This window comes from Spermophilus citellus (assembly GCF_964194105.1).
Source record: "Spermophilus citellus genome assembly, chromosome: 3".
Lineage (NCBI taxonomy): Eukaryota > Metazoa > Chordata > Mammalia > Rodentia > Sciuridae > Spermophilus > Spermophilus citellus.
Window position 1 is genome coordinate 104,610,399 of NC_138184.1, and position 103,431 is coordinate 104,713,829.

The following is a 103,431-nucleotide window of genomic DNA, read 5'->3' on the forward strand; positions in this document are numbered from 1 at the left end:
AAGGGATGGCTAACAGCCCAACTATGTGTCAAATTTATGTTAATAAAGCAATCCAGCCACTTAGAAACCAAAATCCTGAACTACAAATATTTCACTATATGGATGATGTGTTACTGGCACATAAAGATAAAAACACATTACTAGAATGTTATGCCACACTTACAAATTTATTGAAAAATTATAATCTAGAGATAGCAATAGATAAAGTACAATTAAATCTTCCAATTAATTATTTAGGAGTTCTATTATCCTCAACCATGGTCCGTCCACCAAAAATTCAAATACGAGTAGATCAACTCAAATCACTTAATGACTTTCAAAAGTTATTGGGAGACATAAATTGGATAAGGCCTTATCTAGGCATACCAACAGGAGAGTTAGGACCTTTATTTGATATTCTAAAAGGTCCATCAGATCCAAATTCACCCCGCATGTTAACGCCTGAAGCAAGAAAAGTATTAAAAATCATTGAAACATATATGGAAAATATGCATTTGGATAGAATTGATATAAGTTTGCCTTTATTATTTATTGTACTACCAACAAAAAATATTCCTACAGGAGTATTTTGGCAAGAAGGTCCATTATTGTGGATACATTTATCTTATTCCCCTAACACTATTCTTACTAGATATCCTGAGGCTGTAGGACAATTAATACTCAAAGGAATAAAAGCAGCTAAGGGAGTGTTTGGGATTTCTCCCAATAAAATTATTACTCCATATACTATGGATCAAATTGATGAGTTAGCTAATGAGTTAAATACTTGGGCAATAATCCTGTGTAAAACTAGTGTTTCATTTGATAATCACTTACCATCTAATCCTTTGTTGTCTTTTTGGTCTAAGCATCCTGTAGTTTTTCCAAAAATGACAAGAAAAACCCCTATCATAAATGCTCCAAATATATTCACTGATGGGTCAAACAATGGTACAGCAGCAGTAGTTACTCCTGATCAAACTTTTACATTTTTAGTACCCAAACAATCAGCTCAAAAGGTAGAGCTTAATGCAGTATTACAAGCTTTTATGATGTTTAAAGATTCTGTATTTAATTTATTTTCTGATAGTCAGTATGTAGTTAATGCTATTAATTCCCTTGAAGATGCTGGTAGGATTTCCCCTTCCTCTACTGTTTTCTCTTTGTTTTCCGATATACAAAGTCTAATCTGGGACCGAAAAGATCCATTCTTCATAGGTCATATCAGGGCACATACAGGATTGCCTGGAGCCCTTAGTATGGGCAATGAACTAGCAGATAAATCTACACATGACATACATATTTTCTCCACAATAGAAGAAGCTATAAATTTTCATAAAAGGTTCCATGTCAATGCTAATACTTTACAAAAGCATTTTAAAATAACTAAAGAACAGGCCAGACATATAATAAAACAATGTCAAAATTGTGTGACATTTTTACCACAAGTTAATCTTGGAGTCAATCCTAGAGGACTAATACCTAACCATATTTGGCAGATGGACGTCACACACTTGCCAGAATTTGGAAAATTAAAATATTTACATGTTACAGTTGATACCTCTTCCGGATTTTTGATGGGCTCCCTTCATGCCGGAGAAAAAACTAAAGATGTTATAGCTCATTGCTTACAAAATTTTGCCACTGTGGGCGTTCCAAAACAGTTAAAAACGGACAACGGTCCTGGTTATACTTCCTCCTCTTTTAAACAATTTTGCTCATCATTTGGTATTACTCACATAACAGGAATTCCATACAATCCACAAGGACAAGGCATAGTTGAAAGAGCTCATCAAACTATTAAAATGTACTTATTAAAACAAAAGGAGGGAATTGGAAAGGGGTATATATCCCCCAAAGATAAACTTAAAATAACCCTTTTTACTCTAAACTTTTTAAATTTAGATTCATCGGGACTTAGTGCTGCGGAAAGACATTTGTACCCCAAAAATGTACATAAGCCTAAGGTACTTTGGAAAGATATTCTAACAGGACAATGGAAAGGCCCGGATCCAGTGATAGTCTGGAATCGGGGCGCTGTCTGTGTTTTCCCACAGGATGAACAGCAACCAATTTGGATTCCAGAGAGATTAACTAAAACAATTTCTACAGAAAAAGAAGATGATTTGACTCAAATCCATAACAGCTGACATCCAGAGCTCCAGCTTGGCTATTCTTACATCGGCGACAGTGATTAACCAAGGTGTTTTTTTTTTTTTTTTTTTTTCAGTATCTATTTTATTATTGCATTTTTCCACATCATAAAGTTCTATTTTATTTTTGAGCTCATACAAACCTAGGTTAATGTTTTTCTGATCAGTTTTATTTTTTGACTGTGTTTTATTTTTTTTATTTATTTATTTATTTATTTATTTATTTTTTGACTGTGGAGTTTTTAAACATTGCAATGGAGATTTCACCTAAGTATAGTTACAAGGCCTTTATTTACTATTGTCTTATGTGTTGTATGTTGTGTGCACACTTCTGTTTTGTGTTGTATGTCTGTATGTGTGTATGTCCATATTTCTTATATGAGGAGCGCTCATGAAAAAATGGATCCGAATTTTTTCTTTATTCACGTGATTTATATGGTTTAATTTAAATTAGGTGAACAGCTGTTTATGATTGTTGTTAAAGATGGTTAACAGATCTGTTTGTTTACTTTCACCATTCCTTTTCATTATATTTAATAATTCTGTTCAGGATAATGTCTCTTTAGCATCATTGCCAGAATTTCCATCTCCATCCCAATTCCGGTGAAGACTGAGATAAAACCAAACTACAGCTTCTATGATAGCTATCACAGTAAACTGTATAAACTGATGCATCAATGAATATAACTCAACAAGTAATGCTCAATCAAGGACTTGATTTACTTTGGGAGGAAATGGACATATTGATAGACTCCTCCAATTTGAACTGCTTGCAGAACTTGCCTGGACTATATATCAGTTGCATACATTGTAAAATATCATCTGGTGCACCGAATTGTGGTACTGCTGGCATATCTTTGCTGATGGTGTCACCAGTGATGCAATTTCCTTGCCAGCTCACCCCATGTTTATTGTGGTAATACTGGCATATCTTTGCTGATGGTGTCACCAGTGACGCAATTTTTCCAAGGAGCCATCAATTGGCTTGGTGTCGTGGCATTTCTGTATCCTCCTCCCTTCTACTAGTGATGGTCTAAAATTTGGGGGCCAACAGAGGTGAGGCAAAGAACCTCACCCCCCCACTGGCACCAAGGCAAAATTTGGGGGCCAACAGAGGTGAGGCAAGAACCTCACCCCCCCACTGGTGCATAGGCCTATCCACAAGCATGGCTGAATGCTGGACCGGTAGTCAGCGACGGGTTGCTCTGATTACAGTGGATTCAACCTAAGACAGGAAGCTGACGCCTAAAGGTCAGTTCTCCCATGACGGGTAAGAACCATATGTTAAATTGGACAACCTACCAGGCACGGTCCCTAGCCACATTGCTTGTTGCTTAATTAAACAGAAGGGGGCAGATGCTAGGAGCCACAAGCATATATACGATGTATGGCACCTTTGGTTGTAAAGTGACGCCAGCTAGCCACTGAGATGATTATGTTAAAATTTACATTCATATGCAAACTGGACTCCCGCTGTTCACCTTGGCCTGCTACCGGACTCAAGTTACGGGACTTTACGGGACTGCTGGAGAGTTCCCATTGGTTGGGGAAGGATAGTAGGAGGGAATTCCGGAGGAGGTCGGAGGAGACGGGGGGTTCCGGGACGCGCGGTTCCGGTCGGACACCCTCGTGGGAGGACTTGCTGGCGCTGAGAGTGTTAGCGGCTTTTTCAAAATAAAGTTTTTGTTCCTGCTTGAGTGGCTCGTGATTTTGTGCCCAGCCAAGACTGCGGCAGCACTGATGTTCAAAAATGCTACATAACTCTGTGACTCTCAACTCATAGTACAAAGCATTATTTTTGTATGCCTGCCATGTACAATTTATGCCATTACCTTAGCCCAAACATGTTTATGTCTTTCCACTATTTCAGAATATATTGAATAACAAATTCACAAGCTACACTGCTTACATTGGTTGCAGTTTTCAGAGTATTGGAGGATCTCTTTATAGTCATGCTCCTGGCAATCAATCACAAGTTCTTTATTCCTTTCCAGCCTTTTTAAAAAAAGTTCTTTTCTTTAATTTTTCCATTCCAGTCTTAATTGCTAATATCTTAAACACTCAAGTCAGACATCATACTGTGTGTGTGTGTGTGTGTGTGTGTGTGTGTATACGTGCATGCCCACACACTACAAGAAGTGTTAAGTATTAAGGCAGCCACAGGGCAAAGGCACAGAGCACATGCAAATTTATTGCTGTATGTAATCAAATTCAGGTTTTTTAACTGTTGTTTTTGTGGTGCGGGGGGCTGAACCCAGGGCCTTGTGCATGCCAGGCAGACACTCTACCATAAAGGCACATCCCCTGGTTTTAAAAGAACCAACTGAGTTGTGAAAAGAAAGGTTCAGGGTGTCAGCTTGAGGTATCAAGTTGGAGTGAGTTCTGTTTTTGTCACTGGAAGAGAAGCTGAACTAGGCTTAAGATTGAGAACAGGGAATTTTTAAATTCATCACTGTGATTTTCCTGGGCAAGGCTGTAACAAATGATCAGGTGATGAGGTCAGGGTGCCCGCATGTCCACGATTGGTAGAGAACTCCTCCTTTTATGGAGCTTGTTGTAGTGTATACTAATAAATACAATCAATAAGAGTGTAAAATATAGATTATAATATTTTGATAAGTGAGATAAGACAATTATAAAGCAAGAACTGCCATAGACAGGCCTCAGACTCCATTTTGCTGCCTTCTTTAAAACACGGTTACAAGAATTGTTTCTGAGAAACTGAAATAAAGCTGTTTTCTTAAAAAAATTGTCTTTCTGTAATTTGTACTCCACGAATTGTACCCTACTCAGGATGCAGCGGTGGTCTTGGTGAGCTACATCCTGGGTTTGAATGCCCTTGTGGGTCTACACAACTTCGAAGTAGATTCTCGCCCCGCCAACCTCTACCCAAGTTCAGGATGCGACTGTCTAGCATCTATCTGCTTGAACCCAGGACGGTGGTCAACTGAACTGCAAAGCTAATGCTATTTTGGCTTCTGTTTATCATTTGCTTGCTGATTGGAAAATTCCAGTCCTGCCTAGAGCCCAAGGTCCCACTTATCAATGTTTTAATTTCTATGACTGGCTAGCTTACATGATGCTAAACAAGTCACTGAGTTGGGGGTCTTTGTGATTATATTTTCTTTGGATGGACCTGGAAGCTGTTTGAGTCTTTACAGTGGGTGACAGTACCTACCCAGGTAAATAAAGCTCTCTTTTGATTTGAAATTCAGACTTACGTGCTTTCTGAGGCGTCTCCCCATAACAGGGTTAGGTAAGGGGGTCACTTCTGGTGAGGTTGATAAGCCCCTTTGTCTGGTGTCTTTGATATGATTTCAGATGTTCACCTGTACAGATGTTTCTGGGCACCAATGAGTTATTGATCAACTTGTACATTATGGTGGTGCTGGGCAGGTGGCAGTTGCTGACTTGCACAAACTAGGTGTAAAGTCACTCTGCCTCCCACTTGGATTCAAAACCGAGGGGAGCGGAGCACAGCCTTCTGTCCCCTTGCCCTTTGCGGTGGTCCTGGGACCGTGGGCGGACTCCCTTCCGCTCCCCGCCCCTACAGGTCGCGCTGTGATGCACTTCCTCCTAGTGTAGAGGAAAGGCAGGCGGTGGGCGGGCCTGGCGGTGGGCAGGGGCTTTCTTTTCAGGCGCCGACCTCCCTTCCGCTCCTCCGCCCTCGGAGGTCGCGCTGTGACGCACTTCCTCCTAGTGTAGAGGGAATTCAGGCGGTGGGCGGGGCTGGCGGCGGACAGGGGCGGGGCACATCAGTCCCGGGCTCAGGCCGGGGGCAGCGCCCGGGTGCTGGCCTGCGGGGCGTGCCGGGACACTGCTAGCAGCGTGCAAGCCTCCAGCCCCATCACCCGCCGAGGCCGCCGCGCGGACGCGGGCAGCAGAGAGGAGACTCCGAGGGGCGCCAGACTCTCCGCGCCCGTGGGGATGGCCGCCAGGGTGCAGAAGGCGCCGTACTGGGTAAGCAGGGCTTTCTCGTGCCTTTGAAAAGCGACCTGGCACGTTCATCCCTGCTGTCGCATACAGGACCTGACAGGACCTGAGCCCGGCGGCCCCTGGGATCTAAAAGCGCTCCTTATGGTATTTTGCGTCTGGCGTCGTCTTTGGCAGTCATCCTTCGTTGCCAGCGGTGGGCCCAGATTTCTGAGATTCCTTGTTTAAGGAAAGATCTTCGTTTGTCTTTTTATGCAGATCCATAAGAGTTCTTTGGGGGGAAATTACTTTCTTCTTTCGTTTGTGCAAGTGCTTATTTATTAAGTGACTTGGTGTTCACTCCCTGAGGTTGGTGCTTCCAGTGCGAAGGTAAATTACGTTTCTTATTTCAGGGAATCTGTGGTCGGATGCGAAGGGAAATCAAGTGAACAGTGAGGAAGGAGGACAAGAGATCAGCTGGAAAGTGCAGAAGAGAAAGACGCAGGGGTTTTTTTTTTTTTACAGAGGAAGGGGATAGTGGATCTTTTGGACTTTGTGATTGTTGGAGTAAAGATGAGTGATTGGATTGCTGGACCTGTTGCACTACTCGGGTGGTTATAGCATTCCCTGAGACAAAGATCACTGTTAGAAGAGATAACCCCAGAAAGACTCTCAGATGTTGAGTATGCAGTGCCTGTGCGTAATCTATAGCTCCTGTGGGCAGACCAAACTGGAAACACACAGACTGGGGACACATTTATTCCAAGAAGCTCAGAGTGTGACCGAGTAGAACCCTGAAGAGCACCAAGTTGAGGATTCAGGATAATGACGAGGAAAGGATGTGAGATGAAGGACCAGAGTGCAAGAGAAGTGAGAGAAAGGAAGAGTGATTTTCCCCTAAGCTTGAGAAAAGAGAACTTCATAAAAGCCACCATATGAAGTGCCACAGAAAATTAATAATTCATGAGAAAAAAGGTTTTTATAGGTTTGATTTGGGAATGTGTAGTCTCAGGAAATTTTCCAGAGTAGAGCATTTTGGGGGTGGTGAGAGTGAAGGAGGGCTTCAGGTGAAGGGCAGCAGGCTGAAGGAACTGATCAGGAGCAGTGGGGCTGTTGGGTCAAGTGGAAAGGGGAATTAGGGTGCCAGGGAGAAGGGCTTTCAATGAGGTAGCACCAGCACTTCAAAGTCGGTGAACTTTTTGTTTTTAAACAACTATATAGAAAATATAGTGAGATAAAATAGCCCTGTTTACCACAGCAATTTAAAAAACAAGTGAATTTAGAATATCTGGTAAAAATAACATTTTAAAACCATTGAATAATGTTAATAGCTATTACTGTTGACTAGCTCTCTTAAGCTCTTTATGTATGAAGTCATTCAAGCCTCATGGCTCTATTTTACAGGTGAGGAAACTGGGAACCTGACATGGTCCCAAACTACTAAGGAATACTAGGAAAGTAGGATGACAAAGCTAAGATTCATACCCAGGCAGTTCCTTTCTAGTATGTGCTCTCATTGCTTCTCAGCACCCCAAAAAACGTTTTAACAAATGTAAACAGAATTTTCTTGTTTTTGAGTGCATGTATTGATTTAACAATCACTTATTGACAACTGTTAAATGTTTCCCAGAGGCCTTTGCATTAAGGGCTGATCCCCAGGGCTATGCTCTTGGGAGGTGGTGGAGACTTAAGCCTAGTAGGAGATTTTAGGTAATTGGGGACATGCCCACAATGGGGACAACGGGACTCCCCCCTTCTTGTAATCATCTCTACTTCCCAGCCCTGAGCTAAGCAGTTTTGTCCCCCCTGAGCTCTTGCCCACATGTGCTGCTACGGCCCACTGCAGTGGGGCTACCCAAATGTAGCCTAAAACTCTGTAACTATGAGCTCAAATACCCTTTTCTCCTAAAACAGTTGATTACCTTAGTTATTTGTCACATTAATGGAAAGTTTACTAATGCAACTATTTGCCAGACACTTTTCAAGAGCATGCAGGTATATTTTCTAATGGACAAAGACCGAGTCCATTACCCCTAGGGGAAAAATCATGAACGCTTAGAGGAACATCACTTTAAAAAGTTGTGAATAGGGCTGGGGATGTGGCTCAAGCAGTAGTGCGCTTGCCTGGCATGCGTGCGGCCCGGGTTCAATCCTCAACACCACATACAAACAAAGATGTTGTGTCCGCCGAAAACTAAAAAATAAATATTAAAAAAAAAGTTGTGAATGTTATATGTACAAATGAGAGAGGCTGGGTGGCTTCTTCAGGTAGCAGAGTCAGGAAGCTGTCTCTTGAGGCAACATTTAAACAGTCTGAAAAACAGTATGGTGATCGTGAAAAGATGGGGTTAGAAGGAAGAAGCATTTCAGGCCTTGGAGAAGAAGCCAAGGTCAAGAAAACCCGCATGGTTCCTTTCTCAGGTGGAAAGCAAGCCTGTGGCCTGAGTGAGTGAGATGTGTGCATGTGAAGTATAGAAAATGAAGACCATATTATTAGACCTTTAAAGTGAAGAATCATGATGAAAAACCTTGGAGTTATTTTGTTTTGAAGTAATTTACAAACTAAGAGAAATTGCTAGAATAGTATTTTTAAATTTCCTGTGTTGTAAAATAAAAACAACTTTCCGAGATGGGAATGGTTGTGCACACCTGTTGTCCCAGTGACTTGGGAGGCTAAGGCAGGAGTATAACATGTTCAAGGCCAGTCTCAGCAACTTAGTGAGACCTTGTCTCAAATTAAGAAATAAAAAGGGCTAGGGGTGTTAACTCAGTGGTGAATTATTGGTTTCCATCTGTGGTACCGCATACATACACAAAAAAACTTTCTGTGCACCTTCATCTAGATTCCTCAGTTGTTACATTTTGTAATCATTCGCTTTATCATTCTCTATGTATCCATGTATGTGTGTGTGTGTGTGTGTGTGTGTGTGTACATATGCACACACATTTTCTTCTCTCTGCCTTTAAAAACCCTCTTGCCTTCCCACCTCATCTTTTTACCCTACAGACTTTTTTTCTTGTTATATGTACATGGACACAATACCTTTATTTTATTTATTTATCTTTACGGGATGCTGAGGATCGAACCCAGTGCCCCCCACATGCTAGGCAAGTGCTCTACCACTGAGCTACAACCTCAGCCCTCCCTACAGACTTCTCTCTCCCCCGTCTCCTCCTCTTCTCCCCTCCCCCACCCTTTCTCTGTCATTTTTATGGACACAAATGCTGTAGGTATTCACAGTATAAAAGATTGCTTCATTCCTGTTGAACCACGATGCAAAGAAAAGACCCCGGACTCCAGTTTTAAACCAAATTAAAGCAAGTTTATATTGTGTACACAAGAGAGCTGATCAGCGACTGCCTCACCTGAAAAAATAGGCCAGAGGACAGTGTCTGATCTAAGGGCAAGGGAGGGGGGTTTATAACAAAAGTTACAAAGGTGATGTCTTGGGAATTTACAGCTGACAGGGTTCAGGCAAGCATAATACAGTAACCTATCTAGCAGGTTTATGATCTGCATAGCTTAACATCTCAAGGTAGGGAGCAGACTCATCAGAGTTGATGAGGAGCAGCTGGGATTTCAGGGAGGGTGGTTAACTGGTCAAGGAGAGCCGGGCACCTGTAAGTTCAAAGCATGGGCAGGAATCTCAAGCAAGTTTTTAAAACATCAAATTATGGTAAGGCCAAATAGAAATATTAGTATTTTACAGTAAAACAGAAATGAACTTTTCATGACTTTGTGATGAGATGGCTCCCAATCTTAAAATGGAATTAGGTTGGGTTCATCAATTCCTTCTATTCTACTTCACAGAAAAATTTGCCATATACGTTTTTGTTTTGTTTTTGTTACCAGGGTTATTGAACTCAGGGGCACTCGACCACTGAGCCAAATCCCCTGCTCTATTTTGTATTTTATTTAGAGATGGGGGTCTCATTGAGTTGCTTAGTGCCTTGCTGTTGCTGAGGCTGGCTTTGAATTTGTGATCATCCTGCCTCAGCCTCCTGAGCTATAGGGATTACAGGCGTGCATGGCTGCAATATACTTTTTGTTGTGCATCCTTCTTTGTACTTTTTATGTCTGTTTTACCTGTAGGATTATGTACACAGATATCTGTTTTGTGTTTTACTGTGAAAATAGCTTTATAGATTTTCCTGTTTAGTGTGATTTCAATTACATTCTCTCTTTAAGAAGTGTTATTTTAAATAGCACCCCGAGCTCTGTTGGCCATTGCTTCTCTCAGGTATTCAGCAGCTTTGAGGGTTTTTGTCCAGATCTTTTCCTCAAGATACATGAGTTATTAATGTTGCTATTTCCCTGTAAATTTATTTGGTGATAAGAAGAGCTCAGGCACATTCTGAGGGCTCTGACCTCATCAGTGCACCAATCCATCAGTGCACTCATAGCTGAAGGGGCTATTGGGAGATGATCACAATTGTCAGAGGTGGGACCTAGTTGGAGGGAGTGGGTCCTTGGGGGCACATTTTCAGGGACTGTATTTTGTCCCTTTTTTTTTTCCTTAGGTATTTTGTCACAACAACAGCAAAAAAGCTAAGGCATTAACTGGCTAAGAATAAAGGATATAGATGCAAAATGAAGGCAGAGATGCCTGTTATATGTACAGGCCCATTTGGAGAGTCTTTGTTTTTAATAAAAATAGTGTCCAAGTCACTGTTACAAACTCACTTCTCTGTGTTCTGGCTGTGAGAAATCCCAGCTTGTAACCACTAGGGAGCTTTACCTTTCTGCTCTTATTCAACTCTTAGCTTTTGATATTCTGAAACTTTTCAATTTTTTTCATATATAAATGTTTAAATTTTAAAAATAATTGATTACAATTGTGAATTTAATAGGTGATGGGGTGGACTTTCAGCTTTGCTTAATTCAACATTGAAAAAAGATTTGGGGTGCTAGATTGTGGCTCAATGGTAGAGTGCTTGCCTAGCATGCATGAGGCTCTGGATTTGATCCTGGCACCACAGTAATAAATTATTTTGGGCCAGGTAGTGGCTCATTGCCTGTGGTCCCAACTACTTGGAGACTGAGGCAGGAGGATTTTGTGAACTCTGCAGTTCTTGGACAGTCTGGTCAACACAGCAAGATCTTACCTCAAAATAACAACTGCAGCAATAAAAACAATAAATAAAACAAATTTAAAAGTTTTGCTTTTAGGTAGGAGGATCACAAGTTCAAGGCCAGCCTCAGCAACGTAATAAGAACCTGTCTCAACATAAAAAATAAAGGGCTGGGATGTAGCTCAGTGGTGGAACGCTGATGGGTCCAATCCCCAGAACCACACACACACACACACACACACACACACACACACACACAGAGGTTGTTGTTTTTTATACAAGTGCCATCATGCTGTATATGGTAGTTCTGCAGTTTGCAATAATATCTTCACAGAATGAATGTGTTTTATTTGGATTTCCTGGTCCCCTATCAGAAATTTATACTGTTCAGTTTATCCAAACTTTGAAATATTGAACAACCATACACATGTATGAATATTTCCCATTTCAGTAATTTTTGAAAGAATTCAGAGATTTTTCAGGTTCACAGGAAAGCTGAGAGAATGGTACAGAGATAGCCCATATACTGCCCCACACATGCATAGCCTTCCCAGTGGTCCATGTCTCCCACCAAGGAGTACACTTCCTGCATGGATGGACCTACGTTGATGCTGGGCTTCACTCACAGGTGAAGTGCTCTGTGCCCTGTGAGTCTCACACAGAATGGTTTCACTGCCCTGGAAATCCTCTGTTCCCTCCTGCTTATGCTTTTCCATCCCCTGGTCACTACAGATCCTTTTACTATCTTCACAGTTTTGCCCTTTCCAGAATGTCACATCGGAGTCATGTTTGTGTGTATTCCTTTTAGAATTGCTTTTTTTACTTAGATGCATGCATTTAAATTTTCTCCATAGAATTTTGTGGCTTGATCACTCATTTCTTTTAGTGTTGAATAATATGCCTTTGTCTAGAAGTACCATAGTTTATTCACCTATTTAAGGACATCTTGGTTGCTTCCGAGTCTGGGCAATTAGAAATAAAGTTACTACAAACATTCATGTGTAGGTTTTTGTATGTACTTAAGTTTTCTTCTCTTTTGGGTAAATTCCAAGGATTTTTTTTTTTTTTTTTGCCTTTGTAGTACTTGGGATTGAATTTGGGGTTGCTCTACCTTTGAGCTAGACCCCCATCCTGTTTTTTTACTTTTTATTTTGAGACAGGGTCTTGCTCAGTTACCCAGACTGGCCTTGAACTTTCAATCCTCCTGCCTCAGCCTTCTGAGTTACTGGGTTTATAGGCGTGGTTTATAAATTGTGTGTTATAATTGTACACACAATTTAGTTGTAGATGGACACTGCCTGGCATTTGCCAGATCTATGGTAAGAGTACATTTAGTTTTTATAAAAAAGGCGTTCCAATGTGGCTTTACCATTTTGTATTCCCCTCAGCAGTGAGTGAAATTTCTGTTGTGCTGTGTACTTGTCAGCTTTTGGTAGTGTCACTGTCCACATTGTGGCTATTTTTCATTTTAATGAAGTCCAGCTTATTAATTCTTTTCTTTCCTCTTTGTGGTTCTGGGGGTTGGACCCAGGGCTTTTATGCATATTAGGCAAGCCTAGTGCCACTGAGCCACATCACTAGCCCCAGCTTATTCATCTTTCATGGATCATACTTAGAGTGTCTTGTCTAAAAAGTCATGCTAAACCCAATGTTATCCAGATTTTCTCCTGTTATCTTTAAGAAGTTTATGGGTTTGCATCTCACATTTATGTCTGTGATTGATTTTGAGTTAACTTACACACACACACACACACACACACACACACACACACACCACAATTTAGTTGTAGATGGACACAGTACCTTTATTTTGTTTATTTTTATGTGGTGCTGAGGATCGAACCCAGTGCCTCCCATGTGCTAGGCAAGTGCTCTACCACTGAGCCACAACCACATCCCCTTGAGTTAATTTTATTGATGTCTGTGTCTAGGTCTTTTGTTTTGTTTTGCAAGTCTTGTTCCAGCACCTTTTGTGGCAGACTGTTTTAGTCAATCTCTTTGCTGTTCTGACTAAAAAACCTGAACAGAACTATTTTAGAGGAGAAAAGGTGTATTTGAGGGCTCTGTAGATAGCCAGCTCCATTCCTTGGGGCACCAGATGAGGCAGGACTTCATGGCAGAAGTATGTGGTGGAAGAAAGCAGCTCACATAATGATCAGAAAGCAGAGAGAGACTCCACTGTCCAGGTACAAAATATATACCCCAAAGGCACTCCCCCATGGCCCACTTTCTCTAGCTACACCCGGCACTGATTAGGTTAATAATCATTTCACCTCTAAGCTTTCTTGCATTGTCTCACAAATGAGCTTTTGGGGGACACCTCACCTCCAAACTGTAACACAGACTCTTTTCTCCAGTGTATTTTTATATTCATAAGACAGTGATTTGTGGCTTCTCTTGTTCTCTTAGCCTGGGTAGAAGCTTTCATTTCATCCATCTTTTCGTAAAACCAGCCTATGGGTAATGATTATTTTCTGGTTTATTATTCCTTTTTTTTTGCTTACTTTGGAGTTATTTTGGCTTTCCTTTCCTTTTTTTTTTTTTCTTATTCTCTTAATTTCTTAAGGTGGTAGTAGGGATGATTCAGTGACAAATTCCTCCCTAAACACTTCTTTCATGGCATTACATATATTTCAATAAGTTGTACTTTCATTTTTGTTTAGTGTGAAATATTTTAAAGTTTCTCTCGAGACTTTTCCTTTGCCCTATTTGTTATGTATAAATGTGTTGTTGAATCTTTATGTGTTTGGAAGATTTTTCAATTAACTCTAGTTATTGATTTCTAGTTCCATTGATTTCTTGTTGTGTTTAATTCTGCTGTGTTCTGAGAGGATACAGTGTATGGGTTCAATCCTATCAAACGTGTTAGATGTGTTTTAAGGCCTAGAATGTGGCCTTCTTGGTGAATAGTCCATGTGAGCTTGAGAAGACAGTGTACTCTGTTCTTGTGTGAAGGTCATAGAGAGCAGTTACATTTAGTGGCTGAAGGTGTCTTTGAGGTCAGCTGTGTCCATACTGATTTTCAGCCTGTTGGATCTGTGTTTCTGATAGTGAGGTATTAAGGTATGTGGCTGTGATAGGGGAATCATCTGTTTCCCCCTGGGGTCCATCAGTTTCACTTCACCTATATTGACACTCTGTCATTGCACACATATAAATTAGGAATTCTTATTTCTTTTCTTTTTTTAACCTTTTATCTTCTTATGTGGTATATTCTGCCACTGAGCCACAACTGCCCTGTTGTTTCTTTTTATCCTTATGCAATGCAATTCTTTGTTCCTAATAACCTTCCTTGCTCTGAAGTGAGCTCTGTTTGAGATTACTGTATCTAGCTTGACATGGAGGCACACACCTATAATCCTAGTGACTCAGGAGGCAGAAGCAGAAGGATCGCAAGTCTTGAGGCCAGCCTGAACAACTTAGCAAGACCCTGTCTCAAAAAAAAAAATTGTTTAATTAACAGAAAGGGTTGGTACGGTGCTCCTGGGTCCATCCCCAGTTCCACAGGAAAAGCAAAAAGGAAAGAAATACCTGTACTATCTACTCCTGCTTTTTTTTTTATTACATATATATTTTTTTTAGTTGTAGATGGACACAATACCTTTATTTTATTTATTTATTTTTATGAAATGGTGCTGGGGATCAAATCCAGTGTTTCACACGTGCAAGGCAAGTGCTCCATCACTGAGCTACAACCCCAGGCCTCCTACTTTCTTTTGAGCTAGCACAAGTTTATGTTTTCTCATTCATTTACTTTTAATTTATGTTACGGGTTTTTTCTTCAGTTTTTGAGGTTTCTATTGATATGTCCTCAGGCTTAGAGATTTTTTCCCTTTGCCTTTTTCAGTTTACTGATAAGTCCATCAAAGGCATTCTTCATTTCTTTTTCAGTGTTTTTGATCTGTAGCCTTTCTTTTTTTTTTTTCCTTGAGATTTTCATCTGTTTGCCTATAGTACCCATGTGTCCTAGCATGTTGTGCACTCTACTCTTTAGAGCCCTTAGCATATTAATCCTGGCTATTTTTTTTTTTTTTTTTGAGAGAGAGAGAGAGAGAGAGAGAGAGAGAATATGAGAGAATGAGAATTTTAATATTTATTTTCCAGCTTTCGGCGGACACAACATCTTTGTTTGTATGTGGTGCTGAGGATCGAACCCGGGCCGCACACATGCCAGGCAAGGACGCTACCGCTTGAGCCACATCACCAGCCCTAACCTGGCTATTTTAAACTCCCTGATAATTCCAGCATTATTGGGATTGCAGCCTGTGACAGGTTTTTCCCATGTGCCGTGCTGTGATCTGTTCTTTTCCCTCAACCCTTATAAGTTTTCCTGGAGTTCCCTCACTGTCTCTCCCTCTGGGGTGTCCCTCCCTCCAAGTGTGTTCTTCAGGGATCCTGTGGGCATTCCATAGAGTCAGGGAAACCGCCTCCTAGAGTCTGCACCTGTCTGTGGCCTTAAGCAGTGTGGAGAGAAAAAGGGATCCAGCTAGGGCTGAAGCAGTTGCTTCCCCTGGCCTCCCTGGTGCTGCTCCTGTACGACCCTCTGACTTCTCCACAGCAGGTAGAACATCCTTCAGAACATAGGGCAGAGTCCATCCTCTTCAAAGCCTCTGGTGGCTTCGCATTGACTTGGGATGCCCTTACCATGCCCTCCGGTCCTGTAGGCCAACTGTGCTTTCACATTCTCAGCAGAGAGCTGCCCATACCCTGTCTCCATTGCAGTGCCTCTGCCCGGCCACCTGGCTCTGCTCCCTGCCTGCATGGTTGGTGACAGCTCCTGTCCCCGCTAGCACATTGTGTAGCTGTACACTGACTGAGTGACAGCGCTGCCAGATCCTGGGTGGGTGGGACGTGGGAGCCTGGTCTGTACACGGCTCCCAGCCTTTCCCTATTCTAGCTCACACTTCTTTCTGGCATTCTGACTTTCCGTCCCAGAGGTTTTGGAGTTTCTGTGGGCTTATGGTTTATTCTTCACTAACAGCCCCTCTGCTTGTCTTTGGACTAGCTTCTCTCCTGGAGTTAGATACCCACTTTTTTTTTTTTTTTTTTGGCTTTCTGTTTTCTAAAAATCTGCTAAAATATCTTAATACCTTCTCTTTATTTTTATTTTCCCTTTCTTGTGAATGTGTATCTGTACGTGATTAAGGTGATTTAAATGATTCTCAATAAGAGAAGTTATTAGTAGTCTATCATGCTGAAATTTCCCTCCCTCTTCTGCCTACTGCAACTTTCAAATCATTTTTATTTCCATATCTTTTTAAAACTTATTTTCATGTTTTCCTTCCTTCCTTTCTTCTTCTTTTTTTTTTTTTATATTTTTTAGTTATTGGTGGACACAACATCTTTGTTGGTATGTGGTGCTGAGGGTCGAACCCGGGCCGCACGCATGTCAGGCGAGCGCGCTACCGCTTGAGCCACATCCCCAGCCCCTCTTCTTCTTCTTCTTCTTCTTCTTCTTCTTCTTCTTCTTCTTCTTCTTCCTTCTTCCTTCTTCCTTCTTCCTTCTTCCTTCTTCCTTCTTCCTTCTTCCTTCTTCTTCTTCTTCTTCCTCCTTCTTCTTTCTTCTTTCTTCTTTCTTCTTTCTTCTTCACCTAGGATTGAGCCCAGGGACACTTAACCACTGAGCCACATCCCCAGCCATTTTTAATTTTTGAGACAGGATCTCACTAAGTTGCTGAGGTTGGCTTTGAACTTACTTTGCACAATACTCCTACCTCAGGCTCTTGAGCTGCTGGGAATACAAGTGTGCTCCTTCGCACCAAGCTGATGATTGAGTTTTAATTCTACTTTTCCAGTTGCTCTGTTTCTTTCCTGTGTCACTTACTGTAATGACATCTGATTGAATGGGGTATATATTATTATAGGGCTTATTGTCATTCAACGATGTGTCCCTGGAATTTTCTTGGGAAGAATGGCAGCTACTGGATTCTGCACAGAGGTACCTGTACAGGGAAGTGATCCTGGAAAACTATAGCAACCTGCTGTCAGTGGGTGAGTACTCAAACCCCAAGTCACACATCACCATCCCTTTTCTTTTATGATCTTCCCCCTGGAGACTCTGATGTACTTAATGACTATGAACTTGAACTTTAGAGGTGAAGTTTTCCTTTTGGGCCCTCACCTCCTGGTTGTGCTGTTTCCCAAGGTACAAATGAGCGGTTGTGTTTTGTAGTTTCTGAGCCCTTAATTTCATCTCCAGCAGTTTGGCCCTCATCGTTTGTGATTTTTCCATTAACAGGATATCATGGTACCAAACCTGATTTAATCTTCAGATTGGAGCAAGGAGAAGAGCCGTGGATACTAAATGCCAAAATGTCCACTCAGAACTGTCCAGGTGGGTGAGAGCTAGGAAGATGGGAGGTGTAGAGGTAAACTGGCTGTTCTTGAGAGCTTGGCACTGCTGGGTGTTGTGCATAGAAATCTTGGGAGTCCTCGAACCCTTTCAGCTGACTTACGATGAGACATGAGCGCCTCGGGTCAGCAGTCAAGGACACACTGGGCCTCCTTCCTCCCTGGCTTTGAGAGGTAGGTGTGCCCTTCTTCTGAGCTCTGCCCTACGGTTTGCCTCCTGGGTCAGTTTTCTTCCTTCCCACAGTAGAGGAGACCTTCAGAGAACTTCTTCTCCTGGCTCTGTGTGATCCATCCTCTTCCCTCACATTCCTTTCTCCTTTCTGGTGGGTGCATTGCTTAGACTCCACCCACAGCCCCACATCTGGTCTCACTGTATCACTGTGTGATTTCACACACCTTCACACACTGGGCTTGCTCCCCAGTTCAGCCTCCTTCCATTCTGAACGTTTAGGTTTTTCTCTCCACTGTGGTATCACCGGCAGTGCCACCTTCCTCCTGTTCTCCTTCTGCACTTGGTACTAGGGCTTATATGCCTGCAGGAGAGTTCCCCCTGTGCTTTCCCAGGCTTCATTCTGGTGCAGAAATGGGAAGAAACTTCCTTCCAACATTGCCATTCCTCCCAGTTTCCCCTTTTTGGGGCTTTCTGTTGTTGTGACAAAATGCCTAATAGAAACCACTGAAAGGAGGCAAGAGTTATTTTGGTTCATGGTTGCAGAGGTTTCGGTCTGTGGCTGCTTGGCCCCCCAGCAACAGTCCTATGCTGAGGCAGAGCATCATGGCAGAGAGGACGGAGGAGAGCAGAGCTCTCCCTTCATGGCAGCCTTGAAGCAGGGAGAGAGAGGGAGGGCAGGAGGGAGGTCTTGAGAGAATGTAAGCCCTTCATAGTGTGCTCTCAGGGCCCACTGGGGCCACCTCTACCAGTGCCCACCACCTCCCAGGAATGCCATCACCTTGGGAATCCCTCAGTGGACTAAGCCACCAATGAGCTCGGAGCCCTGAGGGTCCAGGCACTCCCTAAAGCCCGGCTCTGAACCCTGCTGCCTTGGGGACACCCTGGGCCCCGCCCTGCCCGTCCCAGTGCTGTGGCTGCTGTGCACCCTGGACTGGGGCTCACTGGGAATTCTGTCTGCTTCCTTTCTGCTTTGCTGATCTTTCAACTGCTTCTGCCTCCATTACTGTTTTGTCCTTTGAAAACTACCTTGTTGACACTCGTCTCCTCCGTTGTCACTCAGACTAGATCATTATTGTTGTAACTAGGAAGCTCAGATTCACAGTCATATCTAGGAGCTTTCATCGTCTTAGCTGGTATTGCTGGGTTTGTTTTCATAAGCATCCTGTCATTAGTCTGTGAAAATAAATGTATGTCTTCAATCCCGGATTTAACCAGAATAAAACAGTAGGGAGTCAGTAGCCTCTACTGGCAAGTTGTCTTCTATAGAGCAGCTCCAGACACTCCTCTTCTAGAAGGGCAGATGGCAGTCATTGTTGGCTCACCTTTCCCTGTAGAGAAAGGTCAGAGAGGCCTGTGCCCTGCACTTCCCATGAAGCATCTTTTGTTGTCCTCTATGGTCAGACCTTTTTTTTTTTTTTTTTTTTTTTTTTTAAGTTGTGGATGGACACAATACCTTTATTTTATTTATATGTGGTACTGAAGCTCAAACCCAGTCCCTCACACATGCTAGGCAAGTGCTCCACCACTGAGCCTGGCCCAGCCCAGGCTTTTGAGAGAATGCCCATTCTATGGGCCCTTTGAGTAGTCTGACCAGTGCCCACTTCTGTTGTAGTAAGTCTTGGAGTAAAAAGGCTTGAAGAGTCAGACTGTTATCAGACCAACCTTGGGGCTCCTTTCCAGACCTTGCAGGCTTCCAGTCTGTGATTCTGGGGGGTTCTGTTGTTTTCTGACTAATTCTGTTAAGCAGTAATCCAGCAATGGAGGAGTACTATGCAGCGGTGGTCTGCAAGGCCAGGCCTTCCTTCCAGCCACTTAATGGTTTCCCCTTGTAATCTGTCCACTGCCTCACTTCCCAGTACAAACCCTAACTTGGGCCTTCCACTACCCTTGGAGTGGGGCTGTGTAGGAAGAACTCTGGAGAAGCGGGTGTGCCGAGGTCCACACAGGGCCTTGCCTATTCTGGTCAGCCCTGGACCTGAGCAGTGCCCAGGCCTTCGCTTGCTGCCATCTCTCTTGGCCCCTGGTCTGGTCATTACTATCAGTACCAGACAAGGTTTGGGCTTGGATCTGGGCTGTCACCTGCAGCCCTGGTCCCCTGGTGGTCCCTGCCTTGTGTCACTTTGACATGCTGTGCACTTTTCCTGCATGCAGCACTCAGGCCCGGCTGTTGACTCACATGTGGGTGCATGGGCACTAACCTCAGATGCAGCAGCACCCAGAGCTGCCCTCTGCCTGCACCATGCTCTGCGTTTCTGAGGAGCCCTGCACTTTGTGTGGGAGCTGGCGATCCTCCCCTTTCCTCAGTCCCATGGCAGCCCCTCGGTGCTTCTCTGCCCTTTTCTTTCTCATTGTTTATGTCATAACCAGACACACCTTTCTAAGGAAGAATATTATTAATGAGGGTCTCCACTGAGCACCTCTGGGTGACAGCAGACTTTGCTTCTTGCTCTCTGCTCTGTTTCCCAGTGGGTCCTGGGTGTGCTCATCCTTTCCTGTTTCCTGTTTCTTAAACCCTGCCAAGGGAGTTCTCCTCAGGAAGTTTGTACTTGGCATTTTTTCTCAGTTTGAAGTGTTAGGCTTTGGGATTTATTCATCCTCCTTTTTAAAAATTAATTGTATTTTTTATACCTTTATTTTATTTCTTTTTAAGTGGTGCTGGGGATCAAACCCAGTGCCTCCCACATGCTAGGCAAGTGCTTCAACACTGAGCCACAGCTCCAGCCCTTCATCGTCCTTTTTTGCAGTACTGGGGATGGAACCCATGGCTTCATGTGTGTTGGGCAAGCTCTACCACTAAGTCACAGCCCGACTCTTTTATTTTATTCTGAGACAGGGCCTTGCTGAGTGGCTGGCGCTGGCCCGGAGCTTGCTCCCTCCTGCCTCAGCCTCCCGAGTCCTGAGAGTGCAGGCGTGCCGCTGCTTCTAGCTTTGTTCTCCTTTCTAAAGTCTCGTTGCCATCAGACCTGAACATCTGGCCCCAGGAACCTTGTGTCCTCTGAATTGACTTTTTTTTTTTTTTTTTTTTTACTTGTAGTTTTTTAACCTGTAGTCGGACATAATACCTTTACTTTATTCATCCATTTTTATGTGGTGCTGAGGATTGAACCCAGGGCTTCACACATGCTAGGTGAGCGCTCTGCCACTGAGCCATAGCCTCAGCCCCTGAATTTACTTTTTAATTAGGTAAAATCTAACAGTAATAAAATTCATATATAAAATAATTGGGAATTGGCCCCTAAGTACAGGGTAAGTTTTTTAAGCCCCTTTAGAAACCCCCCTTTTTTTTTAATCACTGCAAATTCACTGCCAATTTCATGAGGAGATTGATTCCAGTCTCCCCGTCACCCCTTGCCCCCTATGCTTGGCCAGTATTTCTTTTGAACAGTGGCATAGGCCTAGTAACACAATTAAAAAACAGACTCTTTTTTTTTTTTTTGGTTGTGCTGGGACTGAGCCCAGGGCTTCATGCATGTGAAGCAAATATTCCACTACTGGGATACACTCCCCAGCTACTACATGCATTTTTAAAGCTTTTTAATTAATTCCATATTAGAATTTAAGAACTGCATGGTGTTTTGTTTTTCCTTAGAAGTCTGGGAAGATTGGTACCAGAAAAATCAAGATGAGTTTGAAAGTATTGAGAGAAGTCATGCTTGTAATATGTTCAGAAAACTTCACATAAGCAAAACCCACGTTTCTTCAGGACAAAGACTCCATAAGTGTAATACACTTGGGAAACGCTGGACACAAAACTCGGGGTCAAGCAGAGGTTATGTAAGAAAGACGCCTGATGGTTTTCATGGGTGTGAGGAATCAAGTTTTCTTAAGCATCAAAGAGCTCATAGCATAGAAAAATCCTGTGTATGTAACGAATGTGGAAAGGCCTTCCGTTGTAGGTCACAGCTCATCGTGCACCTCAGGATCCACACAGGTGAGCGGCCTTACGAGTGCACCAAATGTGAAAGGGCCTTCAGTGCCAAGTCCAACCTGAATGCCCACCAAAGAGTCCACACTGGGGAGAAGCCCTACTCGTGTGCTGAGTGTGGAAAAGTCTTCTCGTTCAGGTCGCAGCTCATCGTCCACCAGGAGGTTCACACAGGAGGGAAGCCTTATGGTTGTGGCGAATGCGGGAAGGCCTACAGTTGGAAGTCTCAGCTCATTTTGCACCAGAGAAGCCACACGGGAGTGAAACCCTATGAATGCAGCGAGTGTGGGAAGGCCTTCAGTTTGAAGTCCCCATTCGTTGTACACCAGAGAACTCACACAGGAGTGAAACCTCACAAGTGCGCTGAGTGTGGGAAGGCCTTTAGGAGTAAGTCCTACCTCCTGGTTCACACCAGAATGCACACGGGAGAGAAGCCCTATCGGTGCAGCGACTGTGGGAAGGCCTTCAACATGAAGACACAGCTGGTGGTGCACCAGGGCACTCACACAGGCAACAACCCTCACCAGTGCAGCCAGTGCGGGAAGGCCTTCGGCAGGAAGGAGCAGCTCACTGCTCACCTGCGTGCCCATGCCGGGGAGAAGCCCTACGGGTGCAGTGAGTGCGGAAAGGCTTTCAGCAGCAAGTCGTACCTTGTCATCCACAGGAGGACACACACAGGAGAGAGGCCCTACGAGTGCAGCTTGTGCGAGAGGGCCTTTTGTGGGAAGTCGCAGCTTATCATACACCAGAGGACTCACTCTACAGAGAAGCCCTATGAGTGCAGCGAGTGCGAGAAGGCCTATCCCAGGAAGGCGTCCCTCCAGATCCACCAGAAAACCCACTCAGGAGAGAGGCCGTTCAAGTGCAGCGAGTGTGGGAAAGCCTTCACTCAGAAGTCCTCCCTCAGTGAACACCAGAGAGTTCACACGGGAGAGAAGCCCTGGAAGTGCTCTGAGTGTGGAAAATCCTTCTGCTGGAATTCAGGGCTCCGTATACACAGGAAGACGCACAGAGGGGACACCCGAGTGATGAAGTGAGCATGAGAAATTGTCCTCAAAGGGCAACAGAGTGATGACCAGAGGTCCTGAAAATGCACTCACATGACGAGTCATGTGGGAGAGACCAGCACAGCTGGGAAGAGCCTGAGAAGCCCCCAGGAGGCAGTCACAGGGGACTGATGGGACAGGAGCAGTGAGCCTACCAGGTGTGATATTGTGAGAAGACGTGGGATGGTCATAACTGAGAACACCTTGCAGTTTACTCTGTCAGGGAAGCATTTTCCATAGGAACTGTGTTGCATGGAAAGCCACATTCCAAATTGAAAGCTATGTTTTTATAAAATAAAAAAAAATTCATTATAAACAATAGACTTTTTCATGGGGGAGTGTAAAAGTTTTTTATTTCTTTTTAATATGTAGATAAAGTAAAATCACAAGGCACTTATTCTGAAAGCTAAGGAATATTTTGTGTGACTTTCCTTAATTAACACTGAATAGCATTTTTCAAGAATTTGGCATTTTATTTTTTAATGTAACTTGTCATATATATTTGATAGTTTGTGACACAACATCCCCCAGTATTCTCTGTATTAAATGCTAAGTATCAGCATTGTCTCCTTTCTTTTTAGTTGTAGATGGACACACTATCTTATTTTATTTATTTATCCCTACTTGATGCTGAGGATCCAACCTAGGGCCTCACATGTGTGAGGCAAGTGCTCTACCACTGAGCCCCAGTCCCAGCCCCAGCGTCTCTTTATTAGCAATGTAACTAAAAGCATGTTGGGCTTATAATTGGAAGGGTAGGTCCCCCCCTGCAAGTGTATTTGCTCTCAGAAGTCACATCCAGGAGCAGGTCAGGATGGGGCTGTAGGGCTGCTTCTCAGGCCTGGTGGCCATGCCTGTGATTCCAGTGACTAAGGAGCTGAGGCAGGAACATGGCAAGTTCAAGGCCAACCTCAGCAACTTAGCAAGACCCTATCACAAAGAATAAAAAGGGCTGGGGAGCCAGGATTGTGGCTCAGTGGTAAGTGCTTACCTGGCACATGTGCAGCACTGAGGTTGATCCTCAGCACCATATAGAAATAAAGGTGTCCATCTACAATTTAAAAGAAAAAAAAATTTAAAGCATTGGTGGGGGGGGGGCTGGGGTTATGGCTCAGCGGTAGAGCACTAGCTTCACATGTGCGAGACCATGGTTTCTATCCTCCGTACCACATAAAAATAAATATGTGAAATGTATTGTGTCCAACTACAACCAAATTTTATATATATATATATATATATATATATTTATATATATATATATATATAAATATATATATATAATATATATGGGCTGGGGATGAAGATGTGGCTCAGTGGTTAAGCATCCCTGGATCCAATCCCCAGTACAAAAAAAAAAAAAAACAATAACAACAAACTTTTTAAATCAAAAGAGGAAGTACAAAACATCACATATACCTGCACATTTCCATAGAAATACTGAATGAATGAATAAACTAGAAACATTGGTTGCCTTGAGGTTGTGAGACTGGAGTAAGGGGTGGGACAATTAACTGAGTGTGTTTTTTTGTATATTTTTTCATTATTAATACATAATGTACAAAATAATGGATTTCTTTGCAACATTTTCATACATGCATATAATACTGTGAGTGTATCCACCCTCCCTATGTATAGTTCCTAAATATAATACTTCAACTAATGTTCTCACACTTAAGAACTTCAGGGAATGAGTGAATTCTAGTGAGGAGTTGGTTTTTCACAGTGATATGGATAGGCAATACTGAAACTAATGTGTATTCCAGACCAAGCAAGTAATTATAGTACGGAAAATGAGAGCCAGGTTTCTCACTGTTGGCAAAGGAAGTTAGGAATTTTGACGAGGAACCCCTGTGGTGTTGGACTGGAATGGGAAGTGTCAGTATGAATTCATGACTGTGTGTAAAGACATAGACACAGATGTGCATACTTCTTGCACTGTATCCTGACAGATCTGAGACACACTTACATCCAATAAAAATAAGCACATTGGCTGTTCCTACTTTGCTGTCTAACTACCATTTCCCACCATAAGGAACTAGAGAGCCTTGAAGAAATGGCTCAGTCTAGGGCTGCAGTTGGGAAAATATGGGATGAAATTTTATTATCTTGCTGTGCTAGAAAGTAAAGAAGTACTCAAAAGAGTATGGGATAAGGAGTTCCCCTTCCAGCACGCAGACTAAGGAGCTCTTTGGACTGAATCCCAGTGAAGCTGCAAAGAATTTAAAATCCCTGAAACAGCAAAAGGACATACATCAAATGGAGAAACATATTCAAGAAAACCTACTAAACTTGGTGTGATGAGTGAGAGTCCATGGCATCTGAGCAATATCTTACTCCCTCCTTTCCTGCTCACCGTGGTGGAAACTCCACTTGGGAAGTATAAAAAGTCCCAGGGTTTCCACTCCTCCAGCTCCCAGCTGAGGCCTACGGTGCCTCTTCAGGCCCTGCCCCCACCCCCAGCTACCTGTGGCAGAGATGAAGTACCACACAAGGGTTCCCAAGATGTGGGTGCTCCTTTTCCATCCAGCCTTCACTCATGGGATGGAGGCTCCACATGAGGTCTAGCATGTTGAGAATACAAGGACCAAGTCATCCTCACCCAGCCCTTCCTTCCTTCCTTCCTTCCTTCCTTCCTTTTAAAAATATAATTATTTATTTTTATTTATTTATTTGTATGTGGTGCTGAGGATCGAACCCAGGGGCTTGCACATGCAAGGCAAGTACTCTACTGCTGAGCCACAACCCTAGCCCACTCTTAAAGTAGAGATTTCACACCAGGAGAGACAAGCTGAGAGCCCCAGAGACCATAGCTCTTTTTCATCCCCCTACTGAGCTTCCAGATCCTAAGGTAGGGGTAAGTCAAAGAAAAATGAGCCATTGTCCCCAGCTCCAGGACTGTGACTCAAAATTATGCTCATGGGGAGAGGCAGAGTTCCAGGTTTCTCCCTAAAGGAACTGGCTTCATGGGCTGGAGTGTAAGTCCAGCCTATAGGATCCTCCAATGAAGTTGTGATGCTATGGAATTAAGAGGAGACTGGTAGACTCATCGGAGACAAAAGCTAAGTTCCTAATTTGCTGGAGTTACCAGGGAGAGAGACAGCTAAAATACACCCTCCTGGGGTCCTAACATAGCCAATGACCTCAAACACTATTCCTGTAAAGCTGTCCAGATTTAATTGAATCAGATGTTAGAATAGATTCGGTTACCTCTAGGTCAAAACAATAGCTAGCAATTAATAGTCAACAGCTGACGAAGAGAGAGAAGACCCTGCCAAAACTGTCATCACAGTGATGGTAGGTGATTGAGTCTGCACTCTCATTGAGTCTTACATCAAAGATGTCACCCCATGGGACAGAAAGACCTAAGTAACCTGCCAGTCACTATGCCAACAGTTGGCTGTAACAATTATGATTGCCTAAGGAGCCCATATACAAAGTTGAGTTTTTACATTATCTAAAACATAAAAAGAAACAGGAAAGTCTGACTGATAATGTGAGAAAAATAGCAGGCAACAAAATTGCCTTAACAGAAACAAAAACTTCCTGTAGGCATGACCAAGTAGCAGATAGCATAGACTTCAAAGCAGCTGTTCTAAGAATGTTCAAAGACATAAAGGAAGGTATGAAGATAATGTTCATCAAATAAGGAATATTAAAATAATAAGTAGAGAAGATCATCAACAGATTTGAATTAGCAGAAAAAAGAATTTAAAAAACTGACAAGTTGGGCTGGGGATGTGGCTCAAGTGGTAGCGCGCTCGCCTGGCATGCGTGCGGCCCTGGTTCGATCCTCAGCACCACATACAAACAAAGATGTTGTGTCCGCTGATAACTAAAAAATAAATATTAAAAAAATTCTCTCTCCCCCTCTCACTCTCTCTTAAAAATAAATAAATAAATAAATAAATAAAAAACTGACAAGCTGATCGTGGTTATGTAATCCAAAGAAGAGAGGGTAAGAATGAAGAAAAATAAATAGCCTCAGATAAGTATGGGACAAAATCAAGCATACCCACAATGGAAGTACCTGAAAGAGAGGAGAGAGAAAAGGGAGCCCAAAAGGCAATGAGAGGCCTAAAAACTTCCCAAATTTGATGAAAAGTTCTCATCTATACATTGAAAAAGCTCAGTAAACTTCAAGTTGAATACATGCAAAGAAAGAACATTATCTAACATATAATATTAAAAATGCTGAAATCTGAAAAGAAGAAAATGTTGAGAGCATCAAAGAGAAATGGAACACAAGGGAAATCCATTAAGATCAACAGCTAACTTGTTTTTAGAAACAGTGGAGGGCAGCAGGAAGTGGGGTGTTCAGGGGGAGCTAGAGTGCCAACCAAGAGTCCTATGTGTATAAAGCGGTGCTGCTCCCCTCCACCTCCCCTGCATGGAGAAGTGGACTCTGTCAATAACACCATGAGGAAGGAAGAAGAAAGGTGGGAGCACAGTTGTGTCAGGCCAGGGAAAGGACTCCAAATAGTAACTTAAGGCCAGTGCAGCAAATGAATAGAATCAGAGAAAACAAATGGCAAGCATAACAAAAGCTGTAAATATACACTTCCTCGGCTTTTTAAAAGATATAAAATTAGTAGGCATAGTGGTACAAGCCTGTAATCCCAGTAACTCGGGAGGCTAAAGCAAGAGGATCACAAGTTCAAGGCCAGTCTGGGCAATTTAGCAAGACCTTGACTCAAAAGAAATTTTAAGGGGCTGGGGCTTTGTTGGGGTTGTAGCTCAGTGGTAGAGCACTTGCCTAGCACGTGTAAGGCACTGGGGTTGATCCTCAGCACCACATATAAAATAGATAAAGTTATTCTGTCCATATACAACTGAAAATAATAATAATTTAAAAAGGGCTAGGTAAATTCAGTGGTAAAGTCTCCCTGGGCTCAATCTCTAATACCCTCCCCAATAATAATAACAAATGAATAATAGGATTGTTTTTTGATACTGGGGATTGAACCCAGGGGTGCTTAACCACTGAGCAATATCCCCAGCCATTTAAAAAAAATATTTAGAGACAGGGTCTTGCTGAGTTGTTTAGTGCCTCACTAAGTTGCTGAGACTGGGTTTGAACTTGCCATCCTCCTGCCTCAGCCTCCTGAGCCGCTGGGATTACAAGTGTGTGCCAGCACACCCAGCTCAAAAATATTTTTAACATCTGATTCAAATTAAAGTAGTATAAATCAGTAGTAGCTATCCCTGGAGGAAGTAACTAAAAAAAATGGTGAAAAAAATCTCTAAGAAAAAGACATTACAAGCTTTAAGCTACCCATAATCCCAGTGACTCAGAAGCCTGAGGTAGGAGGATGGCAAGTTCAAGGCCAGCCTGGGCATCTTAGCTGTTGCAGGATTCTGGCATAGAGAGTCAGGACACCCGGGCCTTCAGCAGGAAGTGTGTTTTTGAGTGCTGGCACGGGCTCAGCAGATTCTTATTCAGAGGTGGAGGGCCCAACCAGGAGTCACATGCTTATCAGCTCTTGTTAGCCTTCTCTTCATGCCAGCTTCCATGCAAGGTAACAAGGTCTGCCTGGGAATTGTATCTGTATACTATAGGGTTGACACAGTGTTACAAAAGACTTATGGAATGTGCACACTGATACTAATGGTACCATATTTCCTTTGTTTTGAGAAAGTCCCTACCACATAGCAAGACCCGGTCGCAAAAGAAAATGATAAAAATGGGCTCTTGAAGTTTAGCTCAGTGGTGCAGCACTTGTCCAGCAAGTGAAAAATCTCTGGAATCAATCCCCAGTACTGCAAAACAATAAAACACAAACATTGCAGCCAGGTGCAATGATGCACCCCTATAATCCCACCTACTTGGGAGGCTGAGACAAAAGGATCACAAATTTGAGGCCAGCCTCAGTAACTTAGCAAAACTCTGTCTCAAAATAATTAAAACATGAAAACAGAGGGTTTGACTCAATGGTTGAGCCTCACTGCTCATTCCCCAGTACTGAAGAAAAAAAGATGCAAATTTATATTAAAAATATTCACTTAGTGCAAAAGAAATTAATGAAGAAATTATGAGAATAATAAACAAAAGGGAAAACAGCAGTTATAAATCCAATTATATAGATAACAAATGAGAATGAGCTAGTTAATCAAAAGGCATGGTGTATGAAATTGGATAATGAAGTAAAATCTATGAGCACTCTACAGGAGACTGTTTCAGATTCAATATATGAAAAGACTAGAAGTAAAAGAATGAAAAAATATATGTCTTGCAAACAGTAGCTGTAATAAAACTTGAGTGATTATCCTAATGTCAGACAAAATAGACTATAACTTTATTACATTACTGTGCTGGGAACTGAACCCAGGGCCCCATGTATGCTTACAAGCTAAGCCACACTCCCATCCCTCAAAATAGTCTTTAAAACAAAATTTTTATTTGATACAGAGCCACATTTTATAAAGATAAAAGAGTGACTACTGCAGGGAGCCATTCTGAATGACCCACACCTTCCATCCTGAAGCGAGAGGAGAGGCTTTGACCAATCACTACATTTTGTCGTCCCGGTTCTGGAAGTTGAGGGTATGTCTTCAGATGTGAGTGTCACCCCTGAGGTTGAATTACACTCACTGGTCCCTTGTGACCCTGCCCCTTCTGGCTTTTTTTTGGATGGAGCTTTCTAAGAATAAAGGTCCCCCCCCCAATAAAAGCCCACCTCCGGACGTGTTCGCTCTCTCTCGCCAGCCTCTGGTGACTTTCTCTTGCTCTCCCATTTGGGGAGCTGCAAGCTGAGAGTGGAGAAACAATCCTGAAGCTTGTTTAAAGGTAAAGTGTGTGTCTATGTTTTATTTAGTGTCCCTGGAAATTCTCACGAATGACCCTAAATTCAGCTGCCCACGTGGGTCAGAGGCAGCAGACTACATCAAGATGATATAGCAATTATAAATTTATATGTACCAAACAACTGAGAATCAAAATATATGAGGCAAAAATCTCACAGAAATAAGGAGAGAAACAACAACAGCTATAGTTGGAGATTCAATATGCCACCTCCAATAATATGTAGAACAATTAAGCAGTAAATCAATGTATTAGTTTTCTAGGGTTTCCATAATAAAGAGCCACAAACTAGGTGGCTTAAGCAACAGAGATGCATTGCCTTACAATTCTGGAGGCTATCTTCAGTTTCGGTCTCCTTCTGAGGGCCATGAGGGGTGGATCTGTTCTAGACCTCTCCCTTGTCTTCTTATGTCTCTTTACCTCATCTTCTAGGTGTCTGTGTCTAAACTTCCCTGTTTATAAGAACACTTGTCATACTGGCTTAGGGTACAACCCTAATGACATCATTTTAGCAAGATTAGGTTTGTAAATATCCTATCCCCAAATAAGATCATACCCTGAGGAATGGGAGTTAAGATTCCAACAATCTCTTTTGGTAAAAGTAGATATCATTTAACCCATAACCATTAACAAGATGATTTGGGGACAGGGGTTGTGGCTCAGTGGTGTAGCACTCACCCAGAATGGATGAGGCACTGGATTCCATCTTCAACACCACATAAAGATAAATAAATAAAGGTATTGTGTCCATCTACAACTAAAAAATATTTTTAAAAAATAAATAGATAGGGGTTGGGATATGGCTCAAGTAGTATCGTGCTCACCTGGCATGTGTGAGGCACTGGGTTTGATCCCCAGCACCACATAAAAATAAAACAAAGATATTGTGTCCACCTAAAGCTAAAAAAGAAATATTAAAAAAGAAATAGATATTGGGCTGGGGATGTGGCTCGAGCGATAGCGCGCTCGTCTGGCATGCGTGCGGCCCGGGTTCGATCCTCAGCACCACATACAAACAACGATGTTGTGTCCGCCGATAACTAAAAAATAAATATTAAAAATTCTCTCTCTCTCTCTCTCTCTCTCTCTCTCTCTCCCACTATCACTCTCTCTTTAAAAAAAAAAGAAATAGATATTTTGAATAACAGTATAAACCTACTAGATCATATAGTCTTATAGAAAGCATACCAGAACATAATTCTCCTCCTGCACCTTATGAATCCATATCTGATAGTATCAAGTATAAAATATATAAAAATAAATTTACTTGTGGTGTTGGAACTCTTAAATATCTTAACTCTGGTTGTGGATACATGAACTTATGCAGGTGATGAAGTTAAACAGAACTTAATACATACCCAAGTATAAGAGAAACCGGGCAATTTTTAAGTATTGTGTATTTTATCAAAGGCTGAGATATTGTAATAATTTTGTTAAAATAATAACAGTGGGAAAAATTTGGAAATGTGTAGAAGGGATTTCTCTATTAATCTTCACACTGCAGGTAAATTTTTTTTAAGATGGGGTCTCTCTGTTTCTCAGGCTGGTCTTGAACTCCTGGGCTCAAGGGATCTCCTGTTTCAGTGCCCATGAATACCTGGGACTACTGGCATGTGCTGCTACACCCAGCAACTGTAGGTAAATTTGTAATTATCTCAAAAAACTTTCAATGAAAATGAAAAATCTAATAAATATGTAAAATGAAAATAAATAAACTATTATATTCAGTCAATGAATATAAATACTGCCAAATAAATTGCAATAGAATAAGCAACATGTTCACATTCCAGACTGATATCACTATATGATAAAGGTAACTGCCAAAAGGCTACAGGTAGCATAATACCAGGGTGAAAACCAAAATAAAATGAAATGGAATTTCATGTTGTTTAGACATATATGTTGATGTGATAAAATAATTAAACAAAAAATCTAGGATCTGGGCATGGTGGCACACACCTGTAATCCCAGCGGTTCAGGAGGCTGAGGTAGGAGGATCATGAGTTTAAAGTCAGCCTTAGCAACTTAGTGAGGCCCGAAGCAACTGAGTGAGACCCTATCTCTAAATAAAATATAAAAAAGGGCTGGAGGACTGGGGATGTGGCTCAAGCGGTAGCGCGCTCGCCTGGCATGCGTGCGGCCCGGGTTTGATCCTCAGCACCACATACCAACGAAGATGTTGTGTCCGCCGAGAACTAAAAAATAAATATTAAAAAAACTCTCTCTCTCTCTCTCTCTCTCTCTCTCTCTCTCTCTCTCTCTCTCTCTCTCCTCTCTCACTCTCTCTTAAAAAAATGCAAGCAAAGACACACTAAAGTAACAACTTTAAGTGGTGAAAGAATCTGCCAACTTAGAACTCTATATCCAAGTAAAATATCTTAAAAAAAATAATAAAAATAAATAAAAAAGGGCTGGAGATTTGGCTAACTGGTTAAGTGTCCCTGGGTTCAATTCCTGGTATGCCCCCCCCCAAAAAAAAGCTAGAAATGATAACCAAAAAAGGTAGCTTCTATCTCTATGGAAGAAGCAGTGAGTGGGGAAGAGGGAACAGTAAACTGAGTTTGCAAATTATTTGTGGCTTCCTATTTCTCAGATTGGAGGATAGATTTGTGGGCATTTATGATAAAGTACCTAAAAATAATATTAGATGAAAAGAGGATATATAGATAGTTTAGATTTTTGAAAATGAAGAGAATGCAAAGAATAATCATAAATCTCTAAATGTGTTATCTTAGATAACCTTTCAATATTATCTTAGATAACATTTTTTAATCTTCTAGGGAATTATACATTGCCAAAGTTGACCAAGCAGAAAAAGCAAAACTTAATAAATCAAATAATGAATTTGAAATAAATGAATAAGAAGCCTAAATGATTCTCTAGGAAAAGTTTACCAAACATTGAGGACTTTATCACTATATGTTAGGAAGTATAAGAAAAAATTTAAAGGATAAATTATCCCTAAATTCACTTTACAATCTTAGTAAAACCTTTACACCAAATTAGTATAGAGACAGCAAAAGAAATTATCATAGGCTAATCTAATAGATGAAATTTTTCAGATAAATGGAATCCAGATCTCTTTTTCACATCTTTGTATATGCCTGTATTAGGGCGACCATAGGAAATCCCAGTGATTGACCCTTGTTGACACAGGTGGAATATTTTCTTTTCCAAAGATGGCTCTAACAGTAGCTCTCATTTCATAAATCATTTATAATGTGCCCTACTGTTCCTCCCTTTGAAATTCTCATCCCACTGCTTTGAGTTTTGTAACTTACTTTAAGCCAAAAGAATGTGGTGGAAATGTGAGAAACACACTCACCTGTCCAACCCAAAGAATGGACTTATAGCACAAGCAGAGGCTTTATTTTAATGATTGTGTTGCAAGATCTGGCATCTGGTATCAGAAATGTACATACTGGGTACGACTAGCATTTTATTCCCTTGTTATGGGCCAGGTTATATGGGCAGTGACCAAGTAGACTGCATTTTAATGGAGACCCCACATTATGTAAGAAATGCTTCTCCCATGGGAACACCCCGCCTCTGTACCCATCAACAATTTCTTAGCACAGCATGTTTGGCAACACAAAATGGAAATTCTTATACAATGTAAAATTATTCTCTTTGGCTCCCATTTTTCTTGGACAATGTACCCTGTTAGAGATTGATCATCTAGATGTTAGTAATCATTCTTTAACTTATACTCAACTAGGGTCGTTTTGACTCACTTCCCTTCTGCTTATGATTTCAGATCTCACGACGTTTGTTTATGGTTTTGAATCATAGCAACAGCCACTTATGATTAATGTGGTTTTGGACTATAAAAGGTATATTCAAACCCCAGGAGGGGGTTGAAGGGTGCAGACTTTCAGCCTGCTCCTTGGCCCATCAGCTGGTGGATCTGGATCACCAGCAGGTGAATAAAGGTTCTGTCTCCTGCTTTAAGATAGACTAGGTGATTTATGGCAATCTTGCCATAACAATCTAGAGTGCAAGGTCCCTTCCTTGGTTCCTTGTTGGCTGAGTACTATGGCATCTGTATAGTCACCTAGGTTTTAATGTCTCCTATTGGGTTATTTGAAGAAATATGCCTTGGGTCATTTAAAGTTATCCCCAAGTCCCTTTGTTATCTTGTGGTGGGAAAGTCTTCTTAGGGTGAATGCATTCTTAAATACATGCAGCTTGCTGTTCTCTTTCTGCTGGCCAGGCCCACCCCTTCCCAGCCCTCCTGTTTGTCAAGGGGCTGTTCAGGTGCAGTGGACTTTGGATTTGCCACACCCACAGGCTGTAGTGCTATTTTGCAACTTTCCCTTCTCTAGATCCCCTCTGGGGGCCTTTCTTTCATTCTAATTTTAGATTTAAGGCTGAGTACTGTATTCTGAAAATGGACCACTGGACTTTCTGGTTCTTTCAGAAGTGATGGTGCAATACTTTTCAGGATATAAAAAGCAATGTGTGTCTTTCTTTTTTCCTGGAATACTTGTTCTTGAAAACCATCTATCATGTAAGCAGTCTTCTCCTAACCCTAACTCCCCATAATTGAATCCAGGGACACTCTACCACTGAGCTACATCCCCAAACTTTTTTTTTTTTTTTTTAGTTTTTGAGAAACAGTTTTGCCATATTGCTCAGGCTGGCCTTGAACTTTCAATCCTCCTGCCTCAGTCTCCCAAGTCATTGGGATCACTGGCTTACGTCAGTAAAGCAGTTTTTGAGAGGCTTCAATGTTAAGAAACTTCAAGTAGTCCAACCGTGAAAAATAATAACATCTTCATAGTCATGTATGTAATAAAGTTTTGGGTGATATTTTGGAAAGCAGTTATGATGGGAATAAAAATTTGGTACTGGGGTGGGGTGCTATTCAATAAAAACTTAAAACATGGCACTGGGTGTTACTACCCAGAATTTGCAAGTGTCATGTTCACTGAAACACTCAGGGTCACTCCAGGGGAACTGGGCTTCATGAAATAACCACACAAGAGCCAGAGATACCTTTTTCTTTGGTTCCTGTACAGCTCCTCTGACCTTAAGGGTCCAGAGAGAGAGAGAGAGAGAGAGAGAGAACTTTCGAGTGCACAAGTAAACCCTTTTCTTGGGAGGAAGCCATTCAAATGAGGCAAGGGGTCAGGTTTCAGGGGGTTGAGTCTAGCTTCCTGATGTCTGCTGTCAGCAGGTTGACTGACATCTAGGAAGGCCATACCCAAAGGCAGAACAAGAGAAAGGGACACACAAAGTGTTTCCATGGAACATTGTTGCAGTAATTCACTTGCAGTTCAGCATGGGAAAAGAAAGAAGAAGAAGAAGCAGAGCAAGCGAAGCAGCAGCAGAAAAAAAGTCCTTTATTGTGTACAAGCAATCTTTTTATAGTATTGTGAACAAAGAAGGCAGCCTTCCAACATCAATAAATCAGGTCTTTCAGCTAATTAAACATAGCATACAGAAGTTTTACTTTCTAATCAGAAGTGACCCGCTTCTCATGGCTAATCTACTCTTTTTTAAAAATTTTTTTTATTTTTTTATTTTTTTTTTATTGTTGGTCGTTCAAAACATTACATAGTTCTTAATATATCATATTTCACAGTTTGATTCAAGTGGGTTATGAACTCCCATTTTTACCCCGCATACAGATTGCTGTATCACATCAGTTACACTTCCATTGACCTAGAGTATGCTGAGCTCTGATCTTTGTTTAGAACAGATAAAAAATTTTTCTCAGCGCCCTCCTAGCCCACTTGGCAGAACATCCCGTTTGCAGGCAAGTCCTCCCAAGGACAGCAGACACCTCGTTTTCAAGCATGTCCACTGTTACCTTATCTAAAACTTGAAGGAGCCTCTCGTTTGCGAGTAGGCCCTCCCAAGGACAGCAGACACCTCGTTTTCAAGCATGTCCGCTGTTACATATCTATACCTTGACAGAATATCCCGTTTGCAGGCAGACTCCATCAAGGACAGTAATAGTAACACAGTTACCTCTGATTCTCTACAAACATTCTATCCCAAACAGGGAAAAGGGGTAATATCACAAAGGAACAGGTGAGTGTAGCTCAATCCATGGGGCGACACACCTATGTCTGAAGACACATCCTCAAACTTCCGGGACCGGGGCAATGTCCAGGTAGTGTCAAAGCTTCTTCACTTCAGGACTGAGAACACAAATCATTCAGAGTGGCCTCCCACATGCTTTTTTTTTTTTTTTTTTTTAAGAGAGAGTGAGAGAGGGAGAGAGAGAGGAGAGAGAATTTCAATATTTATTTTTCAGTTATCGGCGGACACAACATCTTTGTATGTGGTGCTGAGGATCCAACCCGGGCCGCACGTACACCAGGCAAGCGCGCTACCGCTTGAGCCACATCACATCACATGCTTGAACCTCATGGAATATATTATTAAAGCCTGAAGGGCCTTGGAGAGGGTAACAGCAGAGCCTTTGTGAAGGAGTTTGCTGGGGAATTTGAAGGAACATAGTGAAATTCCATAGAACACGGAGAAAATGGGACTTTGTTTTGTAGATGTAAAATGGAAAATTTACCTGAAAGGAAAGTAACCATGACACTTGGAGAGACCAAGAGATCTTTATTGTGGCGATGTTTGATCGATAGGAGAAAGAGGAGGAGAGAGAGAGAAAAGGTGGGGGAGATGTTTTGCCAGATTCGTGGGACCCCAATAGACCTCCAGGAGCCGAATCCGTTGCAATCACACAAGAGTCTTTATTGCAAGCTCGAGCCTGGACTCACAACCGCTCCGTTGCAGCGGTCCCAGGGAGTGAGCCCTGGTCCTTTGTTCAGTGAGATTTTATAGGTTTTAGGGGGATACTCTATGCATCACTACATCACACAGCAAATCATTCCATCCCGAGGGAAAATCAAACCACAACTCTTAACATTGATTAGCACATTCAATGGCGGGAACAAGATGGGTAGGGGTGATTGGTTAGTACAAGAAGGGCATTCTTTTGAACTGATTGGTTTAGGCCATGAGGGGTGTACGTGCTGAACTACATGGTTTCCCAACATGTTATCAACCACCATAAACTACTTGGGGGTCATCTGGCATTCCAGGTATTTTCCCTGTCTCATGCTGATTGGAGGTTGCTAGAGGGGTTGCTATGGGTCCTTACCTAGCCTAACTGAGTCAGGGACACGTGGTGCCACATACCTCTCCTGTTATTTACAGACAAACAACTCAGCTGGATGGGTATGTGCTTAGGACTGCTGTGTGGGTTTTTCCAAGAACAAGGGTCACACCCCCTTCCTTGGACAGGCTTTGCTCTGAGGTAGAGGCTGGTTTCTCAAAAATGGAGTCACATTAGTTTTCAGAGCAAAGCAAGAGAGAGAGGAGCGAGAGAGAGAGAATCAGAGAGAGAGAGATGGGGGGGGCAGCAGGAGAGAGTTTTTATAGCCAAAATCTAATGGGGTGTTTGGGTCTGCAAGCTGCCTTGTTGGCGCACAGTGATTGGATCATACAGTAGTTGCTAAGGGTGTCATCTTCTGCCTTCAGGCAGACCGGGCAGGGTGGGTTTTGGTTGCACCAGATGAGTGGGGGCTGAGTGTTCAGACTTGAGGCAAACAAGTGATCATGAACCAAACAAATGGGGGTCAAGTGTCCAGGCTACCCCGCAGCTAAGCCTGCTCCACAACTAACATTACCTACTGACCTCTAATGTTGTAGATAAGTGAGTTTTAAACAATGTATTCAGGACACTAGCTGGCTTTCTCGATGCGTATAACAAAATGAGAGCAATGAGAAACTAAAACTGAGCTATTACATGGAGGAAATGTCTTTCTATTCAATAACCTTCTCAGCAAAAGCAAGGTCCTCAGAAAAAAGATGAAATGCAGGGCAGGCTATGATTAGGTGCGATTTCAGATGGATTCAGAGGTGCCTAATGAACACCTTCAAACAAATACAGGCCTTCTGAGGGCATGCTTCTGTGGAACCTCTTGCAAACAACAGAGCCATTAGGAATTAATTTTTTTTCTTCAGTGCTGGGCATTGAAGGCAACTTAGGGCCTTCTGCATATTAGGCAAGTGCTTTACCGCTTAGCTACATCCTTAGTGAGAGCCGCTGCGTGTTTCAAGGGTGTGCCCCCACTAAACAGAGTCCAAGGTACAGAAACAAAGACATTTATCAGGAGCTGGGGCTGGGGTCAGCAGTAGCACACTTGTCTGGCATGTGTGCAGCACTAGGTTTATAAATAAATAAAAGTCTATCAACACCCCCCCCCCAAAAAAAAGAGACATTGATAAAGGAGGTAGTTTTTGCCTAAAGCAGTCGCCCACGGCCCCCTTCCTCCTACAGCCCCCCCATCCCCCCAGGCTCCTCCCACAGCCCCTCATCTTCTCCAGGCTCCTCCCACGGTCCCCCCAACTTCTCCAGGCTCCTCCCACGGTCCTCCAGCTCCCACAGCTGCTCCCACTGTTCCACCCACGGGCTCTCCCACGGACTCTCCCACGGGCTTCTTCCAGGGGCTTCCCCCACGCTCGCTTTTCTCGGGCGTCTGCGTATCCGACGGGGCGCGCGTCCCGCAGAGCACACTGGGAGCGGTAGTTCTGCGCAACACTCCATCGCGCACGCGCTCTCTGCCGAGCCGCCCTGCTCTTTGTCCTTCTCTGCCCGGAGGCGTGCGCGCTGGTCGGTGTCTCCTTGGGGCCTCGGTGGCCGGCGCTGGGCTGCGTATTTCTGCGTCTGGTTGGGCGGCACGACGATGTTGGGGGATCCGAGTGACGAGCCGGCTGAGGGGAGGTGGTGTCTGCGACGGGCGGCAGGCCGGGGCGGGAGCCCGGGCGAGAATCTGGGGGCGAGTCCGGGGGCGCGCGGCGGGGCGGGGCGGGAATGCGGGCGGGAACCGGGGGCGCGCGGAGGCCAGGCTTGGTAGCGGGCGGCCGCTGCGCTCTGTAAGTTACCTGGCAGAGGCTGACCCTGGCGGGCCCTTCTTGGCCTGAAGCCGGCTCTGGGTTTGATACTGGCTTCCCTTTTCATCGAAGAGACTTTTGCCGTTGTGAAACTTGCTGCTGACTGTGCCTTTGTTTCAGCCGGTGGTGCTGGTCTGACACCGCTCTGCTGGCAGGTTGTTTTGTTGAAGTCAAGGACTTAATTCTTCATCAGTGATAAATATGAAATGTGTGATGGGTTTCAAGCATTTTAATAAACATTAAAAAGAGCGTTATTCCTGATACATGACCGAAGGTAGTCGCCTTGGTGCCTTTATAGTCAGCAAATGTAGGTACGCTTTTTAATGCGTCTTACCTTTTTATATTTACTTTAAAAAAAAAAAAAACAAGATTGAGAACATGCTGCTTTAAGTCATAACGGCATATCATTGCTATCTTTCCTTAAAATGTTTTGTTCAAAGTGGGGAATTTAAACTTACTCCGGGAGTTCTCATCAGGCTCCTGATGACTTGTCTGTTTCTCTTGCTTTTGTTCCTAGTCTGTCGGGGAGATACCAGTTCTGTATATGGGACTGTGTTGCACCTGTGCCCTGAGTGTAGACAGAGCAGAGAAGGCCTTTGCCTACTCCACCCCTCTGTCTTGTGGTGGGTGATCACAGGCTCTGAACAGAACTGCATAGGTCCAGGGCCCAGGTGTGAGGCTTCCTGGCATCGTGGTACCTGTTGGGAAAGAGGTGAACCTCTTTGTTACACACACACACTCACACTCTCTTTCTCTCTCTCACCAGAGATTGAACCTAGGCGTCCTCTACCACTGAGCTACATCCCGGTATCCAGGTCCTTTTTTGCTTTGAAATAGGGTTTCCCAAGTCTATGAGGCTGGTGTCAAACTTGCAATGGATCCTCCTGCCTCAGTCTGCTGACTCCCAAATCTCTGGGATTCAAAGTGCCTGTCTCCTTGCTGTTCTCTGTACTGGGTTTTGTGGGGAAAAATTATCTGGTGCATGGCAAGTAAGTTAGTTTCTTCTCTGTCTTTCTTGGATATTCTCTTAGAATTCGAAGAAGCCTGGAACTGTAGGATGAAAATGCAAGTTGCCCCTCCCTTTCAAAGATGCACTGAGAGCTGCTATCACAGGGAGCAATGTAGTGTTCACAGGAAACTGCCACGGTGAAAAAATGAAGCCAATGAAGTTAAAATGAGCCACATTCTGCAGTGAGGGGCTTTAGACTTCTTTTGCTGAGGGGGTAAGTGAGGACAGACTATCAGAGAGTTAGTTCAGGGATAACTCCTCCCTCAAGGTCCAACATTGTAAATATTTGTTTCACTGAGTAAAGGCAGGTCTAGAGTCTACAGAGTAACAAATATCAGACCCCCCCCCCCAGTACTGGGGGGATTGAACCCAGAGCCTCATGTGTTGAATCTTTTTATTTGTTATTTTGAGACAGCATATTTCTGAGTTGTCCAGGCTGCCTCAACTTGTGATCCTCTTGCTTCAGCCTCCTGAGTAGCTGGGATTACAGGTGTGTGTGACCACACCTAGTTTTAGAAATATTTTAAAACTACTCAGATTGCTTATCACATCCCTTTCACCTGAAATTCTCAATCTTTGATATTCTCTGCATGAAATCTAACTCATTTTCATGTATCTCTCCTTTTGACAAATTCTCAGTGAAATCTGACTAACCCTCACCAAGTAGACTTTTACAAGCTTATAAAGGAAGTTGAAATTACACTGTGAATTCAGCTATCTGCGAAGAAAATGATTTGAATGATAAAGAGATTTATTGTTTACATTGTCATAATTTTATTCTGTGAAACTAAGTGAAAGCATAATGCAAAGAAAATTAGGTTTCTTGTGGAGTATCTTCTTGGTTCATGGTATATCTGTGTGTGTATGCACACGTGCGGGCTATAATTTCCTAATTGCTCAGAAATTTTACTTATTTTTGTACCTGGGATTGAATCTGGGATTTTGTGCATTAGCACTGTACCACTGATCTACATCTTGGCACTTTTTATTCTATCTGAGACATGGTCTCACCAAGTTGCCCAGGCTGGCTTTGAATTTATGATCTTGCTTTCTTAGCTTCTCAAGTAGCTGGGATTACAGATGTAAACCACAGTGACCTGCTAGGTTGTTTCCTCCCCCTTCTCCTCCTCCTGTTCTTCCTTTCTCTTCTTCCTCTTCCTCCCCCTCCCTTTCCCCTCTTCTCCCACCCCCTTCCTTCTTCTTTTTTTGATGATACTGGAGATTGAACCCAGGGCCTCTCACATATTAGGCAAGCCCTCTACCACCAAGCTATATCCCTAGCTTCCTCAATCTCTTAAGAATGTTATCTGTAGCCAGTGTGGTGACAGATGTCTGTAATTCCAGCTACTGGGGCGGGGGTGGGGTAGCTGAGGCAGGAGGATTCCAAGTTTGAGGTTAGCTTCAGCAACTTAGTGAGACACAGTCTCAAAATTAGTTCAGAGGTAGAACACCCCTGGGTTCAGTCTCTGGTACCACCACCTAAATAAATAAATAAATAAAAGTAAATAATAAAATAAAAAAAATAGTGGCTAGATTAGCGATAGGAGTTACTTGTAATGTTTTTCTTGTATACATTTAAAAATCTTGTCATAATTTTACTTTTGCAACAATAGTTACTACTAATATTTGTTTAATGGTAACTGCTAGTTGCTGATCTCAAATGCATGTGTTATCACAGTTTAGGATATAAATAAGTTGCTTCTATAACTGAGAGAAATCTGTCCTCCTGAGGTGGCACTGAAATTTGGGTCACAAAAAGATACGTAAATGAAGAGCTTTTTTTTCCTTTTCTTTTTTTTTTTTTAATTTTTTTTTAGTTGTCAATGGACCTTTGTTTTATATACTTATTTTTATTTTTATTTTAATATGTTATGTATGACAGCAGTGTATTACAATTCATATTACACATATAGAGCACAATTTTTCATATCTCTGGTTGTATACAGAGTATATTCACACCATTCATGCCTTCATGTATGTACTTATGGTAATGATATCCATCTCATTCCACCATCTTTTTTACCCCCTTGCCTTCCCTTCCTCTCCCACCCCTTTTCCCTATCTAGAGTTCGTCTGATCTTCCCATGATCCCACTCCCAACCTCATTATGAATTAGCTTTCTTATATCAGAGAAAATATTCAGCATTTGGTTTTTTGGAATTGGCTAAATTCACTTATCATTATATTCTCCAACTCCATCCATATACCTGCAAATGCCATGATTTTATTCTCTTTTATTGCTGAGTAATGTTCCATTGTGTATATATACCACATTTTCTTTATCCATTCATCTGCTGAAGGGCATCTAGGTTGGTCCCACAGCTTAGCTATTGTTAATTGTGCTGCTATAAACATTGATGTGGCTGTTTTACTATAGTATGCTGATTTTAAGTCCTTTGGGTATAGACCAAGGAGTGGGATAGCTGGGTCAAATCATGGTTCCATTCCCAGCTTTCCAAGGAATCTGCATACTGCTTTTCATATTGGTTGCACCAATTTGCAGTCCCACCAGCAATGTATGAGTGTGCCTTTTTCCCCACATCCTTGCCAACACTTATTGTTGTTTGTATTCTTAATAGTTGCCATCTTGACTGGAGTGAGATGAAATCTTAGAATAATTTTGATTTGCGTTTCTCTAATTGCTAGAGATGATGAACATTTTTTCATATATTTGTTGATTGATTGTATATCTTCTTCTGAGAAGTGTCTATTCAGTTCCTTGGCCCATTTGTTGATAGGGTTGTTTGTTTTTTTTGGTGTTAAGTTTTTGAATTCTTCATACATTCTAGAGCTTAGAGTTCTATCTGATGTGCAAGTGGTAAAAATTTGCTCCCAAAATGTAGGCTCTCTCTTCATCTCATTGATAGTTTCTTTTGCTGAGAAGCTTTTTAATTTGAATCCATCCCATTTATTGATTTTTGATTTTTAATTCTTCTGCTTCTTATTAAAGAAGTTAGGGCCTAATCCCAAATGGTGGATATTAGGGTCTACTTTTTCTTCTGATAGGCACAGTGTCTCTGGTTTAATTGCTAGGTCCTTGATCCACTTTGAATTGAATTTTGTGTATGGTGATAGATAGGGGTTTAATTTCATTTTGTTGCATATGGATTTTTGAGAATTGAACCCAGTGCCTCACACATGTCAGGCAATTGATCTACCATGGAGCCACAACCCCAGCCCTTTTGTTTGTTTTTGTTGCTGTTCGTCTACCAGGGATTGAATCCAGGGGCAATTAACTACTGACCTACATCCCCAGCTCATTTTTTCTTTATTCTTTTTTTTAAAATTTTTATTATTGATGGATATTTATTTATTTATTTACTTATATGTGGTCCTGAGAATTGAATCCAGTGCCTCACACATGGTAGGCAAGCACTCTACTACTGAGTCACAACCCCAGCCCCATATTTTTTCTTTTGAGACAGTGTCTCATAAGTTTCTTATGGCCTTGCTAAATTGCTGAGGCTGGCTTTGAACTTATTACCCTCCTTCCTCACTCTTCTGAGCCACTGGGATTATAGGCAAGATGTTGTTTCTTTTTTTTTTTTTAAATGTCTGGTAACATTTTTTTATTTTTACTTTTGTAGTTGCAGAGGGACAGCATACATTTATTTTATTTGTTTATTTTTATGTGGCACTGAGAATTGAATCCAGTGCCTTACACGTGCTAGCAAGTACTCTGCCACTGAGATACAGCCCCAGCCCCAAGAGGTTGGTTTTTTAAGATGATTTAGGAGTGATGCAGTTTGTTCTTCATTTGTGTTTTTGTGGGAATAAGTGACAGAATGTGTGCATGGGAAGAAGAGCTAATTCCAGAATTTATGGTGTATGTGTGTATACATAACTACATAAATATACACAAATAATAAATGATGTGATAATATTAGTGGTAAATACCTTGAACACAATTGAAAGGAGAGAAGACATTGTAATTCTCCCTTTTTTTTTTTTTTTTTTCAAATTTGTTACTGGGGATTGAACCCCAGGGCACTTTACCACTGAGCCACATCCACCGTCATTTTGTTTTGTATAAAATGGGGACTCTATTAAATTCCTTACAGGGTTGTCCATGAGAATTGAAAACTGTCCTGCGTATTGTCTTATGTGTAGGAAGCACCAGTGTGTTAGTTGTTACTGTTACAAGGCCCCCTTGTCTTCATCTTACCTCTCATTTGTCAGTCTATGTGTGCTTTATCCTTACCAGTTAGGCTCAGAAGGCAAGAAAGGAAAAAAAAAATGAAGGAATAGTAAGTGTAAGAACCATAATAAATGTGTGTTGAATTTATCAGGAAAAAGGTTATTTGGATCAAATAACAGGTCTGAGCTCTGAGCTGTTGGGATAAACAATGCTGAAATTTTAAATGTAATTGCATGAAGGATGACAGAAACTCACAAAGGAGTACTGATGCCACCAGAGAGGTGAATGGTAAGGCAGAAAGCATCTGGGCTTTGGAGTGTCCTCCAGAAGCATGTGGCCTCTGTGCAGACGTCAACAGAATCACAGGAGCTGGAGACTGTAACACGTTTCCTTCAGAAACTGATAATCAGCTATAGACAAAATAAAGGAATGCAGGAAGAACATGGAGGATTTTAAGGGACACTATGGCTCAGATAAAGTTCACTTTTGTAAAACTCAGGTAGCCAATAAAGGGAAGGAGTTAATTAAGACTGAGATCTGGGGGCTGAGTTGTGGGTCAGTGGTAGAGTGCTTGCCTTGCATGTGTGGGGCACTGGGTTTGATCCTCAGCACCACATAATTAAATAAAATAAATAAAATAAAGGTATTGTGTCCATCTACAACTAATTGTTTAAAAAATAAAAGTCTGGGGCTGGGGATGTGGCTCAAGTGGTAGCGCGCTCGCGTGGCATGCGTGCGGCCCGGGTTCGATCCTCAGCACCACATACCAACAAAGATGTTGTGTCCGCCGAGAACTGAAAATAAATATAAAAAAAAAATAAAAAATAAAAGTCTGAGATCTGTTTTAATTTAAATCACATAAGCTTTGAAAATTTTTATCTGCCTAAAACAGAGTTATCTTTTTTGATTTAAAGGATTTTTAAAAGTGATTTGCACATTGGTGTCCACAGTGAATTTTAAATTAAACTCAGAATTATTTTAATTATGATACTTGTCTGTCTGTGGAGACACAGACTTGTGATGTATTTTACTATGTGCCGCTTGTGTTCCTGAGAAGCTTATTTAAACTATATAGCAAACACACCTGGCTTTACATGTCATACATTCCTAGTTTCTAAAAGAGGAAGAAAATATTTGTGCAAAGTATGACATAGACTAACTAAAAAGAATGCATTTGGTGAACATCTCAGTTGAAGTGCATTTGTCTTTGCGTCCACAGATCCTGGATCCCCACCATTAAGCCTGCTCATGTGAAATAAGGGAGGAGTTCCTGCAGCTAGAGATCACTCACAGTGTAGAAGACCTTGCCAAGACCTTACCCCAGATTTTGGGGCAGAGGCAGAAGAGACCAGAGCAGAACAGATCTCACACTTGTGAATCCTCTTGCACAGGCAACAGAAAATGACCACAGTACAGGTGAGTTGATGGTTCATTCCTCATTATTTTTCCAGGGCGTTAGAAGAGGTATACAAGTCTTCCATAAAAAGAAAAGTATGAGTAGTGAAGAAATCAGGAGGAAAATAGTCTCAGAATAGAAGCTTGGGATTGGGGTAAAATTGGACCGGTGCCTTCAGAAGGTCTTAAGGTTTTAATATTTATAAGCTATAGTGTTCCATTTGATTATTGCTTAATGAACTGCAAAATTGGCAGTTTTAAATACTTTTTTTGGCAGTTTTAAATACATTTTTAAATACTTTTTATTTATTTTAATTAGGTATATATGACAGCAGAATGCATTTTGATTCATTTTTGTATACAATCGTAGCACAACTTTTCATTTCTCTGGTTATACAAGATGTAGTGTCACACCACATGTGCAGACATACGTGTACCTAGGATAATGATGTTCATCTTGTTCCACCATCTTTTCCTGCCCCCATGCCTCCACCCCACCCTTCCCTCCCCTTTGCACAATCATATTTCTTCCATTTTTCCCCATGCCCCACCTCATTGTGGATCAGCATCCACTTATCAGAGAGAACATTTGGCTTTGTTCTTTTTTTTGGGATTGGCTTACTTCACTTACCATGATATTCTCCAACTCTGACCATTTATCTGAAAATGCCATAATTTTATTATCTTTTAATGCTGAGTAATGTTCCATTGTGTATATATACCACATTTTCTTTATCCATTCATCTGCTGAAGGGCATCTAGGTTGGTCCCACAGCTTAGCTATTGTTAATTGTGCTGCTATAAACATTGATGTGGCTGTTTTACTATAGTATGCTGATTTTAAGTCCTTTGGGTATAGACCAAGGAGTGGGATAGCTGGGTCAAATCATGGTTCCATTCCCAGCTTTCCAAGGAATCTGCATACTGCTTTTCATATTGGTTGCACCAATTTGCAGTCCCACCAGCAATGTATGAGTGTGCCTTTTTCCCCACATCCTTGCCAACACTTATTGTTGTTTGTATTCTTAATAGCTGCCATCTTGACTGGAGTGAGATGAAATCTTAGAATAATTTTGATTTGCGTTTCTCTAATTGCTAGAGATGATGAACATTTTTTCATATATTTGTTGATTGATTGTATATCTTCTTCTGAGAAGTGTCTATTCAGTTCCTTGGCCCATTTGTTGATAGGGTTGTTTGTTTTTTTTGGTGTTAAGTTTTTGAATTCTTCATACATTCTAGAGCTTAGAGTTCTATCTGATGTGCAAGTGGTAAAAATTTGCTCCCAAAATGTAGGCTCTCTCTTCACCTCATTGATTGTTTCTTTTGCTGAGAAGAAGCTTTTTAATTTGAATCCATCCCATTTATTAATTCTTGATTTTATTTCTTGCGTTTTAGGAATCTTTTTAAGGACGTCTAAGCCTAATTCGACATGAGGAATATTTGGGCCTACTTTTTCCTCTATTAGTCGCAGGGTCTCTGGTCTAATTCTTAGGTCCTTGATCCACTTTGAATTGAGTTTTGTGTATGGTGAGAAATAGGCATTTAGTTTCATTTTTGCTGCATATAGATTTCTAGTTTTCCCAGTACCATTTGTTGAAGAGGCTATCTTTTCTCTAATGTATGTTTTTGGCTCCTTTTTGTAGTATGAGATAACTGTATTTATGTGGGTTTATCTCTGTGTCTTCTATTCTGTACCATTGATATACAAACCTATTTTGCTGCCAATACCATGCTTTTTGTTACTATAGCTCTGTAGTATAGTTTAAGGTCTGGCATTGTGATGCCTCCTGCTTCACTCTTGCCAAGGAGTACATTGGTTATTCTGAGTCTCTTATTTTTCTAAATGAATTTCATGATTGCTTTATTTATTTCCATAAGGAATGACATTGGGATTTTAATTAGGATTGCATTGAATCTGTATAGCGCATTGAATATTATGGCCATTTTTTTGGAGTGTGTATATATATATATATATTTTCAAAAAAATGGCCATACTATATAATTTTTAGTTTTTTGTACTGGGGATTGAACTCAAGGGCAGTCGACCACTGAGCTATATTCCCAGCCCAATTTTGTATTTTATTAGAGACAGGGTCTCACTGGGTTGCTTAGCGCCTCACTGTTGCTGATGCTGGCTTTGAACATGCAATCCTTCTCTCTCAACCTCCCAAGCCACTGGGATTACAGGTGTGCACCACCACTCCTGGCTCTGTTTTGACAATATGAATTTTGCCTATCCAAGGGCATAGGAGATCTTTTCATCTTCTAAGGTCTTCTTCAATTTCTTTCTTTAGTCTTCTGTAGTTTTGATTGTAGAAGTCTTTCACCTCTTTTCTTAAGTTGATTTCCAAGTATTTTATTTTATTTTATGTTTGAGGCTATTGTGAATGGGGTAGTTTTCCTAATTTCTTTTTCGGAGGATTAATTACTGATGTATAGAAATGCATTTGATTTATGGGTATTGATTTTATTTCCTGCTACTTTGCTGAATTCATTTATTAATTCTAGAAGTTTCTGGTGGAGTTTTTGGGTCCTCTAAGTATAGAATCATCTCTCCAGCAAATGATGATAGTTTGAGTTCTTCTTTTTCCATTTGTAACCCTTTAATTTCTTTCGTCTGTCTAATTGCTCTGGCTAGAGTTTCAAGAGCTTTGTTGAATAGAAGTCATAAAAGAGGGCATCCCTGCCTTCTGGCTTTCAAATTTTTGACAGTTATAATGATATGTGAATGTTGATATAAGTTGCACTATTCAAAGGAAAAAGCAAACTGATCATAGAAAGTATTTCTTGATCATTAGGTTTCTGTTTTTTTTTTTTTTCTTTTTCCTTGATGAAGAGTTTAAATAAATAATATCATGGGTAATGTTCTCAATAGAAACAGTGTAGTAAATGCACGTGGGTGCTTTGCTTTATTCTGAGGGACTGTGAATTAAACCCAGGCCTTTCACGTTAGGCACATACTCTATTGCAGAGCTACATCCCCAGCCTAAAATCCACAGACGAGAGGTATTTTTCATAGTATTCCTCAGAGTGTGATTGGAGGTCAGAATGCCAAAGTGGGACTTAGTGAGTGATGACTGTAAGTGCAGGAGATCCGCCCAGGGCCTGTGCATGCTCGGAAGCACTCTGCCATAGCTACATCCCCAGCCAACCATAATTATTAGTTCATTTGCCCTTTTATATTCTAAAGCCCAATTCGTATGAAATGTATATAAATGTAAAACTATTTAATGAATTATTATCAAGTGGTTATGCATGAAATCACCTCTCAGGTCCAGGAATAAAATATTCCTACCCCAATGAGGATTTGCCTGTACCCTCTCCCAATTAGCCTGTGATGCTACTTTCTTACATCTTCATTGGGTTTGAGAGCAAGGGTCTGCTGGCCTTGTAAAGTGATTGTGAAGTTTGCTCTCTTTCTATGTTCTCTGAAAAAATTTGAGACCATTTTATTTATCCTTTAAACGTTTGGAAGAATGGAAGAATTCACCATGGAAGCCACCTAGATCTTAAGTTTACTTTGAAGGAGGATTCTAAATTGTGGGGTCAATTCTTTAACAATTATAGGATTAATTCAGATTTTGTTTCTTTATGTGTCATTTTGGGTATGTTGTTTCTTGGGAAGTACAGCTACTTCATCTAGATTGTTTAATAACATAAATTTATTCATGATTCAGGGTTTTTTTTTTTGGTGAATTTTTTTTTTTTTTAGTTGTAGATGGACACATACCTTTGTTTATTTATTTTTTATGTGGTGTGGAGGATCGAACCCAGTGCCTCACACATGCTAGGTGAGTGCTCCATTACTGAGCCACAACCCCAGCCCCATAATATCTTTTTAACAGTTTTGCTGATATATGATCTCAAAAACATCTCCTCACTTTGATGTACAGTTGAGTGAGTTTTAAGTAAATTTGCATTGCAGTTCAGTTCTAGAAGATTTCCATCACCGAAGAAAATTCTGAGTGAGGGCTGGGGATGTGGCTCAGCGGTAGCGTGCTCGCCTGGTATGCGTGCGGCCCAGGTTCGATCCTCAGCACCACATACAAACAAAGATGTTGTGTCCGCCGATAACTAAAAAATAAAATATTAAAAAAAAATTCTCTCTCTCTCTCTCCCTCTCTCTTAAAAAAAAAAAAAATAAAAAAAAAAAAAAGAAAATTTTGAGTGACATTTGTGGCAGTTTCCACTCCTCCTCAGAACCTGAAGCAGCTGCTAATTTGCTTACTCTGTCGATTTGCCTTTTTAGGGCATTTCATGTCAATGGATTTATGTAATATGTAGTCTTTGTGTCTGGTGTCTTAATGAGCTTAATGCTTTTGTGGTTCATCCATGTAAGCATGTTAGAAATTCATCTTTTAGTTGACAGATTGTGGTTCCTTATATTGCTTTATCCATTCAGTAGTTGGTGGGTATTTGTGTTGCTTTCTCCTCTTGTTGTGAGCGTGCTGAAATGAACGGCCACGGGCAGGCTTCAGTGACCATATGTGCTCTTATTTCTCTTTGTCCATACCCAAGAGTGGCACTGTGAATTGTGCAGCAGAATCATATTTACCTTGTAGGAAGCAGCCGTGGTTCCTCATGTATGGGTCAGCTTACACTCCTGCTAGAGCATGGTTGCAGTTTCTCCCCATCCTGTCCTTCATGGGATGTCTTGATTATCACCATTTAGGGAATGTGAAGTGGTGTCTTACTAGGGTTTTGCTTTGTATTTCCTTCATGGCTAATGATCCTTTGTGTGTTTAGTAGCTATTCCTGTACCTTTTTTTTTTTTTAGTATCTTTATTATTTATTTATTTATTTTTATGTGGTGCTGCCGAGGATCACACCCAGGGCCTCACCTGTGTGAGGCAAGCGCTCTATGGCTGAGTCACAACCCCAGCCTTCCTGTATCTTTTTGATGAATTATATTCAGATATTCTGCCTCTATTTTAATTGGGTTGTCTTTTTATTATTCATTATAAGAGTTGTCTGGTCAAGATTTTTAACAGAAATCTGTACCCTGACCCCACCGCAGACTGTGTTTTGTCATATCTGTTTTTTTGTGGGGGAATAGGGTACTGGCAGTTGAACTCAGGCACTTTACCATTGACCAGTATCCCTAGCCCTTTAAAAAAATATTTTTTAAGAATCTTCAGGTTGTTGCAGTAATTCACTCGCAGGTCAGCATGGGAAAGAAAGAAGAAGCAGAGCAAGCAAAGCAGCAGCAGAAGAAAAAGCCCTTTATTGTATACAAGCAATCTTTTTTATAGTATTGTGAACAAAGAAGGCAGCCTTCCAACAGCAATAAATCAGGTCTTTCAGCTAATTAAACATAGCATACAGAAGTTTTACTTTCTAGTCAGAAGTGACCCGCTTCTCATGGCTAATCTATTCTCGTCCTGGAGCATGCCGAGCTCTGCTCTTGTTAAGAACAGATAATAAAATTTTTCTCAGCGCCCTCCTAGCCCACTTGGCAGAACATCCCGTTTGCAGGCAAGTCCTCCCAAGGACTGTAGACACCTCGTTTTCAAGCATGTCCACTGTTACCTTATCTAAACCTTGAAAGAGCCTTTTGTTTTCGAGTAGGCCCTCCCAAGGACAGCAGACACCTTGTTTTCAAGCATGTCCACTGTAACCTATCTATACCTTGACAGAATATCCCGTTTGCAGGTAGACTCCATCAAGGACAGTAATAGTAACGCAGTCACATCTGATTCTCTATAAGAAGTGTCTCACTAAATTGCTTGAACTTGTGTTTTCTGACATTTAAATGTTTTAAATTTCATTTTATGCTCAATTGGGATTGTAGAGTGCCATCATTTAGTGCCCTTTCCTTTCTTTCTTATAATATGCTTTACATACTGCATCTGTGTATATTAACAACTCTGTCACTTCACATTGTCGTGAAGTTTTGCCATCAGTCATCATGTGAACACCGATGAACTTGAAAGAACAGTGGCTTGTGTTTGCCCAGATCTCTACCATGGTTGTTGTTTTTCTAAGTCACTCTAGTACCATTTCCCTTCTCTTTGAGAACCTCCCACTGGTAATTCTTGTAGAACAAGTTTGTTGGGTTTGAATTATCGTAGCTTTCTTTCATAAGAAAAGTTGTTTCATCATTATTCTTGATGAATATATATATATATATATATATATATATATATATATATATATATATATATATATATATTGTGGTGCTGGGGATTGAACTCAGGGCCTTGTGCATGCAAGGCAAGCTGTCTACCAACTGACCTGTATCCCCAGCACCCTCATGAATATTCAAGCTAGAAACAGAATTCTGTGCTTATAGGTCTCTCCTTTTTTGCATTTGGAAACATTTCACTCTCTGCTGAGTTGTTCTGACCCTAGCAACTCAGGAGGCTGAGGCAGGAGGATCACAAGTTCAAAGCCAGCTTCAGCAACTTAGCAAGACTTTGTCTCAAAATAAAAAGAGTTGGGGATATGGCTTACTGGTTAACTGTCCTTGGATTCAAGCCCCTGTACTCCTACCCCATCACCACTCCTTGAAACAAGAAATATTCCACTCCCTTCTGGCCTCAGCTTTCTAATAGAAACTTTCAGCTACTTGAATTGCTGTTCCCTATGAATGATGCCATATTTTTATTTCATGAATTTGTTTGTATTTGTCTATTTTGGGGTCTACTGAACTGCTTCAGTCTAGGCTTATACCTTTTGCTGGTTTTAGGGAGCATTTGGCTGTCATCTCTGGAAATTCTTATCTGTGGTGCTGTTTTCTATTCTGGGATATTGTGCCACTCATCTTGCTTCCCAAGCTCTGTAAATTTAGGGGTTGACTCTACTTGGGATTGAACCCTAGGGCCCTCTACACTGAGCTGCATCCATAATCTCTCTCTCTCTCTCTCTCTCTCTTTTTTTTTTTTTGAGACAGGGTCTAGCTGAGTTGTCCAGGCTGGCCTTGAACTTTTGATTTTCCTTTCTTAGCCCCCAGTATCTGGGATCACAGGTGTGCACCAAAACACCTGGCAAACTCTGTCAGGTGTTTTTTTTTTTTTTTTTTTTTTAAAATTGTTTTTAGATATTGATGGAGCTTTGTTTTTAAATTCATTTTTATTTATATGTGGTGCTGAGAGTCGAACCAAGTACCTCACACATGCTAGGCAAGTACTCTACCACTCAGCCACAACCCAGCTCCTCTGTCAGTTTTAAGTCTTTCTCCATCTGTTATTCAGAATGGATGGTTTTGTTGATTAGTCTTCAGATTCACTGACACTCTCAAGGTGAACAGTGTGCATTTGGTGACACACTTCTTGGGTTTAAAAAAAATTTTTTTTTAATGATGGCATTCTTCATTTTTAAGATTTGTGTTTTTCTTTGATCTCAGGAGACTAGGACAAGAATTCATCTTGTTACAGTCTCAGTCATCTTTTGAAAACCTGCCTTTGGACGTGTTATCTTCCTTTCTGTAAAGTCTTTCATGGCTAACTGTCAGCAGTAAGACGTGTGTTCTTTTTAATTTAATTTTATTTTTTTGTAATTGCTTGATTTTATTTTACACCAGGTGGTGGGCACAAAGCAATCTTCCTTAATAAAGTTGAAAATTAGCTTCATTTAGAACATTTCTAATCACATTAAAAAGAAAGTATTCATCTTACCAGTTGTTCTGCAATCCAAATAAATAAACAATAGCTTGGAAAACAACATTTAGAAAACAAAAGCCAATGTAAAAAGACAGATTAAAACAACCAGAACCGTGCAGATGGCACAGATTTAACATTTTCTTACTGCATCATCAGTGTCAGGAATCTGTCCCTTCAGCTGGCTCCATTGCTGGGTTTTAAAGAAATGCTTTTATTTCCTGGTTTCATTTCACCTTCTGGATCCATCCAATATTTTCTAATATCAATTAGAACCTTCCTTTTAAAATCTTGAACACTGAGCTGGGCATGGTGGTGCTCACCTGTATCCCAGCAGTTCTGGGAGGTCGAGGCAGGAGGATCGTGAATTCAAAGCCAGCCTCAGTAGCTTAGCAAGACCCTGTCTCAAAATAAAATAATAAAGAAGCAAGTGATGTAGCTTGGTGGTAGAGCAGTTGCCTGGAGTGCACAAACTCTGACTGTAATCTTAGGTATCACCACCTGTCCCCTCCAGAAAAAAGAAAAAAACCCAGAGGGACATAGTAGGTGTCTGTTTGATGTGCAGTTGTGAGAGCAGTGTGTCAAGCCGGGCACACCTCTCCAGGATCAGGCAGTGATGAACACCTCCGGCTCACTGGGATTGTGCTCTTCCAGGAATCATTCTCCTTTGAAGATCTATGTGTGGCCTTTAGCCAAAAGGAATGGCTGTTACTGGGTCCCCATCAGAAGGCCTTGTACAAGGATGTCATGCTGGAGAACTACCACGTCCTAGTGTCACTGGGTAAGAAAAGATTCCTCAGGGACCTCAGAGTATGTCCAATGCATTGCTTTTCTCTTTTTTAATAAAGTTGCTTAATGCTTCTGAATTTTTTAATGATTTTGGACCAGAATTTAGGAAGTAAAAGTCTTGGATTATGTTGGCAAGAAAGTATCTGGATCCCACCTTCCCAATAATGAAACCTTAAGTTTGTTGTCAGAAACCTAACTGATGAGTAGTGGTGACAGTGGGTGGGTGTCTGCCATGTGCTATGCTGCATACTGCACACCCCAGGTACCTTGTAGGAGGGAGTCCACCAGTTTAGGCATTGGAGCAGTCCTGCGTGGTAGGTACCCTTTTTTCCTGAGAAGAAAATTGAGGCAAAGAGAAGTAAAGTAACTGTCCCAGTGACTGAGAGCAAGAAGGCCAAAAGAGCCTGGAGTTGAACCCTGTGGTGTGGCTCCAGAGACAGTGCCGAGTGGAGCAGTCAAAGATCCTTAGACCTGTTCACCACAGGGGCAGCTGTTGTCATGACTCCCGAGAATTGTCTGTTGAGATGAAGACCCTCTGTTAAGCCCTGCTGCTTCCTCAGAGGCCCTGAAGCCCAGGAGCCAGAACCATGCCATTGGTGATTTCCCCCCAACAGGCTATGAAGTTATGAAGCCAGACGTCATCTTCAAGTTGGAGCAAGGCGAAGAGCCATGGGTGGGAGATGGAGACACTCCACGTTCAGCCTCTGCAGGTGAGCGTGAGAGAACCTGGAGGTGGGCGGAAGTAGAAGTCCAGCCTGAGCGAGTAGTATTGGTCTGGAACCTTTGAAATCTGCTCTTATCAAAATCCCTATACCTGTGTGGTGATTTGGAGCAGTTGACGATAGCTACTCAGATAAATCCCAGTCAGATGTGGCTTCTTGGTTTGCAGTTTAGGATTAAATGTGTCTTCTTCCTCAGAGTCCTGATGTTATTCCCTGCCTTGGAATCCAGGGCTCATACTTATTGTGTGATCTGCTCTCCTTTGGTGTGTGTGATCTGTCCTTCTTTCCCCTGTGGTCAAAGTTAACCTGCTTGTGCATTCCAGCATTTTAATTTTCCCTTCAATATTGGAGCATCTTGTGAAGCCCTCTGTTCAGAATCACTTACTAGAAAATGGAGCCACCACCCGTCCCAGACATTGCCTCTTCAAATAGGTCCTGTTTGTGTTTTCTCTGGATTAGACCATGGAGTGTAAGGAGAATCTCTTCCTCCCATTCTTCCTTATTGTTGTTTTTACTTTTATTTATCTTTATGTATTTACAGTACTGAGAACTGGAACCAGGGGTGCTGTACCACTGAGCTGTGTTGCTAGCCCTTTTAAATTTTCATTTTTATACAGGTCTTGCTACTTTGCCCAGGCTGGGCTTGAACTTTCAATTTTCCTGCTTTAGCTATCATTTTTAAATGTTCTGCTCTTTGGGAGATAAATATCTTTTGAAAGTCTTCCCTCCTCAACTCCCACTTAAATTTTTTTTTGGTTGGGGGGTACCAGGGATTGCACTTAGGGGCACTCAACCACTGAGCCACATCCCCAGCCCTATTTTATTAGAGACAGGGTCTCACTGAGTTGCTTAGCACCTTGCCAAATTGCTGAGGCTGGCTTTGGACTTGCGATCCTCCTGCCTCCCCTTCCAAGCCTCTGGGATTACAGGTGTGCGCCACCACACCCGGCCCTCAACTTCCACCTAAATGTCTCATTGCTGAAGTTCTCAAAATGTTAGATGGATCGGATTCTGAATTTTCATAAGTTATCTTCAATAATACCATTGTGCTTGATTTTGAAAAAGCAAACCACACACACTGAACAGTTAAACCTTATTCGTTGTCTTTTGTTTGACATTGGCTTAGGTTCTCCCAAAAGAAGATCCTGAGATGTGTATCTGATTGTAAGAATTTACTGGAGAAGGGGTCTCCTCCAGTGCACCAGGAGACTGGGGATATGAGAAGGGAGGGGCAGTGCCAATAAAAGGTGGGCAGCGGAGCTTGGTTCCTCTGAGAGCCCCCAGACACTGTTGCTTTACCTTCACCTTTGTCCCTCGGGGAACTGGGAAGCCCAGCCTTTCCCCTTTACCTCCCATCTCTGGTTCAGGACTGCTGTGACATTGTAAGTCCCCAGAATGTCCATGTCTCTACATGTGGACCATGCTTGCACCTACCCAAGAAAGGTTCCAGGTAGTGGAGAGTGCAAGTGTGTGGGTGGGCACCAGGTCAGGTATTCTCCAGATAATGTGCTTCACACCCTAGCTTTTACCTCTGTATTAAAATAATGCTTGTGGGCATAGACTAAATGGACACTGTGCATTTCATAACTGAAGCAGAGAAACAAAATTACAGGCCTTTGCATCTACACATGCAAAACAAAAAAACAAAAAAACAAAACAAAACAGGAACCAACCAAATAAAAGAATATTACAACACTAGGACCTGTTCTGGGATGGGACCTCAGAAAAGGGTGAGAACTATGTAGGCTGGAGTCCCAGAATATTTCACACAAGGCAGCATAGACAGCTCCTGCAGCAAGGACTAAGAATCTGTGGATAGCTAGCAAAGCACAACAGGAAGTTCAGACACAGAGAATAAATGTTGCAAGTCCACAAATACTGAGAAATGTTGAAATGGGGCTGCCACAAATTTGCAGGGAAAGAAGAAAATAGACAAATGAGTAATATGCTGTCACACTGGAGAGCCCTTGGAAGAAAACGTTACACCTTTGGCCAAGTTCAGAGAACACCTGCACTCTCCTCTATCTGGAACCTTTCTTGCACCTTTCTTAGGCAAGCACTCTACCAGTGAGCCCCAGCCCCAGCCCTGGAAAGATTGATTTTGTCTCAGGGCCTCAGAATTTCAGTCCATGGTTGGATGGCTCCATTGCTCTGAGTCTGATGTGAGGTAGAACATCATGGTGGAAGGTTGTGTCAGAGGAAAGCAGCTCTGCTTATGGTAGTTGGGAAGCAGAGAGATGAGGGTGGGATTGGGGAGAAGGTGAACCATTTCAGGGCATGCCCCCAGAGATCTGCTTCCTCCAACCAGTCCCCACTTTCCAATCATCCACACAGCTGCCAATGGATTAATCCATTGGTGAGGTCAGAACCATCATGATCCCTTACAGCCTCAAAGCCCCACCTCTGAAACTTGCTGCATTGGAGACCATGCTTTCATCACAAGACTTTGGGGGACATTCCAGATGCAAACTGTGACACTTGGTTAAGAAGATGTTGGGCTGGGGTTGTGGCTCAGTGGTAGAGCACTCACCTAGCCTGTGTGAGGCACTGGGTTCAATCCTCAGCACCACATAAAAATAAATAAATAAATGAATAAATGAAATAAAGTTATTTTGTCCATCTACAACTAAAAAAAAAAAGTGACATCTGTAGCTGGCTTTTATTTTTTTAATTTTTAAAAAATATTTTTTAGTTGTCCAATAAAGGTTTATTTCACTTATCTATTTTTATGTGGTACAGGGGATTGAACCCAGGATCTCGCACAAGTGAGGCAAGCACTCTACTGCTGAGCCATAACCCCAGCCCCTTATTTTTTAAACTTTTTGTTCAGCATTTAAACATTGAATGTTCACATTTCATTGCAAGGCATCGCATAATTAATTGTCAAAATTATTTATGCAAACAGGGATTGCATATAGGTGTCCACAAGACCACCCCATGTTCAGAGTCATAAGAGAGGCTCCAGGGCCTATAGCTACTTGGCCTGTAGCTGCCCTATGGTTGGGGTTTATTTCTGTACCTTAATGAGACTGGATCATAGGAAGAGGCCCAGGCAGAGTCTAAAGGAACCAGTGTACTAGTTTCCCATGACCTCCTTGGGACCACATGGTGCACTCTCCTGCAGAAACATGTAGTAGCAACTGGCGTCCAGTTTGCCTGCCTAGGGAAGCCCATTAGGGCCTCACTGCCCATAGTCTTCTTGGAGTTGGCAGGTATGGCTCCCAGCAGTCTTAACTGCAGGTATGCAGTCCAGGGGGAGCTGGCAGGTATGGCTCTGTCCCCCTGTGCTGACAGACCCCAGCAATCTTAACTGCAGGTGTGCAGTCCAGGGGGAACTGGCAGGTATGGCTCTGTCCCCCTGTGCTGACAGGCCCCAGCAGTCTTATCTGCAGGTGTGCAGTCCCAGGGGAGCTGGCAGGAATGGCTCTATCTCCCTGTGTTGACAGGCCCTAGCAGTCTTTATCTGCAGGTGTGCAGTCCAGGGGGAGCTGGCAGGTATGGCTCTGTCCCCCTGTGCTGACAGGGCCTAGCAGTCTTATCTGCAGGTGTGCAGTCTAGGGGGAGCTGGCAGGTATGGCTCTATCTCCCTGTGCTGACAGGCCCTAGGAGTCTTATCTGCAGGTGTGCACTCCAGGGGGAGCTGGCAGGTATGGCTCTGTCCCCTTCTGCTGACAGGCCCTAGCAGTCTTATCTGCAGGTGTGCAGTCCAGAGGGAGCTGGCAGGTGCTGCTCATTTCCCCTGTGCTGACAGAACCCAGCAATCTATAGGTGTGCAGTCCAGCAATGTGAGTTTTTGCCAGGAACAGAATGCTGGGAGCACTCTTCAAGCCTTGGACCCAGGCAGTATCTAAGAGACAACTGTGCAGGCAGGCTGTCTCTGGAGAACACTCACTTTTCTGCATTGAGTACCTGCTGATCTCTTCTGCTTTTCAGGCACTGAACCAGGTACCCTGGGCTCTGAAGGGGCAGTAAGGATGTATTTCCTTCCCATGGTCTCTGCTGCTTCTCAAGCACCAAGCCAGGTGCCTTGGGCACAGTAGGGGCAGTGGAAATGTTTCCTCCCCATGTAATGCTCATTTTGCAGTGAGAAGGTGAAAGAACAGGAGAGCAAATAACCCAAGTAAAATCCAGACCCTGGCATGGCAGTTGTGGAAATTGATTTACATGTCACAATAGAGAATGTATTAGTGTCTTTGGGCTACCACAACAAAATATCACAGAAGCAATGGCCTAAACAACCAGAAGTTTATTTCTTAGGTCAGATGTTATGGTGCATGCCTATAATCCTAGTAATGTGAGAAGCTGAAGCAGGGAGATCAAGGCCAGCCTCAGCAACTTAGAGAGACCCTTTCTCAAAATAAAAAATGAAGGGCTAGAGATGTCACTCAGTGGTTAATTGCCCCTGGGTTCAATCCCCAATACTCCCCCCCTCAAAAAAAAAAAAAAAAAAGTGAAGGAAGAAGTTTATTTCTCACTTGGAGGAAATCCAAGTCAAGGTGCCAGATCTCTGGTGAGGGCTGTCTTCCTGACTTGCAGACAGCTGCTTTCCTGCTGTGTGTGACCTTTCTTCAGTGCATGCTGGTGGTGGGGACAGTGTTCTCTGGTGTCTCTTATAGACACTGATCCTGTCACTTCAGAGTTCCATTCTCACAGCCTCTTTGACCTTCATCTTTTCCAAATGCAGACACAGTGGGGGCTTCAGCATATATTTTTGAGGTAATACAAGTATGCAGTCCAGCACAGAATGATAAATGTGGAGAAGCTGGGTCTGCACATGAGGACCATGAGATGAGCAAGCTGTGTGAAGAACTAGGAGAAAGTGTCCCCAAAGGAATGACAAATAGGAATGTTCTAAGTCAGGAAGGGGCCTAGTGACTTTAAGAAACAGAATGGAAGCCTGTGTGGCTGGAGGTCAGTGTGTTGGGAGCTCTAAAGTGACTGGGAGAGGGCAGGGGCCAGTCCTGCCTCCACTTGGAGGCAGTTAATCTTTAAAGAGTTTTTTCTTCTCTGATTGTTTTCATCCTCCTTACAGTGCTGGGTTTGGAACCCAGGGCCTCAAGCATACTAGGCAAGAGCTCTGCCTCTGAGTCACCCTCCCCACCCCTCGCCCACTCACAGTCATTGAAAAGGAGCTAGGAGTGCTGGGGATGTGGCTTAGTGGTAGGGTGCTTGCATCACATGCACAAGGCCCTGGGTTCAATCCCCAGCACTACACACACACACACAAGGAGGTAGGAGTGCTGGGAATGTGGCTTAGTGGTAGTGTGCTTGCCTGGTATATGCAAGGTTCTGAGTTAGTTCCCCAGGAACCCCCCCCCCCCGCCACACACAAGAATTAGGATTGATTTATAATTTTAAATAAAAGTTTAATTATTTGATTTATATTTTTGAAAGTTCAGTCTGACCACAGATTGGAAGATGTAATTAGATAAAAGTGTGATTAGAAAGTGGTAAAACCTGCTGGTGGTGCACACCTGTAATCTCAGTGACTCGAGGCTGAGGCAGGAGATCAGAATTTTGAGGCCAGCCCCCGCAAGTCAGCAAGGCTCTTTCTCAAAATAAAGAAATAAAAAAAGGTCTGCGAATATGGCTTCATGGTAAAATGCCTCTGGATTCAATCCCTAGTACCAAAAAAATTAAAGTTTTCACATTACTGATTGTATTTTACACCCAAATTGACCTCACACAAAAAAGCTTTTATTAAAAAACAGGCCTTTTGAAGAGCACTTGCAGCAATTAGTGTTAAGTGGTTACACCATGAGGATGATGGAAATAGAGCTATATAAAATTACTATCCAACTCAGAACATGCTGAGAATGGTAACTCAGGTCTTGGGATGATGTGAGTGAGCTGCTTTGTGGATTTCAAAGCTGTGTGCCTGAGGATTTGCATGAGAAGGACGTGGTTGAAGTGTGGTGCAAGCGAGGGTCTGTTGGTAGCAATGTGTGAGATGTGTGTGGCAAGTTTAAATCCAACTTCCAGGACATCTGAGAATGGGGAAAATATACAAAATATTTGTCATCCCCAAACTTGAAATGGCTGCAGTAACTTCAATTCATTCATGTGCTTCATATTACTTACCACAGTTTTAGCTCAGTTGTGTTTTTTTAAAAATACCTTTGTTTTACTTATTTATTTTATGTGGTGCTGAGGATTGAACCCAGTGCCTCATGTGTGCAAGGCAAGCGCTCTACCACTGAGCCATAACTCCAGCCCCAGCTCAGTTGTGTTTTGTATAATCTGTTCTTTGTCACTGGCTAACTGTTCTACTGTCTTGGCAGTCCCATGGTATGCTTTCAGTGGGCACCGAGTGAGGTGGTTCCTGAGAACACTGGATCAGTGCTTTTTCCAGCCTCCTGTCTTTGTTTCTGATTGCTCTTCCTGCATGTTTTTTTTTTTTTTTTGGTGGTGGTGGGAAACTAGAGATTAAACCGAGGGGTGCTTAACCACTGAGCCACACCTATAGCCCCTTTTATTTTTATTTTGAGTTGGGGTCTCATTAAGCTATTTAGGGCATTGCTGAGGTTGGCCCCAAATTTGTTTTTTTCTGCCTCCCCGAGTTATTGGGACTGCAGGCGTGCACCACCACTCCTGGATCTTCATGCATTCACATTTTTCTTTGATAAACTCATGTCTGGCAAGAGCCAAAGGTGACTGTAGGTTTGTTCTATTTTCACTGCTTCCTATATTTTTCGGTACCTAGGGAGTAAGCATTCTACTTTGGGAGTTATTTTATACTCAGAGGCTAAACCTTAAAAACAGAGTTAGTTGGGCTGGAGATATAGCTCAGTTGGTAGAGTGCTTGCCTGGCATGCACAATGCATCCCCAGCACCAAAAAAAAAAAAAAAAAAAAAAAAAAAGGCAGTGCCTCAGCATAGCATTTCTGGTGTTTTATTTAGTTAAGCATAACCAAATGGGTGTTTTGTTTCCTTTGTAGAAGTCTGTCAAGTAGATGGTCACATGAAGTGGCACCAGGATTACCAAGACAAGCTTAAAAATGTGAAAAGAGTTCATGAATGGGATGCATTTGGAAAAAATTTCAATCCAAGTATGAACGTTGTTCCTTTAAGTAAATCAAATGATGAAGGTGATTTAGATGGATTGATTTTAAGACATCATTTAGATTTGCTTATTCCAAGAGCAGATTATGGAAGAATGGAATCAGATGACTTGAATGTATTTAATAAATTGTTTCTCAATACTGAACCTGAGGAAACTGATTCTTGGTTGAAATACTATGAATGTGATAAATGTGGTAACAATAGCTATAAAAAGTCACAGATTGTCATTTTCCACAGAACTCGGTTAGGAGAGAAACTCTATGAATGCAGTGAATGTAGGAGACGCTTCAGTAAAAAATCCAGTCTCATTAAACATCAGAGCAGACACATAAGGGAGATAGCCTATGGCTGTGGTAAATGTGGCAAAACCTTTCCACAGAAGGCACAGTTTGTTACACATCACAGAACTCATACAGGAGAAAAACCCTATGATTGTAGCCAGTGTGGGAAAGCTTTCTCCCAAAAGTCACAGCTTACATCTCATCAGAGGACACATACAGGAGAGAAGCCATATGAGTGTGGCAAATGCGGGAAAGCTTTCTCCCGGAAGTCACATCTCATATCTCATTGGAGGACACACACAGGAGAGAAGCCCTATGGATGCAGCGAATGTGGGAGGGCTTTCAGTGAGAAGTCAAATCTTATCAATCACCAGAGGATTCATACAGGAGAGAAGCCCTTTGGATGCCGGGAGTGTGGGAGAGCCTTCAGCAGGAAGTCGCAGCTGGTCACCCATCACAGGACTCACACAGGAACAAAACCCTATGGGTGTGCTGATTGTAGGAAAACATTTTTTGAGAAATCAGAACTCATCAGACATCAGACTGTTCACACTGGAGAGAAACCCTATGAGTGCAGTGAATGTAGGAAAGCCTTTAGAGAGAGGTCAAGCCTCATTAATCATCAGAGAACCCATACAGGAGAGAAGCCGCATGGATGCATTCAGTGTGGGAAGGCCTTTTCCCAGAAGTCACACCTCATATCACACCAGATGACACACACAGGAGAGAAACCTTTTGCCTGCAGTAAATGTGGGAAAGCCTTTAGCAGGAAATCCCAGCTTGTTAGACACCAGAGGACTCATACTGGAGAAAAACCCTATGAGTGCAGTGAATGTGGAAAAGCCTTCAGTGAAAAGTTAAGCCTCACTAATCATCAGAGAATTCATACGGGAGAAAAGCCGTATGTGTGCAGTGATTGTGGGAAAGCCTTCTGTCAGAAGTCCCATCTCATTTCACATCAGAGGACACACACAGGAGAGAAACCCTATGAGTGCACAGAATGTGGTAAAGCCTTTGGTGAGAAGTCCAGTCTTGCAACTCATCAGAGAACTCACACAGGAGAGAAGCCATATGAATGTAAGGACTGTGAAAAGGCCTTCTCCCAGAAGTCACAGCTAAATACTCATCAGAGAATCCACACAGGAGAGAAACCCTACAAGTGCAGTCTTTGTACAAGAGCATTCTTTGAGAAATCAGAATTAATTAGACATCAGAGAACTCATACAGGAGAAAAACCTTATGAGTGCAGTGAATGCAGAAAAGCCTTCAGGGAGAAGTCAAGTCTTATTAATCACCAGAGAATCCATACAGGAGAGAAACCCTTTGAATGCAGGGAATGTGGCAAAGCCTTCTCTCGGAAGTCACACCTTATCCCACATCAGAGGACACACACAGGCGAGAAGCCCTATGGATGTGGTGAATGTAGGAAAGCCTTCTCTCAGAAGTCACAGCTTGTTAATCATCAGCGAATCCACACGGGAGAGAAGCCTTACCAATGCAATGAGTGTGGGAAAGCCTTCCCACAGAAGTCCCAGCTCATTAATCATCAGAGAACTCACACAGTAAGGATGGCCTAGGTGTGCCCTTGATGGGACATTTTGACAGATCTCACTTTGTTCTACTTCAGAAAATGCAGTTATGGTAATTTTTCAGGTAATATTTGCATCACGTTTTGCATCAGAGTATTCCTTAGAATCAGAACTCTATAAATGAAACTATATAGGTAGAGCACTCAGCAGGAAGCATGCGAGAATACTTGGACACCAGCCTTCATGGAGCAGAATGATACTACGAACACAGTGAGTAACATATCCTTCCCAACCATGGTCAAGTCTTATGCAGTGGAAAGTTCCAGCAAGGGAAATCCCATGAATATCAGAAAGCCTTCCAGAGGTCAAATCTCATCAGCTATTAAATATTACCACAGGAGATGAGGGATAATTCCCAGAATGCAGCAAGTGAGGCAATACTTTTTCAGGAAACAAGAGTTTGTTGTACATAAGAATATGCCGTTAGGAATGAACTTCTATGAAATCACTATCTATGGGACATGTACCCCCAGGATGTTGTACTTTAGAGAGTTCATGTTGTAGATAAGCCTAAGAATTACCTTGGAAATGTGTGCCCCTTGAAGTAATGCTGTCATGGAAACCTCACAATTATAGATGTGGGTACCCGCAGTCTAAGTGGCTGACAGATGTTTCCTTCAAAGTAGGAAGTTTTAAAAATATGTGAATAAATGAATCATTGAAACATCTGAATAGGAGATTTCTTGTATTTATGGCTTATTGTCCTCTGTCACATAATGCTTTGTATTTGGGCATTGCAGGTAGCTGTTGCAGAAAGCGTGATGCATATGTAGTTTATGGTCCCTCTGATGTGTCAAGACACTACATGTCACTGGCTTTTCTGTCTTAATACTGTGAAAAGGGTAATTGATTTAACATGGCTTTTTGCCAGAATCAATAGCTTAGGCAATAATAACTCATTTCTTTTTTCTTATTGTTTGTTGACATCTACAGAGATTGGTTGTTAATATTGACCTTCAGTAATGTTAACATTTCCAGTGCCCTCAGAGTCTGAGAAACATTTTATATAAAATCTTGTATATGCAGAGGCAGGAACCAAGAGTAGCACAGTGATACAAGATACTGACTGAAGAAGGGGTGGTGAGCTGCAGTCCTCCGCTGCAGACTCCTGAGGGACGAGGGTGGTGAGCTGCAGTCCTCCACTGCAGACTCCTGAGGGACGAGAGTGGTGACCTGCAGTCCTCCGCTGCAGACTCCTGAGGGACGAGGGTGGTGACCTGCAGTCCTCCACTGCAGACTCCTGAGGGACGAGAGTGGTGACCTGCAGCCCTCTGCTGCAGACTCCTGAGGGACATAAGGCCTGAGGCTGTTCCTCCTGCCTGTGAGACCCAGGCACAGCTTGCCTCCGAACTGCTGTGATGAAATACAGCTGCTCTGTGTTACTGCTGTTCTGGGTGTTGTTAAAAAAAATTAGTTGTGGAAACCAATTATTTAAGAGTGACAATTCACTCTTAAGTAAAATACAATGAATTTTGTGGTGAAATACTCTGTGAACATTCAGGAAAGCGGCTTTTGCCTTCCTGCACATTTCTGTGACTACTGGACAAGTATTAGGAAACAAGATTTCTGTAATTTCTTCATTTGACATATTTGTGTTTCACCTTCTTTCAATAGCTCCATGACTCCTGGGAGAAATTACTATTTTAAATTTCATTTCCTTTAAAATGTAGGAAACATCCCTTAGCTAAAATAGAATTTTATAGTTCATTCTCTCTGTAATGTTCAGAAATGTCTAATTTCAAGCTTTTGAGCTTGATTTCAAACTTCAGAAAATTGAGATTTTTCTTACACAGAAATTGCTTCTTAAAAATGTATTTATTTTGTTTATTTTCATGAGGTGCTGAGGCTTGAACTCAGTGCCTCACATGTGTGAGGCAAGTGTTCTACCACTGAGCTACAACCCCATCCCCCGTTTGTTTTTAAAATTTTTATTTTAGTCTTCAATGGATCTTTATTTTATTTGTATATATGTGGTTTGAGAATCAAACCCAGTTTCTCATAATGCTAGGCAAGCGAGCTTACCACTAAACCACAGCCCCAGTACCCAAAATTGTCTTATTAGTATGGTTTATGTAATTTCTATTCTAATCATATTCTTTCTTTAATTAATTTTGCAACATGGTTGGGAAGTTAAGACATAAGATAAATGTGAATAAATTTCTAAGCCAATATAACAGAATTTCAGTGTCCAAATTGTCCCCACTCTTTTTTCATAGTGCTTTTTTTGTGGTGCTAGGGATTGAACCTAGGGCACACCAGGCAGGTGCTCTCCCATTCAGCTATACCCTCAGCCCCTCTCATAGTGATTTTTTTTTTTTTTTGGGTGTGTGCCAGGGATTGTATCCAAGGGTGCTTTACCACTGAACACATCCCTAGCCCTTTTTATTTTTTATTTAGAGACAGGGCTTCACTAAGTTGCTGAGACTGGCCTTGAACTTGCAATCCTCTTGCCTCTGCCTGCTGAGCCACTAGGATTACAGGCAGGTACCATTATGCCTGGCTCATAGTAAATTTTTTTAAACAAATTTTATTTAACTTTTGATTAATTAATTCATTTATTATTTGTATGTGGTGCTGAGGATCGAACCCAGGGCCTTGCGCATGTGAGTCGAGTGCTCTACCGCTGAACCACAACCCCAGCCCCTCATAGTAATTTTTAAACATCTAATTTCCTGATTCATTATTCTTCCTCCAGTTTATGGTGTGCCTATTTTCTCTAATGCTTGAAAGTTATTTTGCCCGGTAAAGGAAACAAACCTTTGTAAATGAACAAACAATAACAGAATGATGTTCGGCTTTGTGATTTTTCCACTTTTCCCTTTCATCCCTCATGGTGTCTCTTTCCTAGTCATACAAATTGGTTCATTAGGTCTAGTACTGAGTCAGCAATCTTTTCCAAATTTGCTTACTCCACTTTTAGGTTATTCCACTAACTATTAAGCAGTGAAACCTAATACTGTCTTCAATGGGTAGTGGAACTTCAGCACTAGCCTGCTGATTGATTGTCCAAGAAGAGAACAACCCTCAGCTTTTTGAGAGTCAGGCTCTAGTCACAGGGAGGTTCAGTGCTGACTCAGCGACCTAGTCCACAGAGGACCTGGTGTGCACCCAGTTGCTTTGTGAAGCCTCTTTGGAACTTTCTGGTTCTGCCACGTCCCTGGTGGGGAGCTCTGATTCTGGAATTAGATATTTTTAGTGTATGTTTTAAATGCCTTAACTACAAAAAACATCTTTCTACACTTCCCTCATTGATTTCCTATCATAAATCCCACATCACGAAGGAAGTTTTGGGGTTGGGATTGTGGCTCAGTGACAGAGTGCTTGTCTAGAAAGCCTTTATTATAAATAACAGAGTATAGACCTCTAGGCCTTTGGGATCTACCCTTGAGACTTCCTCAGTCATTTGTTTGTTTGTCTGGCAGTACGCATTCAGGTTGTCAATCTCAGTGGGCCTGCCTGTCTACTTATTTGCTTAGGGTACCAGCAAGCTTTCAGATGCTTAGCACCTGAGAATACTGTTCTGAGTGCTCATTAATTATCCACGGCCCTTGCAGCTTCAGGCACACTCTCTGCACCTTGCTCCCATTCTTTTTAGTTCATTTTCTTCACTTCTTACATGTAGTGGTCATTTTAATGCAAATTTGGTAACACATTTCCATGTTGAAATATTGTGATCCACTGTGGACTCTTCATTGAAATATACCAGGACTTTTATACAAACCCATGCCAGTATTTTTTAAAATTATTTTTCAACATAATTTTTTTCTCCTATGCAATATTTTCTGGTTTCCTTGAACTATTGGCAGTTCCTAGAGGTTTCTGTACTCTCTGATCTTTGTTTTTTGGGGGGTGGATTTTTTTTTTCAAATCTATTGCAACTAAATGCTGTGGTTCTTTGTTAATGCTTATCCAATATTTGATGCATGTGGTTATGAACCTGTCCATGTATTTCTCACTGTGACAATGTAATCATTGTATGTTTTATCTTTTCCATTAGAAGACTTCTGGGAAGCGTGACTCTTGTCTCTAGTTGCTGGAGTTATAATATTTAATGTTGGCTGTTTTCTGTTCCATGGAGAAATGTGGTCTGCAGTAGAGAAGATGAAGCTATGGTGGAAGCAAGGTCCAGAAAAGGCCTGGTACCTGCTTCTCCTTGTCTTGATGTCCAGATTTACTCTGCCCTTTCCATGCTTCAATTGTTGGGATAATCCAGATATCCTAATAAAGCCTCTTGTTTGCTTTGCTGGTTCATGTTGTGTTTGTTACTTACAATCCAAATATCCTTACTAACAGGAAGCCAGGCTGTCATAAGGTGGGTTTTTAGGAGGCAGGCACTGAGAAGTTTGGGGTACAAGGTGTTTCCTGAGGTTAGCAGGGAGAATAAGAAAGGATTAAATAGAGGAAAATGACAAACTGGACTCTCGGTTGTCCCAAGCCAATGGCGCCCAGAGCAGATATTGTTCGCCGGAATGTCTTGGTGGGCCATGATGGCCAGGCCTGGCTCAGCTGTGAGAGGCAGGCTAGGGGCCCTCAGGAGACCTGGACAAGTTGATAGCCAGGTTGTCTGCTGACTGCTCCCTCTGCCAATGGACAGCACGTTCTTCCTTGAGGAGGATCTGACGATGCATCTGGGACTGCAGTTTGCTCTTCCCCTGCTTAGACACTGTCTTAAGTTACCTCTGGAAGTTGCTGCTCTAGGGTTTCAGTGGGGCTCTGGGACACTGAGGAAGGTGAGTAGGACCAGCCACAGCTCCTCCGGCTGTGTTTGCTGCCTGGTAGCCCCTTTATTATGGCCTCTGGCATGTCCCAGGACCTCATCCCCACAGGGTCTGAGCCCTCATCACCATGCCCTTCCCTGATCCAAGCTGCTGTCTCTGGCCATTTACTGTAGTAGTTTGGCCTGGAAGCCCCAAGAGGTGCCTAGAGGGTCCTGAGTTCTCCTCCTGTGGTCTGCTCTGTTGTGTGATGGCAGCTGAACCTCTTGGTGGTCAGTGCCAAGCAGCCCTGCAGAACCTCACTCTCCTGGCTTGCTGTTTTTGGCCACAGGGAGCACAGACTTCCCACAGGGCATCTGTGGTTGATGGCTTAGAACACATGCTCTGACCTGTGGTGAAAAGGAGTCAGGAACTCTAGCCCCGCAGAGCCCAGAGGTGTCACATGAGGCACAAGGTTCCCCATGGGGTCTTTGGTCACATAGGCAGGTGTTCTGCTCTCAGCCAGGTGTTTGGGCCCTGCACATTCTCTTTGGGCATGCAGAGCCATGCTAAGGTCTTTGGCCTGCCTGGTTGCTGCAGGCACACCTCCAGCAGAGCTCTTCAGAGTACAGCACCACTGTGAGGGTGCTGGGTCCAGAGGATCCTCGCGTCCTGAGCATAGTCTTGCATTTCCTTTGCTTCAAAGTGGGTCCCCTCATCTGATGCACTCTTATTTGGGTCCCCAAATGGCATAGCACACTAAGTCTTTGTAATTGTCCTGGCTGAGGCCCAATGTTCAGCGAAGAAAAACCTTCCCTTGAATCTGCCCTGTAAGAACAAACTGCTGGGTTTTCTCAACCCAAATGGCCAACGAACGTGAGGCCAGTTTTTACTGGTATCCTTCAGGAACCGTACCTCCAGGGGCACAGCCGTGGCCTCTGGTGAAGGTTTACTGCCGACAGTGGCTGAAACAGCTATGGAAACGGGACTTGGGTGTTGGCCCAGCACAAAAGCCCTCTTTGCCACATAGCTGCCTGTTCATGTGCCAGCTGGGCCAGCGCTATTGTGGCAGCCCCTAGCCAGATCTGGTTGCTCTAATGGCTGTCTGGAGCCTCTTCCATGACGGTCTCTGATCAGTATCTATGTGCAACATGTAGATCTCCATGCATGCCCACCTACACGGTCTGTTTTTACTGAAGCCCGGGTCCGACTTTCCCCTTCCAGGCCCTGTCCAGCCAGCTGGACCGTGCACCAGGTCCATGTGTCTGCAGGCCTTGGGCCACTTTCCACAGGTGGATAGCTTCATGCATCTGTAGCAGAGTGGCTTCCCTTTGTGACTGTCAAGTTGCCCTTAAGTGAGTTGCCTTGCTTCCATGCAGAACTGAGGCTCTCCTGTCTGACGGGTTGCACAGGGCAATATGTGGCCATCGGCAGTGGAAATAAGTGCAGCTATAGAAGTGGGGGTTACAGCCCTCAGGGAGGCATCCCTTTGGGTAATGGCTGCACCTGTCCACATTGACGCTGCAGTCTTGGTGTGACTCAGCCCTTTGTGGACAGTGTGACCACATCACTTGATGGATTGCAATGGGGTGTTCCATCTCTCAGGTCCTGATGACACACCAGGAGCTGTTTCTCAAGAGCACATGTGCAATGATTTTAATGTGGCCACCCCTCCCAAACTCATGCTGTATCTTGGTCTCCAGTGCGGTGGTGTTGGGAGGTGTTGGGGCTTCAAATTTGTTTTTTATTTATTTTTATTTTTTTATTTTTTTTTAATTTTTTTTTTAAAGAGAGTGAGAGAGGAGGGGGAGAGAGAGAGAGAGAGAGAGAGAGAGAGAGAGAGAGAGAGAGAGAGAGAATTTTAATATTTATTTATTTTTTCTTAGTTCTCGGTGGACACAACATCTTTGTATGTGGTGCTGCGGATCGAACCCGGGCCGCACGCATGCCAGGCGAGCGTGCTACCGCTTGAGCCACATCCCCAGCCCTGTTTTTTATTTTTTAATACTGGGGATTGAACTGAGGGGCACTTTACTGATGTACTGTTATTGCTTAGCTGCATAGCCAACTCTATTTTTTATTTTTGAGACAGGATCTCCCCGAGTTGCTGAAGGTCTCCCTAAGTTGCTGAGGTTGGCCTTGCATTTGCTGTCTTCCTATCTCAGCATCCCTAGTCACTGGGATCACAGGCCTGTGCCACTGTGCCTGGCTAAGGAAGACTCATGCTCCTTGAGGGAGCAGGTTCTTGCTCTCTTGGGACTGGGTGACTGTACTGTGAGACTGTGGTGTTATGAAGTGAATCTGGCACCTTTCCCCCTTTCTCTCTCTGTGTCCCTCTGTCTCTCTCTGATGCTTCTTTCCAGTACTTGCATGAGGCCCTTGACAGATGCATCTACCTCATCTTGAGCTTCCCAGCCTCCTGAACTGGGAATTATATGAACCTTTTTAAAAATAATTACCATGGTCTCAGGTATTGTTATAGCAGCAGAAAACAGACTAAAACGATAAAATTGTCCACCACCAGATGATTTTCCTACAGAGCAGCTGAGATGGGCCTGTGGTTCTCCCCTGGGGTCTATCACAAACTCTGTGTGGCATCTTTCCCTGTTACTGACACTTTGAGCTCCATAGGGTGTGCTAGATTGCATGCCCAAGCATCAGGGCTGCTTTTATTGGTTGACCTTCTGGAGAGCTCTTTGCTCTACCCCCCATGCTAGAAGCTACTTAATGTAATGTACTCAAGTTCCATTCATTTTCCTGCAAATGACATAATTTCATTTTTCTTTATGGCTGGAAAAAAATTCCATTGTGTGTATGTACCACATTTTCTTTATCCATTCTTCTGTTGATGGACATCTAGATTGGTTCCATAGTTTGGCTACTGTGAATCATGTTATAATAAACATGGGTATGCACATATCACTGTAGTACAATGACTTTAACTGAAAATAATTTCTAGCCAGGCGCAGTGGCCCATGCCTATAATTCCAGTGGCTTGGAAGGCTGAAATGGAGGATTGTGAGTTCAAAGTCATCGTCAGCAAAAGTGAGGCTCTAAGCAACTCGGTGATACCCTGTCTCTAAATAAAATACCAAACAGGGCTGGGGATGTGGCTCAGTGGCTGAGTGCCCCTGAGTTCAATCCCGAATACCAAACCAAACCAAACACCAAAACAACAACTACAGTAACAACAAAAAACCCCAAAAGTAATTTCTAAATACTGAGTAGAGGACATTCAGGTGAAAAGATTGCTGAAGGAAGGATTCCTTTAAGATCAGTTCACTGTTCTTTGGGCCTAGTGGGCATCTGGATAAGATGTCATTACATACTGGAAGGTCCTCATGCGTCCTCCTCTATCAGACATGGCAGCATCCCAGGGGTTCAGTGAGTCCAGAGCGCTAGTTTCTGCACCTCTTAGGGTGCAGGCAGGACAGGTAAGGACAGGCGGGGGCAGGGGCGCCCCTCCCGAGGCTGCTGCCTCACATATTCCCCAAGTCTTTAGGGAGCATCTTTCAGCAGCTCTGTAGGGTCAGGCCAGACTGTTAACTGCTGTAACAGTCACAAGGCTCTGGTTTCCTGTCCGCCCGCCCGCAGGCTGGGGGCTGCGGTAGGACCTCACTGAGGTGGTCTTCTTGGGCTCTGGTTTCCTGTTGGAGTCCAGGGCGGGCTGGCAGTTGTGTAGAGACACAGGGAGTGTGGTCCCCTGGGGTCGGTTTTCAGTCTTAGGAGTTACTGTCCTGGTTTGTAGAAGGTCATCTGGGAGACTTATTTTCTGGTCCTTGGTTTTGTGGCTGGTACCGGGGCCTCCTGGGAGTTGTAGTAGAGCCGGGTCCTGTGGGCTCCAGTTTCCTGGTAGGGTCCTGGGGTATGCTGGGAGTTGTAGTAGAGCCGGGTCCTCTGGGCTCCAGTTTCCTGGTAGGGTCCCGGGGCATGCTGGGAATTGTAGTAGAGCCTATAGGAGGCAAGTTCTCTGGGCTCCGGTTTCCTGGTAGGGTCCCGGGGCATGCTGGGAGTTGTAGTAGAGCGTCTAGGAGGTCCTACTAAGCCGAGAGTTGATTGTGGTTGTGTTGGTACTGCAAAGGCCGGTGCTTGGTTGTTGCGAGTTGTCCTGCAGTGAGGAGACCTGTCCCACAGCGGTGTCCCTCGGCGGAAGCTGCGCTGCGCCGCAGGGGAGGAGGCGGCGTCCTGGCTAAGCTGCTGCGCCGAAGGAGCACCCGCCGGCCCCCGAGGCTCGCGGCTCCCCACCAAGTCGGCTTCGCCCTGCACCGCTCTTTCCCGGAGCCTCCTGAACCATGTCTGTGGTAAGCTGACTCCCATTTCCTCACGGGTGAGCAGCTGGCTCAGGCTCAGGTCGCCAATGAGCGGGAAGGCCGAGAAGTACAGGCGGCTCTGCCCTCGCCTTGGACCGCTGCTCTGCCCTGGCCAAGCTCTTGGACCACGGCTCTGGCCTGGCCTTGGACTGCGGGGTCTGCCCTAGCCAAGCTCTTGGACTGCAGGCCCCGCACTGGCTTTGACCGGGGGCTCTGCCCTGCCCTTAGACTGCAGGCCCTGCCCTAATCAAGCTCTTGGACCGCGGCTCTGGCCTGGCCTTGGACTGCGGGGTCTGCCCTGGCCGGGCTCTTGGACTGCAGGCTGGGTGGCTGGAGAGGGCAGGTATCTTTCCAGATGCTGCTGTTCCTGGCTGATGGAAGGAACTCTCACCTTCTGGGCGCCCCTCCCACGGCTGCTGGCTCACGTATTCCCCAAGTCTTTAGGGAGCATCTTTCAGCAGCTCTGTAGGTGATTTGGTGAAGCACCTGGGTACTTGATGGAGGAAAGTTCTGGAGACCCCCTCCCTTCTGGATGGGAAACCTTGTGCTGTGGTTTCACAGTCCCTCCAAGTGATTCTGATGCAGGACCCCACCTGTCTGGAGGATGCAGCAATAGCAAAATTCCTGAAGTCACAGAACTAATTTTTCAGATTTGACATTAAGTACTTTTATCTCATTTGGGCTAAATGCTTGTCTGATTATTGTGTTTCACAGGAGTGGGCATAACAGGGTCAGCCATTCCAAATTAACGCACCAGATTTTGCTTCCACATGCCTGTCCTACTTTTTGTTACAGTTGTCTCCAAATCCAGAGGCTATCTTGGAGGATCTTACTATTTCCTTTATTAGTTAACCTTTTATCACTTTTTAAAAACTTTGAAACTAAAAAATAACTGCCATCAATCTGATGCTGCCACTAGTTCTAAAATTTTCTTTCTTTTTTTTTTGGCTATGCGCTAGGGATTGAACCTAGAACCCTGCTGCACATTAGACAAGGGCTCTACCTCTGACCTCCATTCTAGCTCAAAATTTGGGACTTTTTAAATTCCCATTCATATCTTAAGAGTTAATTAGGCGAATCACTTAAGTAGTTCAAAACCAGCCTCTGAAGCAGAGGCTTGTATATTATTCCCCAACCCTGAGGGAAAGAATTTAGGCTCCTTCCTGGAGTTGTATGTACATTGCTTATCTTCCTTGTTCTGCGATGTTGTTGACTGCTGTTATGCTTCACAACTATTTCTTTGGGACAACATTAACAAAAGTGAGTGCACATGTCCCATTTCAGAGGTGTTGCTGCTATGTGCTACAGCCAGTTATTACCATGAAACAGGCCAAATCATCTTATGATAGGCTGTTGCTAAGGAAAACAGACATTGTTTATTTGATAACATTCATGAAATGTATTTTTTTGGTGGGGATACCAGGGTGCTTAACACTGCACTACATCTCTAGCCCCCTTTAAAAAAAAAATTCTTTTTGAGACAGGGTCTGGCTAAGTTGCTTAGGCACTCATTTGTTGCTAATGCTGGTTTTGAACTTTCAATACTTCTGCCTCAGTCTCTTGAGTCACTGGGATTACAGGTGTGTTCTGTGCCCAGTATGAAATATAATATCTTAAGAATTTTTTCAACTAGAGTGTGATATTCTTATTGTTCATGTATATAGTCCTAAATCTTGAACAAAATTAAATCATCTTAGAACAAATCACTTACGGTTTTTCTTCTTTTGAACAAAACAATAAGCTAAGCAGAGTCAGGCATTATGGTGTTCACCTGTAATCCCAGCTACTCAGGAAGCTGAAGCCAGAGAATCATAAGTTTTAGGTCAGTGTGGGCAGCTTAGTGAGACCCTGTCTCAAAATAAAAGGGTCTGAGGGGTGTAGCTCAGTGGTACAGTGAGTTCCCAGAACGCTTGAGGCCCTGAGTAGCTCAGAGGTATAGTGAGTGCCCAGCATGCTTGAGGCCCTAGGTTGGATCCCTAGTGTGGGAGGGTGGGAGAAGCTAGATTGTTAGTTGAAAAATACTTATAATTCTGGAACCTCTCATTGTCACTACTCTGCACATTTTCCGTTCTCCACAGTGAGACTCATCAGGGACTAGCAAGGCATAGGTCTTGGTTGTGAAGACATCTGTGTCATTTCAGGAATCGGTGACATTCAGAGATGTGGCTGTAGACTTCTCCCAGGAGGAGTGGAACTGGCTTCAGCCTACTCAGAGAGATTTGTATAGATGTGTAATGTTGGAGAACTACAGCCATCTGGCTTCACTGGGTGAGTATTCCTCCCAATTGCCAACAGGCCACAATTTTATCTTTATTATAGATGTTGGAAATGGATTTTTACAAATTATTTCATCAGATGGAAATATAACATCATCAAATCTTCAAATTTTTCATACTTCAATCTGCTACTTATTTTAATGGTCCCTTTTTTCTTAGAGTTTAAGGACTGACTTTGAATTTATTTTGTTTTCTGTAAGCAGGTCTTTCCATTTCTAAGCCAAATGTGGTTTCCTTATTGGAGCAAGGGAAAGAGCCCTGGCTGGGAAAAGGAGACGTGAGCAGAGATCTCCCTTCAGGTGGGTGAGGTAGAAACTGCCAGGGAAAGTTTTAAAGTAACAGCACCATTAGTCAATGAGAAGGCAATACATTTAGAATGCAAGTTGGGAATTTTCCCACAAACATACCAACGATGTGGAGATGATGAAGTCTTGCTCACAGCGTACATGAGAAAACTCAGCCACATCCCCAGCCCTTCTTTTTTTTTCTTTTCATATTTTATTTAGAGACAGGGTCTTGTGGAGTTGCTGAGGCGGCTTCCACTCGTGACCCTCCTGCCTCTGCCTCCTGGGCTGTTGGGATGCAGTGTGGCTGCCAGGCCTGGCCTCACTGTGCCTCCTGCTGTCTCACACTGTGCCTCCTGCTATCTCACCTTTCTTCCTTCAAATCAGCAAATGTGTCTGTTGCTTAAATAAGAAGTCATGTATAGTTTATAGTGCTGTTCTTTTTAGTCATCTTGGAAAGATTAAATCGTTGTTGTTTGGCTGGTTGATGATCGATTCATTTATTCATGTATTAATATTAACTGAAATTTTAATCTTGTCAAGACTTTCTCTCAGGCAATGCAGAGACTAAACGATATACAAAATTGTTGAAACTATCAAAGAATTTGTGGCCTTTGTGTGTTTTTAAGAAACACGAGTTAGAGATTAGCAGTTCCACAATGAGAGAAGGAATTTCAAGTTGGTATTTTAGGCCGGAATATTCTGGGTAGGGATTGAAAAGAAAACAAAAAACAGGAAAATCCTGGTTTTTATTTATTTATTTATTTAATATTTTTTTAGTTGTTGATGGACCTTTATTTTATTTATTTGTATGTGCTACTGAGAATCGAACCCAGTGCCTCATACATGCTAGGTAAGCATGCTACCACTGAGCCACAACCCTAGCCCCAGGAAAATCCTGGTTTTAGAAAAAAGAGGACAGATAAGTTTGAGATATACTTGATGGGATTAGAGGATGATACAAATGAAGGTGTTCAGCCATGGTTGTTGGAATGTATCTTAGAAAAAAGTTCAGGCTAGAGATGCAGATTTAGGGATCTTACACAAAGAGGTAAAAATTGAAGCCATAAATAAACTGAGAATGGCTCTGAACGCCTTCCTCACCTTTGGTTGGCAATGCAATTGCTGATCAGACGCATCTTTATTTTTATTTTTTTGGTACTGAGGATTGAACCTAGGGGTTCAAAACCATAGAGCCCCAGCCCCATCTTTTTATTTTTAATTTTTTTAACATTAAGAAATTTTTTTAGTTGTACATGGACACAATACCTTTATTTTTATTTACATGGTGCTAAAGACTGAACCCATGCAAGGCAAGCCCTTTACTACTGAGCCACAACCCCAGCCCCCCAACTCTTTTTATGTTTTAATTTGAGACAGGGTCTCCCTAAGTTGCTTAGGGCCTCACTAGTTCCTGAGGCTGGCTTTTAACTCATGATCCTTCTTCCTCAGCCTCCTAAGCTACTGGGATTATAGACATGTGCTATTGCACCTGGCTGATGAACCTCTTTTTTTTTTTTTTTTTTTGTTTTTTACAGGCAAGGGGCTGGATTTTGTTCCCCAGCTCCCTTTTTTTTTTTTTAAATTTTAATATTTATTTTTTAGTTATCGGCGGACACAACATCTTTGTTTGTATGTGGTGCTGAGGATCGAACCCCGGCCGCGCGCATGCCAGACGGGTATGCTACCACTTGAGCCACATCCCCAGCCCTGATGAACCTCTTTAAAAATAAATATGGCCATGCCCACTCTTGAAAATTTATTATGGAAAAAATATGGATCTATATTTGTATGTCTTTAGAAAAAGTTCTGTAACCTCTGTAGCTGGTGCTGAATCAGAGGTCTGCTAGAGGCACAGTGACCTTTAGAGAATGGTCCTATTGAGGAAAAAGGAAGACATCTGTATTTAGGAAACAGCAGCATATAAGGCCTGAAGAGGGAACAGGAGATGTGCTGTAAGAACATCTCTTGCTGTCAGGAGAGTAGTTGTCATTAATGTCCTGGTACAGAGACTTCTAAGAGGATGCAGAGAAGGTTTTAGGAAGAAGGTGCTGATATGGACTAAAGTCAAGTGGGAAAACATGTACAGGGGACTTTATTCAAATGCAAGGTAAACAGTAAAGATGTCTTTTTCTAAACTTTTATTCATTTAGTTAGTTGTTGTGCTAGGGTCTTGCCATTACCCAAGCTGGTCTCAAATTCGTGGGCTCTAGCAGTCCTCCTGCCTCAGCCACCTGTGTAGCTGGGGTGATAGGCATTTGCCATCTGGCTTCTTTTGGGCAATAAAAACAAACAAACAAAATCCAAAACCAATGCGATCACATATTGGGGAAGTAAGAAAAGGGACAGCGTGGAGGAATTGCTCGGATTTCACTACTGTACTGTGGCTCTTGGAAATTTTGTCTTTCTTCCCAGTACTAGCGATTGAACAGGGCTTTAAGCATGCTAGGCAGGTCCTCTACCACTGAACTATGCCCCCCACCCCAGCCTTTATTTTATTTTTTGATACAGGATCTCATTAAGTTGGCCAGACTGGCCTTGAACTTGTGGTTCTCCTGCCTCAGCCTCCTGAGTAATTTGGATACAGGTGTGCACCATCATGTCTGGCTTTCCTGTTACATTTTTTGGGGGTACTTAGTACTAGGGATTGCACGTAGGGGTGTTTAATCTCTGAGCCACATCTCAAGCCCTTTTTATTTATTTTTTAATTTTGAGATAGTGTCTCCCTAAGTTGCTTAGGGCCTCACTGGTTGCTGGGGCTGGCTTTAAACTTGGGATTTTCCTGCCCCAGCCTCCTGAACCACTGGGATTATAGCCGTGAACCACCATGCCTGGCTCTGTATCTTTTTTTGAAAACTCCTTATTGTGAAATATCACACAGAGACAGTAATGATGTGTAATCATAAACATGCGTCTTTTTTTTTTTTTTTTTTTGGTACCAGGATTGAACCCAGGGTGCTCAACCCTAACCATATCCCCAGCCCTTTTTATATTTTATTTAAAGACAGGATCTTGATAAATTGCTTAAGGACTTTGCTAAGTTGCTGAGGCTGGCTTTGAACTCACGATCCTCCTGCCTCAGCCTCTTGAGATGCTGGGATTACAGGCATGTGCCACCATGCTTGGTTAAAGTAAACACTTTACATTTAAAAGTTTTTACCATAACCTAATCTAGCTCTAATAAGATCAATAGAGACATCTAGGTAGTTGAGGGAGGCAAAAAGATTGGTAACAAAATAAGGACATAGAATCCACAGGACATAGTAATTGAATAGATGAACATGACTAGACATGAAGAAGGTTCAGGAATTATGGTTGGCATCATCATTTGCTTGGTAGTATTATCTCCTAAGAAGGGAATGATGAGCAAGTTTGTGTAGGGGCTCAAGAGTGTATCAGTTTGTGTTTTGGGTCTCCGTGGGACACCTGAGTATCATTTATGGAGCTGAAGAAAGATATCTCAGTGCTCCTCAAGTTTTAGTCTGCACAAAAGTCACCTGGAGAAGTACCAAATCCTTCCTGGGCATCTCCCAGAAATTCTGTGAGTAGGTTGGGGGTAGAGTGCCAGATTTGCATTTTGAACAAATTACCAGGTGATGCTGATATTGAGCTAAACTAGATATTTAGGAGTTACCTGGAGAGATTTTTAAATTTTTAAATTTCTTTGTAAAATTCCTGTGTGATTATTACTGAGTTTTTTTCTTAACTAACTTTCCCCAGTCTTTGCTAACAAGCTATATTGCTTCTCTACAGCCAAAGCTAGTGAATTTGTATATTTATATCACTTAAACCTTTCTAGACTGATTTTTTTTCTTGTAAATACTGAAAGGATTTTTTGAAAATAACAAACTTTACTTTAGGATGGCTTTATGTTCACAAAATTGAGAGGAAAATACAGATAGTTTCCATTCAGCCGTGGTCTCCACACATATACAACTTCCCCGTTATTGACGTCCCTTGCTACAGTAGTGCATTTCATATAAAGGGACTTGAGCACCATGGATTTTATTGTCCAGAGTGTGTCCTGGAACCGGTCCCTGTGGATACAGAGGGATGACTGTGTTCTCTGTTGCGTCTTGCTGTATCGGTTGGGATGTCCAGTGTCATGTGTAAAGGCAGTGGTGGGGGCACATCCTTCTTCTCCTGGTCTCACCAGGAAAGCTTCCTAGTTCTCACCATTCTGCATGATGTCAACTTGAGCTTTGTGGGTTTTAGATCAAGTTGACGGATCTCCCCTTAATTCCTGTTTTGCCAGGAGTTGTCATGAGTGGGTTTTGGAGTCGGCAGGTGCTTTTTCGTATCTGGATTTGTGATTTCTGCCTTGTGTGTTGTGTTACGGTAATTGATTCTCAAATGCTGAACCAGCCCTGCATATCTGCAATCAGTCCCACTTGGTGCTGGGTGTGGTTCTTTTTATACGCTGTTGGGTCTGACTTGCTAATACAGGTAACCCTTTAGACCTGTGGAGGGTTGGATCCAGGACTGTCTGCCTGCAGATGCTCAGATGGCATATAGAGTTTTCATATGAGCTGTCACATCCTCCTGTGCACTTTAAATCACCTCTAAGTTATACATAGTGCCTGATGCAGCATGAATTCTACAGGAATTTATTGCACTGTTGTTGGGCAATAATGACAAGTCTATATACGTGTTCAGTAATTGTTTTCTTGAATTTTTTTAAACATTTATTTTTTAGTTGTAGGTGGACACAATATCTTTATTTTATTTTTTTGTGGTGCTGAGGATCGAACCCAGTGGCTTACGCATGCTAGGCGAGTGCTGTACCTCTGAACCACAACCCCAGCCCTTTCTTGAATATTTTTGATGTGTGGTTGAATCTGTGGATACAGAGAGCCAACTACTCAGGGAAGATTTCTACATGATGTTCATGGGAGACAATGCTTATAATTTTCTTTTCTTCTAATATCTTTGGTATTAGGGTAACATTGACCTTCTAGAACGAGTTAGGAAGTATTCCCTTTGTTTCTGTCTTCTGAAAGAGAGTGTAGAGAATTTGGCAAAAATTCACCAGTGAACCCATCTGGACGTGGTACTTTCTGTTCAGGAAAGTTATTATTGATATAGTTCTTTAATTGATACAGGCCTATTCAGGTTGTCTTTTTTTTCCCCCAGGTGTAGATGGACAGATGCCTTTATTTTATTTTATTTTATTTATTTTTATGTGGTGCTAAGGATCCTGTGGTAGGCCAGTGCTCTGCCACTGAGCCCCAGCCCCAGCCCAGGTTGTCTGAGTTTTAACAGTTTGTGTCTTTTAAGCAATTGTGACATTTCATGTGGGTTTATCAAATTCATAGGCACCGAGTTGCTTAGAACATTCCTTTACTATTCTTTTAATGTTCAGGGGATATGAAGTGACCCTTTTCCACCAACATTTGTGTCATCTCTTTTTTTCCTTAGTTAACGTGGCTAGCATCTTACTATTGATTTTTTATTTTCCCTTGTTGAGGGCCACAGCCGAGTCGGGATGACGCATGGCATTTTTGCCAGAAGTAGTGGTTGAGAGGTGACGCCAGCAAGTCATTTAGATGATGACTTTTGAGTTCTTGCGGAGTTCCCATTGAGTTCCGGTTGAGCTCTCCTGGGGATTCCTGAAGAGTTCTCATTGGTTGGGGAAGTGCCGGAGGCGGGATTTTCTGGTTGGGGGTTCCTGGAGGAGCCCTGTGGCGTTCAGGGGAGTTCCCGGGGAGTGTGTGTGGAGTGTGCTGGTGGAGTTCAGAAATAAAGTTTGTTCCTGCTTCAGTGGCTCATGATTTGTGCCCAGCCAGACTGCGGCATTCCCTATCCAATATCTTATTTTCAATTTCATATTTCTGCTCCAATTTTTCTTTTTCTCTTGCCTACTTTGGATTTAATTTGCTGTTTTTCTAGCTTCTTAAAGTGGATTGATTTTGAATCTTTCTTTTTAAATACATAGATGCATTCATTGCTGTGTATTTCCCCCTAATCGCTGCTTTAGCAATATTCTGCTAATTTTGGTAAGTTCTATTTTCATTTTCATTTGTGTCAAAGTATTTTGAAATTTTTTTTTTTTGCAATTTATTCTTTGACCTCTGTGTTATTTAGAAGTGTGTTGTTTAATCTCCATGTATTTGGAAATTTTCCATTTAACCCTTGTTTTTTATTTCTAGATCACTGATTTCTTGTTCCATTTAATTCTGTGGTCTTGGGAGGATATGTCATGGTTTCTACTCTTTCAAATGTGTAAAGGTTGTTTTATGACCCAGAATGTGATCTGTCTTGGTGAAAGTTCTATGTGAGCTTGAGAAAATGTGTACTCTGTTTTTGCGAGAACATTATAGAAGTTATACTTAGTGCGTTAAAGGTGTCATTGAGGTCAATTGTGTCCTTATTGATTTCCTGCCTACTGGATCTGTGCATTTCTGATAGAGAAGACTTCAGTTGTCTTCAACTGTGATAGTGGATTCATCTATTTCTGTTTCTTCTTTTTTTGGGTACTGGGGATTGAACTCAGGTGCACTCGACCACTGAGCCACATCTCCAGCCCTATTTTGAATTTTATTTAGAGACAGGGTCCCACTGAGTTGTTTAGTGTTTCTGTGTTGCTGAGGCTGGCTTTGAACTCATGATCCTCCTGCGTTAGCCTCCTGAGCTGATGGAATTACAGGTGTGGCCACTGCTCCCGGTTGTATTTCTCCTTTTGGGTATAAAATGCCCCACCTATTTTGATATTCTGTTGTGATGTGAATACACACAAAGAATTATAATGTTTTCTAGGAGCATTCTTTATTTGTAATAATATTTTTGGGGTTCCAGGGTTGGAATCCAGGGCCTCATACATTCTTTTGACATTCTGAATTTATTTATTTATTTATTTTTTTGAGAGAGAGAGAGAGGGGGAGGGAGAGAATTTTAATATTTATTGATTTATTTTTTTAGTTTTTGGCAGACACAACATCTTTCTTTGTATGTGGTGCTGAGGATGGAACCCAGGCCACACGCATGCCAGGCGATCGCGCTACTGCTTGAGCCACACACATATATATATATATATATATATATATATATATATATATTTTATTAGTTGTTTAAAACATTACAAAGCTCTTGACATATCATATTTCATACATTTGATTCAAACGGATTATGAACTCCCATTTTTACCCCGTATACATATTGCAGATTCACATTGGTTACACATCCACTTTTTTACATACTGCCATACTAGTGTCTGTTGTGTTCTGCTGCCTTTTCTATCTTATGTTATCCCCCCTCCCCTCCTTTCCCCTCCACACCCATCTTCTGTCTCTACCCCATCTACTGTAATTCATTTCTCTCTCTTGTTTTTTTCCCCCTTCCCCTCACTTCCTCTTATATGTCATTTTGTATAACCATGAGGGTCTCCTTCCTTTACCATGCAATTTCCCTTCTCTCTCTCTTTCCCTCCCTCCTCTAGTCCCTGTTTAATGGTGATCTTCTTCTCATGCTTTTCCTCCCTATTCTGTTCTTAGTTGCTTACCTTATATCAAAGATGACATTTGGCATTTGTTTTTTAGGGATTGGCTAGCTTCACGTAGCATAATCTGCTCTAGTGCCATCCATTTCCCTGCAAATGCCATGATTTTGTCATTTTTTAGTGCAGAGTAACCATTGTGTATAAATGCCACATTTTTTTTATCCATTCATCTACTGAAGGGCATCTGGGTTGGTTCCACAGTCCAGCTATTGTGAATTGTGCTGCTATGAACATCATTGTAGCAGTATCCCTGTAGTATGCTCTTTTTAGGTCTTTAGGGAATAGTCCAAGAAGGGGAATAGCTGGGTCAAATGGTGGTTCCATTCCCAGCTTTCCAAGGAATCTCCATACTGCTTTCCAAATTGGCCGCACCAATTTGCAGTCCCACCAGCAATTACAAGTGTACCCTTTTCCCCACATCCTCTCCAGCACTTGTTGTTTGACTTCATAATGGCTGCCAATCTTACTGGAGTGAGATGGTGTCTTAGGGTGGTTTTGATTTGCATTTCTCTGACTGCTAGAGATAGTGAGCATTTTTTCATGTATTTGTTGATTGATTGTATGTCCTCCTCTGAGAAGTGTCTGTTCAGGTCCTTGGCCCATTTGTTGATTGGGCTATTTGTTATCTTACTGTCTAATTTTTTGAGTTCTTTGTATACTCTGGATATTAGGGCTGTATCTGAAGTGTGAGGAGTAAAGATTTGTTCCCAGGATGTAGGCTCCCTATTTACCTCTCTTATTGTTTCTCTTGCTGAGAAAAAAACTTTTTAGTTTAATTAAGTCCCATTTGTTTATTCTTGTTGTTAACTCTTGTGCTATGGGTGTCCTATTAAGGAATTTGGAGCCCGACCCCACAATATGTAGATCGGAGCCAACTTTTTCTTCTATCAGACGCAGAGTCTCTGATTTGATATCAAGCTCCTTGATCCATTTTGAGTTAACTTTTGTGTACGACGAGAGAAGGGGATTCAGTTTCATTTAGTTGCATATGGATTTCTAGTTTTCCCAGCACCATTTGTTGAAGATGCTATCCTTCCTCCATTGCATGCTTTTAGCCCCTTTATCAAATATAAGATAGTTGTAACTTTGTGGATTAGTCTCTGTGTCCTCTATTCCCTACCATTGGTCCACCCGCCTGTTTTGGTACCAGTACCATGTTGTTTTTTTTACTATTGCTCTGTAGTATAGTTTGAAATCTGGTATCGGTATACCGCCTGATTCACACTTCCTGCTTAGAGTTTCTTTTGCTATTCTGGGTCTTTTATTTTTCCATATGAATTTCGTGATTGCTTTGTCTATTTCTACAAGAAATGCCGTTGGGATTTTGATTGGCATTGCCTTAAACCTATAGAGTACTTTTGGTAATATCGCCATTTTGATGATGTTAGTTCTGCCTATCCATGAACAGGGTATATTTTTCCATCTTCTAAGATCTTCTTCTACTTCTCTCTTTAGGGTTATGTAGTTTTCATTGTATAAATCTTTCACCACTTTTGTTAGGTTGATTCCCAAGTATTTTATTTTTTTTGAGGATATTGTGAACGGAGTGTTTTTCCTCATTTCCATTTCAGAAGTTTTATCGCTGATATACAGGAATGCCTTTGATTTATGTGTGTTGATTTTATATCCTGCCACTTTGCTGAATTCATTTATTAGTTCTAGTAGTTTCTTTGTAGACCCTTTTGGGTCTTCTAGGTATAGAATCATATCATCCGCAAATAGTGATAATTTAAGTTCTTCTTTTCCTGTTTTTATGCCTTTAATTTCTTTCGTCTCTCTAATTGCTTTGGCCAGTATTTTGAGAACTATATTGAATAGAAGTGGAGATAGAGGGCATCCCTGTCTTGTTCCAGATTTTAGAGGGAATGCCTTCAATTTTTCTCCATTCAGAATGATGCTAGCCTGAGGCTTAGCATAGATAGCTTTTACAATGTTGAGGTAAGTTCCTGTTATCCCTAGTTTTTCTAGTGTTTTGAACATAAAGGGATGCTGTACTTTGTCGAATGCTTTTTCTGCATCTATCGAGATGATCATATGTTTCTTATCTTTAAGTCTATTGATGTGGTGAATAACATTTATTGATTTCTGTATATTGAACCAGCCTTGCATCCCAGGAATGAGTCCTACTTGATCATGGTGCACAATTTTTTTGATGTGTTTTTGTATTCGATTCGCCAGAATTTTATTGAGGATATTTGCATCTAGGTTTCTTTCTTTGAAGTGTCTTTGTCTGGTTTCAGAATCAGGGTGATGTTGGCCTCATAGAATGAATTTGGAAGAGCCTCCCCTTTTTCTATTTCCTGAAATAACTCAAAAAGTATTGGTATTAATTCTTCTTTAAAGGTTTTGTAAAACTCCGCTGTATACCCATCCGGTCCTGGGCTTTTCTTGGTTGGTAGTCTTTTGATTGCTTCTTCTATTTCATCCATTGATATTGTTCTGTTCAAATTGTGTGTATCCTCCTGACTCAGTCTGGGCAAATCATATGACTTAAGAAATTTATCGATGTCTTCACTATCATCTATTTTATTGGAATATAGTGTTTCAAAATAATTTCTAATTGTCTTCTGTATTTCTGTAGCATCTGTTGTGATATTGCCTTTTTCATCCCGTATGTTAGTAATTTGAGTTCTCTCTTCTTCTCTTCATCAGTATGGCTAAGGGTCTGTCGATCTTATTTATTTTTTCGAAGATCCAACTTTTAGTTTTGTCAATTTTTTCAATAGTTTCTTTGTTTCAATTTCGTTGATTTCCACTCTGATTTTAATTATTTCTTGCCTTCTGCTACATTTGCTGTTGTTTTGCTCTTCCTTTTCTAGGGCTTTGAGATGAAGTGTGAGCTCATTTATTTGTTGTTTTTTTTTCTTTTTTTGAGGAATGACCTCCAGGCAATGAATTTCCCTCTTAAAACTGCTTTCATTGTGTCACATAGATTCCGATATTTTGTCTGTATTTTCATTTATATCTAAGAATTTTTTGATTTCCTCCTTTATGTCTTCTGTAACCCGTTGATCATATTGTTTATTTTCCATGCGATGTAGGATTTTTCCTTCCTTCTTTTATCATTGATTTCCAGTTTCATTCCATTATGATCAGATAAAATTCATGGTATTATCTCCACCCCTTTATATTTACTGAGGGTTGCCCTATTGCATAATATATGGTCTATTTTTGAGAAGGATCCATATGCTGCTGAGAAAAAAGTATATCCACTTGATGATGGTTGATATATTCTATATATGTCAGTTAAGTCTAGGTTATTGATTGTGTTATTGAGTTCTATAGTTTCTTTATTCAACTTTTGTTTGGTGGATCTGTCCAATAGTGAGAGAGGTGTGTTGAACTCACCCATAATTATTGTGTTGTGGTCTATTTGATTCTTGAACTTGAGGAGAGTTTGTTTTATGAACGTCGCAGCGCCATTATTTGGTGCATAAATATGGATAATTGTTATATCTTGTTGGTTAATGGTTCCTTTTAACAGTATATAATGTCCTTCCTTATCCCTTTTGATTAACTTAGTCTTGAAGTCGATTTTATTCGATATGAGTATGGCCACCCCTGCTTGCTTACGAGGACCGTGTGTGTGGTATGTCTTTTCCCAACCTTTCACCTTTATCCTGTGTATGTCTTTTCCTATCAGATGTGTCTCCTGTAAGCAGCATATTGTTGGATTTGTTTTTTTAATCCATGTTACCAGCCTATGTCACTTTATTGGTGAGTTTAAGCAATTAACGTTTAGAGTTACTATTGATATATGGTTTTTACTTCCAGCCATGATTGATTATTTATCTTTTATTTAATTTTAATTTGGTTTGTTTCTCCATGATTAGCTTTCCCCCTGCCCTCTTGCTTTACTGAGGTACTTCCCACTGTTGGTTTTGGTTATTGGTTTTCATTTCTTCCTAGTGTAGTGTTTTGCTCAAGATTCTTTGCAGTGCTGGTTTTCTGGCTGCAAATTCTTTTAACTTTTGTTTGTCATGAAAGATTTTTATTTCGTTGTCGTACCTGAAGCTTAATTTTTTTGGATACAAAATTCTTGGTTGGCATCCATTGTCTTTCAGTGTTTGAAATACGTTGTTCCAGGATATTCTCGCTTTCAGCGTCTGTGATGAAAAATCCGTTGTTAACCTTATTGGTTTACCCCTGAATGTAATCTGCCTCCTTTCTCTTGTAGCTTTTAATATTTTCTCTTTGTTCTGTATATTGGATATCTTCATAACCATGTGTCTTAGTGTTGGTCTACTGTGATTTTGTATGCTCGGTGTCCTGTATGCATCTGCAATTTGTACATCCATTTCCTTTTTTATCTCTGGAAAGTTTTCTATAATTATTTCATACAACAGGTTGCTCATTCCCTTGGTTTGAACCTCTATACCTTCCTCTATCCCAATGACTCGTCACCAAGTTTCGTTTTTTTATGTTATCTCATGTCTCTTGGATATTTTTTTCGTGATTTTTAACCAGCCTTTCTGAGTTGGCTAGACTCTTTTCAAGATGATATATTTTGTCTTCATTATCTGACGCTCTGGCTTCTACTTGGTCCACTCTGTTAGTGATACTCTCATTTGAGTTTTTAATTTGGTTTATAGTTTCTTTCATTTCTAGAATTATTGATTGATTTTTTAATAATCTCTATCACCTGATAAAGATGCTTATTTGCTTCTTTTATCTGTTTATGTAGGTCATTTTCAATGTGTTCTTTCGTTGTTTGAATTTGCTGCCTCATGTCCTCTTTAAGATTCCATTCCATCTGTCTAAGGTATTCCTTGAGTTCTTTATTTGACCATTTTTCTGATGCCTCTAGGTCTTCTTGTATATTTAGGCTGTCCTGCATTGTTTGTACTCCTTTTCTTCCTTGCTTTTTCATGCTGCTCATGTTACTTCTTGTTCTGTTTGACTGCTGAGTTACTATTTACTCTTATAAATTTATTTGGTTTTGTGTGTCTCTGGAGTCTGTCTTTTGTGATGGGAGACTATGACTAGAGATGATGAGTTTTGTTGCACTTTAATGCAGGTTTATTCATTTCCTAAACTGTGTACGGATTCTGATGGCATATAGTGGTCTGCGATTTGGTCTTGGGACTTATATTTTGGTTGAATGATGTGATGGTATTGAGGTTGGTATCTCTTGGCAACCTTGGAAGGTCGCTCTACTGACGAGGGATATTAACAGGAGAATGGTCTGGAGTATTTGGGGGTAGCTTGGGACATGGTAGCAGTATATAACACCTTGGAACATTTACCTATACATATTTAGTAAATTACACATAAACTGCATCGTGATGCTTGGGAGTAAAGGTATTAGAAGGGAAGGGAAGAAGTCACTAAAGAGAATGAGAGTAAACAGGTAGAATTCAAGGAAAGGGGGATAAGGAAATTTAAAAGAAATGAAAAGACAAAAGAAAAAAATAGAAAATAAAAAAAAATTAAAAAAAAATAAAAAAAAAATAAAAAATAAATAAATAAATTTAAAAAATAAAACAAAATAAAAAAAATTGAAAAAGTGCAGTCTTAGAGTTCAATTAACTTCTCTTCCAGTAGGTGGAGCTGTGCCCACCGGGCCAACCTTCTCCTGTCAATACGCCCGAACCAATCACTGTGAAACAGCTCCTCCTCCCTGACTGGGTGGGTCTCCAATCCTGATTGCCTAGGGACCTTTCTTGTGTCTAGTCACTTCCCCACTTTTCCTCCAGCCAGGCACCGCTCACAGGTGACGCTCACCACAATACTGGCTACACGCCAGGTCTGCTACTCCCAGAAGCCCTATTTTCTTGAACGACTGGGCACACTCTCCCTGTTTGCCAGTCCCTCAGACCCTAAGGTTGTGGAGCTTGGGGCTGAGAACCCTCAGCATATTCTGCTTGCCCTCCGGTAACCACGCCCCCGGTAGCTGGTGCAAGAGACCTCAGTTGTCAGTGCTGGTGGGAGCGGTAGCTGGGCGTCCCCTCGGTCTGACTATCGCGCTCACGGGAGAGCTGGGAGGGTCCGTTGAGGTTTCCCTGCTGTGTGGAGGGGGGTCTAGGGGGTTACATACCTGCCGCCGCTGGTTTCAATGAAGTTATCTCCTCTGCTGCATTCTGGTGATGTCAGTTCTCTGCCATGGTGATATCTCATGCGAATGGCGACAGTTCATTCCCTTTGCTGGCTGACCGATGCAACAGGTCGGTCCTGACCTGCTCTCCCAAGCCCCGTCTCAATCCTGTGGCCACTGCCTATGGAGGCTCGGTTGGTATTAACCTCCGCAGGATCAGGTAAAGCTGACAAGTTGTTTCAGCGGGATCGGGATCGTTTAGTGCTGAGTCACAGCAGTTTGTCTGCAAGACGCAAGCCATCGGGAGCCTGATTTCAGCCACTCCAGGCTCGGTGTGTGTTCTGAGAGGTGAAGATTGTTTGCCCCAGATCCATGTCAGTTCAGCATTGCCTAGTGCTCCTGAGCAAACACCATTTAGATGGTTTAAGACTCCCTATGCTCGTGCAGCTGAAGAGGTCAGAGACTTGATCTCTCCGCGCCCGCTGCCATGTTGGATCTCCCCTCATACATTTTTGATAAATGTTTTGCCACTGATCTACACCCCAGCCTTGAGGACTCTTCTCATGCAGTGCTCTTCTTTAGATGTCTGCTTTGTCTGAAATTATTGTAACCACTCTTTCTTTCTTTTGGTCAGTGTTCGCATGGTTTTTCTTTCTATATTCTCTTTTTCTTTGATACCCTCTTGCTCTGCCCCCGTTCTAGGGATTGAATCCAGGGCTCTTCGCCACTGGGCTACTTTCACAGCTGTTTTCTATTTCTTGAGGCAGTGCTGAGGTTACTAGCACCCCAGTAGAGCAGATTCCTGCTTCGAAATGTATACTATCTGGGAAAATAAAAAGTCTGAAAAAAAATCAGTAAGGAATAAAATACAACAGACACTTTTTAAAAAGCCTGGCTCCTCCGACCCTCACTCTCCTTGGTAATAGTGTAAGTTCACCAATAAAGTTCTAGTTTTCTATTTGTAGCAAAAAAAACCCCAAAAAACAAAAAACCCAGAAATTAGATTTAAAGGCGGGATGCCTGGTGGATCTTCCAGCCCTGAGAGGAACTGGATCTGAATAATCCTTTATTTAAGATCCTTTATTTAAGGGGAAGTACATCAGAAGTTTCCATGTGGCAGGCTTCTCGAGGAAGACAGGGTAGGGATGGGAAGACAAGTTGTTTGGTGGCTGATTATACCATCTCTGGCAGCTGCATTTGAACCTAGGGCTTGGAGCTGAGGCAGAGCATCAGCATGACCTGGGCTTTCTTGAACCAGGAGTCCCCAGAAAAGTGGCCTCCCTGCCTTGTGTTGGCTCAATAGACCCATAATTTATGCCTGGTTTCCAGCAAGGCAGGATTTTGCTTAGTTGCCCAGGCTGGCCTGGGATTGGAGATCCTCCTGCTAGGGCCTCCTGAGTAGCTGGGACTACAGTTGTGTGCTACCACATGTGGTTTGTATGTTAATATCTTAAACCTGGTTTTCTTGGTTGTGTTTTTTTACTCATTGTTTTGGGGACTCATAGGCAAATATGATCCTAGATCCATGTAATTAACACAGCTTTTTCCAGTATCGTTAAATGTACAGATTTATTCAGGGATTTCAGCTCTAACTAGTCTCCTTGATGAAGCCTTTCTTTTCTGTGGCATAGATTTTCATACTTCATCTTTTTTTTATGATTTTTACTCTAAATATAATGACCGTATTCTTTTGATTTTATATCATTAGCTAATGTTTTCTTCTGTGTTCTCTTTACTGATATTCTCAGCTTCTGAAGAGAATTTGTCAGTAACCCCACGGCTCTTACACAGATACTCAGTAGACGTGTAATTGGCTTATGAAAGTGGCAGGAAAGGAATTTAATTTTCTCTTTATTGAGATCATTATTCCAGAAGCTATTTTGCTGTCTCCCCTCTTGTAATCATCCTGTATTTCTGTGTGCGTACCGCATAGGTACAGATGTTGATTCATTACTAAAACAGACATTAAAGATACAAGGTTGCTGGGTGCAGAGGCACATGCCTGTAATCCTAGCGGCTCAGGAGGCTGAGGCAGGATGATCTCGAGTTCAAATCAGCCTCAGCAATGGTGAGGCACTAAGCAACTCAGTGAGACCCAGTTTCTAAATAAAATACAAAGTAGGCTGAGAATATGGCTCCGTGGTTGAGCGCACCTGAATTCAATACCAGGTAACCTCCCCCGCAAAAGGCATAAGGTCTATTTACTTTTCCCTAAAAGTTAACAGTGATAACATGGAATAGCATTCCTTCCCCCTCAAAATGTGTCAAACTATGTTAGAAAGAAAAATGAATTGGTTTTATTTTTTGTGGTGTTTGGGTAGAGCCCAGGGTCTCATGCATGATAGGCAAGTAGTCTACCCCTGAGCTAGATTCTCAGCCCAGGAGAATAGTGAATTTTTAAATGTGTTATTGAGAAATAATGTTAAACTTACAGAAAAGTTGTAAGAATAACACAAAGAATACCCACATGCCCTTTACCTACACGGCTCACATGTTGCCACATTTGCCTTATCATTTGGTTTACATTTTTTCCTGAAACATTTGAGAATAAATTATACATATCATGGTATTTTACCCTTACATACTTCTGTATTTCCTAAGAATAAAAATTTGAAAACACACACACACACACACACACACACACACACACACACACTTATATTTATTTTGGTACTGGGGACTCAACCTAGGGGTGCTTAACCACTGAACCACATCCTCAGTCCTTTTTGTTTTTTATGTTGAGACAGGGTTTCACTAAGTTGCTAAAGCTGGTCTTTTTTTTTTTTTTTTTTTTTAGAGGAGGGAGAGAGAGAGAGAGAGAGAGAGAGAGAATTTTTAATATTTATTTTTTAGTTCTCGGCGGATACAACATCTTTGTTGGTATGTGGTGCTGAGGATCGAACCCGGGCCGCACGCATGCCAGGTGAGCGCGCTACCGCTTGAGCCACATCCCCAGCCCGCTAAAGCTGGTCTTGAACTTGTGATCTTCCTGCCTCAGCCTCCCGAGTCACTGGGATTACAGGCATGCACCACCTGCCTAGTGAGGATTTGAATATATATTTTTAAAAACCACTTCAACTGAACTTGGTGGTGCATATCTGTAGTTCCAGAAGCTTAGAGGCTGAGACAGGAGAATTGTGAGTTCAAGGGCAGCGTGGGCAATGTAATGAAAATCCTGTATTGTTATGGTTTGGATATGAGGTGTCCTGCAAAATCTCATGTGTGACACAATGCAAGAAGGATCAGAGGAGAAATGATTGGGGTTGAGAGTCTTACCCTAATCAGTAAATTGATCCCTGATGGGATTAACTGAGTGGTAACTGGAGGCAGGTAGGTTATGGCTGGAGGAAGTGGTTCGTTGGGGTCGTGGCTGTGGGGTGTATATTTTGTTTCTGGAGAGTGGAGTCTCGCTCTGCTTCCTGATCACCATGTGAGCTGTTTCCATCTGCCACACTCTTCTGCCATGATGTTCTGCCTCACCTTGAGCTCCAAGGAATGAAGCTTGCCTTCTTTAGACTAAAACCTCTGAAACTGTGAGCCCTTAAATAAACTTTTCCTCTTCTACAACTATTCTAGTCAGATCTTTGAGTCACAGCAGCAAAATAGCTGACTAGAACATGTCTCAAAAGATAAAAATGGGGCTGGGGTTATGGCTCAGCAGTAGAACGCTTGCCTTGCACGTGCAAGGCCCTGGGTTCGATCCTCAGCACTACATAAAAATAATAAATAAATAAATAATAAAGTTATTGTGTCCAACTACAACTACAAAAAATAAATATTAAAAAAAAAGATAAAAAGAACTAGGGTACTACTCAGTGGTAAAGCATCCTGGGTTCCATCCCTAGGATCACAAAGAACATAAATCACAGTTTTATATAATAAAATTTTGATCCAAATGAAAAATGAAGTCACTTCCTAAAATTCAGGCTTGAGGAAATCAAAGCCATGCCTGACTGTGAAAGGTATTGGATGGGAAGACAGCTGCGCCAATGGTGAGCCTCCTGTCCGCACAGAAGGCTGAGTCGGTGCGCAGTTCTTGGAGAAACCTTTTCTTTCCTCCCACTTGGCCCAGGTATTGTATGATGTTCCAAATGGCACTCAGCCCACAGTTGGATGTCTTGTGGGACCTGAAGAACACCTGCAGTGTTCATTAGCAGCATCATGGCCTTGCTACTTTCAGATCATTCTGGCAACCACTGCAGTTTGAACAGAGACCTGAACATGAACTCCTGTCCTTCATGACCATCTGTCTCCTGGATGATTGTGTCTTTGTCCCCCTCTCCTTTGTTACTTACATGCGGTCTTTCCCCCTGTGTGTCCATATCTCTCTTAACCTTGTCTCTTCTGATTACTGGGCACACTGCTCAGACTTCACAGCTAAATATAGCAGCTATGAAAGCCGTGGAATTGCTAAATTTTATTTTTAATTTCCCCCCAATTCTCTCATCAAAAAGGGAGGAATGGCAGAGTTGGGTGTGGTGACACATATGTGATCCCAGCAACTCAGAAAGTTAGGGCAGGATTGCAGGTTTGAGGCCAGCCTTGGCAACTTAGTGAGACCCTGTCTCAAAATAAAAAATAGAAGGGGCTGGGGCTGTAGCTCAGTGGTAGAATACTTGCCTAGCATGTGTGAGGCTCTGAATTTGATCCCCAGCACCACATAAAATAAAAACAAATGAAATAAAGGTATTGTGTCCATCTACAACTAAAAAATATTAAAAAAAAAAAAAAAGGTGGGGCAATGGTGGTGAGAAAAAGGCAAGTCTGGCCTGCTATCTCAGCCACTTGGGTGGCTGAGGCAGGATCATGAGTCAAGCCCAGCTTGGGTAACCTAGTGAGACCCTGTCTCAAAATAAGTAAGTAAGTAAATAAAAGGAATGGCTTTTAAATTTACTTAATACAGAAAAAAAAATTGCCTTATTTGCTTTTTTTTTTTTTTTTGTATCTTTCAGTGTCAGAGTCAAGTGTTGAGATCCAAGAAGTTTCTCCAGAAGATGTCATTCACGATGACTCATCCCAGTATTTGATGATGGGAAGAATACTAAGCCAAGGAACCATGTATTCCAGCATTAAAGGAACCTGGAAATGCAAGGGTGGTCCTGACACACTTCAAGGAAATCAGGGATGTACTGGGAAAGTGGCAGACCATCACCAAGAAGCTCTACCTCGACACATGAGTATCTGTGCGGTAGAAAGGCCCTATGGATGCCGCGAGTGTGGGAAGACATTCAGTCGGCGGTTTTCCCTCGTGTTACATCAGAGAACTCACACTGGAGAGAAACCGTATGTGTGTAAGGAATGTGGCAAAACCTTTAGCCAGATTTCAAACCTGGTGAAACATCAGATGATACATACAGGGAAGAAACCCCACGAGTGTAAGGACTGCAATAAAACCTTTAGTTACCTTTCCTTCCTTGTTGAGCACCAGAGAACACATACTGGGGAGAAACCCTACGAATGTACTGAGTGTGGAAAGGCCTTCAGCCGTGCTTCCAATCTCACCCGACATCAGAGGATTCACATAGGGAAGAAGCAGTATGTTTGTAGGAAATGTGGGAGGGCCTTCAGCAGTGGCTCTGAACTTATTCGCCATCAGGTGACACACACTGCAGAGAAGCCATACGAGTGCACTGAGTGTGGGAAGGCGTTCCGGCGCTCCTCACACCTCACTCGACATCACAGCATCCACACGACCAAGACCCCCTACGAGTGCCCTGAGTGTCAGAAGGCGTTCCGTTGCCACTCGTTCCTCACAAAACACCAGAGAGTCCACGCTGGAGAAAAGCTCTACGAATGTGATGAATGTGGAAAAGTCTTCACTTGGCATGCGTCTCTCACGCAGCACACGAAGACCCACACTGGAGAGAAGCCCTACACCTGTGCTGAGTGCAACAAAGCCTTCAGCAGGAGCTTCTCCCTCATTCTGCACCAGGTGACTCACACTGGAGAGAAGCCTTATGTTTGCAAAGTGTGCAACAAATCCTTCAGCTGGAGTTCAAACCTTGCTAAGCACCAGAGAACACACTCACTGGACAACCCCTATGTTTATGAAAAGTCATTTAATTACCACTCTTTTCTTGCTGAACACACTATAAAGAAAACCTAAGAACAAATTCATCAGTAAACAGCAAAAGGTAATGCCTCACTTTCCCTTCAGACAACTCTCAGAAAGAAGCCTTGTGTAAATGTAAAGATGTGATCCACACCTTATTCAAAATCCTGAAGAAGAGTCCCAAAATCTGTGGGAAAGCCATTCTAGCTGCTCATTCTCTATCAGAAGACGAAATCACTATTGAGGAAATTGTTCTTATAGCACTGAGAATACTCTTCATTTGGTAGGAGTCTCTCACTCTACTTTTGTAAATTCCTTCCTATTAAGATATGAGGAAACTTTTATTTGAGATATCAGTCCTTATTCTTCATCTGTTAGTTCAGCCAGGACAGATGCATGGTAAGAAAGAGCTTTAGAAAAGGGTACTTTGGACATCAGAAAGTACATAAATGAAGTGATGCATAGAAGCACAGTGCTTGGGAATTCCTATATTTTCCATGCACTATTTATTAAAATTTTAAATACTCTTGAAGGAGAGAAGGCAGTATCTGAAGCTCAGATGAGGGAATCATGTTGAAAAACTACTCTAATGAGCAGTCATCTTGGGTGGAATCAGTGTGGGGAAGGGTCTCATTTTGGGGTGGGGGGAGATGGGATTTTTTTTAAAAAGTGAATTCAGAAGAGGAAGTTATGAATAAACCTTTTGGCTTTTACTAAACTAATCTTGTACCTGCTCATCTTCCACAGCATATGTGACTCTGAAAGTATAACTACTACGATATTGACATCCACAAGAAGAGTGCTCTGCTTTCATAGGAACATCATACAAACACAGAAACATTAGGCGTTTTCTGGTTTTAACTTTGCAATGAGAGAATTTGGTTTTAAAGTTATGCTAACTCCTGTTTATCCTTGAATCTAACTAAGACAGTCTGAAATGGAAGATGCATCACAGCAAATTTCCCAGGCAGTTTCCCTTTTTTGTTCCATTTACAGAGAGAACAGTTTTCTCATAAGCACATATATAAGCCTTTTGGCATGATCAGCTGCCCAGCTGGCACAGCTCACACCTTCAGGGTAAGTTTGCTTTGATCAGCAAGGTAAGCAATTTCATAGAAGGAATCAGTAAATAGGAGTAACTTTATTGAGCACTGATACTATAGTAGCTGCACATCTGTAAAAGGTGTTAATGGATAAATATCTCATTTCAGAGTCATTTTTTAATACCTTTATTTTATTTGTTTATTTTTATGTGGTGTTGAAGATCAAATCCAGTGCCTCACACGTTCAGAGTCATTTTTTTAGGAGATAAAACCTAGAATAATCTGGTCCTGGAGAGCCTTATTTACATGCCACTAGACTTCTGCATGAATGTTCAGAAGGGCTGCATTCTCTGGAAGCTTTTGTCATTATGCCATTTTTGTATACATATTTTGAAGCGTCCCAAAGCTTTGCATAAGATTCGTTTAGGAGAGGCTGATATTGATCTTAAAACTGTAGTCTGGCTCAAACACTGATAATGCCTGGATAGAGATGGGTATCTAGTATCGGATTTGGTTTTCTAAGGTAGTTGGTAGTCTGTATCAGGGTGAAGATCATGTTACCTGAGCTGTCAATATTAGGGAGAACATGAAAACACTTTATTTAAGTTGATATTTTATGTACTTAAGGGTTTACCTAATATATTCCATTATCTGATTCAGATCCAGGAACCACCTGCTCTCCTCTCAGTGGGACCTGACTTGTGTGAAATATAGTCAGGTGTTGGGGATTGTGGCCCATGTCCAGATCAGGGCCTGTGAATTAAGAATGGTTTTTACAATTTTTAAATGTCTGTTTATTTTTTAATTTTTATTTTCAAAGGATGAAGAATATGCAATAGAGATATATATGGCCTGCAAAGTTTAAAATAGTGTCTGGACCTTTATAGAAAACTTGTCAACTGTGATATAAATGAATATTAAGTTTACTCACTGATAATTATATTATATTTGGTTTTCAATAAATAACCTATGGAATTTAACATGTAAGTGAAACTAAAGAAGCATGGGGACAGCACAAGAAGGAGGGTGCCAAGTAAAGAGTGGGGGACCCTTGCAGGACCAGGGAAGTGGGGGACCCTTGCAGCACCAGGGAAGTGGGAGAGGTGTTGATTGGGCTCTTTGTTCATCTAGGGGCAGGTTAAGTAGGTATGTACTATTTGGGAAAATTCATAGATGCTATAAACTTCTCCCTGTATTACTGTGTTTCAGTCAAGTTTTTACAAGTCTACAAAAGGAGAATAAACTAAGCTTTAGCACTGAGACAGGAAGGTACTCTGAATGCAGAAAGATAAGGGGATAGAGCAACAGTATATTCAGAGTGAGTGAAGTAAATGCTGTTTGTGTGGTAATAATCCAACCTCGAGCTTCACTTTGCATTTAACATTGGTAATCTGCCCCCTGTCTGAGAACTTCCTAGATTTCTGGTGCTGAAATCTTGGAATTCCCTTTCTTCTCTGATGTCTTGCTTCCAAGTGACTTCAGTTCTATCTTTATCTCCTGCCTAAGCACAAAAATCAGCCCACACTCCTCTTCCATCTTCCTTTTTGGATTCCTTTGCAAATACATACACTCACATTGTATTGATTGCACTCACATACTGTTTTTAAAAAAACAGTATATTTAATTTTTCTCACATATAAAGATGTCCTGGTCTGGGGATGTAGTTCAGTGATAGAGCACTTGCCTAGGCCTTGGGTTTCATCCCAAGCACTGCCCAAAAAAGAGAGTCCTGGTAATAAGCAGGGAGGAGGACTAGCACAGCTATTCAAAGCTGTTTTGAGGAAGCAGGAGCTCTTCTACATTATCTTTAGGCAACAGTTGTCATTCTCCTGGGCACAAGATAGATGTCTCTCTCAGCTTCAAAAATGGTACCTTTGAAGGCAGAAGAAAGAAGGCAGAAAGGCAAAGTTTTGCAAAAAGAACAAAGTAGTCAGGTCCAGTGATACTAGTCTATTTCTGATTGGTCAGGAAAGAAGGATGTCGTCACCCTTGGCTACATTAGTTAGGAAGGATGAGCAGTTAGGCCAGAAGCAATATTTGTCTTATTGGTCCTGATGGCAACTCTCAAGAAAACACCAATAAAGTAGCTTTACGTGTTCCAGATACTGTGAACCAGTGCAGCAACTCAGAACTCAAAAAGGCAACTGAAACACTTCACATGTGAAAAATATGGAATTGTAAATAGCCAAGGATCAAAAATATCATGACAAATAGATAATATTCAAATATATTAACATGGGACAAAATGTGTTATAAAGTCAAAGGAGTATCTTCAGGGCCATATTTAACCTTAAATGCTAATTTTAGAGAAGAAAGACCAAATAATGAGTTTGAAGTGCACCATTAGACAATGAAAAAGATGACAACAGACTCAACACATACAGGGTTTCTGTCTCATCATGAAGTCTCTTGTGTATAGTAAGTGAAGGGCTCTGAAAGCTTTCCCACATTGGATACATTTGTAGGGTTTCTCCCCAGTGTGAATTCCTACGTGTCTCCTCAGGGAAGAGGAACTGGTAAGACCTCCCCACACTCCTTCCTTTGGTAGGCCTTCTCCCTGGGGTGAGTCCTGTTAGGCATCCTGAGGGATGAGAGGCTCCTGGCTTTCCCAGTCACTGCATTAAAAAAGTCCCCTCAAGTGTGTGTCTTCTTGTGAACCTTGTGAGAGCTGGGGTTGAAGACTTTCCCACAGTCACTGCACCCATAGAGTGTCTCCCTGGCATGTATTCTCTTGTGTTCTATGAGGTAAGAGCTGCGCCAAAGGATTTTCCACACAGGTCACACTCATAGGGTCTCTCTCTAGGTCACACTCATGTGAGTTCTCACATGAGCCTTAAGAGATGGTTTTTGACTGAAAGCTTTTCCACATTGATTGTACTCATAAGGTCTCTCTCCAGTGTGACTTCTTACATGTCTCCTTAAGGTGGAGGAGTTGTTGAATACCTTCCCACATTCTCTACATTCATATTTTTTTCTCACCCATGTGACTTTTTTTTTGTGCAAAATAAAATTAGATTTCCTTTTTTTTTTTTTTGGTACCGGGGATTGAACTCAGGGGCATTCGATCACTGAGCCACACCCCCAACCCTCTTTTGTATTTTATTTAGAGACAGGGTCTCACTGAGTTGCCAAGTACCTTACTTTTACTAGGCTAGCTTTGAATTTGTGATCCTCCTGCCTCAGCTTCCTGCTGAGTTTACAGATGTGTACCACCGCACCTTGCTTGGATTTCCTTTTAAAGGCTTTTCCACATTGATCACGTTCATATTGTTTCTCACCAGTATGAATCTGTTCTTGTTACTTAAGGGGCAAATGATGACAAAATGTTTTCTTCTTTTTGATGTGTTCATGAGAGTTTCCTATCATGTGAAAACTGTTGTGTGTAGAAAGCATGTTACTGTGTTTGAAGTGCAGACCAGGTTTGCGGCATGTGTATTCATTCTCTTCTTGCTGTTTTAGATTTTTTATGATCCACAGAGCTTGATCATATTAATGACTTTCACAGTGCTTCTCACTTAGAGAGTCTTTCTCATAATTATTTGCAATTGAATTGTGTCCCCAAATGTTCACTGTCTGAATAAGATTTATGGCAATGTTTACTTGTGGAAACACTCTGTAAAAAAAATGAGTTCTGATCTAAGTTTAGAGTTTTCTTCTAACTCATGATAGTCACATAATCTCTCCTGAGATATCGGTTCCTTTTGGGTATATGTCACTTGCCTCAAACATCCCTCTGGGATCTTGTGGTACATTCTAATCTTAACACATTCCCCGTCTTCTAATGTGGAGCACCAGTCGTTCATTATGAATCCTGTTTGCTCTCCATTGGATGGTTTCTCTTCCAAAATATTCTGCATAGGAGTTGGCCCTCTGGCTTTAAGTTGATCTTCCAGTGTGGACAGATGGCCTGGGGAATTCTCCTTTTCAATACTTCTTCTGTCTTCTTTTTAATTTTTTTTTATAGTTGTAGATGAACAGCATACCTTGGTTTTATTTGTTTATTTTTATGTGGTGCTGAGAATTGAACCCAGTGCCTCACACATGCTAGGCAAGCGCTCTCCACTGAGCTCCAGCCCCAGCTCCAGCCCCTCTCATGTCTTCTTGATCTGGGAGGAGTTCACAGAAGGTCTGTGTAATTGATATTCCACTGTGGTGAGATTTTTAGTTTTCCAACATTGTCCCTCTGTACAGACTTCTCTAAGAGTCAGCATCATACACTCCTCTTGAGTGAACCCCATCACTGTAACCTTGGAAGTCACTGGTTCCTGTAACCAGGCTGTCAGAAATCTAGCCACTATTCTTTCCTCCCCAGTATTTCTCATGCAGACACAGGTAAAGTCCTGTGTAGGGAGAGCTCAGGCAGAGGACACATCAATGACTGCCGTTTTGTGAATCCAGAAGTGACAAACTTACATAGTAGGGCAGCAAGATCAGGATGTTTCTCTGATCTACTCAGGAGAAGAATGTGTTTCACCAGTGTCCTCCCTGCAGCCAAAGAGCAGGTTCAGGTAAAAGAAGGAAGGTTAGTACGGCCCCATGGGGGGACAAGGTGAGAATATTTTGTAGACCCTCCCTGTCACCTCTCAGGAAGGTTTAGCTATCTTAAAATTGTCACCAGGATTTGTACTGACAAGTAGTATAGTCATTTTATAGTCTCTCTAGAACTACCATCCCGATTATTTGTACTAGATTCTCAGGAAGACTACTACTTAGCTCTGGGTGAAAGGAGCATGTGTTATTTAAAAAAAAAAAAAAAAGTTAAACCTGAGGAGTCAAAAATGCAAGGTTGTGTAATTAAATTTCCTGTACAGTTTGCTATTTTGTTGTTAATATTTTGGAGTAGACAAGTAATTTTCCTGTTAAACATCACTGTCTTACCTTAAGACAAAGGCAAATAACCTTAAAGTTATTTGTTCTAAACCTTTGTTGTATAATTTGTCCCCCTGAGTAATCTTCCATATGCTGAGCAGAATTGATGATTTAGTTGCTACCCTACTAGAAAATTTTACTAGAGTCATGAATGCTACATTTTCTTAACGTTTATTTCACTTATTTAGTTTTATGTGTTACTGAGGATTGAACCCAGGGTCTCACATGTGCGAGGCGAGCGCTTTACTGCTGAGCCACACCCCCAGCCCACTACATATGTCTTGACATTGAAACAAATATTCATTTAATTTCTGCCCTTCTTTTCTTATGATAGTTTATACTATATAAAACCTGCTTTGGGCTGGGGATATGGCTCAAGCGGTAGCGCGCTTGCCTGGCATGCATGGGGTGCTGGGTTCCATCCTCAGCACCACATAAAAATAAACATGTTCTGTCCACCGAAAACTAAAAAATAAAAAAAATAATTAAAAAAAAGAATGAATTGTGCTGTGGGTTGAACCCTCCATTCTCTGTAGGTTCTTTTTTTTTGTTTCCTAGTTATAGTACTAATTGAAAAAATGAAACAGTTTACCAAACAATAGATAACTACAGATAATATTTGATGTCTAAGATTTTTTACCAAAATGGTGATGGATACAAGTGTGTTCATTATGGTATAAATTTGTATTTTAAAAATTTTAATACTCATCAGAGAGATGATTTACCCATGGGGGAAAAAAAAGAATAGGAATCTATGGATTTTAGGAAATTAAAGATCATAACAAAAGGGTTAAAAGTAAAAGAAGGTTGAGCATGGTGGGTGCATGTCTGTGGTTCCAGTGACGTGAGAGGCTGAAGCATGAGGACATCAAGTTTGAGGCTAGCCTTATCAACTTAGTGACGAGACCATGTCTCAAAATACGAAGGCGTGGGGATGTAGCTCAGTGGTTGAGGCTCTTGGATACAATTTCTGGTTAAAAAACAAATAAACAACAAACAAACAAACAAAGGAACTCTTTAGAAAACAGATCCATGAGAAAAAGCCATGAGTTAAAAGGAAAAAAAAAAAAAAGGTAAGACAATTGTACAATCAGTTTCAAAATTCCAACACCAGATTATTCAAGGATCCAGAAAGAAGAGAAAATGGAAAGAATTAAACAGACATGGAGAAAAGTTCTAAAAATAACAATATCTAAGAATTGATCCAAATTGGTAATTTCTTAAGACTATTGGAACTAAAATATTTATCACCATGAAATAGTTGCATAAATCTTTTATTTTTTTTTTTTTAGCTGTTGAGTTGCTGAGACTCGATTTCAGTGCTGCACACATGCTAGGCAAGTGCTCTACCACTGAGCTATACCTGCATCCCTGCAGAAATCAGTTCTAAAGAGGTGATACATAATTATATACAAAGGAACATTAATAGGCATGAAGCAAGACTTCTCCATTAACACTGCTCATTTTCTGTCTAGCACTGTTGGTTTTCAGTGTTCAAATGAAAAAATAATTTTCTATGCAGAATGTTAGGACCATAGTAACTTGTGGTGGCTGGCTGGGGTTGTGGCTCAGTGGTAGAGCACTCACCTAGCACATTGAGGCACTGGGTTCCACCCTCAGCACCACATTAAAAAAAAAAAAAATAAATTAGAGGTATGGTGTTTGTCTACAACTAAAAAATAATATTAAAAAAATAATGGTCACTGAGCTTTTGTCCCTCCAACTTTGCAAAGGAACAATACAAATTGTTAAAAAAAAAAAGTAACATATATAGATTATTTAGACCATTTTGTGGAAAGTAATAAGATAAAAATTGACCAAGAAAATGAGTAGAAACACTTCCAGGACACTGAAGATTTAACATAGTTGAGATGAGAAATGCAGGACGTCAAGGGAAATCCCCTGATGTCAGCTGCTGCAGGAAAAAGCAGGAAAAATGAAGCGCTAAGAGTGCGGGGCAGATTAGACCTTGAGGGAAGTAGAAGTGTATGCGGGTTTAAGACCATTCAGCTGTAAAACCAGTGACTTGAGAGGCTGAGCAAAGTTGAGGCCAGCCACAGCAACTTAGAGGGGATATAGCTCAGTGGCAAAGTGCTCCTGGGTTCAATCCCTAGTGCCAAAAAAAAAAGTTCTTTTTTTTTTTTTTTTTTTTGGCTCTAGGGATTGAACTCGAAAGCCCTCAAAACTGAGCCACATCCCCAGTCCTCCTCCTCCTCATTATTATTATTATTTTGCATTTTGTTTAGAGACAGGGTCTCACTGAGTTGCTTACTGCCTCAGTGTTGCTGAGGCTATCTTTGAACTTGAGATCCTCCTGTCTCTGCCTCCCAAGCCACTGGAATTACAGGCGTGGGCCACTGTGCCCCGTTCAAAGAAGTAATTTTTTCAAAAACTTTTTTTTAGTTGTAGGGGGACACAATACTTTTATTTTATTTATTTTTATGTGGTGCTGAAGATCGAACCCAGTGCCTCCCATGTGCTAGGCAAGCGCTCTAATCCACAACTTCAGCCCCCTAAAAGTGATTGTTAAAAACCAAACAAACCAAAAAAAAAAAAAAAAAAAAAAAAAATCGTACAAAGAATCCTCTTTGGCTCAGTAGGAAAGACTGTTATTACAATGAAACACTGAATGTACCTAACCAAAGTTTGTGAGAAATACATTACATATTCATACTTATATCCATTGTGAGTTAAGGATGTGGTAAGAAGAAAGGCAGACAAAATTCTCAATAGCATAGTAAGAAATTTAAAACAACGTCTCAAATTGATGAATAAAAGGCTGAGGGGCTGGGGCTCAGCGGTAGAGCGCTTGCCTAGCATGCGCTAGGGGGCACGGGGTTCCATCCTCAGCACCACATAGAAATAAAATAAAGGGACTGCGTCCATCTACAGCTGAAAAGTCAAGTAATTAAAAATACTGAGGACAGTCCAAAGTCAGAGTTGCTTAAATATCTAAAAATGGATGCAGAAAAGGAACTTCCTGTTTTTATTTAGAGCCTTTAAACATTTGATTTTTATTTTTCCTTTATTATGGGACTTTATTCATGAGGGACAACGTGGTTATGACACAAGCCAGCAGGTGGTCACAGCCTCACCTCCTGCAGGGTGCGGGGAAGCATAAAGGGAAGGAGGTGCACCCAGGAACACCCATTCCACTCCTAGAGACCCTGACACACTCCTGGTGACTCAAAGGACAGGTGGGGGTAACAAGAGATGGAGAGTGGCCAGAGTGAGGACCTGTGGGATGGGGAAGGTGCAGAACCCCCACCCACTCAGAAATCTCTTGGATCTCATTTGTCTTCCTCTTCAAGGACGTCTGGAATGTCACCTGCAAGGCTTTTCAAGGCGGCTTCTGGCTTCTCGCCGTGTACTCCCAGGACGCAGGGCCCCTTGGGAAGGGCTGCTCCCGGCTCACTCTCCGGGGCACGCTCCGGGAGGTTCTCAGGGGCCTGGCACTGA

General features: G+C 42.0%; 2 protein-coding genes across 12 annotated transcripts; both read left to right on the forward strand.

Moving 5' to 3' along the window:
* The first annotated feature begins 5,865 nt into the window (after positions 1 to 5,865).
* Positions 5,866 to 96,172, forward strand: ZNF84 (zinc finger protein 84). Of its 11 annotated transcripts, XR_014021113.1 has the most exons (11): positions 38,014 to 38,159; positions 38,847 to 39,000; positions 39,096 to 39,136; positions 39,361 to 39,552; positions 44,696 to 44,892; positions 53,127 to 53,253; positions 53,876 to 53,971; positions 60,922 to 63,125; positions 74,061 to 74,187; positions 74,399 to 74,494; positions 92,961 to 94,721. XR_014021113.1 is itself a non-coding variant. In XM_081286777.1 (6 exons), exons 3-6 carry the CDS (start codon positions 44,878 to 44,880, stop codon positions 62,901 to 62,903), a joined length of 2,220 nt encoding a protein of 739 aa, XP_081142903.1. In that variant the 5' UTR covers positions 38,014 to 38,159; positions 39,361 to 39,552; positions 44,696 to 44,877; the 3' UTR covers positions 62,904 to 64,060. The 11 variants fall into 11 exon arrangements, 4 of the variants coding, with proteins under 4 accessions (XP_081142903.1, XP_081142902.1, XP_081142904.1 ...); XR_014021110.1 differs by lacking the exons at positions 38,847 to 39,000; positions 39,096 to 39,136 and adding an exon at positions 95,061 to 96,172 and having other exon boundaries at positions 92,961 to 93,185; XR_014021112.1 differs by having other exon boundaries at positions 38,847 to 39,136.
* On the forward strand, positions 15,252 to 23,329 carry ZNF26 (zinc finger protein 26). The gene is made up of 4 exons (XM_081286779.1): positions 15,252 to 15,291; positions 16,982 to 17,108; positions 17,356 to 17,451; positions 21,230 to 23,329. The coding sequence occupies exons 3-4, from the start codon at positions 17,430 to 17,432 to the stop codon at positions 22,600 to 22,602; spliced, it is 1,395 nt and encodes a 464-aa protein (XP_081142905.1). The 5' UTR covers positions 15,252 to 15,291; positions 16,982 to 17,108; positions 17,356 to 17,429; the 3' UTR covers positions 22,603 to 23,329.
* Positions 96,173 to 103,431: the final 7,259 nt, after the last annotated feature.

What these genes read in the sequence shown, in the direction of transcription:
- ZNF26 (XM_081286779.1), top strand. Translation starts at nt 17,430, where the DNA reads ATGTCCACTCAGAACTGTCCAG. An exon ending in GTCCACTCAGAACTGTCCAG is followed by an intron (nt 17,452 to 21,229) that starts GTGGGTGAGAGC and finishes GTTTTTCCTTAG; the next exon opens with AAGTCTGGGAAGATTGGTAC.
- ZNF84 (XM_081286777.1), top strand. An exon ending in CCACGTCCTAGTGTCACTGG is followed by an intron (nt 53,254 to 53,875) that starts GTAAGAAAAGAT and finishes TCCCCCCAACAG; the next exon opens with GCTATGAAGTTATGAAGCCA. An exon ending in TCCACGTTCAGCCTCTGCAG is followed by an intron (nt 53,972 to 60,921) that starts GTGAGCGTGAGA and finishes TTTCCTTTGTAG; the next exon opens with AAGTCTGTCAAGTAGATGGT.